The sequence below is a fragment of the Emys orbicularis genome, chromosome 14 (assembly GCF_028017835.1).
Source record: "Emys orbicularis isolate rEmyOrb1 chromosome 14, rEmyOrb1.hap1, whole genome shotgun sequence".
Classification (NCBI taxonomy): Eukaryota; Metazoa; Chordata; order Testudines; family Emydidae; genus Emys; species Emys orbicularis.
The window spans coordinates 10,499,824-10,610,640 of NC_088696.1; the positions used below are offsets into that span (position 1 = coordinate 10,499,824).

The 110,817-nt window shown below is 44.8% G+C and overlaps 2 protein-coding genes across 2 annotated transcripts; one reads left to right on the forward strand and one right to left on the reverse strand.

Annotated features, from left to right (window-relative positions):
- Nucleotides 1–50,957: 50,957 nt before the first annotated feature.
- Nucleotides 50,958–70,106, reverse strand: HSD17B2 (hydroxysteroid 17-beta dehydrogenase 2). The gene is made up of 5 exons (XM_065416857.1): nt 69,794–70,106; nt 58,666–58,878; nt 57,449–57,634; nt 52,871–53,008; nt 50,958–51,316 (listed from the first exon to the last, which is right to left on the reverse strand). Exons 1-5 carry the CDS (start codon nt 70,104–70,106, stop codon nt 50,958–50,960), a joined length of 1,209 nt encoding a protein of 402 aa, XP_065272929.1.
- Nucleotides 70,107–106,646: 36,540 nt separating this feature from the next.
- On the forward strand, nt 106,647–108,755 carry SDR42E1 (short chain dehydrogenase/reductase family 42E, member 1). The gene is made up of 2 exons (XM_065416704.1): nt 106,647–106,718; nt 107,195–108,755. Exons 1-2 carry the CDS (start codon nt 106,651–106,653, stop codon nt 108,300–108,302), a joined length of 1,176 nt encoding a protein of 391 aa, XP_065272776.1. The 5' UTR covers nt 106,647–106,650; the 3' UTR covers nt 108,303–108,755.
- Nucleotides 108,756–110,817: the final 2,062 nt, after the last annotated feature.

Consider the following 110,817-nt stretch of genomic DNA (forward strand, 5'->3'; position numbering starts at 1 on the left):
AGGTCTGGGGTGCAGGCCCTGGGCTGGGGCAGGGGACTGGGGTGCAGGAGGGGTGCAGGGTGCAGGCTCTGGGCGGGAGTTTGGGGATAAGAGGGGGTGCAGAGGGAGGGGGTGCAGGGGTAGGGCTGTGGGGTGAGGCTGGGGGTGGATTTGGGGTGTGGCTGGGGATGAGGGGTTTGGGGTGTGGGAGGGGACTCAGGGCTGAGGCAGAGGGTTAGGGTGCATGGTGATGAGGGCTCTGGCTGGGGCTGGAGATGAGGGGTTTGGGGTGTTGGAAAGGCTAAGGACTAGGACAGAGGCTTGGGGTGCGGGGGGATGAGGGCTCTGGTTGGGGGTGTGGACTCTGGGGTGGGGCAGGGCTCAGGATGAGTTTGGGGTGCAGGCAGGCTGCCCTGGGACTGGAGCCAGAGAGGAGGACTCCCCGCCAGCCCTCTCCCTGCCGGCAGCAGCGAGCTCTGGGGTAGGGACCCCCTTCTCTCCCCGGCAGCGCACTCACCCCCCCACTGTCACTGCACGTGCTCCTAGGGCCCCTCTCAGGTCCAGGAATCCCCCTCGCCTCCCCTGTGGTGGGTGCAATGCCGGGGGGGCTGCCATCACATATGCGCCTCCTCCCCTGCTCCTGGCCCTCACTGTAGCCTCACTGGGGGTGGGGGATGGGGTTGCCCCTTGCCCAGCATGGGGCAAGAGCGGTGACTGCGGGCAGGGGGGGCGACTGTACTGGTGGAGGGTCCCACCGGAAAATGAAAGGGTCTGAGGAGGAAGCGCAGCCTCCCCTGGCAGTAGTGTGGGGGCGGCTCTAGGACTCTGTGGCTGCAGTTAATGCAGGCAGGCAGCATGGAGGTTCAGGGGAGAGACAGTAAAGGGAGATGCACGGGGGGGGGCAGCAAAGGGGGGCCAGCCCACACTCAGGGGAGGCACGGGGGGCAGCAGGTGGTGTCAGGGGGAGGCCCGGCCCCAAACATTCATGGAGCCGGGCGCCCAGACTCTCAATATTGCTGGAGCCAGGAGGAGGAGTCAGAGAGGGAGAGAATTCTCCATTTTCTTGCCAGTACACTACTGCACCTTTTCTTACTAGTCCTCCGTACCGGCTTACTTTCACCTCTGGAGAAACTCTTTATTTCATCACGTCACTTTCATTCTCTTCTGTAAATGACCAAAGCCAGAGGAGGGAGGAGTTCAGCTGTAGTGAGCTAGCAAATTTTAGTTGCGCTGACGTAATGAGGATTCTAACTCTACTCGTTAGAACACAAACTGCTTTGTCTCTTTCAGTGGCTAAATCTACTGGTTATTTGTTTCAATAACATTATAATATTGGAGGGTGGTACTTTTTTCAGGATATTAGGCAGCTAAGTGTTGGTCAGGAATTTAGGGCTGAAAGTTCATGAACAGCTGATCTGAGAAGATTTTCACTATTTGGTATGTCACAAGAATGACAAGATTCTAGCACTGCTGAACACAAACATAAACCCTAGTACTGATTGGACAGCAAACCCAAATTCTTGTATTGTAGCTGTTGTCAGACGCCACCGGTGTGATGCTCTGCTCTATCCAATGTTGATAACAGTCGGCTGCGTGCGTGTGTTCCCTCTGTGTGCTGCCCCGGCTCTGCGCAGATCGCTGACACAGCAGACCCCAAGAGAACCCCCAATAACCACAGACTCCGATAAGGTACGAAGGCACCGGCCAGGTTTATTGTCAAATGAAACACAGTCTCTAGCTCCCCGGATCAGATGTCTACAGTTCTGCTAGTACATATGTGCTCCCTGACAATGGACCGGCTCAGTCAGTGGCGGGACACTCCACTGCCCCCTAGGACGGACAAAGACACCGCCCCAGGGATGCATTCTTATTCACAGGTACAAACAAGTTACACATCATTCCTGACGTATTGAGGTGCAACCCCTCTATGTAGCAAGGTACAACCCCTCCACGCAGTAAGGTGTCGCCTCTCACCTTGTACATGTTGGTTAGAACAAAACAACTCCATCCATCATAGTACCCTTTTGCCCGTCTTTGGATGGGTTCGCCTGTTCTTTGTTATCTGTGTGTGTAATGTGCAAGTATCAGGGTGTTCTGGTATCATCCTGGCATATGTTTGTATCTCTAGTGTCCAGTACCATTTAAGTATATGTATTTTTGAACCATCAGCCCTTTTGTTGCCAGCTGCTGCAAGCAGGGCCTGCCTCTGGCTCACAGCTTAACTTTGATTTATGTTAGCAAAGCCTTGACCATTACTTTAGTTCAGGCCTTAGGCCTCATACCGGGCCTCTGATAAGGGTTTATGTTTCAGGGCCTCATTTTACTACAGTAGCTTAGTGTCTAATTTGTTATCCTTTGTCTCCGCTACATTTCTTTGTGGATTACAGTAGATTTTGTAGAATGTGTCTTCTTGGATGTTTGAACTGTGTCAAGCGTTACGGGACTCTAACCGTGACTGGAGCCTCTGGAGGCTACATAAGAATTAAAGAATAACTACTGCTATGTAGCATTCCCCCCGTCACGGAGTATAACTCATATTGCTTTCCACCTAAGGATTAGTGTGAATTTTTCTAAGCTAAATCTCATTTTGCTATTTTCCTCCCAAGCCTCAACTATTTCTAGATTCTTTTGTATTAATTCTCTGTGCTCAGCGACATCCTAATTTAATATCAACAAAACATTTCACTAAACTGCTGATTGTGCAGATAAATAAGTTCAGGCACAGATCTCTATGGTAACCCACTGCACAACCTGTCCCCCATCTCAATACTTTGCTCTTTGTCATTGCCATCTGTGGATGGTCTTTCACCCCATCTGGCTGTGCTCAGGTCCAAGCCACGTTATTGTCAAGGGAACAGGTTGCCTGATATAGGCAGACTTCCCCTGGGAAGTGCCATGTTTTTAAACAGACAAAGATAATTGTCCGGATTGCAACACTTATCAGATTTCACTGACCAGGTTAGATCCTGTCGTACTTACAGAATCAGAACCCAGTGTTTTACTGGAGAGCAAGCCAAACCCCAGGCAATCAGACAGCAGTGTCCGCTAAGCATTCTTCTGCTTTTTAAATCTCGCTGGGAATTTCCCCATTTGGAGTGTTGTAGGAAAGTGAGGGACTGATAGCACTAACTAGAGACAAGCTCACTGTAAGTACTGACAGTCCGACACCTACAGGAACCCATTTCCCACAACACAGCCTTAAACTGCTTCTTCCTTGCAGAACATTCTTGATTTCAGGGGAGATCTCTGCCCCTCCTCACACATTTCCCCTTCCATCCCTCCCCTCTCCCTGAGCCTTATCCAAAGCCTAGTGAACATAGTGGGTCTTTCCACTGATTTCAGTGGGCATTGGATCATGCCCTGAAAGAACTGCTTCCCAGTGAGCTTCCAGCTCAGAGGGAAAGGCTGACCACGGCTCTCAGCAGCTTCCCTTCAGTCAGCGACAAAGTGTCATTCGGGAGCAGCACAAGGTGCTAGCTCCATCCCCCAGGTCAAAACCCACTGGCTCTGCGGGGCTGGGAAGAGGCCCAGGAATGGGTTCAAGAGGTGCATGCTGAGCCCTCGTATGGCAGCTGAGCTCCGGGGCAGCAGGCCCACTGCTGGTGGTGGGGACTATTCTTTCACAGGGTAACCTGCACACACACTCAGCGTTGCGCTCTGTCCCTCTCTAGCGGTGGTTTGGCCTGAGAGCGATGAACCTGCTGCAGCACTGGCTTACAGAGAGAGGTCTTCTAGCTCAAGCAGTAGAGGCTTATGCAAAGAACCAGAGGTGCCCAGGTTTGAGCCCTTCTGCTGATGGCCCCGCTGGGACCAGGTCATTACACAGGCTAAGTATAACAGACTCACCACTCTGAAGTGACCAGAGCACCCTCTGATTCCTTACTAAGGATGATCGCAGAGTCCAGTCCTGCATTCCTTGAATGCCTGAAACTTCTATTGCCATCCGAGCCGTTTGGGTGGATGAGGGATGGCAGAGCGGGTCTGTGGCAGCCCCCATGAAGGCATTAGGATTCAGTCACCACTGTGGGTCTTAAACAGGGTGCTATTGTAACCCCTTGGGGGGTTAAAATGACAGCAAGCACCCCTGGCTCAATGCAGAAGGATACAGCTGAGTCTTATGAGTTCAAAGCAGTCCAAGTCCAGAGTTTGTCACTGCCATGTGTGTCCTAGTGCAGGTCTTCTCAGCCCAAGATCCAGGCAGAGTGCTCTCCTGCCTGGGATTTCAAACTGACGTGCAGTTTGGGGGAATGAAAGCGCAATCACTATTCTTAACAACCTGGCATTATAGAGACCATGAAACTGTTCTATACATTGATATTTGTCTTCACATGAAATTGTACAGCTCTAGCTATTTATACAGATACATTTAATAAATGGGCAATTGCAAATCTTTGTTACGTTAAATTTCTCCAATTTCTCTTATTGGGGATAGGCAGGTGATCTGGTGTTTCTCTGACCACAGAGAACTCTCTATTAACCACATTTTCCTGTATTTCAGGCTGAATAAACATGTTGTTTTAGATGCAGTCACATTAACCAGGTCTGATTGTAATCATTCTTTGCATTCTTAAGAATTTGCAAGCCTGTTTTCAATCAATTATAGGGTTGGTCACATTATTATATCCATCAGCATTTTAATTCATTCTCTTACCGATTTTAATAATTGAATTCTGAATACTGTGTGATTAAAATGTTCTCTAGCAGCAAATATATTCTTCTTTAACTGCTGGTAATCTTAATGGTCACTAGATGTCACTATAATTTGACTTGGTCTTCAAACGTAACAAACGGATGAAATTCTCATGCACTTTGATAGGCTTATGTTAAAGGCCCTGTAAAAAAAACATTATTAGTGATCAGAAAACTATTCCAAATATAAAGTTTACAGAAAAGAAAGTTGTCTGTAGTGGTGTTGTAGCCATGTTGGTCCCAGCATATTAGAGAGAGCTGAGATAATATCTTTATTGAACCAACTTCTGTTGGTGAAACAGACAAGCTTTCCAGCTATACAGAGCTTTTCTTCAGGTCTGGCAAAGGAACTAAGACCTAAACACTTGCCTTTGGTTGAGCTATTACCAGTAGTTGAGGTTGAGTTAATGTGCAAGGAACTATCAATTTTTTAAAAAGAGCCTTGGTGGGGAACTTGATAGCCCAGATTTTGAATGTGTCAATTTCTCAGACCCAGAATGTGACTGGACACAATTTACTTTTTTCTAATGTACTTATAACCCATGTGAGTACTTACCATTCTGATCCTGATGGTTCCTATATACCTCAGGGTTAACTATGGAACTTCGGACTTGTGCTGTAGAAAGAAGAAACTATTTGCATTTGAAAAGATCTCTGCTCAAGCAGCAAAGTACAAGGGATTATACTGCGGTGTCACTTTTGTCAACACGTACCTTGTATCCCTTCCCACAAGGTCCCAACCCTTCCCAGCCGCATACCGCCCTCTTCCCAGCCTCTTTCCACCCTCTCCCCCGAGCGCGCCCTGTCCCTGCTCCTCTCCCTCCATCCCAGGGTCTCCTGCACCCCGCTGAACAGCTGTTCCACGGCATGCAGCAGGCACTGGGAGGGAGGAGGAGGAGTTGATCAGCGGGGGCAACAGGCGGAAGCGAGAGGGAGGAAGCACCTGCTCTCTGGTCTGAACACTAGACCACACTGCCTCTCGGATGGTCCAAGGAGCTAGTAAAATAGTATTTCCCTGTCGTCATTGGCAGTAGTGGTCAGGCACAAGGTTTGTAGGGCTGTGACAGAGTTGGGGCAGGGGACAGTCCTTGAGCCACCAGCAGATACAAAGGAGGAGACTAGAAAGAACAACCCACCAGGATGCCCAAGCTATGGAGGTGACCACTCCCCACCAGCAGTGATTTCTATGGGTGAAGAATGAGCGGGACCTGGAGAATTACTAAGGGAGCCCCAGGGGGTAGCACCTCCAGTAAGGAGGGAGAGAAAACACCTTCCTGTCAGGTAAGCGGGGAGATGTGTGACAGAGTGCCGGAAACAACAACTGAGGCAGCACTCTGGGCACTGCAACAACAGCAGTTGCTCTGGAGTAGCCCTGATTAGGAAGAGCTGTGCCTAATTGGTGGATTGGGATGGGCTGAGGAGAGTTAGCTAGTTAGCCCTTTACCCAAAAGGTAGAAAAGGCCGTGTGTGGATTTATTCTCGTATAAACCGTCGGAAAAGGGGAACCCTAAGCTATTGTTTAGTAGTATTCAGTTGCTGAACCAAACTATAATATTCATGGACATTGGCAGAACCCACCAAAGAGTATTTAATAAACAAATGGGGATCTCCTATATGCAGTTTCCCAGTATAAGGGACAAAGAAAAAGACTTGGATGAGAGACTAATTGTAGATGGTAACTAATCCCCATACACACTGATTCAGTCAGCAAATGCAGGAGTGGCATGTTAGGGATTAAATTTGATCGAGGCATGTGTGATGTCATTTATTTGTATTGAGAAATGGCAACGTAGAAGTATTATTAAGGAATAGTTGGTACAGGGTTTAATGTTGAAATTGAAAGAAAGACCTACATTTTATAAGGCCCAGAAAACCTCTGGGTGAGCGTTGAGAGGTACAAATTAGTGCTTTGTTTCCTTTCTGATGATTAGTTTACAGGTTTATGCTGCCTGCTGGAACCCTTATCTATTCTTTGGAAAGAGCAATAAATTGTGTGAAAGGAGGACAGCCAGACAGCCTTCTTTCATCCTTGAAACTATCCCAGCTGTGAAGCTCACAGGGAAGAACTTATCCTCTGTTTCACCCCTCTGGGGTTGTTTTTGTTTCCACCTTTTTTAAGTTGTACAGATTCCAATCATTAAGAATCTAAAGGGACTGATACCTTTCCAGGATCATAATATTTATTGCATTGGTAATTGGTACAGTATGAAATATGTGACAACCACAAAGTAAATGCCCACTGTAGACGTCTCATGCACTTACCAGACTCCTGGTAAGATGTAAATCAATATAAAAGTTTTTGGTGAAGTCCTCAAGATTTTCAAGTTAGGAACGACTAGCTTAAGTGCAACTTTTATCAACTTTGTAAAATAAAAAACCAATAGCCCAAAGAGAGATTGTGATGGTTATATGAGAAATCAATTGACAACAAATATTCCTTTGTATGACTATATCTGAAGTTCTGAGTATAGCGCTGTAGATTAAATTTCAGTAAATATCCAAGTTAAAATACACCTCTACCCCGATATAACGCTGTCCTCAGGAGCCAAAAAATCTTACCGCGTTATAGGTGAAACCGCGTTATATCGAACTTGCTTTGGTCCACCAGAGTGTGCAGCCCCGCCCCCCCCGGAGCACTGCTTTACCGCGTTATATCCGAATTCATGTTATATCGGGTCGCATCATATCAGGGTAGAGGTGTAGTTACAAATTTAATTGTAGTTAGTTACTATTGTTTTAAGAATTGTAATAAAGTTGTTTAGTATCAGTGAGATGCTGAGTTACATATACATGCTTTTACGTATGGGAGTGTCCTTTAACAATTACATGTTGTTATGTTTTAGTATTAGAAAATAGTATTAATTATAATCAAGTTGTTTATTGTATTAATTTTGGTTAATGAACAAGTGTTTAATTTGAAATGATAAAAAGCATTTTAGTGTTTGGCATTGGAATGTTACTTTGATAGTGAACTCTGGAAGTTATCTAATGTAGAACAAAATTGGGTATAAAATTTCCCATACTGGAGGCTGGAATAAATAAACTCACCTGGAATTAAAGTTAGTTTTAAGATTAAAGGAACTTTTAAGAGTATAGTACTATTCAATACACTGTTACAGCTTCTTGTTGAATATAACAATTAGAATTAAGGGGAAACAGAATTAAAATAGTATAATTCAGTTTGTATTATATTTTCAATTATCATTGAGGGTTCTGAGATTCTAAAAGGAACTAAGGGCTTGTCAACACCGGAAATGCTTCAGCAGCCCAACTGCAATGGTGTAGTGGTGCCACTGTAGGACTTCAGTATAGACACTACATACGCTGATGGGAAGAGTTCCCCATCAACATACGTAATCCACCTCCTCGAGAGGCAGTAGCTAGGTCAATGGACGAATTCTTCTGTCGACCTTGAGCTGTCTACACTGGGGATCAGGTTGGCTTAACCACGTCACCCAAGCGTCATCCCTGAGTGATGCAGCTGGGTCGACCTAATTTTTTAGTGTAGACCAGGCCTAAGAATATGCCAAAAGACAAACCTTTGTGAGATTGCGGTAGCATCAACTGAATGATGGGAAAGAATGCATAATACCTGACTTGTTTATGCGATCAAATTTATCACGTGTAGTCTGAAGGAGGATCATCCCCAAAATTTGCATTGTTGAGTGGTAAGTGTCAACATTAGAAACAGATCCTAAAGGGTGTGATCCAAACCTATCAGTGCAACTGAATGGAAAACATTCATAAAAAGCAGATTCTACCACAGTTTGGTAGAGGAGCAACCTCACCTGAAAATCTTGAGCAAAGAGTCGTGTTGTTCTGGATCCATAAAGCTCTTCCCACTTCCTTTAGCAGTGGTCCTGAAGGGTCAACTTCCTCGCCCTAAGAGAGAGGAATTTCTTTAACTGAGTCCTTCACAGACAAAACCTATGGCGGATTTGGACACACTGGTCCAAAGCTGCCTTGGGAAAGAGAAAGAGAATCCAGTGGTTAGGATTCAGAAGACCTGCGTTTAATTCTCTGTTCCACCATAGAGTGAGTAAGTCATTTAGGGGTACATCTATGCTGCCATAGGCGCCAACTTTCCCTGGCGCCAGTGGGTGCTAGCCCCCCCCCACTCTACCCTTTACCCACCCCTGCCCCGCCCCCATTCCAACCCCTTCCCCAAAGTCTAAAGATTTGCAGTAATGCTCATAATACCAAACAGGAGCTTCTGTGACCTTTATTCACAATTGGCACAAGCTCATGTGAGAGCAGCAAAATACTACAATAGATTCTTGCAGCACATTGCAAAAGTTCATGGCTTTCAAGCCTAATTTTCAAACCCAGCCTCCATGTGCAAAGCAATTGTGCGCATCTATACCCAAAGATATACACACTCTGGCATGATGCCCAATTACTTTTGTATGTGCATAATGTGAGTTCACATGTGTAGGTATGCAAGCATGCTAGATTGTGCACACATAAAAGTGGGCCAAGTATGTGCCCCTCCATTGAAAATCAGGCAATTAAATGTCATCCTTTAAATCTGCATCTCTGCTAAGCCTGCCAGCCAGACTAGGAATTAGTGCTAATTGGGCTGTGTGTGTGTGAGCGACATGGGCATGTGTCCATTGGAGGCAGAACTGAGATCGGGCAGCATCCAAGACACTTCACCTAGACTAGTGAACAGCCAGCATATCCAGTCACCACCAATCTGGAGCACGGCGAAGCCAATATATCCTAGAACTGAAAGTTTCTGTGTTTAATGGCAAACCACCCCGAGTCAGCTGGCCCACCAGGGTGTTAAAAGATGCTATGAAAATGATGTATGAATCCCTACACTGGATCAGCTCTTAAACTGATTGACACCAGTTGATCTCCACTACGTCTGCTTGTGAATCTGCCCCACTGTGTTTACGCTCCATGGGTCAATTTTTCCATAGGTTTCACTAAAATTGCCGTCACTTACCCCGTCCCAGCCATGAATTTGACTCTGTTTCCTGCATTTCTTCTTGCCACAGGTACACAAGAGGGAAACTATTATACCAGCAAAAATCAATCACATGTGCCTTGGCCCAAACAAAGAGTTGTTTGTTTTCTCTTTAGCTGTGAAACTTTCCATCCAGCTCTACTCTTTAAACTGATCATCTTTGTTCTTTTGTAACACAAGTTAAGCAGGTTCTCTGAGCCTAAGGAAATCTATCTGAGCATTTCATCGAGCTTACTTGCCTGTACAGATTCAATAACAGAAAACTCCTTCAAAGTCAACTCAGATTTAATCTCCATTTTGTCCTAGTACATTACCATGGCTCTGTTGTAAAGGTGTAATATATGGTATTTGAAATGCCATGGGTGATATACCACCATTGATTATTTTTCAGTCAGCGCCTCACCATTAAAGTCATTGGGAAGTGCTCTTTAAAAATCAGTGGTGTAATATGGCCCATCAGACCCACCATTCCGACCAATAGAGGTATCTGTTTATTCTACATTCCCAAAGGATCCACACTATCTATCCCTTAGCCTCAGGATCTGTAACCAACTGTGTCATGGAAGTGAAGATTTTTTTTCTCCCCTAGCGTTATCCTGTTTCTCCTCTTGCAACCAATACTATTCATCCCCGAGCAAGAAGTACTGGAGACATCCTTATTTAAAGGATCTTTCCAGTTCCTCTTCTATCACAAGATCCTTTTAACTACTGAGGCCCTGTTGTCTTTCAAGACAAGTCAAACAAAATAGTCTGTATAAAGCCAAGCTCTTCTGAGCTAAATTCAAATTTGTTTTCTTTTGCTCGGTGAAACATAGTGTCTAAGTACAAAAGAAAGTGTGCATGGCTCAGAACTTCAGTCAAGACCGGCATGTGTAAAAATGATCTCCACTGATTGCTTTGACTTGCAAATGTTTCCACTCAGAAAAAATGCTTGCGTTTTTGGGGGTCTTCATCAGACACTGGGACTGCCATCCAGGTGCAATTTGACTTCAATAGTATAGAAAGAAATGTGAAACCGCTGACGTATACAATCCATGCTTCTTCAATAAATACAGAAGAGCAAAGGGTTGCTTAGATACTATATTCCAGTAATTGTACCTGTACATTTCTCACTTTCCTGCCTGCCAGTGATTAGTAATGTTGGTTCCGGTTATTGGTTTATGATTATCGTTTGCCTTTGGAGGTAACAATATGTGCTCTTGGGATTAACGAGCTGATTTAAAACAAGCATGTTTACACATTCAGTCTAATAATAATACGTATGTTATATGCACTGGCAAGTGTCCAGACCTTGCCACAACATCCTCCGTAACTCCTAGCTGAACTTGTCTTTCTGGCCTAGATCCTCAGAGGTATTTAGACACCTAACTCCCACTGAAATCCCTACAGCTCAGACTCTCATCCAGTCCGTCATTATCTCATGTCTTGATTACTGTCATTCTCCCCTCTAGCTTCTTGTTTCCTATACTGCACCCACCCCTCAGTCCATTAAAATCACAGCTGCTCGGATCACCTTCCTTGATTGAATCACTTCTCTAGATACCTGCCATCAGGTGTGTGAGAGAGAGAGAGAGAGAGTGGATCTTACATTCCCTGGCATTGTGTGCAACAGTATTTACGCATGGATACAAAGGCAGACAGTAACATCTCTGTGAAAATCATGCAGTATTGAATGACAACAGCAAATCAGTCCGTCCCCATGCGCCCTCACTCACACACACACACAAACACACACACACATGGCAGTTTAAGCAGAACTGCGCTAGCACAAGCCAGTTTACTAGACAGAGCTACCTCTCAGGTAATGCTGAAGCAGAGGAAAACCTACATAGGTTTTTCCATGCCACCCATCACGGGCACATCTGACCATGGTCTCTATTTTCCAAAAAGCAGATTTACTATAGCAGGGGTCGGCAACGTTCGGCACGCGGCTCGCCAGGGTCAGCACCCTAGCGGGCCGGGCAAGTTTATTTTCCTGCTGACACGGCAGGTTCGGCCGATCGCGGCCCCCACTCGCCGCTGTTCGCCGTCCCGGGTCAATGGGGGCGGCGGGAAGCGGCGCGGGCCGAGGGATGTGCAGGTAAATAAACTGGCCCGGCCCGCTAGGGTGCTTACCCTGGCGAGCCGCATGCCGAACGTTTCCGAACCCTGTACTATAGTATAAAGGGCGAGGCTCAGTGCCACTCAGCATCTTCCAGCTGCTTCTGGGCAATTTTCTTAGCTTGAGCTAGGAATCAGGGCATCAAAAGGGAGTCCTATCATTCACATGCAGCCTGAGCTGTACTCTTCCAGCAATAAACCTGCTTTTTTTGGTGGTGGCTCTCTAAATTCTGTTGACAGCTGAAGTAATCATTGTGTAAAGAATAAACCCGATGGCTTCACTAGTTTAAAACATCTTACAGTGCAGCTGCTGGGGCAAGACACCATTTCAGGGTCTTAAATCACCTATCAGCAGCAGCCATGGAGCACAGCTGGACTCTGTATCGCCCCTTCCCCAGTGGAGAATTTCTCACCCTGCAACTAGGCTCTTGTGAATGGCCCTAGGGGATCTGCTGAGCATACTTCAGAGAGTTTGTCCCAGACAATTTACCTGAGCTGAAGCTACCATATTTGGATCTGTATTTCAAAAGCTCCAAAGTTGAAGGGTGTCTGGGTCTGAGGTTTTGATTCATTCTAAATGGACTGTTAAAAATTCTGATCTAGACCTGCATTCATAATTCTGACACCTTCAAAATTCACAAGTGCTTGGATCTGGATACTGGGGTTTGGCCCAGGAGTCCTTTTCCAGTTGTCTGATCATCAACCTGCTAAGAAAGGAATTAAATGGCCCTTAGCTCAAAGTTTGTTTACTAGCCCTTCCCCTCCATTCCTGGCATTCACCCGGGGGAATCAGGAACTTCTGTTGTCAGGGATGGAGAGGCATAGGGAGCTGGTTCTCCATGACTGACCTCAGAAACAGACTGGTCAACCAGATAAGAGCTGTAAAAGGAGCCAAGCAAAGCTAGATATCCAGAAACAATACCTTGTGATTAAGAATCCTAGTTCCCAACATGTATTTCCCTCCAAGGCCTCATGAATGGGAGAGACAAGGTGGGTGAGGTAATATCTTGTACTGGACCAACTTATGTGGGTGAAAGAGACAAGCTCTCCAGCTCTTCTTCAGGTCTGTGTAAGCTCAAAAGCTTGTCTCTTTGGTCCAATACAATTGGGCCAATACAAGATATCACCTCACCCATCTTGTCTACCTAATATCCCGGGACAAACAGAGCTACAACAACACTGCAAACATGATGAATGGGAGGGACAGGCACCTTTCCCTCCCTCTTCAAACCATGGCTTCCTAAAAGCTGGAGTAACTACCATTTCCTTTGTGGGCACAGACAGGGGTTGTCATAACTATAAAGGGAAGGGTAACAGCCCTCCCGTGTACAATACTATAAAATCCCTCCTGGCCAGAGACTCCAAAATCCTTTTACCTGTAAAGGGTTAAGAAGCTCAGGTAACCTGGCTGACACCTGACCCAAAGGACCAATAATGGGACAAGATACTTTCAAATCTTGGTGGGGGGAAGGTTTTTGTTTGTGCTCTTTGTTTTGGGGGGAGTTCGCTCTTGGGACTAAGAGGGACCAGACATCAATCCATGCTCTCCAAATCTTTCTGAACAAGTCTCTCATATTTCAAACTTGTAAGTACAGCCAGGCAAGGCGTGTTAGTTTTATCTTTGTTTTCTCAACTTGTAAATGTACCTTTTGCTAGGGTGTTTGCCTCTGTTTGCTGTAACTTTGAACCTAAGGCTAGAGGGGGTCCTCTGGGCTCTTTAAGTTTGATTACCCTGTTAAGTTGTTTTCCATCCTGATTTTACAGAGATGATTTTGACCTTTTTCTTTAATTAAAAGCCTTTTTTAATAACCTGATTGATTTTTCCTTGTTTTTAGATCCAAGGGGATTGGATCTGGATCCACCAGGAGTTGGTGGGAGAAAGGAGGGGGTATGGTTAATTTCTCCTTGCTTTAAGATCCAAAGGGTTGGATCTGTGTTCACCAGGGAGTTGGTGGAAGAGTCTCTCAAGGCTACCCAGGGAAGGGAGTTAGCCCATTGAGAGTGGTGGCAGCGGACCAGATCTAAGCTGGTAGTTAAGCTTAGAAGTTTTCATGCAGGCCCCGACATCTGCACCCTAAAGTTCAGAGTGGGGAAGGAGCCTTGACAGGGGTAAAGGAGGGTTTTTCTTGAACTCCCTTCTTCCTGGTCAGCACTGCACTTTGGCTCTGCCATTTTTGGTTTCAGAGATTCAATGATGGAGTAACCTTTACTTGGAATAAGGTCTCTGTTGGTTTCTACTGATCTCTGTTAGTCGGAAGACTGGTAGCTCTGGGGAAGGCTAGCCCATGGATCCCTTCTTCTGTTCCAAAAGCTAAGTGCCAGCTGCTACCAGTAGGACCCAGCAGAAAAGTTTCAACTGGAATGTCCACAAAGGGTTATGTTCTTTTAAACCAGGCCTCTAGTAAACAGGTTGATTTCAATGGGAGGTGGCACCTAAATACCTTTGAGGGCCTGGGCCCACGTGTAACCTACCACAGGCACTAATGGGAGCTGAGGTTAAGCCCCAAACCCTGCTTTAGGTGAACTTTTTTATGCAAAGCAGTCTACGTCTTGCTATTTTTCATTCTTGTTAGTTTAAAATGAGTTATTCCACTTGTCTACCTATATTAATCCCAACACCTCAGGTGCCCTGATACATTAGATTATTTTGTTTGTTGCAGTGTTGTTGCAGCTGTGTTGGTTCCAGGATATGAGAGAGACAAGGTGGGGAAGGTAATATCTTTTATTAGATCGCTTCTGAACCCACCTTGTTTTGCTTCTGACATTCCTATTTGTGATTCAGTATACAGTGGCTTTGTGATCGGTATTCTGTCTGAATGGTCTTTCTATTTAAATACAAAGCTGCCATGCAAATTTAATCTGTTTCCTTGAGGTCGAACCCCTTTCATCTTATAGGTGAGCAGAAGAAAATTGATAGCTTTAAACTCTCTTTGAATTTTGTTGCCCAGCTGGGGGGAAACTAACCCTCTCTTTATAAATTGTGAAGCAGAATTGTCTTCACTGTAAATTTATGCCAATCTGGCACACTGAACTCCACCTAATGCATAATGTCAAATGTGCAGACTAACTAGAAGATAATGACCGTTGTTGAATGAGTATTAGTGATACTATTATCAATTATTATTGCCCCCAAACATTTCCTGTCTCCTTTCCTTAGGGTGGTATTTTCCAAAGAATTCAGTTATTGGCCTAACTCTGCTGCCATTAAAATCAATAGGAGTTTTATCACTGACTTCAAGGAGAGCATATTTAGGCCAATGCTGGATGGATTTGAAAATCTCACCCTGGTGACACACTGACATTAAGAACAGCCCCAGGGCAGAGAGCAAGGTAACAAACTGTTGGATGTTGACTCTTTGAAGAGCAATGAACGTTAACATTCCGCTGATTGTCTGGGACAGGGCCGGACATTTCAGAATAAGTGTTTTGGGGGAAATTCTGGGCTGCGGAGAGTGTGAAGTCACCTTACCAGTTGTTAACCATGGCTAGTGGAGACCAGTGGAAATCTGTAGTATTGCAGGCAGGCTTCTGGATCCAAAACATTGGACCAGGGCTGCCCAATACACAGACATAAAGCTCATGTTTGTTTCTGACTGTGGACATCCCCAGCAGAGAGCTACAGTAGCAAAGTTTTAAGGCACTTAAAGGTTATAGGGACCGAGTTGACAGCTCTTCACTGGTCTGGATTGCACCTCAGAATGTAACACACACACACATCACATCAATGCTATTTCGTCTAATGAAGGATTCTAGTGTAACCCCCCATATATCATAGACTTGCCCCCTCGGACCAACTTAAGACCTGGTGTAAGTGGGTGTAACTCCTTGGATTTCACTAGCTCCATGTGTACTGCTCAAAAATTTAAGAAGAAAAACCACAAAGACTAAATTTCAGACATTGGGGAGGAAAGGAGAATCGTAACTGAGAGCCAGATCCTCTCCTGCTTTCTGGTTGTTTGTACTGCTCAGGTATTGCCACGCAGTCAGCAATATGCCCTAATGAGGTGGCTGGAGATTTATGCCTGCTTAGGGAAATCCCCGTGAGGCATAAAGGCAGTATAGCCAGCTTATGCCAGCTGCTTCTGCCCCCCTGCATAGCAGGCATGTGGGCAGGGTGGGGAAGCTGGGAGTTGGGTCACTGGAGCATGCTGTGCTGCAGTGATCCTGAACCTGATCTAAATTCTACCTGAGCCAGCCCCTGGATCGAGCACAGTTTGAGCAGATGTCAGGCTGTGCCCCATGTCGCTCCGAGGAGAGAATTCTTCCAGATTGGAGTCAGGAATCTGAGTAGGGGAAACAGTAGGGCTGGATTAACTTGTAATTCCTGGCATGAGTGTGAAGGATGCACTGGAGAGAACTGAGAAATCATAGCAGTGTGCTTATTTTTAAAGCAAAATAATTTTCTCCATTCTTTACAGAGCCATTTGGGTTGCGGGTGGATAAGTAGCAGAAGGAATTACAGATGGGCTGATTCTTCTCTCACTTATCCTTATGCAGGTGCAGAGCAAGGAGAAGCTCCACTGAAGTCAATGGAGTTACACCAGTGTAAGTCAGCGAGGGATCTGGCCCTATACGGTGCCTAGAGGATGCAGGCATTTTATCACTATCTATAGGTATCATTTAAATAATTAGTTGATGATGGTAAAGCACTTTGAAGATGACAAGCACTGGATAAGTGCCGGGTATTATTATTTATTATTAGCTGTCAGTGATCACAGGTTTTGAGTTTCTTTCAAACTTTTCTTTTCAAAACTCTGCCCCCTTCCGTCTCTCCTCTGCCTCCCGAGAACTCCTCCTTCTCGGCGTGCGTCATCAAGGATGTGCAGATTATAGAAATGTACTGGTCCATTTTGTTGCTCAGAACGCCAAACCCATGATGGATGGTTGCAATTGCATCACATCTATCATTTGGTTACATTGCTTGGACTAGTATTGAAACATTTTTCATCAAGATCACTTTTAAAAAAATGTAACCGACAGAGAAAAACTAAAGGACTAAACCATGTTAAATAATAAAAATGAAATCTTGGATTCTTTTCACATATCGGAGACTTTTCTTATTGAGTTTTACTGGGAAGGGAGGGGTATTAGTTATTTTTTTAAGAACCAAGAGTAAAATGTTCAAAAATGCCTACGTTACTTAGGAGCCTACAGGCTTGTCTGCATGAGAAAGCCACACTGGTTGAACTAAAGGTAAGGTGTGATTTTAAACCAATTTAGTTAACACTGTGCAAACCCGTTTGAACGAGTGGTTTATTTTTGTTTAGCTTAAGTTGATTAGGAATCAGTTTAAGCTAAACAAAAATATGCCACTTTTAAACCAAAATGAGTGTCCACACAGGGCAGAAAGAAGGACCACATGGGGAAAAAGGTGGGTAAACACTTCCCATCAGAGCTGAAGACAGGACAGTGAAGGAATGGAATGGTTAACCTTTTATCTCTAGACCGCCGCTGTTACATGCAATTTCTGTGGTATATTCCCCTGTGTTCTCTCATTACTGATTCATTCAGGTGTCAGCAGTGTTTTCTGGATATCCATAGTATGTCTCCAAGGCATTTGTACTTTTTTACATTTGGAGTTAATAGGTAGGCAATTGCCTACCTATCCTCTGAAAGTCCTGAGTTCTGAACAGTACCTTCAGTCAACATTTGTAGCACTGGGCTTATTAATGTTCTCGAGGTCTGTGAGCTCTTGTATGCTTTATATTCATTGGCTTCTTTAAATATTTACATGTATCAGTAATAATTGCAGCTGGCTCTGTATTTACAGCATCTGTCATGCTGTGTTTGTTTTTGTCCTTAGTGGTGCAGTGACTGACTGAATTCCCATACTCTTCTCCTCCCCTTGACTAATGGGGGATGGACTGCTCTGTGACTGTGTTCTTAACGACAGGCTCAGAAGCACTTTGCCTAAAGAATAATTACGGAAGGAAATTACTGTGCTGAATCTTTCCTTTGCCTCCCCTCAGAAGAGTAATGAGGCATAGGTGATGCATGGGAGGTCATGGGGGGGGTCAGTTGCCCTCCCAGATTTCTTGGCTTGCTGGGGGCAGGGCTGGAAAAGGGGCTCTGTCCTCCTACTGGGCCTTCCCCCCCCCCCCCCGGCATGCTTGACTCCCATCCCTGGCAGCAATACCCAGGTGGGGAGCGGAAGGGCAGGACCAGCCTCTTCTCACGCCGGCCGGGGGCTAGTACAATTTGTATTGTGGGGGTGCTAAGAGTCATTGAACCAAACTGTAAACCTTGTATCTGATGGAAAACACTTCAAGCCAGGGGGTGCGGCAGCATCCCTGCCTCCAGCACCTTTGACACCAGCCACTCCGGGTTGCTGCTCTGCGCAGCGTGGCGGCTGCCTGCGAGACCCCAGTTGGGGAGCCTGACTCCTCTGTTCCCCGCCCGGCTTGGCTGCCAGGGACTGGGGCCAAGCAAGCCGGAGCTTCCCATCCCCACCAGCATGTTTTCGGCTTGCTCGGCTTCTGTCCCTGGAAGCCAGGCCCGGGCAGGGAGTGGTGGGAGCGGGCCACTGCCAACTCCCCAGCTGGCAGCAGCTGCCCTGCACAGAGTCCACGACTTGCAGTGGCCACGAGAAGCGGCTCCATCCTGCTCCCTGCACATGCCTGGCTACCTGGGACAGGGGCTGAACGTGCTGGGGGAGGCTTGGAGGTGCAGCGGGAGGACAGTGGCCCCAGGTAACTCTGGTGCTAGGCACAGGGTGGGAAGGTGCTAGGGGAGCAGGTTCCCTGGCCTCTGCTCAGCCAAGGCCAAGGCTGGCCCCAGCCAGGCTCACAGGCACGTGCTCCCTGCTCCTGTGGCCCCAGGAGCCGGCACAATTGGCTGCCCTGGCCCAGGGAGGTGGGGCTGGAAGTTCCTCCCAGAGGAGACATGTTGAGCGGTCACGGGTCCTCCCCTTTACATTGTGCCCCTCCAGTATCAGGAGGCACCCATCGTCTGGGTAATAAGAGAAAGTCTCAGTCCTTGGCAACAGGAGCTGACCCCACAGTCTCAGGAAACACTTTCTAAAACATGCACTTGGTTGTTGTGAAAGTCGCGGGTGTGACAACTGTGCAATCTGAAGTTCTCTGCCAACACCCCAGCAGCAATGAAAGATTCTCCCACAAAGTCAGACCAAAGTGTATCAACACAGACCTCTAGTGGTTACAGAGAGCATTTCAGCTTCTAGGCCTGAGGGTAAAACTGGAGTAATGCCATGAGGAATCAGGCCTGGGGATTCTGTGGAGATTGCCACCTTGACTGCTGGCGGTCAGCGACTATTCTGCTGATCATTTTGGGGATGAGGAAAGAAGTCCATATAGCTCCAAATCATTCCATTCAATCTCCAATCAGCTGCCAGACAATAACAGAATTGGTCACTAGCACCCTAACCATGACTGGCACTGTAGCAATAACCCACATAACATGCACTGTGACTGGCTTCTTGCTCTAAGTCAGAAGGTCAAGTTCAAAGAGACAATGACTCCAGTCCAACTTAAATTAGGTGTGAAAATGCTTGTTAAGTTATACATGACAGCACCTATCGGTAAATAACTTGGCTCTGAGAATCAAGATGTGCAGCTGATTTAGGCCACCTGGGTTTGTGGGACTGGAACAAGATGGCTGACTTGCCGGAGATGTACTAAGCACACTGAGGAGAGGCAGCTGCCATTAAAAATGACAGAAAGCTGATACAAGATGGTGATACAAACAGAACATGGACTATGTATTGGGATATGTATGGGTTAAGTAGAGACCTGGGAACAGGGCCGGGTCCAGCTTTTTTGCCACCCCAAGCGGCAAAAAAAAGAAAAGAAAAAAGAAAACAAGCTGCGATCGGCAGCACTTCGGCGGCAGCTCTAACGCCGCCACTTCATTCTGCGGCGGCAATTCGGCGGCCGGTCCTTCCCTCCGAGAGGGACTGAGGGACCCGCCGCTGAATTGCCGCCGAAGAGCCGGACGTGCTGCCCCTTCCCCTTGGCCGCCCCAGGCACCTGCTTGCTGCACTGGTGCCTGGAGCCGGCCCTGCCTGGGAAGCTGCTAATGTGCTGACATGACATTAGGGGACAAAGGCATAAGAAGGCTGGAGTTCTTTGTTTAATAAATAAGCTGCCATATTTTGCCCTTCCCTGTTGCTTTTAAGAATTGATAAGTGTTGCAGCTGCATAAGAAATGTGGGGATCTAAAGGATACCTTTTGGGTAAAACAGTGTTATCTCCTTCTCCCTTCCTTTCCCAGCTATATTAACAAGCCCTGGCTTATGGCCTCTTCCTCCCTCCCCTGAGAATTGCTCATGGCCCCTTCCTCCCTACCCTGAGAATTGCTGACCAGGGAGATTTGTGGCAACAAATTGTTGCAAAGAAATATATTTTCAAGGTAGAATGCCTGTGTAATATGTGTAATGCTGTGCACAATAGCTAGGATGGGTTTACTAACAAAATGGGTGTTTTTATTACTTAATAAGGGTTTTTGGGGTGTTGTAATGGATGTAGGCGTGTACATACTAACAAACAAAAAAAATGTGCTGTAACTAATTCAGGGTTTACTGGACAATTGGGTCCAGGGGAACAAGTATCGCAATAAAGAAGCCTGTACTCATATCCGCCTCTGGGTCTGAGGTGAAGTTCCAGTGTGTTAACAGAGTGAAGTACAGAGTGCCCAATTGCACTCCTAATAAATTGTGTCTGGTTGAACTTTAACTCGATGCACACAGTGAGTTAAAGTTTAATCACTTGCAATTTATCATGGGTGGCTATTAATGCCATGTTTTATCAGCTTCTTATCTCCACAAGCCAGCCTTTCCCTAATGTGAAATACTGATGCAATTAGCAAAGAACATCTATTAGTTAAAGCATTTCAGGTTGGTCCTCAAAGTTTCAGAAGCAGAGCTATTAAAGAAAATTTAAGGCAGAGGCCAAAAACATAGGGTCCTTTTTTCTTTTGCAATCCAGCCTCTTTGTGCACTGCTGAGGACACGAAGTGGCTGGAAAGGTAGTAGCTCTCCCCAGTTAGTGATTCCCCCAGCTGGCAAAGCTAGCTCCTACACCACCCCTTTCCACAGACCAGGGGACAGGAAGGTTGGGGGACAGGTATAGACAGAACATAACCACACTGCTGAGGACCATAGGCAGCCAGCCAAACTTAGAGCAGACCCTAGATGGCTGTAAAGTACCTGGGGACAATATGTTTCTAGTCCCAGAATCAGAGGGCTGCAGGGGGCTTCTTTGCAATGCTTCTTTTCCCAGCTGCAGCCAGAAGATAGGAGTGACAGAAAAATCTGGCTTACTGTCTTCAAAGCGTGTTCGAGTGTGTGGCTTGCTTTCTTCAAGAGCGCCGCTCTTCGTCACATTGCTTTCACTGCTCTTCCCTTTGTGGTTTTGTCCCCAGCTCTCCTCGATGTCCTCCCACAAACACTTCTGTGGACAGTGAGAAGCTACAATAGCCCCAGTAATTTAAGCAAAGCCAATGCCAGTCAGCAGAAAACATTTGCTAATGGACATAAACTTTGTTTGATGCCTGTTCTGCCAGGAAGGGGATGCGGCCATTGCAAAACTTAATGCCACTGGCTCTCTGGGCCAGGTTCATTGACTTCACCAGCAAATATTTGCTTTGTGGGACAAATTAGTTTTTTTTCAAGCTATTACAATTTTGAGGTTAGCTGAATAATCTTTTATGACGTTGATCTACGTTGTTGACTTGACTATGTTGTTTAGTTTGTTCCCCTCTGATCATAAACTGTTCCCTTGACTGAGCAATAAAATGAAAGCTCTCATGTCACTGGGGTTTTTTGTTTTTCTTCTTTTCTTGTTGGTTAATTCAATTCCCCTGCTCCATGAAAGATGATGTCCACTTCTTATTAACTGATCAATGAATGTACAGAGCATCCTAGGACTCAGCAGTTGCACCCCCATATGTTCATTTTCCCCACGCCCGGTGCTTGGTAACAGATACAGTAAAACCAGGCAGATGTTCACTCCAGCACGGCATTTGGAACTGGCGTTGGTTGTTGTCGCTCGGTGGATGTTCTACACTGTTATAAGAGAGCTCAAGCTATGGCTGTCAACTGGCCAGCACAGCCTAGGTGGGGGCCAAAACCCGCAATCTCTGCCACAGGGAGGCTGGCCCTTTAAAGGGATATGGGCCTCAGCGCCATCTGGGACACAGCCATCTTGCCTCCCCAGCTGGGGAAAATGGGTCATGTGACCCAAACAGACTTCTGGGGTGGATAAGGAAGAGGCCTGGGCAATGAGTGGGGAGACTTTGGTAGAGGCCGGGATAGAAATGCTGAAGGAGATGGACTTCATCTCCAGCTGTCTGATGTGCCCGGAGCGCTGGGAGAGAGGGACCAGTTATTGTCAGAGATCAGTCAGCTGAAAGGGGAGGGGAAGGACTGTGGAGTGAAAAACAGACTGGCACGGGGCAAAGGAAGAAATAAAGTTTGGACTGCAAAGAGCTTGCCTCGGGGTGGGCAAGGATCTGGGGAGGGGATGGTCACAGGGTGACTGGCCCTTTGAAGGGAGATGAGTCTCAGCCTCACCTGTTAAGACAGCCAGTGTGCCTCCCCCTGTGAGGGAAATGAATCAAGTGAGTCGATCAGGGAGAGACCTGGGCAGTGACAGAAGCGGGAGAGAGACTTCCACAAAGGCCTGGAGAAGGCATGTGAGGAGACTCTGAGATCCCAAGGGAGAAAAGATTCCAGCTTGGCAGGTCTGGGAGTGGCTGCTCTGGGAGGAGCAGTGAACAACCCAGAGGAGCCCAGGAGGAGCTGAGAGGAGACGATTCTATGGCCTAAAGGATACTCAGAATGGTGCTCACTAAATAATCTAATGATCCCTTCTGGCCTTAAAATCCATGATGAAAAAATGTCTCTGGAAAACAGCTGAGAAACGGAGTTGAAAGGGAGAAATACATCCCTGGCGGAACATCATGACTTCACTGGAATTACACCAATGCATTTTTACATGTGCAGACCCCAAAAATACAGGAAGCCTTTCACCTCCCAAGAGCCACTTTCCCACAGGGAGGGGAGATTGACAGCCCAGCCACAGGAACGGCTCACGCTGGTTTGCTCTGATTTTTGTTTGTAAGCATATGCGATCTCCTGACTAGGACAACTTGCATTTCATGCAAACAGCCGGTAGACAAAAAGAAGAGTGCAGTTCTCTAGAGTACTCCAGAAGCTTTCTGCCAGTCATGGGAGTTAGGTGCCGAGGGGCTTTTGAAACCTAAACACCTTTGAAAATCTGGTCTCTGTGTGCCTCAGTTACCCATCTGCAAAATGGGGATAACAGCATTGCCCTACTTCACAAAGAAATTGTGTGAATAAATACATTACAGATTGTGGCGCACTCAGGTACTATGGGGATGGGGCCTAATAAATATCTAAAATAGACTCATCTCTCCAGCCAAGCTCCTGAAATTGTTGGGTACAAAGGGAATGTCTATGCTGCAATAAAACACCCTTGGGCTGGCCCGTGTTATCTGACTTGGGCTTGTACTGTGGGGCTATAAAATTGCAGTGTGAATGTTCAGGCTCAGGGTGGAGCCTAGGCTCTGGGACCCTGCCCCTTGCGGGGTCCCAGAGACTGAGCTCCAGCCCTATCCCGAACATCTACACTACAATTTTATAGGCCCGCTGCCCAAGCCCCACGAGCCTGAGTCAGCTGACATTGGCCATCCACGGGTATTTCATTGCAGTGTATGTTACCCGGGGTTCTTTCAACCCAAAGCTCTTGGTAACTTTTACTCTGTGCGAGGTGGTGTCAGGAAATAAATCAGGGGAGACACGGCTGTCTGACCGATAGATGGCTGGCACAAACAGGTTGCTTTCACTTAAAGTTAAACTTTACTTAGTCTCAAGCGCTTACCCACGTCCGCAACAGGTTAGTAAAACACCCCCCAACCCTTGATAATTACCGAAGCTGAGTGTCGCTCTCGAGTGACACAGCAGCAGCCTTCCGGTGGCCAAATCTTCCATCTCCCAGTGGGGACTGCAAGATGTATCCAGAGGGACAGTCCAAAAGAGTCCAATTATCTCAAACTTTTCCCCTTATTTATACATTAGTAATAGAATGACATGTCCCTTAAAGAAAACTTGTTAAGTAAGCCGTTTCAGTGGTCAAGCAAGAGGTTCCGTCTGATTATTGATTAACCAGGTGTGGGTTTTTCCAGAGTTTGCAGCCTTGAGGCGCCAATAAAAATTCCTGGGGCACATCCTGCTCTTCTAAAATGCATGTATCAGCAACTTCAACACAATTCTTATCAGGAAGGACGCGGGGTCAAGCTGCCCTTTCTGTGGCACCCAAAACTCCCTCCCCTCCTGCCTTGGTCAAGCTGAGACTGCTGAATGGCCAATTTACAGTCTGCTGACTTGGCTGCTTTTAGCAATAAGCCATAGTGGTTTCAGGCACTTTACTGGTTTGCTGGCATCTCCCCGTACATATAGACATACCCTAAGGGCCCTTAAGCCGCAAAAGGAAATTATTTCACCATTCATACACATGCTCACAGCCAAAAGCAGAGCAATATAGCAGTGAAAACAAAAATGATCCTGCTTAACCTACATGGGGCATAGAAACCCAGAACCAATGTAACAGACCAGGTCTCTACGTGAGAGGAAATAAGCTGATCTGTTACAGAATTACAGAATCCTAGAAATGTCGAGAGTAGAAGCTGCAGGACCTCCATGGCCTGGTGGCTGGGACTGTTACCTTGCACTCCCCCATCTGTCTGCATTGATTTGTTGTCTTCTGAATGATATTTAGGTTGTAAACTCATAGAGATAGGGACCACTGTTTTGTTCTGGTTTTGTACAGCACTTAGCACAATCAGGGCCTGGTCTATGACCAGTGACATAAGTAGTAAATAATAACAAATAGGACTCTGACATGAATGTCATTGTGGCATTCCCAATCCTATATTCCATTTTTAAGTTGTTTCTTGGGTTAATTTCCTGGGACAACTATTATTTCTAACCTCTGGTCTAGAAGGCTCAAGAACATAACAACGGCCATACTGGGTCAGACCAAAGGTCCATCTAGCCCAGTATCCTGCCATTCCAACAGTGGCCAATGCCCCAGAGGGAATGAACAGAACAGGTAATCATCAAGTGATCCATCCCCTGTCCCCATTCCCAGCTTTTGGAAAACAGAGGCTAGGGACACCATCCCTGCCCATCCTGGCTAATAACCATTGATGGACCTATCCTCCATGAACTTATCTAGTTCTTTTTTTAATCCTGTTAAAGTCAAAAGAATGAGCCTCATGTACCATATTGAAAGCATTCATGATCTGGATCATTGGCACAGCAGCTGGCCAAGTCTAGTCTCCACAAAAGCATGTGTTCCCATTATAGGGATCATCAGTGAGGTTAGGGATGCCTCGGGTGGAAATGATAGTTTGACAGCCTATATGAGTCCTTTTTATCTGAGGAGTGGCATAAATACAGGCAACGTCAAAAAAAGAGAATCCTTCATGTAACCCCTTTGGGGTTTAGAGAGCATGGCCCTTTAAATCTTTTTCCTAAGGGGGAGGGGGAGAGTAAGAAAAAAGGAGGGAAACTCCAGGGGGCAGCGCTGGAGCTCCAAGGAGGGGAGAGGCAGCCTGCAGGCCGTGGAAAAGTGAAGCAACAGAGAACCTGCCCGAGGCCTGGGACGGACAGGGCCGATCGGGGACACCCCAGGACAGGAGCCAGGAGGAGCACTGAGCCAGGGAGGAATTGCCGAGAAGGACAGGCCGGAGCTGGACCCAGTATCACGGCTCCCCAGAGCTGCATGGGGCTGTGAGTACTGGGGCTTGTGACTCTGCGTTGGGAACAAGGAGGGAGGCTGTAGCTAGTTAAGTGGGGAGGGGGTCGCTCTGTGTGGCTTTGCAGAGAGCGGCAGAAGAGGGCACCGGAAGGGTTTGTTGGGGAAAGTTCACTGGCGCCGAAGACGACCAGGAGCACCCAAGACTCACCCCTGGACTGGAACTTTGCTCAGGACTCCTGAACTCTGTGTGCAGACACATTGCTCAGTGTCTGCCCTTCCAGACTGTGCTACCACTGGGCCTGTGGGGCCTTGGCTTGCATGCAGACCTGTTTTACTGCTCCCCCTAGGGTTACCATATTTAAAAAATAAAAAAAGAGGACACTCCACGGGGCCCTGGCCCCGCCCCTTTCCCACCCCCGGCCCCGCCCCAACTCCACCCATTCCCCGCCCATTCCCCAAAGTCCCTGCCCTAACTCCCCCTCCTCCCTCCCAGCCACGGGAAAAGGGCTGCCCAAGCGCTACCGGCTTCACGGTTTGCCGGGCAGCCCCCAGACCCTGTGCCCCCGGCCGGCGCTTCCCCAGCGCAGCTGGAGCCCGGGAGGGGAAGCGCCCAGCCGGGGGCGCAGGGTCTGGAGGCTGCCCGGCAAACCTGTGAAGCCAGTAGCGCTCGGGCTTCGGGCAGCCCCATGCCTCCGGACCCCAGCCGCCGGCCGGGCACTTCCCTTCCCGGGCTCCAGCTGCTCTGCTCCGGTGGCGCAGGGTCTGGTGGCACGGGGGCTGCCCGAAGCCCGTAGCACTGGCTCGGGCAGCTTGGCTCTTAAGCAGAGCCGAAGTCTGAGTCAGGGGAGGAGCAGAGCAGCTGGAGCCGGGGAGGAGAAGTGCCCGGCCGGCGGCTGGGGTCCGGAGGCACGGGGGCTGCCCGAAGCCGGTAGCGCTGGCTCGGGCAGCTTGGCTCTTAAGCAGAGCCGAAGTCTGAGTCAGGGGAGGAGCAGAGCAGCCGCGGGAGAGGAAGTGCCCGGCCGGTATTTTTCCCGGACATGTTCCGCTTTTTGGCAATTCCCCCCGGACGGGGGTTTGATTGCCGAAAAGCTGGACATATCCGGAAAAAAACGGACGTATGGTAACCCTAGCTCCCCCTATATTTCCCCTTGTTGTTTTTCTCCTCTCATCCCTCTGTAAATAAATATTTCCCTTGTTATAGCCACTGTACTTTTCCTGTGGGTGTGTGTGTTCACTTTGGGGGGTTTGGAACAGGTGCCCCTGGGGTGGAAGGGATTTCTCCTGCTGCGTTCCTGCGCGCGCCGTCTCTTGGCCAGAGCTGCCTGCAGAGCAGACTCCATCTTGGCCATGAGGGTGCTAAAGTTACATTTATAACTGGACTGATTTGTGAAACATCTATTCCTGGCTATCCCATAAGGACATCTTCACCACCATCCAAGTCTTTGTGCCATCCTGACTTCTGATTTACTGTGGAGAAATGGCATCCTTTCAGGAAGGAGGAGAAGCAGTGAATTTGCAAGGACAGCTGGTGATATAAATTCTATCCAAGCTGCCTTTTCAACCACACTTGTAAGGCAGGCGATGGACTGCAAACAAAGCTATAACTTCTCACATTTAAGTGCTGATGAACCTGCCTTTCTAATTGCATAAAACATGTCTTCACAGGGTTCTGTGCATAAAGTCATAGATTCGAAGGTCAGAAGGGACCGCTGTGGTCATCTAGTCTGACGTCCTGAATAACACAGGCCATAGAACTGCCCCAAAAAGATGCCTAGAGTAGATCTCTTAGAAAATCATCCAACCTTATTTTCAAAATTGCCCATGATGGCAAATCCACCACAGCCCTGGGTAAATTGTTCCAATGCCTAATTACTCTCACCATTACAAATTTTCACCTTATTTCCAGTCTGAATTTGTCTAGCTTCAATTTCCAGACATTGCATCATCACTTTCTCTACTAGATTGAGGAGCCCATTGTTAAATATTTGTTCCCTGTGTAGGTGTTTATGGACTGTAATCAAGTCACCCCTTAGCCTTCTCTTTGTTAAGATACCTGGTTTTCTAAGCTCTTTGACACACCCACATATGCTTGCCTGTGCATTTTTGACATTTTCCTCCTGGTTTGCATATCAAAAATGCAGGACCTTTGTTATGTCTGCTTGTAAAGCCGGTTTGCCATGAATCAGCTTTTAATCAGTGTCCCAATGAAATCTAACTCAATCCATCCCCTTTTAAGCACTGGGTATTAGATACATTTATTCACTAACAGAAACCCAGTTGCTGTATCTCAGGGGTTCTCAAACTTGGGGTCGGGAACTCTCAGGTGGTCGCGAGGTTATTACATGGGGGGGGGTTGCGAGCTGTCAGCCTCCACCCCAAACCCTGCTTTGCCTCCAGCATTTATAATGGTGTTCAATATATAAACAAGTGTTTTTAATTTATATGGGGGGTCGCACTCAGAGGCCTGCTATGTGAAAGGGGTCACCAGGACAATAGACCCACTGCTGTAGCTCAATGAGTTTACCTGAAGGCTGGCTGATGGCCAGCCAGCATATTTTTACTTTTCTATTTCCTTAGCTCAGTTACAAATTTTGTGGGGTGAATTTCAGTTCAAACTCATTAAAAGTTTTATTCTCCAGCTGATAGGTATCCTATACATGTTCTCAAAGACCTAGCTGCATCATTAATTGAAATTGGCTCCTACTATTTTTATCTTTTATTCTATACTTAAATATATTCAGAAATATAACCATTCTCTTTAAAAAGAAAGAAAAACCTGTTCACCACATGTCATATTAATGGGAAATATTGCTCCAACTGAATGGCAAACCTGCCATCGACTTCAAAGAATGCAAGCCCCTCTATTTGCATACAATGTGAATGTTACTTCTTTAAAAGATTTGAGATTAGTCTTTCTTCTCTTATAAAATGACACTAAGCAGTTGCCGGAAAGTATCTGGAGGCTTCCAGGTGGAAGAAGAAACTTTCCTCCATTTTCTAGGCATAATGACCTCTGTCCTCTCCTGCACTTCCTCCTAGGTGAGACCCTCTGGGGAAGGCAGGATAAATCACACCTCCTCATGACAACTTGCTTGAAGCTGGCCCTAAATGGTCAAGCTGTGGCATCTATTGCTAGCACTAGAGTTCCAGACACTAATGATATATTTACAGTGCAGTTGAGGTTTAATTTAGCTGGCTCAGGTACCAATAGGAGAGAAGCTTCACAAACCCTGGATACTTATTTGGGCAGCTGGCCCATGCTGAAGTCCATGCTAACTGGAATATGTGGCCACTTACTTAGATGCCTAAATCTGTCTCATCACAGTGTTAATTTTTAAAAGCTAACTCCGCTGCTTTCTAGCCAAGATTGCATTACTCTGCCATTGTGAAACATCCCTGGTGTTTTGTTCTCCAAGCATTTGAAGGGTTTATTTTCTCCTCACGTAGAAGGGCTAACCCCGAATGTAAGGCCCATTGGAAGAAAAGTTTTACTTTTTGTCACATTGGCACTCATCAAAAGGGCTGTTCACATAACTGCTGATTCAGGGAGTTGCTTTTTAAAATAGGACTGAGCCCTTTACCTTCTTAGTGGAGCATTTAGTCTCCTAATATTTAGAGAGACAAATATACTTTGAGAGCAATAAGCCATCATCTTATGGCAGCATTTCACATGCTTTCATTCTGGCCACTTCAAATAGCAAGGTAATAAAGAGTCTCTGTAGAGCGCATTTCATTTTCCAGATGCATCAAGTGATGAACAGTCAAGTTCTCTTATTTTTCAACCAGCTTAATAAGTTTAGTGTGAACGTCGTACATTTCCTTGCCCACTAAAACGCCCAATTGCAATCTCCCCAGCCACCACAATAACAGAATGGAATTGCTAAATCTGCTATTTTCCGCCTACAATCCTTTCAGTTAAATCTTTATAGCACAGACAACTCAATTAGCACGTTAAAGGGACCCTAACTTAGGTACTGAAGAAATGTTTCTGTTGAACAATAACTGCTCTGAGGGCTTTAGCTCATTGCATAGTCTCTTTGACTATCCAACAACAACATATATCTTGAGTAGCCCATGCATGAAGTTATGCTGGAGTCTCCACTTCACTAAGTGATTGTTACTGAACTTTTCTTACTCATTTACCTATTTTTAATCAGTGATAAGTCATGCAGGGGACTGGACCAGATGACCTCTCAAGGTCCCTTACAATCCTATGATTCTATGTGTGTTTCACAGACTCCGGGATCCAAGCAGTCATCAGACCCTGGGCTGTCTTGCCTAGATTTAGGCCTGGTCTACACTTAAAATTTAGGTTGACAAAGCCCTGGTGCACAGAGGTGTGTATGCATCGTAAATAGATTGTTAACTTCTAAGTGATGGGACAGTGTGCGCTCAACAGAGAATCCTCAGTCACATGCTGTGCTCAAAGCACTTGAAAAATCTGCTTCAGCTATGAAGAGAAACCTTGGGCCTGATCCTTTCATCTCTAGTCCCGTGAATTTTAAACAGGGAACGTTTAAGCTGTGGACTGAGATCTTCCAAGTAGTTATTTGGAATATCCTGGAAAATGCATGGAAAGACTCAAACTGATTTTACCGCTCAGCTGCATTTTGGATTCTATTCTTTTGGGATGACTCCATAGAGATTTTTGCAAGCCAGCAGACTGATCCATCACTGCTACAAATCTGATATAAGGTCCTTGTAAGTATTTATAATGTATAATCGGGGTTCTCAACCTCTTTCTTTCTGAGGCCCCCACAACGTTCTATAAAAACTCCATGGCCCACCTGTGCCACAAGAAGTGTTTTTCTGTATATAAAAGCCAGGGCCAGTGTTCAGAGGTAGCAAGCGGGGCAATTGTTCGGGGCCCCATGCCACAGGGGAACCCACAAAGCTAAGTTGCTCAGGCTTTGGCGTCAGCCCCGAGTGGCAAGGCTCAGCACCACCAGATTCAGCCCTGCACGACTGGACTTCAGCTCTCTGGCCCGGGTCCCAGTGAGTCTAACGGCAGCCTGGCTTGGTGGACCCCCTGAAACATCCTCGCAGCCCCCCAGGGGGGCACCGGCCCCCTGGTTGAGAACTGCTGATGCATATAATCTTTTAACCTTCAATAATTCTCTTCTTTTCTTTCATTAATAAATCTTTAGTTGGTTTACTAAGGATTGGCTGACAGTGTGGTATTTAGGTATGATCTGAGATACATATTGACCTGGGGATAAGTGTCTGATCCTTTGGGATTAGTAGAACCTCACATATGGTGAACTGGATTTTCAGTAATCCCTCATTATATTAGACGTGTTTGCCTAGATAGGAGTCAAGGACTGGAATGCCTAAAGGGGAATGTGTTTGGCTTCCTATTCACCAGTGTGGTACTGCAGAAGCTCTTTTGATCACTGATTTGCTGACTATTATAGAACAAACCCCCAGTTTTGGGGGATTGCCCGCCCTATTTCTTGTTCCCTGAGTGTGGCATTCTCAGAGTGGCCCATCCTAGGCACTGGTCACAGCCCCTATAGACCTAATTACTATTGCACAGGGAGGTAGTAAAGTGATGGAAAAACCTCTTCTGTCTCTGTAGGTTGCATCTATGCGAATGACGTAGCCACAGGTGGGCCTGAGTGGGCCGCGGCCCATCCACTTAGCATATGGACCCACCCAAATATGGCTCCCTCTGCCCATGTCGGACTGGCTCCGTGCGGCTCTGGGACCCAAAGCCTGGCTCCCTCTCCCCATGTTGGGTTGGCTCCATGGGACTCCAGTAACAGAGCCTGGATCCCTCTCCCCGTGTTGGGCTGGCTCCATGGGACTCCAGTAACAGAGCCTGGATCCCTCTCCCCGTGTTGGGCTGGCTCCGTGGTGCTCCAGGAACAAAGCCTGACTCCTTCTGCCTGGATCGTGCCGGCTCTGTGGGGGTTGAGGAACAGAGCCCATCTCCCTCTGCCCATGTCAGGCTGGCTTCGTGGGGATCTGGAACCAAAGCCCGGCTCCCTCTGCCCATGTTGGCCAGTTCAATGCGAAGTTCAAGTACATTTATACATGATTTTTTTTTAATGATGCATCCTATTGGGCAAATAGACAATTTTTGAAAAGACTTTAGCCAATCAAAAACAAAGCCATGCCTGTAAGGAAATGTGTGGATGGGATATTGCCCGTCCGTAATAATTTGCGGCCCACACAAACGTACATTCCTAGCTACTCCACTGATGCCATGGAGTTATAGCGGCATAGTTATGGTGCCATGGCTATGGTGTTATATTCCCCCTAATGTAAACATGGCCCTAACTAATGCACCTTGTGTTAAATGATTGGGTAAATTAGCATTCTTTAATCACAGAGAATAGTTCCATCTCCTTAATGGACCTGCAATGAGGTATGGCACGTACAGGATTTAGGGTTGCCCAGCCTGGAGTTTCCAGGAATTAAAGATATCCATATGATGAAATCTCCAGGAATACATCCAACCAAAATAGGCACCCCTAACAGGACTGCATGTTACGACCAATCCTAGGTTGTAGCTGACTCTGTGAATTAAATAAACAAGGGCGAGACAAGATTTATCCGAGCTGGGTTGCAAATGGGTAGAATGGCACCTGGAGGGGAAACTGAACTGCTGTCTTCTCCCGACCTATGGGGAAATAACCATTGAGTTCACCCTAGCACAAGAGCAGTGTGTAAAACAATTTTTTGCCATTGGTGAGACCCCAGAAGAAACAAGTTTCCCTCATCCCAGCTTCGTGGGAAAATGCCAGCAAAATTTTGAAGTAAAGGGATTGTGATTCTTTGACGGTAAAACAACTGTTGTGACCCTCTAGGGCAGGGGTTGGCAACGTTTGGCACGCGGCTTGCCAGGGTAAGCACCCTAGCGGGCCGGGCCAGTTTATTTACCTGCTGACGCGGCAGGTTCGGCCGATCGCGGCCCCCACTCGCCGCAGTTCGCTGACCCGGGCCAATGGGGGCGGCGGGAAGCGGCGCGGGCGAGGGATGTGCTCTAGGGGATCAACACTAATTACTTGACTGAGTTAAAATACGTTGACAACTTTTATTGGCAAGCTTTTTAATTGTTTTAAGAGGAATTCATTGCAAGTGCAAACTTGCATCATGAATAGGGAAGTTGAGCTAAGTTCCTTGAAAGTTTCATAAACCTTTTGGGGAAGCCAATGTCTGAAGGGTTTTTGGTTGGTTGGTTGATTGGTGTTTTTTGTTTTGTTTTTTTCCTATTTATTTAGCCATTTGTGAATCTACTGCTTAATCTTTGGGTGTACTTGCAATAGACACAACAGGCTGGATGCTGTTCTCAACTATGCTACTGTAAATCCGGAGTAACTCTGCATTTACTGCTGGAGTTATTTCTGAGTTATCCTGGTGTCACTGAGATCAGAATCAGACCCAACAGCACTAAATGTGAACTAATGCAGTCAACATGACTCTTCTCCATCACACAGAAACACAAAACCCCACCCCTGCCCAAACAGCCCTCCTGAAGATCAATAAACTCAGGGTCTGTCAGACCAAGGAGCAGCAAGTTCCGGTGCTCTGCCATCTGAGATTACACCAGTATAGTACAGTCAGCTTGAGCATCTTAGCTGATCCCACCTGTTGTTTGGAACCTGAGTCTCTAACATATGCAGGATCCACCCATAAGGGCTTCAGCCAACATCTTGACTTGCCTCTAGAAATGAATCGGACGCTAGTGCCTTCCCTGCAGTACATCCTCCTGAGAAGCACTGATAAGCAAACAGGCTGCTGCATTGTTGAGCAGCTGAAGTTTGTGTGGTCTTCAGATGTCACCCAAGCAGCGCAAATAGCAGTAATCCAGTCTGGAGCTGACAGAGACAGAGAGAATAGTGAGTCCCACAGGTAAAGTAAAAGCTTGTTCAGTGCTTCATACTGCCACTATCTATTGCCTTGCGCCCATTGTGGCCTAAAGTGACCTCTGTATGGTGATAGCCCTTCTTGTCAGTGACGGTAATGCTGCTTACAGTGGAGACATTGCAGCATGGTCAAGTGGTCAAGTCAGGACAAATAGCAAAGGGATCATGTGCTTTCAAAGGCTGGAAAGAAAACAGCTTAAATCCAAGAAAACCAAAGTCTTAGGGATTGATTTTCACCAATAGAACTTCACTCCTGCAGGAGATAAGAATGACTGACCATTGGACCTCAACATTGATGCAACTTAATGCAAAACTCGTTTATTTGATCTAGATACCGCTGAGTACATTCTACACACAGTACACAAGTTCAAGTTCATTCATTCCCTCCATACACACGCCAGTAAAAAAAAAGGAGAGTGAGAGAGTCCCTATGACCCAGCCGAGCTATTCCCCTTATATGCTGGGAAGAGAGAGCTTGTTATATATTTTTGATATTGGGAAGGTGTCCAGATACTGTGGTGATTGGGAAGTTATAGAAATTCCTAGACAGAAGATGTCCCTAAGATGCGTTTGGCACACCAGCTCTGTTTTCTGGAAAGTTGGTAGGACTCTGGTTCTTTTTGGAGTTGGGTCATTGCTGCTTGGGTGTACATGCCTTTAAAGAATTCAGCCAACACTACTTGAGATTGATTGCCGTGCAACTGTGTGTTTTGAATATGGCCAGTCATTATGTTGTGAGCATGGCTGTCACCATGTCCCATGTGCTCCTCAGCAATATATGTTAAACCTGCTCGCTGAGCATACTCATCTATCTTGTTGATTTGTTCCCTTTTTTAACCTTTTCCTGTCCTTGAGAGTTCTTGAAAAAGCCTTGGGGTGCAGTAGCGATGTCGCAGGGTGATATTTCCAAGTTGCTATTTGTGTTTCTTTTATAACCCTCCTTCTTGTGCTAATCACCAAGTGCTCACCCCCTCCCAGGGCATTAAGCTGTTACCAGAGGTCTTGGGAATAGGAGGTTTAAGGGATATTGGGCTCGTGCATGTGCATATGTTTCAAAGGAGACTAGAAAAGAGCAGACTTCCTGCATGAATTTTTAACAAGATTTTCTGTGATAAAAAAGATTTGGAAAAGTGCTGAATTTTTTAAATCTCCTATTAGTCTTCTAATTCATCTTTGTCAGGCACCCAGCAGGATTCCACAGCTGCATGTATATATATTAAAGGACAATAATTAGATCATATTTGTATACTTTGGAGCCTTTTCTGCATCGTCTTTTAATTAAATTAGCCCATCAGGAACTTCTCCTTTGGGCTATGAATTGTGTTTCTGTTGGAAATTAAAAGCATGAAGGTACTTTCTGAGATATAGAATCATCTAAATGAAAGACTGGAAGGGACCTCAATAGGTCATCTGGTCTAATCCACTGCACTGAGACCAGACTAACTATTATCTAGACCAAGGGTCGGCAACGTTCGGCACGCGGCTCGCCAGGGTAAGCACCCTAGTGGGCCGGGCCAGTTTATTTACCTGCTGACGTGGCAGGTTCGGCCAATCGCGGCCCCCACTGGCCGCGGTTCGCCGTCCCGGGCCAATGGGGGCAGCGGGAAGCCGCGGCCAGCACATCCCTCGACCCGCGCCGCTTCCCGCCGCCCCCATTGGCCTGGGACGGCGAATTCCTCATTGAGTAAAGGGCCTACCCTGTCCTTGGTCTTCCTCTTTCTTCTAATGTATTTGCAAAATGTTTTCTCGATACCTTTTATGTCCCTAGCTAATTTAATCTTGGTTTGTGCCTTGATCTTTCTAACTTTATCCCTACATGTTGGTGGCTTTTTTTTTATATTCATCCTTTGTAATGTCCACTTTTTGTATAATTCTTCTTGAGTTTCAGGTCCTTGGTGATCTCCTGTTTAAGCCAGGGTGATTTCTGACAATACTTCTTATCTTTCCTACACATTGGGATAGTTTGCTCTTGTGCTCTTAATAATGTCCCTTTAAAAAACTGCCAACTCTCCTAAACTGTTTTTCCCTTAGGCCTGCTTCCCATGGGATATTACCTACCAATTCTCTGAGTTTAATAAAGTGGGCCTTCTTAAAGTCCACTGTATTTATTCTGCTGTTTTCCCTTCTACCATTCCTTAGAACCAGGAACTCTATCATTTCATGATCACTTTCACCCAAGCTGTCTTCCACGTACAAATTCTCTACCACTTCCTCCTTTATTTGTCCGACCTAGAGCAGCCTCCCTTTGTTGTTTTCTTCACCTTCTGTAGTATAAAGTTGTCTCTAGTGCATACTAATAACTAGCTGGGTAATCTGTGCCCTGCTGTTTTATTTTCCCAACAGATGGCTGGGCAGTTGAAATCCCCCATCACTACCAACTCCTATGTTTTGGATGATTTTGTTAGTTGTTAAAAAAAGCCTTATCCACCTCTTCTTCCTGGTTAAGTGGTCTATAGTAGACTCCTACCATCACATCACCCTTGACTCAGGGCAGCACAACTCCACACTGAAAACCAAGGAGACAGACCCAGCGCCTTGACAGTACACTTGCCTCCCTGCTGCACTGAGCAGAAGTTGGGCACAATAGAGACTGTGCACCAACAGGGTCAACTTATTCACGGCTCCTGAGAGTCTGAGCATAATAATGCTGTACCTTGAAGAAGCACGGTATTTGCTTCTAGTTATAGTCCCAACTGATAGGGCAAGTTAATTTGCAAAACCGCGTGTCGGCAGTTTGCAACGCAACTCTCATAAAAATTCTCGGAAAACTAACGTCATGGCTAAATCTCCAGGCAGCACATTGAAAATAAAATTCCCAGAGAATATATCTGCCTTCAACCTATTTTTGCCTTCACTTCCGCATGCAGTATTCATTTAATCTAGCTTCAAATGCAGCACACACACACAAATTCTTCAATGCCCTTGACCCCATCACCACCGCCACTTAAAATTGCAATGCCTGAAATAACCACAGAAGCATATTTTCTCCCCCTCCATCACCACCTAACAAGGGTCAGTCAGTCAGGACAAGCTGCCACTTGCTTTACATGGAATGCTAAGGGGATATAATCAATTAACTTCTAATGTTAGGGCTACAATAGGTCAGGTTAAAATGTCCTACCATTTATATATATAAGGTGCTAAAAAAGTTTATGGCATTGCCAGGAAGCTATGGAAAAAAAAACATTCTAGGTTAGCATGACATGGAGCATGAGGTGTGAACACAGCTAAGCAGGTTCAAACATATTGCAGCAATGTCTATTTTAAATGCCTTGTTATCTTTCATCTTTAAACATTTCTGTGCTTTAAATTTGTTTTCTTTATGGTTTAATCCTTAGATCCTTTGATCTGTTTCATCTTTCCCTGTTATTACAAAGCAGGAAATGCATGCTTTTTAAACTGTGAGATTATAGGGCCAATTATCCTTGAAGGGTGGGTGGCTATGGTTTTGGGGGGAACTTTACCACAGAATAAATAACCTAAAAACAACCTTGTTTTTGCCTGATGAACGACCCCATCATTAGTATGTCAGGAGCAATCTCCAATGCTGAACTAACTTTGCTGAGGCCAAAGCAGTGAATCCAGGTGGGAGAAGTAAAGAAGAAGAGCAAAAGAGTTGGACACAGAGTGGGAGGTTGGCAGACAATTTTGGCATACAAATGTATGTGAAATCGGGGTCCTAATTTATGTGTGACTACATATGTAAATGCACCCAGTTAGCTGATTTTGGTGGTGGCTGATTCTCCCAGCGGCTGGTGGTTCAATCTGGATAAATTATCTGTGCACAAAGAGTCTAGAAATCTGGCATGAACAAGTTCTTTTATGAGTCCAGGTAGCTGTTGACAGTAATAAATACTGTGGGGTCAAATGAGCCTGGTTCATAAATTTTCAGCACTTTCACAACCAGCTGCAAGTGGGAAATATAGAGTTGCACGTACATACACAAAGAGAAAGGAGAGTAGAGGCCGATGGATAGGGCACTGGCCCAAGAATAGAGTGCTATCTCAGGGCAGGTCTACACTAAAGCCGGGATTGATGCTCTGAGATCGACCCACCGGTGGTCGATTTAGCGGATCTAGTAAAGACCCACCAAATCTCCTGCAAATCGCTCTCACTTTCACTCCAGGCTCCGTGAGGATGTGATGGTGAACCTCCGTAGTCCTGCCCGGCTTTTCGGAGAACACATCCTGGTTGTGTTTGATCAGGCTGATCACTTCTGATCGTTGTTCTGGAGTCAACTCCGGGGATATCCCCACCAGGTCGGGCTGGTTGCTTTTAGGGGATGGCACCCCCAGCGCAGCCACCGAGCTTCTCTATCGTGCCAAGGTTTCAGCAGATTTATATGGTAGATCTGCTCCAGCTTCCGGCGGCCCGGCTGTCGGACCTTATAGTCGACTTCTCCTATCGCTTCTATTACCTCGTATGGCCCCTGCCACCTGGCCAGGAGCTGGCTCTCGGCTGTGGGTATGAGCACCATCACGCGGTCCCCCACCTGGAACTTCCGGGTCGTTGCTCGGCGATCGTAGTTTGTCCGTTGTGCCCCTTGGGCCTTCTCCATGTGTTCGCGCACAAGGGGGGTGACTTGGGCTATTCTGTCTTTCATCTGCAACACATGTTCAACAACGTTTCTCCCAGGGTTCGGCTGTTCTTCCCAGTCTTCTTTAGCCAGGTCCAGTATGCCCCTGGGGTGGCGACCGTATAACAGCTCGAAGGGGGAGAATCCAGTGGAAGCCTGAGGTACCTCCCATACGGCAAACAGCAAGTAAGGCAGCAGGGCGTCCCAGTCTTTCCCGTCACGACTAATCACTTTCCGTAACAGATTCTTCAATGTCCTATTAAAGCGTTCGACCAGGCCATCGGTCTGGGGATGGTAGACCGATGTTCTAAGGGTCCGTATGTGGAGCATTGTACACAGGTCCTTCATCAGCTTAGACACAAAGGGGGTCCCTTGGTCCGTCAGGATCTCCTTAGGTATTCCTACTCTGGAAAAAATCTGGACTAATTCTTTGGCTATGGTCTTGGACGTGGTATTCCATAGGGGTACGGCCTCGGGGTATCGGGTGGCATAATCTAGTACTACCAGAATGTATTGATGGCCCCGGGCTGACTTTTCCAATGGCCCTACTATGTCCATAGCTATACGCTCAAATGGGACCTCGATAATTGGCAGAGGTACCAGAGGGGCCCTTAAGTGGGGTCGGGGCCCATGTATCTGGCATTCTGGACAGGATGTGCAATATCGCCGGACCGCTGCATAAACGCCAGGCCAAAAAAACCTCTGTAGAATCCGATCCAGGGTCTTATCTACCCCTAGATGGCCCCCGAACAGATGGCTGTGGGCCAGCTCCATTACGGCTCTTTGATGCTTCCGTGGGACCAAGAGTTGTTGTATGACTTGCTCTTGGACCCGGACTACTCTGTATAGCAGGTCATTCTTAATCATATAATATGGCCCCGCGCCCTTAACTCTCCCCTCCACGGGTACCCCATTTACCTCGACTACTTCTTTGAGAATATTGTGGTATATGGGATCATTGGCCTGATCCTGACCAAAATTCCCGCGTGCGGTCCCCATTTGTCTAAACTCGGGGGGTCTACCTCCGTCGCCCCCTCGGGGAAAGCCCCTGGGGAACCAGGTCCGGCGATAGGGTTGTTGATCGCCGACCCAGTCCCACTGTCAGTAGAGCCCCTTCTTTCCCCTACAAGCGTAGACTTCTGGCACTGGGTCAGGACCCTCGTCCCCCTCCTTTTATCCGCCCTCCGTTCCCTCCTAGTCTTCCTGGACTTCCCCGGCGGGGAGAACAAATCCTGGCTAAATTCATGGAAGGTCGGGGGAGGGTTAACGATCTGGGCCACGCCCTGGGTCCCAGGGTCATTATTTTCTTCTACCTTATCCCCGGGGTGTAGGCTATCAAACCCCGGGAAGTCTCGTCCGATAAGGACAGGGTAGGGGAGTTTTGGAACTACTCCCACCGTCAACCTAGTGGGGCTTCCGAAAACTTCTATTTTTACGGGGATGGTTGGATAATAGTTGACATCCCCATGCACACAGGATATTCCCGAGCGTTTGGCCCGGGATAGTTGGTCTTGTCCGACCAGCTTCCCCGAGACTAACGTGATTGCACTTCCCGAGTCTACTAAGGCTGTGGTCTTTATACCATTCATCTTAACTGGCCTAGTGTATCTATGAGGGACCATCGCAACCCCGACTAGACTTATTAGATCACATGGTCCCCCTATATCTCCCAGTTCGCATTGCATAGGCTCTCCTAGATTCGGGCATTGGGCAGCGATATGCCCCATTTCGCCACAGGCATAACATCGGTACCCTGCTCGGGGCAGCCCCCTATTTTTCGGGCTGCTGGGCTTTATCTCTCGAGTCTTTCTCCCCCAGTCCTCAAGTCTCTCCGGGACCACGGGCTGCTCTTCTGCCTCCTTCCTCCCCTCCATTGTCCGGCCTGGCGCTAGGGCAAACCGGGGCCTCGGTGCAGAGACTGGTCTCCGATTCTGGCGCCTTCCTTCCCCGGGGGTCCGAGAAAGTTCTTGGGCTGCTAAGTGTCTCTCTACAAGGGCAACTAGCTCATCATACGAGGAGGGATCATTTTGGCGGACCCACCCTCGTACGCCCGGCGGCAACCCCCTCATGTACCTGTCCAACACCAGGATTTCCACCACCTTCTCCGGCCCATGGGTCTCAGGGCGGAGCCACTTCCGGGCGAGGTGGATCAAGTCAAATAGCTGGAACCTCGGCGCTTTGTCGTCCCGGTACTTCCACTCGTGGAAGCGCTGGGCCCTTATGGCCGGCGTCACCCCTGACCTCGCCAGGATTTCCGCCTTCAGCTGGGAGTAATCCATAGCTGCTTCTATGGTCATATCGAAATAGGCCTTCTGAGCCTCCCCACACAGAAATGGAGCCAGGAGGCCTGCCCACTGATCTTGGGGCCAAGCCTCCCGCAGTGCCGTCCTCTCGAATGCAAGGAGATACGCCTCTATATCGTCATCCGTTGTCATCTTCTGTAAATAGTTGCTTGCGCGTAGCGGCCGGGTCCCCTGGGGCCCATGCGTCAGCGCGGTCAGGGCTTTCAACTGGTTCACTACATCATTCAGGGTGGCTCGATCTTGGGCCGCCTGGTTCATCAGCAATTGGTTTGTCTCCTGTTGGACACGTACTGACTCTTGCTGGGCTGTCATCTGTACTCTGGTAGCCTCTTGTTGGGCCGCAGTGGCCTGAATCAACGCCTTCACTACGTCCTCCATTTTTTTTTTTTTTTTTTGTGTGTGTGCGATTTACCTTGCCCTGAGATGGCTTGCCACAACGCCTCACTCGATCCCACTTCTGACACCTTCTTCTCCTCAGCAGGCTCAGTCCTTTTTAGCCTTGGAGACACAGGCTTGGGCAAGGCAAATCCTTGCAGGTAGCACAGGGTTTGGCTATTCCTTTTCTCAGTCAGCCCCTTGTGCTTGTTTATCTTCCCTTCTGGGGACAGAGTGTGGCCTTCCTCGCAGGAAGGGTTCAGAGCCTTGCTGCTCCTAACTGACTGGCAGCTTCCCTGGTTCTCTCACTCTCTCCCCCCCCCCCTTCCACACCGGGGAGGGTTTAAAAAGGTCCCAAGCAGTTGGAGCCAGCTGAACCTAATTAGTTCCCTAGTAACCCCTTGCCCAGCTGAACCTTATTTCCCCATGGTTCTCTCTCTTCAGTGGCTTGGGAGAGGCCTTTTTAACCTCCTAGGACTGATTACTACCCCCTTTGTAGCTGTTTGTCCTGGGTTTGCCACACTATGTTTGGAGCCCAGTGTCCTCAAGGTTTTCAGAACACAACTCTATATGAATAATAAGCAACTGTTATCTTCAGCATAAATGGCAAATGTAATGACCATTGAAATTTTGCCTACTTTGTTATCAACATTCCAGGCAGAAGTAGATCAGCTGACAGTGAGTTTCTGGACTTGATCTTACTTATAATCTGATTACTTCCGGGTGATTGCATTGCTGGTTATCCTTTCATAAATTTCAAAGCCAGAAGGGACCTTTGTGGTCATCTAGTCTGACCTTCAGTATAACTAACAGGCCACAGAACTGCCCCAAAATAATTCCTAGAGCAGCTGTTTTAGAAAAACATCCAGTCTTGATTTAAAAATTGCCAGTGATGAACTCCCCACAAAACCTTGATTAGTTGTTCTCATGGTTAATTATCCTCACTATTTAAAAATGTACACCCTATTTCCAGTCTGAGTATGTCTAGCTGATTGCTTGATTTATTTATTTATTTATATTTTTAATTTGCACTAAGAAAGAAGGCACCCATTCTGTTAAGCGTTGAATTTTTTCTGTCCTGGAAATGGGGTTTAATTCAGAAGTGGATCAGTGGCCCTGATATACCCTTACAGGTTGTTAGGCCACATTCCCGTTGGATGAGAGAGAACTAAGGAGGTGTGCTCTTTATCAATATTAAGAAAATATAAATAAGAATAAATGAAACTAAACAGATATATCTGATTAATTGATTTGTATATTTTCAGTTGGCTTAGGGAAATTTATAACAGTGCAATGATCAAATGAAAGTTACAATTGAGATTCAATTACTAAATCAGGGAATTAACAATAACATGAAATAAGATCAACAATTGAGCAAGTCATCTACTCAGCACAATCAATTATCAGATTATGAGGTCAGTGTAATACATCATGAATGTCACAAAAACTAAAATAAAACAAACCAATCAAACAGGCCTAGTCTCTTTCTCAACCCTGGAATGCCACTACACTCCTTTGGAGCACTGTAGCTTGATTGACGTATTCTTGTTTGCTCCCCTTCCAGCTAACTGCTCTACTTTCAATACAGTGATGAGCAGCAACTCACGATTCCCTTTGCGGTGGGATTTGTTTAAACTTTAGGTTAGTAACTAATTAATGGTGCCATTTTTAATAGCTGTACCCACATACTACTACTTAAACATTCATACATTAACACTTAAAAAAAGCTTAAACGGATCAATAAATTGGCAGATGTCTCTGGACAAGTATATTCAAAATAAAGAAACAAAAGGGAAAAAAATCTTATCTAGAAAAGAAAAAGGAACAGCTCTTCAGCTTGCTTGGTCGAAGTCAGATGCCATCTTGCTTGATACCACATGCTGTATGGCCTTCTCCTAACAATGTTCAATTTTTGTTTCAGTGTATCCATCCAGCTGTGTAACGCTCTCCATATTTTAGAGGACGTTTCACACTACAGTTTCACCCTAAACTTTTCTGTGAGATTATCCTGCAATTTTTTGCTGCTTTAAATGCCTTTTGAACTACAGTCAGCTGCAGTAACTCATGCAGAAAAGCTGTTTCCCATCGCTTTTGGCAACCAAGAAAGGTTTCATCCTGTATATAGGAAAGTGACATGTCCTTGGGGATACAGGCACTGCTTGGGACAAATCTATCTCTGATGCAAGTCTGTTGAATACAGCTGGGGATGAATTAGGCTCCTTGTGTTTGTTCACTGCCTATCATTTTTTAAATTCCCTTCTAGCCAGCACTGCATGGTAGATCTAAGAGAACAAACAGTTTGATTGACTCAAGAAGACAGAGACCTCAACTACCCTGGGATTTGCTCCGATTCCAGCCGTCAGTATAGCTGCACAAGTACACATCCCAGTGTAGATGGGCACAGCTGCCATTTATATCAATGTGGTTTCCCCCTTTCAAGCAGAAGCAGCCTCCACTAGTGCAAATAGCAGCTTTGCCTGTCTACACTAGGGTCTGCTGTGGTGGAGATACACAAATGACTGGAACCAGGGCAGGCCCTTCATCTATGCAGTTCCTAAGAAGGGGCCCACAGCTTGTCACACGTCAGAATGACACACTGGAAAATTCTTAGAAACATATTTATATCATCTTGGTCAGGTCTGCTGCGCATGGGTGTATCCATTAGTGGAGTTTCACTATGTACCTTGTAAAATGTCAGGTGCTGTTGTTACTACCATAACACTGATTAAAAGTGCAGCAGCTAAGAGGAAAAACACATTGCAGACAAGTTCTGGACTGACTTTTGCTAAATGAGTGTTGACATGCTTTGAGACTCTTTGACATGCCCAGGGGCTTACCTGCCTGTAAATGAGGCAATGAGCCATGAAAATTGAACAGACTATGTGTGTGTGTGTGTATATATATATATAATATTTTAATAGATATTGTAGTTGCTGTGCTACACCAGCCATACGAAAGAAGAAGCAGCTTACATGGGGTTGACAGATTAGATAGATAGATAGATAGATAGACTTCTTCTTCTTTCGTATGGCTGGTGTAGAGCAGCAACTACAATTTCACCTGAAGTTGATGGAGCTAAGTGGCTACATCAGGAGTAGCAGAATTTATTGCAGTGATGCCTCCTTCATATTTATAAATTGGGCGGTAGGTAGCAATATGTTCAATGGTCTGTCAGGGGGACCCACACTCGCACACCGGGTGTCCTTGATTTTCCATTTGTGCATTCGATATCTGCATCTACCATGGTTGGTTTGAATTCGGTTCAGAGTTGACCAAGATGACCGTGGAAGGTCAAACCAAGGAAACTTCTGCATGGGATCTGGCACAAGGTGCTTATTTTTTAAGTCTTGTTTAGCCCAATCTGCTTTCCAGGCCTCCTTCTGATCATATCCTGATTGCATGAGGCTAAATGGATATTCCCAGAAAGGCTTGTGGGACTTAAGACATTGGGGGGGGGGGCAATGTCAAGGTCTTGGTGAATAGGATGACATGTTTTCCTAGATTCACTGAGCTTCATGGAATCTTGCAGCAGTTTGGCATATTGGTGGGGGAGCGATGTTAGACAGGACAGGTAGCCATGGTGTTGGAGTCAACTTAAGGGGTCCCGTGATGCACCGCATCACTGTATTTAGCTGGGTATCCACAGGACATGTGTGGCTGCATCTGTGCCATACCTGTGCACAATATTCAGCTACTGAATATTAAAATGCTATTGCAGATGTTCGCAACACAGATACTGATGCACCCCAGGTTGTACCTGCTAGTTTCTGGATTCTGTTGGCTCGTTTTTATCTTTGCAGCTACCTTCTCAAGATGATCATGGAAGGAGAGGGTGCAGTCGAGTTTCACTCCGAGATACATTGGAATATAATCGTGTTGAACATTTTTACCACAGAAAGCTACCTTCAGTGTGTTTTTGGCACTCTTATTATCAAGATGAAATGTGCTTACTATTGTTTTTCTGGGGTTTGGAAATGTAATATTATTACCTTTGAAGTGTGATTTCCCCCCCCCCCTCCCAAGATTGAGTCTGAAGGTGTTTTAGGTTGGATATGACTGTGACACGAAGCTGGGAGGGGGCATTGCTAGCACTTTAGAGGTCAGGATTAGAATTCAAAATGACCTTGACAAATGGGTCTGAAGTGTACAAGATGAAATGCTATAAAGACAAATGCAAAGTAGTATGCTTAGAAAGGAAAAGTCAAATGTACAAGTACATAACTGGCAAGGTGGTAGTACTGTTGAAAAGGCTCTGGGGGTTATAGTGGAGTCAATAATGTGATGCAGTTGCAACAAAGCCTAATATCATTCTGGGGTATATTAAGAGGAGTGTCATTTGTAAGACACAAGAACTGTCCCACTCCACACGGTACTGGTAAATCCTCAGCTTGAGTACTAGGTCCAGTCCTAGGGTCCACACTTTAAGATGTGGCCAAATTGGAGCGAGTCCAGAGGATCGGCACAAAATGATTAAAGGTTTCGAAAAAACCTGACCTATGAGGAGAGATTAAAAAAAACTGGGCGTGTTTAGTCTTGAGAAAAGAAGACTCAGGGAGACCCTGATAATTCTTCAGACATGTTAAGAGGGCCGGCTCTAGGCACCAGCAAAACAAGCTGGTGCTGGGGGCGGCACATTTTTAGGGGCGGCATGGCCGGGGCCAGAATGCCGCCCCTAAAAATGTGCCCCGGCCGCCCTAGCTCACCTCCGCTGCTGCTGCCACGGCGCGCGAAACAGCTGATTCGCGCACCGCTACTCACCCTCCCTCCCAGGCTCTCAAACCTGGGAGGGAGGGGGAGATCCCAAGCGGCCGTTTCGCGTGCCGCTGCTCCCCCTCCGTCCCAGGCTTGGGAGCCTGGGAGGGAGGGGGAGGAGCGGCGCCCACGCCGCGGCCACTCGGAGTCTCCCCCTCCCTCCCAGGCTCTCAAACCTGGGAGGGAGGGGGAGATGCCGAGTGGCCGCTGCTCCCCCTCCCTCCCAGACTTGAGAGCCTGGGAGGGAGGGGGAGAAGTGGCGCCCGCGCCTCGGCCACTCGGAGTCTCCCCCTCCCTCCCAGGCTCTCAAACCTGGGAGGGAGGGGGAGATTCCGAGTGGCCACGGTGCGGGCGCCGCTTCTCCCCCTCCCTCACTCCCTCCTAGTCTTGAGAGTCTGGGGGGAGGAGGCAGGGCTGGGGATTTGGGGAAGGGGGGAGTTGAGGCGGGGCCGGGGGTGGGGTAATTAAAAAACGGGGAGGGGGGCGGCCAAAATTGTTTTTGCTTTGGGCGGCAAAAATCCTAGAGCCGGCCCTGCATGTTAAGGGCTTTTATAAAGAGGACAAAGACCAATTGGTCTCCATATCCACTGACCATAGGACAAGTAATAAGCAGCTTAAGCTGCAACGAGAGAGATTTAGGTTAGATATTAACCTAGAAGCTGTATAACGATAAAGGAAAGTTAAACATTGGAACAGCTTCCTAAGGGAGGTTGTGGAATCCCCATCATTGGAGATTTTTCAAGAACAGGTTGGACAAACATCCGTCAGCAGTGGTGGATTAATCACTGGGGCGACTGGCTGAGGCCCCGGCCAACTTGGGGGCCCTGGAAAAAAATCCGTCACCGGGTGGCAGAAGCCCAGAGCCCCAGCAGCTGGGGCAGGGGAAATGCTCGTGCCCTGTCCCCCATCCCCATCAGAAGTTGTGGGACAGGGGGAGCCCCCCCTAGCTGCCCCCCAACTGTGGGATGGGGCAGAAGCCGTGAGATGGGGAAAGTCCCCCCCCTCAGTGGCCCCTGACCCCGTCCCTGGCAGAAGCTGCAAGGTGGCAGAGAAAGCTCCCCCAGCATACCCCCACCCTGGGAAGCCCCCCCACCAGCAGCCCCCAACCTTGTCCCAGCAGATGCTGCAGGACAGGGAAGCCCCCTCAGTGCCCCCCAACCCTGTCCCCAGCAGAAGCCCTGGGGTGAGGGGAAGCTCCCAACGGCCCCCAACCCTGCCAGTGTCTCAACCTCATTCGCAGCAGAAGCCGCAGGGTGGCAGGGGACGCCCCATGCCCGACCCCATCCCCGGCAGAAGCGCCGGGCAGGCAGAACAGGAGAAGCCCCAGTACCTGGACCGCCGCTGTGGCCCTGGGACTGGAGGAGCTCTTTCTCCTCTGTGTAGTCCGGTCTTGGGGCTGCAAGGGGGTGGGGGCAGAAAGGAGCAAACAGGTTGTGCAGGTGCAGTGGGGTGGGGCGGAATGGGGGGACTCTGGGTGGAGCAGGAGCAGGTTCCTGGGGAAGAAGCATAAAGGGGTGGGGCTGTGGGCAGGGCCGCAGGCGGAAGGGGTGGAACGGGAGTGGGACCACAAGCAGAAGAGATGGGGAGGGCTCCCCCCCACACTTGCTCTGGCCTAGGTCCCCTTAATCTGTCTCTGCCAGTCAGGGATGCCTAGGTTTACCTGGTCTTTCCTCAGAGCAGGGGGATTGAAGTAGCGGCCCATTGGAGCTCCATTTCAGTCATACATTTCTATGATTCTATGATTGAGGGTGACATCCTGGCCCCTCTGAAGCCATGGATGTTTTTTCTATTGCCTTCAATGAGGCCAGGAGTTTGCCCTGAAACTGCTTTCCAACCGTGGACGAGACTGTGAGGGGCAGACCCTGAGCTGCTGGAAATCAGCAGAGCTGCACTGACCCAAGGCCACTTCCACATTAATCCGGTTTAAACTATAACAGACACGAGCAAGGCCCTAGGCATTCTTCGTAATTCACTGTTCCTTTGATAGGCTCCAAAGCTCAGTCATTTTGAAATCCAAGCATTTACACTGTTGTCATGCAGACATACTGCATATTTGGGTGTTTGTTAGAACCAGCTTGAGTCAGTGGAACTGGTTAAGTATCAGCAAAAATTAACAGGACCATTCTGGTTCGAATGCGCCTGGCTCTCGCTGGTATGGAAGCAACACAAGAAAGGCCACCGAGCTTCTTTTACCAGTTCCAGGCAGTGTCTTTAGGGCTGCAGGTTTCCCAGGAGTCTTATTTCAGTAATTAGTCAGGTGTTTCAAATGAATGGTTTCAGGACACTACCCAACTGAGTAAACAGTTGCATCCACAGAGTGTAATTATATATATATAGCTTAAGGATGTGAACAGGCAGTAAGGCAGAAGTGTTAACAGACCATTGTTATCCTAATAGTTGGAAATTAGTGTAATAAACCATTTGTAAACAAGTAGAGGGCAGACAGCCAGATGAGTTTCTCTATACACAGACCCTGGGTGAAATCATGACGCTATTGAAGTCAATGGGAGCTTGTGAATTCAGTGGCGGCAGGATTTCACCCATAGGGTTGGGTGTAGCTATGATAGACTTCCCTGGAAAGTCAAAAGCATAGTATGGTATGTTGTTACTTACATTTTGGTTCTTTTACATATTTTTCCTCCAAGCAATCTTGCAATTGGGAGAGTCAAGCTCCCTGTATTGGTTTCCTGTCTTATATTCTATCTGTTTTTGCCTAGCCACATCTTAATCACAGAGCTCGCTTTTGAGAGTCACAGCGTGGTCAAGATACTAGTCCTAGCAGCTATCACATTTTGCACAGGTGTCAGTCATATTGCTCTGAAGAATATTCAGATGTTTATAGATATTCACAGTGTAGGTTGGCTTTTTATCAAACTGTGCCCTGAAGTTATTTGCAAGCTCCCATGCATGAGTAACCAGAAAAATGTCAGTTCCAGGTAATGTGGATATCTCAGCCAGTAGAGATTGATTCTGCTAGTGATCATTGTGTGTAAATGAATTGCGTGACTATTCGCTGTTGTTATTTGCTCCACAAAGGTGAGGACGTGGTGGCGTGAGCCAGTTGAAGGCTGTCTGTGGCACTTGGTAATTCTAATTCTCATTTCTCTTTTACTAGCATTATATGATTAATCAGTTATTCATTTGTTTGTCCATCACTTAGAGCTGCACAAAGTTTGGCTGTTAGGCCTTGTCCATGTCTGAATACTCGAAGGAAGGGTGTTGTAACTTACACAACCAAAATGATCATCTTAAGGGTGCAAATGGTTGTTTAAAGGGCCAGCTACATAGAGAGTATGTTGGAAACAGCTCTAATGACAGAGTAAACCTAAATTTGGAAGTTCAGTGATTACCAATCAGTTGCAAAGCAGGGAACTGTAAGAGAAATCAGGCTGAATTCACACCTTTCTGACCCAAGTGTCTGGGAAGAAGACAGATTTCTAAAACAAGCACCGACTGGGCTATGTATTTGATGTAGTTATATCTTTCTGTTGTGACAGAAATGAGCCTAATCCAAAGTCCACTGAGATCAATTGACATCTTCACGTTGGCTTCAATGGATCAAACCGTATGTTTGATCAATGGATCAAACCATGATCCCTTTAGGTATCGCTGCTTCCTTTGCTTGGTGTTTGTCACCACATTAACAATGAGATTAGGTAGGCAAGAAGAAAAAGGGACCAAGTGACCTTCTCCGTTGGATCATATGAACTGGAACCATAAACTCCCTAAACATTAAATCTCACCAAATGAGGGTCAATCCATCCTCATCATCATATCCACTCATTATACTCCACACCCGAACACAACCACTCTATGAACTTCATACCCTCATATCTCAATGTCTGTACTTTGACCCATCAACCTTTTACCCCCAATTGGGGATATTGCAGATTATGTATTCCTCATGCCACCTGATCTTAAGCCAAACTTTGCACCCTCGATAATCTGTATGTTATTCCCTGATAACCAGAAACTTCTATGCTCAAACTCTGTTCACTACTTTTTTTTTTTTTAACATCGTCTTAATAAAATTTTTAATTCCTCTCTCCCCCTCTCCCACCGTTTCCCCCTGTCTGTCATTTTTTTTTACTTGGGTCACCTTCATGAGAATGTGATGTTGATGGTACAGGCAGCTCCAGAGTCATGTGTTTATCAACAATGTCAAGTATAACCCTGTCCAGTTTGCTTCACTACACAACACCAAAATCTGCTCCAAGGGCCATCTATCCCACCCAGCTATTTTTGGTCCTTCAGGGGGAAATAAAATCTTTAGGCCTATCTGTAAAACACCTAGCACACCACCCGTGCTATGCAAATAAATACCATGTATCACAAGTGCAAACCTGAGATTAAATGTGTGTATGAATAAAGTCAAGTAATAGGGCAAGAGTAAAAACTATTGTAATTAGGGCTGTGTTTAGAAGGCTTATGTGATAAGCTGGAAGCTACTTATCGTTGGTGCATGGGAGTTTTGAAAGAGCCTAACTGATTTTTGTGCTACTGTTCCTAGGTGTGTTAGGTAATCAAATAATTTAGGAGCACAAAGCCAATTGATTTTTCCCATGAATAACAGTCACATGTTTGATTTTCAACAGGACTTGTGCTTCTAAGTGATGTAGCAGCAGGTTTTTTAAAAGGTATTTAGGTGCCCAGGGTTTTTTTTTTCCAAAATATCTAGTTGCCTAAAACTCATTGATTTAATTGAGTGTTGCACGCTGAGACGATTTTGACAATCTGACCAGGCACCTAAATACCTTTAAAAATCTGGCCCTTGGTCACATGTTGGACTTTCAGTAGGACTTACACTCTCAGGTCATTTATTGTCTTTTGAAAATCCATGCATCAAGGAAGCACTTATCAGGTTATCATATAAGCCTGCTAAAAACAGCCTTGGCTCCAAAAGTTGTTATTCTTGCTTCATTACTTGGCTTTGTTCACTGAAAATCAGCGTCACACAGACACAGAGTCTTTTGAAAATCAAAAATCTCACTTGCCAGTGAACACGTACAAATGTTGAAGGTGTTTTTAAGTCCTGATGGGGAAACAACATTTCCACTTTAATTTTTAAGCCCCGAAAACTTTTTCAGAAAAATTACCCTTGAAGGGGCCAAAATTTGTCATACATGTTCTGAACCCAAAGAGAGAATGTTTTAAAGTAAAATTTAATTTGACCATGATTGAGTTATCCCATATATGAGAAGCATTTGATCCCCAAGTACTTAAACAAAATAACTTTTTTTGGCACTCAAATAAAATGAAGTTATTTTTAAAACTTGCCAAGAAGCTAGTCCTCAGCAAGTGCAGTCGACATCGCATAGTGTGGACCCCGCGATAAGTAGATCTAAGTACGTCAACTTTAGCTACATTATTCACACAGCTGAAGTTGCATAATTTAGATCAATCTCCCCCCGTAGTGTAGACAAGGCCTAAAATACACAAAGCTTCAAGATTAACCTCAGCCCCAATTGCCCAGCAGCTGGAATGCAATTTGATGAGCAAAGGGCCCCAATAAATTGCAATGTAGCAAACGGTGTCTTCACACAAAACCTTGCCCTGTTCTCCTGGTATAATTTAAAATGCTGACGGAATTCCACACTCTGCTTACGTGTTCTTGTTTTTGGCCTCTGATGCCCTTAAAGCGCTGGGTACACTTTTGTTACTTTGCATCTTACCAATGAACAAATCGTAAAGCCAGAGAGGAAAATAGCAAAAGGTACATAGAGCTAGGTAAGAACTTTTGCCTGGAGTGTATAAACCATGTGGACTCTTTGCCAATAAAGCATGGAGAACATCATCTAGTACTGGAGAGAGGTCAGAAGCACAATGAACTGGCATGTGCAGGAGGAAATTTTTCAGTGCTTCAATGTAGTCTTCACCATAATCTTTCTTCACGTCTGGTGTGAGATTCTCCAGAAGATCCTTTTCTTGCTTAGCCCACAGCTCAGATGTACCTTGTATGCCTGGAATAACAAAGTAAAGTACCTGGGCTTTTGTACATTAACTTGACAATCCAATTCAACTGGTAAATAAGTACATTGGGTCTTTTTTCCTCCATATCTCGTTCTGCACATCTAAACTTCATTAAGAAGTTTCGTTATTTGATGGTAAGCCTGAAGTTCTTAAAAATATAACAAAAGTATTGATAAGTTTCAGCTAGAACAGGACAGGACAGCCTACTCTAAAGTATGGATTGAGGGACTTCACTCCTTTTTCGTCTTTGCTATCAAGCTTGTACTTTGCTAATGTAAACCATATCTAAACACAGAGGAACAGCTAGGAAATTTTAGAGCCCTGTCCCTTAAGAAACACTTTCTCAGTAAGGCCATTCCAAGTTATTTTCCATGGAACGTGTAATGAGGGTTTACAGATAAAGAAAATTCTCTTTGCTTTTTAATGTCTTTGTAAACACAATTTTTTACTCTAATAAAAGGTGCTGGATAGATAGCACTGGAAACTCACCCCTTCCATTTTCATCACCAGAACAAGCACATCCACAGAGACTGGGAATGCGGGGTCCTCATAATGCCCTTCTACAGGCCCTCAACTGTGTTCTGTAGGGCCCATTCTCCAAGTACTTAAGCTAGCTAGCTAGATACCACTACTTTGGTCTCCACTGAATGCCTGAAATCTCTTCTGTGACTTGCAACTTTTGTGACATGGAAAGGAATTCTGCAGAAACCTGGTTTTCTTCTCTAACAGCGTGGAGAGAAGAAGGATTTAGAGTTGAAAGAGCTACTGGAATGTGGGCAGGGGAGATTAAAAAGATAGGAGCCTCAGTTACATAGTAAAAATGAGTAGCACCTTGAAACAATGCACCAGGACTCCCATTATGCAGATGGAACCCATTACACAGGAAAACTGTTTGATAAAGAGAATTAGATCACTGTGTAGCATGAAATTGTACCTATTATTGGCCAGATTTGAAGTTCTTAATTAGTTCTTGTGACTTCCTTAATCAAGTCAAACCCACACCGAAGTCTGCTTTTTATTTCTGGCAAGACAGGTAAAAGCAAAGAGAAGAAATGATTGCCTCCCCCATCTGGAATGACTGACAAACACTTAGACGTGCCACTGCTAGTTAGGGTGACCAGACAGCAAATGTGAAAAATCGGGACGGGGGTGGGGGGTAATAGGAACCTATATAAGAAAAAGACCCCAAAATCAGGACTGTCCCTATAAAATCGGGACATCTGGTCACCCTACTGCTAGTCATTCACTACATTCTATTAATCGGGAAAGGCAAACTAAGGTTTTCAATCATCCCTTGATAAAGATCATTGCCGAAAGGTTGGCTGCTTAGAAGCAAAAAATCACTCACTACCTATGTAGGGGGAGGTTGGTGGGGTATTTTTAATTCCCTTAAGAAAGCTGGATCTTAATTTGAGTAATGGAAGTGAAGGATAGGAAGTAACTGTGACTGCTGAGAATCATTCACGACTTTTACTTGAGGATGTTGGTCTATAGGGAATAATCTGAAGGAAGAAGGAGAACTAGCTGAAATGTCAAATACCTACATGTTCTGAAGCCTCCTGGATGAACTGCAGCAACTTTAATTCCCCATTTGGCAAGCTCCTGCCTCATTACTCCGGAAAACATGGACAGAGCTGCTTTTGATGCACCATATGCGGCAAACCTTGTCATCGGAATGCCTCCTATAGGAGCAATATAAACCATGATAAAGTTTGACTCCAGTGCTTTCTGGGCAACTGAAACTTTATTTCAATAATTTAAAAGAATGATCATAGCATAACCCAAAATTATGCAGCTCTCACTGAGGTTAAAGACAAGACGTCGCGGGACTCATTTTTTTCTGGCACAAAAAAAATCTTAAATCAGCAGTAGCTCGAAGCAGCTGCAGTCAGAGTCACACCTGGCCATCAGTCACTTTTAAACACAGGGAGAGTAAATTGTATTGCATTTTGGGATACAATGCAGAGAATCACAATTGCTGTTATGTTCAGAAAGGGAAATCACACAGATAACGTGTTAGATAGTGTTAATAATTAAGCAATCGTGTTTTGTTCTGTTGTTTTTAATGGGTGAATAAAGGCAGTGGATTTGAAGTCCCTGTCAGTTACACAGTCTCAATTCCAGTTTTAGGCCATGTCTACACTACAGAATTATGACGACTTAACTTATGTCGGCATATGGCTACCACAGTTATTAAATCACTTGTATATGTCCACATTTGGCTCCTTATGTCAGCAATGCATGTCCTCACCATGAGCACTTGTATCAATTATAGTGTCAGCGTGTGAGGCAGTGTGGGATGGCTCCTGGAGGCCAGTAACAGTGAATGTAAGTAACACAGCGTCTACACTGACACTGCATCGTCCTAATTACTTTGACCATGTCTCTACACTGCTCGGGGAGGTGGAGTTACTAAATCGGCTTAGAGAGGCACTGACATCGTCAGGAGTCAAATGTAAGTGAAGATACTTCCACAGGTAGGTCAACGCAAGGCAGCTTATGGCAACCTAACTATGTAGTGTAGACCAGGCCTTATAAAGCCACCTCATATACTGGCTGTAGATTCTCCATCTGTTTTTAACATCTGCTTGAAAAAGGTGAGACTGGAGCTAGGAGAAATCTATTAGGCCAAACCAAACTTCATCCAACTAAAAACCACATCAGTAAGGTGCTGAGAGCCCAAAGGTCACAATTACATTGCATAAAAGGGAACAGATATAACAGAGGCAAAGTCACAGGTTCCAGAATGCATTGCTCTATTTCAATCCAACCAGCCTTCCTCAGGATCAAGAAAACGCAACAGTATACTGCATAATGGAAGAGCTGGAAAACAACAAGAATTTTCTTTAAAAACTCCAAAAGCAATTACAAATTTTCATTTTTAACAAAATTTCAGGGGAGAAAATTTCCAGTTTTTCTGAATTTTTAGTTTTTGAAAACTGAAAAATTTTAGAAAATGAAATTTTTCTGTGAAAATTTTCCTTTTGACAGAAAATTTTCAACCAACTCTCGCAGGGAACTTTAGTCTCCAAAGGCCATGCTTTTACAGTGAAGAAGAGGATGGCCGCAGGAGAGTATAGAACTCCCTGCGTCAGATTAGAATCCTCTTCCAATAGGTCATCAAGCCCACCCCCTGCTGTACCCACAGTTCGTCTCACTGGTACTTGCAGTACATGCTCAAAATAAGACACACATAATGCAACGCATTGTTATTAAAAGGCCATTTTAACTTTTTTGATGTCTTCTAAAGGAAAAGACATTGACGAAATCTAAAGCAGATTTACTATAAACCGCCTAATCATCTACTCAGTTTCTTACTGCAATGACCAAAGACACAGGTTAGCCTCAAATAAAAGCAGAGAGTCCTTGTTTTTAAAACAGTCCAGTAAATTACTTATTGTCGTCTGCATAATCTGAACTGACATTAACTCCTCCTTTCTTAAACCGACAACATTCCTTTCCTTTGAGGTCAGTCTAACCTTAACTCTAGTTAAAGTACACCCTTCCCCCAACCAAGCACAGGGAAGCACAGACTACATAATGCGACTTCCCTAACTGTTCTGCTAATGTTTTACCAAAAGAATGCGCACCCCTTTAATATAGGCACACATTTACCAGAACTGGCCAGCGTATAAATGCAGCCATGTAAATATTTATAAGTAAAGCAGGTGTGACCAAAAGCACCCCTGTATTATTGCTCCTGTTTCCAGGTGATCACCCAAATTAGAAAAGTCAGTTTTAAAATGCTCAATACACTGTTTCCTTCACTGTAAAATTATAAGATCTCATTTATATGAAAACATGACCGGGAGATAAGTCCATCATTGCACAGAAATGTGACTTTTTTCATTGGCTTGCTGAGGGAGTACTTAATTTTTGGGTAACTAAGTTAGGTGTAACCACACACACACAAAAGGGTGAAATCCTGGATCCAACAAAATCAATGGCAAAATTCTCATTAACTTCCATAGGGCCAGGATTTCACCCAGAGTATGGGCACCTGAGTTTGCTTGTACCGGAGCCAATGAGAATTTGCCATATACTTCAGTGGGAGCCAGCTAGTTGAAATACAGATCCCTTGTTATGTCACATCATCTCCAAATTTATACCAACGCATTTAAAATTTGCATAAGCCAACAGTCATTGTTCAAACTAGTGAGGTGGATGATAGCCCCGATATGGGTTCTCAAGTACCACTTACATGCATGAATTTGGCTCTTCTGTAACAAATAACTGTGCCCACAAAACTGTATTCGCAAACATGGAGGCTGGGATAAAAATACGTCCCTCAACGTGAATTGAAATCTTTTTTATTACAAAAAAAAAAAAAAAAAAAGATATTTCAGGCCGTAAATTGTTAACAGGCTATTCTGCATGAGTGGACTTCAACATTGTCACACACAGAACCCTCCTGAATGGACACATCAGTTGTGTTGTGTTTGGGGACCACCTCATTGGATCCCCTGTGTTCTTTAAGCCCAGTGTGTCTAAATAGTGTCCAGGCATTGCCTGTGGCTGGGGTCCCTAGGCACACTCCTGGGCAGAGCTTCTGTCTAGCAGCCTTTTCAGAGAGCTGGGACACTGCAGTCCAATTGCCTCGTCCCTCAGACTAATGCTAACCTCTCAGAGTTCTCCTTAGCTTAAATACACCCTATCCCAGAACTCCACCTATGGGGGCACTCGGGGTCTAACTGTCCAGTGGCACACAAGTGAAAGCCAACAGAGACACACTCTGCACCCGACTGTAAACACACATACTCTTTATTTAACATGAGGGGTACACAGATCTAGACAAAAATCATAAACATCCCAATACACATTTCCCTGCCTCAGTTTCCTCAGCACCCTGGAGAGTTCTTTGGATTTGGGCAGAGTCCTCTTAGGTGCCCAGGATCCTTTCCCTACAGAATCATGGCTCTGCTCTCCCTTTCCAGGTCAGCTAGTTTTCAAGGACCGTGGTTGGTCCCACAATTAGACAGAAACCCCCCACTACAAAAGCTTGTCCCTCGCTCCTGCCCAAAGCTTCCTGATGTCTTGCTCTGTGAGTCCCTCAAGTTTATATGTGCCATGGGGCACAGGTGCCAACTTTTGTTGGCGCCGGTGGGTGCTCACGCCCCTTGACCCCTCCCTGACTCTGCCCCCTCCCTGCCCCATTGGATCCCTCCCCAAATCCCTGCCCTGACCCCGCCTTTTCCCCAAGCGTGCCGCGTTCCTCCTTCCCGCCCCCGTCCCTCCCAGACTGTTTCGTGGCACAAGTGCTGGGAGGGAGGGGGGAGAAGCAGGACGCGGCGTCCTGCTCAGGGGAGGAGGCGGAGGTGAGCTGGGGTGGGAGAGCGGGGTGGGGAGCTGCCGGTGTGTGCTCCGCACTCATCATATTTTCCCTGTGGGTGCTCCAGCCCCGGAGCACCCATGGAGTCGGCGCCTATGCCATGGGGTGCTGGAACAATTTCTAGGGGTGCTAAGATCCATTGAACCAAACTGTAAACCCTGCATATGACAGAAACCACTTCAAGCCGGGGGTCCTGCAGCACCCCCCTGCACCTCTAGTTCCAGCACCTACATTTGTGCCCCTACCAACACCTGATTTCCTTGTTCTCCTGCTGGGGATTTTCCACCTATCGTGTCCAGATCTAGGCATGCTACATTATTATATTTGTTTCTATGGAACAAGAGTTAATTTCTCTAGGATAAATAACAGGAGTACTTGTGGCACCTTAGAGACTAACAAATTTATTAGAGCATAAGCTTTCGTGGGCTACAACCACCACGAAAGCTTATGCTCTAATAAATTTGTTAGTCTCTAAGGTGCCACAAGTACTCCTGTTATTTTTGCGGATACAGACTAACACGGCTGCTACTCTGAAACCTTTCTCTAGGATGCTACTGTTTTTATCCCTATAAAACTCTTCTTCTTTATGGGTTGGTTACTGGAGGCAGTCACTGGACAAAATAGATGTTTCATTACAGAGGCCTATAGATAATGAAATAATAAGCAGATATGGACTTCTGAGAATTAGTAAACAGAGATATATTGACCAAAACCTTATTCAATATTTACATCAGGTAAATTCTAAATAATTATTGGTACAGCACCATCAACTTGGAACTTTAGTTTAACTCACCTGCCATACTAGAGATATTAATTAGCCTTCCTTTGGATTTCCGAAGTAGCGGTAAGAACATTTTGGTCACCTCTACATGCCCAAAGAAATTCACATCCATACACTGCTTGTAAACACTCATGGGCAGCAGCTCACCATCTGCAGGAAACCCCATGATTCCAGCGTTGTTGACAACACCCCATAACCCTGAGGAAGAGAAGGAAATGTACACTGCTGTTACAGAGTCCCTGCTGCCAAAGAAGGTTAAGTAAATATAATTTCCCTAACAAAGAGAAAGCACGACTGTTAAAATGCCAGCTTCTAGTCTGAATGGCCAAAAACAAAGTTAGGATGCTGTGTAATTGTAGGTACATGCAGGGGTGAAAGTAAGATTGAAAACTTACCCAGTACGGGGGCCGACTTTCCCCAGAAGGGGCGGGGCCTCAGGCAGAAGGGGTGGGGCTGGGGGTCAGCATCCCCCAGCCAGCCCTTCCAGACTGCCTGGCCCGCACCACCCGGGGCTCCAGCGGCGATTTAAAGGGCCCGGGGCTCTGGCCACTGCTGCCGCTACCGCATCAGCGGCTGGAGCCCCTGGCCCTTTTAAATCGGCAGCCCTGGGGCAGCTGCTCCTTTTCTCCCTCCTCCCCTGTTGGCAGCCGGGGGGGGCAAAAGGGGCAGCGACGATAAAGTGCTTTAAGCAGGGTCCTTTGCTGCAGCAGCGCTTTAACGTCGCTGCCCCTTTTGTGCTCCCCCGTCGGCGGCCCTGCCACTAAGGACCCGGCAGGACTGCCGTCGGGGGGCACAAAAGTGGCAGCAACATTAAAGCACTGCCGCGGCAGCACTTTAAAGTAAGGTGGTAGGGGCCGGTACCGGCAGCGACTTTTTACCGGTACCGGCGGCCACTTTTTACCGGTACACCATACCGGCCTGTACCGCCTTACTTTCACCCCTGGGTACATGTGCCCACATTGCGCCTTTCCTCCTCTCGGCCCACTTGCTTCTTGTAGGTGGCACACTAGTGTCATTTGATAAGGATCCTGTTTTTGGAGTGCTCCATAAAGGAAAAGTCTCATCATTATAACAATATAAATATCCTTACTGGTACAGAGGTGGGGTGGGAAATGCAGAACACACGCGCGCGCACACACACCAGGACACATTTTCAAACAGTGATGCAATGGAAGCCCCTTGCAAGAGGTATAGGCACACCACCCCATAAAATGTCACAGAAACTATACCTGTATTTTGCACCATCTCTGAAATTTTAAGATAGGCTTCCTTAATTTGTGCAGAACTGGTTATATCCAGTTGCAGGACACAAAGTCTCTGGGAACAGCTTCTTTTTAATTCTTCAGCCCCAGCTCCTTTTTTATTTAAGACACCAGCAAATACAACAAATCCTAAATTATCAAGGTACTTCGTCAATGCATGTCCAATCCCGGAATCACTTCCTGAAAGCACCAAAATCAGAAAGACACCTTAGGCAAAATAAAATACAAAAACTTCTTCCTAAACAGAGCTGTAAGAATGTTTGCTGCTGCTGTTAGTTTTTTTGGTTCACTGACTGTTTAGGAAAAATAATTGTTTTGAGTTGGTCTGAAATGATTTTTTTTTTTTTAATTTTCATTGAACTGAAACATTAAAAAACATTTGTTTGGGTCAAATGAAACATTTTGTTTGACCCTAAAAGAAACATTTGGTTTTGTTTGAGGTGTTGTTTTTAATCTTTCAAAATAAAATTAAGATAAAATGAAGCAAATTTCAAAGTGAAACATTTCATATTGGGTTTTTAATTATTATTGTTTGGTTTTTACCATAAAAAAATCAGTGAATTTGACACAAATCACTGACATATTTTGGGTCAACTCAAAGCTGCGTGGTTTGGCAAAAAACAAAAAAAAAACGTTGACTGAAAACTTTCACCCAGCTCTTCATCATCTATTAAGAATGATATGATAATGTAAAATGACTGCTGGGAAAACCATGCATACATGCACACAGCCAAATGGAGACTAGGTAAAGGATCCTTCGAAAATTGGTCCCTTAGTGCATTGGTGTTTAACATGCAATATAAGTAGGGCTGGCAGAATTCAAGTTTTTTTTTTTTTTTTTTATATAATTTTGATAGGTACCAGATGTTTATTTCTAAGCATTTTTTTAGATTTTGAATCTGTATAAGTTCTCACAGTTGCAGGAAATTCTGTGGCTCGGACAATTATTTAATGACAGTGTCCACAGAGATTCAAAAAGATAAACCTTTATAACCTTTCAAATACAAACTGTCAACATCACATGTCAAAATATACAAAGCAATTATCCTTCAAGCAAACACTAAGTTCTCAAGCAGCATTTTTCATACTTTACCTCTCTGCAAATTTTGGTTATTGATGAAAGTATTTTTTGTTGGTTTCTGTGTGTGCTGCGAAATTGACATTTACTGATAAAAATCTAATCTACTGAAGCCAATCTGAGAGATTTTAGGGCGCTAAAAGTACGGCAGTGCAGCAGGGCTAAGGCAGGCTCCCTATATGCCCTGGCTCCATGCCGCTCCCAGAAGCGGCCGGCATGTCCAGCTGTGGCTCCTAGGCAGAGGCACGGCCAGGGAGGTCTATGTGTGCTGCCCCCACCCCGAGCACCAACTCAGCAGCTCCCATTGGCTGGGAACGGGGAACCGCAGCCAATCGGAGCTGCGGAGGTGGTTCCTGCAGTGGGGGCGGCAGGTTTGTATAATTTTTGGTGGTGCCCAGAACGGGCCCAAGTCCCGCCCCTTCCCCCCCACACACACCTGCCTAAGGCTCTGGGAGGAAGTTTGGGTGCGGGAGGGGCATGGGCTCTGGGATGGAGTTTGGATGCTGGGTGCAGGCTCTGGGCTGGGGCAGGGGGTTGGGGTGCAGAAGGGGGTGTGGGGTGCAGGCTCCGGGGAGGGAGTTTGGGTGCAGGAGAACAAGTGCTGCCCTAAAATCTGGAAGGGAAGACACCGCCCTCCTTCCAGAGATCATGCCTCAAGATCCAGCCAAACGGAGTACTCAACACAGGTAGGAAAATAGGTTACAGGCTAATCCCACAGCAATTTCCCAGCCTGAGCCTGTGGAGATTGAGCAGCCAGAGGAGCAGTAGCCTTCGGCGAGGGCCGCCACACCACGGCAAGCCGCTTGGATAGAGGAGTTGGCAAGAACAGCCTCCTTCGATGACTTTGACCTCCTTGTAGCCAGACTCATTAAAAACCTGTCTGCAGAAATCGTATCTGGGAGGAAGGGAACTCAGGAGAACACACCAACTGCGCACAGAACTCCTGCGTGGAGACATCACCACCACCACCACCACAGGAGAGAAGCCAGGAGAAGGAATATCAGTCACTGCTACGACCCAGCAGCAGCATCCGGAAGCTCTACTGGTCAAACCGCCCTAAGGCTATCCTGCTGCACAATCCTGTCAGAAAGACCATTCTCGTACTTCAAGGGGCTGTTTGACCGTGTAGCTCAGAACGACGCACAGCGTCCAGAGTGCCTTCACCCTCTACCCCGCGTTGACTGTGCAGAGGAGCTGGAACAAGACTTTACATCATGGGCAGTAGAGGCCAGACTTACAAAGACCAAAAACACAGCCCCAAGAAAAGATGGCAATCGCTATACCAGTGGCTCTCAAACTTTTGTACTGGTGACCCCTTTCACATAGCAAGCCTCTGAGTGCGACCCCCGCCTCCTTATAAATTAAAAACACTTTTTAATATATTTAACACCATTATAAATGCTGGAGGCAAAGCGGGATTTGGGGTGGAGGTTGACATCTTGCGATCCCCCATATAATAACCTCGTGACCCCCTGAGGGGTCCCGACCCCCAGTTTGAGAACCCCTGCACTATAACATCCTGAAAAAATGAGACCCCGGCTGCCTGGTATTAACTGCACTTTTCAACAAATGCAAACAGTTCTGCTGTACTCCCAGGTCCTGGAAGAAGTCTATGATGGTGCACGTCTACAAGAAAGGTGAGCGAGACGACCCCATCAACTGGAGACCCATCTTTCTGCTCCACCATGTAGAAGCTGTATGCCAACTGCCTCGCAGCTAGGATCACAGACTGGTCAGTGAACGGAGGAGCCACCAGCTCCATCCAGAAAGGCTTCGTGTCATGAGAAGGCTGCTACGAATACAACTTTGTCCTTCAGACTGCCATCCACACAGCCAGGAGGGCACAGAGGCAATGTGCCATAGCATGGCTCGACCTGGCTAATGCTTTTGGATCGATGCCCCACCAGCACATTTTTGTCATGCTGCGAGAGTTCGGGATGCCTGAAAACTTTCTCCAACTGATCGGAGAACTTTATAAAGGCTGCATCACCACCATCCGCTCCATGGAAGGATAGATGCCTGAAATTCCTATCCATAGTGGCGTGAAGCAAGGTTGTCCCCTCAGCCACATTGTTTTCAACTTAGCCATGGAGTCGCTCATTTGAGCCATCTCCAGCGGGCTAGGCGGTTTCCACATGTACGGCAACAGCGTGAATATCCTGGCCTACGCAGACGATCTGGTCCTGATCGCAGACAACCCCGAGTATCTCCAATAAATGCTCGACATCACCAGCCAGGCTGCCAACTGGATGGGACTCCACTTCAATGCTAGAGAGTGGACATCCCTGCATATCAACGGCAGTAGAGGGGATTCAGTCCAGGCGACGTCTTTTCAGATCCAGGGTGAACCCATGATCTTCCTCGAGGCCAGGCAAGCATACCAACATCTCGGCACGCTGACGGGTTTCCGCGTCCAGCCATCAGGCAGCTGGTGAAGAAGTGGATGTTTCTTCCCCAGAAAGCCAGCAATGAACTGGTGTGCATCTCGCACAGGCAGGGCGGTGCCAATATCCCTCCAATAGGTGATCTGTGCAACATTGCAGTGATCACTTACGCCTTACGCCTTCTGACATGCCTGGACACCACGGTGAGGAACATCGCAGAAAGTGCTATGCGGGAGGTCATCAAAAAGCCAATCGCCAGGACCCCTTCCAATCAAGATGTTGCCACCTACCTGAATGGCTCGCTGGAAGGCGAATTTGGAAGAGACGGGGGAGACTTTGCTTCGCTCTGGACTTGTGCCCGCAACTCTATGCGATAACTGCAGAATCGTATCGGCTGCCGCTGGACGTGGTGTGAGGAACGCCAGGAGTTGGGAGTCCTGGTGCCACAGGTGAAGAACACAAACCACACAATCCTCACTCTGAAAGCTAGAACCATGCTGGAGAGGACCCTGAAGGATGCCATCCGCTGCCAGTATGTGGAAAATCTGAAGCGGAAGCCGGACCAGGGCAAGGCATTTGAGGTGACGTGCAAGTGGGACGCCAGCAACCACTTCCTCCCCGGGGGCAGCTTCACACGATATGCTGACTTCAGGTTAATCCACAGGGCCCAGCTTAACTGCGTTCCGCTGAACAGAGCTGTCTGCCCTGGGAATCGGGACAAGCAATGTAGGAAGTGTGGCTATGCCAACGAGACACTACCCCACGTCCTGTGTAGTGGCAAGCCCCATTTCAGAGCCTGGCAGCTGCGACGATGCCTGGTCAGAGCCTCCCACTACCCATAGGAAAGGTTGCCATGAACTTCCCAGAACCATCTGCCAACAGCAACCGGACATCATCATCACCAATGAGGAACGAAAGAAGATCATCATGGTGGACGTCACAGTGCCCTTCGAGAACAGGTCCCCCAGCCTTCCACAATGCCAGAGCTCGAGAGGTGGAGAAATATGCACCTCTCGCCGACACCTTGAGAGCTAGGGGTCATCAGGTTCAGACACACGTGCTGATTGTCGGAGCCTTGGGCGCATGAGACCCCAGTACTGAGCAAGTGTTACGAGAATGCGGAATCGGTCAATGCTACTCTCGGCTGATGCGGCAACTCATGGTGTCAGATGCCATCAGATGGGCGAGGGACATCTACATAGAACACATCAGTGGACATCGACAATACCAGGAGGGATGAGCTGGAGTGCCAATGAGAAGCGCAGTAAGGAAAGTAACTGAAAGACTTCCCTGATAGATGGTATTTCCTAAATGGACAACCTACCTTAATTCTCAATTACTGAGGGACAATCTCCACTTATTGATATATTTTGCTTTCAACAACCAAATCTCTGTACAACTTTAAATGAGTGATGTACCCCGATACTTGGATGCTAATATCTAAACTGTATTCTTAAATGTATTCACCTAAATGTGGGTTATTGCTGATTATGTACTCTATGTATCATATGACTTTTAAAAACAAACTCTGTATTTGTGGATAATCTAAGCACTATACCCAGATGTACAGACACTCTTTTCTCGACCTATGTATTACATAATTTTTTTAACATTAGCTTTAATAAAGTTTTTAAATCTGTTCTCTGACATGCCAGAACAATGCATTCTTGGGATTCCCTCTAAGCAAACATGAAAGAGGCTGCAGATGTCACTAAGACCAAACAGGGTTTTTCTTGTTTCGATTTCTTGAAGTGAAATCCCATTTCTGGGCTGAATGCTCCACCTGCCCTCTCCTCTGCCCTGCCTGTTAAGTGAGAACATACAATACAGAGATCTGTGATTAACTCAATTGTTAGCTGAGGTTTACAGCACAGCTTTAAGGAGAGAAAGGGTGAAGTGTTGGGGAAAGCAGACAGGTTTAGCAATGACAAGGAGGAAAGGCAACATTTCTTTCACCTGATTGTTAGGCACCTCTCTCGCTTCCAACCAAGCTTCCAGCCAATCCACCTCCGTCCCATACAAACCTGATTTGGGGCCAGCCTTGCTCCCACTGAAGTCAAGGCACATTCCACTTTTGAGATGGCTGCATTGCAGTAGAGGAGGAAGTGATCTTTGTACATATTTTGTATTTCAGTTTAAGGTTTCGTAAAATGCTTTTTCTGGGTCTTTGGGATGGATGATGATAAACATGTAACATATTATATATTTCAGAGTGGCATTGGCACCCTGACATCAGGATTGTCTGGCTATGTAGACTCTCTCCTCAGGCCCTATGCTACCAGCAATCCCAGCTATTTTTAAGACACCACTGACTTCCTGAGGAAACTACAATCCATTGGTGTTTTCTGGAAGATCACCATCCTGGCCATTATGGATGTAGACACTCTCTACACCAACATTCCACACAAAGATGGACTACAAGCCGTCAGGAACAGTATCCCCAATAATGTCACAGCAAATCTGGTCGCTGAACTTTGTGACTTTGTCCTCACCCACAACTGTTTCACCTTTGGGGACAATTTATACTTTCAAGTCAGTGGGACTGCTATAGGTACCCGCATGGCCCCACCATATGCCAACATTTTTATGGCTGACTTAGAACAACGCTTCCTCAGCTCTCGGCCCCTAACGCCCTGTAGCGGGGTGGACACCCACTCCTGCCCTGAGGGGTTGGAAAAGCCCTGCAGAGGGCTGGGGCAGGGCAAGGTAAAACCCTGGCTGATTGGGGGAAGTGGCTGCAGCTGGGCCACACCCTAATCAGAGCCCAGATGGCCTGTATAAAGAGGCTGGGAGCCAAGAGCTCAAGAGACTCTCTCTGCCTTCAGAGAGAGAAGGGCCTGGCTGCAGGGAGCTAGACAGGGTACCTGTGGTGGAGCAGGGCTGGGGAGCTCCAGCCTGGAAAGCCCCAGGCTGTGGCCTAGGAGAAGGCCAGGGGTACTGGGGGTTGCAGAGGGCAGCCCAGGGCTAGGCCAAGGCAGCAGGTCCAAACCCAACCTTGCCAATTATGAGTGGCCTATACTGCAGTCTGCCCCAGAGAGTGGGGGCTAGTTGGTGACTGGCAATGGCCTTATCCTGAGGCGAGGTGGGGTTAGTGGGTGGGCGTTCCCCTGGGAGGGGAGACCTAGCGTGTGTGGGTATTGCCAGGGGCAGCACCCAGAGCAAGGGGCACCGGGGTCCTGGGAGGGACACGGGGCCAGTGCAGAGGACAAGGTGGATCACCGCCCTGCAGAGGGCGCTCCAGAGGCTGGAGAGCTAATTCCCTGAACGACCAGCAGGAGGCGCCGCAGGGGTGAGTCCGGACCTCTTACACGCCCCTACTCTACTTACGCTACATTGATGACATCTTCATCATCTGGACCCATGGGAAGGAGGCCATGGAGGAATTCCACCAGGATTTCAACAATTTCCACCCCACCATCAACCTCAGCCTGGACCAGACCACACAAGAGATCCACTTCCTAGATACTACAGTGCAAATAAGCGATGGTCACATAAACGCCACCCTATACTGGAAACCTACTGACCGCTATACTTACCTACATGTCTCCAGCTTCCATCCAGACCACATCACAGGATCCATTGTCTACAGCCAAGCTCTAAGATACAACTGCATTTGCTCCAATTCCTCAGACGGAGACAAAAACCTACAGGATCTCTATCAAGCGTTCTTAAAACTACAATACCCACCTGCTGAAGTGAAGAAACAGATTGACAGAGCCAGGAGGGAACCCAGAAGTCACCTACTACAGGACAGGCCCAGCAAAGAAAGTAACTGAACGCCACTAGCTGTCACCTACAGCCCCAACTAAAACCTTTCTATTGCATCATCAAGGATCTACAACCTATCCTGAAGGACGATCCCTCACTCTCACAGACCTTGGGAGACAGGCCAGTCCTCACTTACAGACAGCCCCCCATCTGAAGCAAATACTCACCAGCAACTACACACCACACAACAAAAACACTAATCCAGGAACCAATCCCTGCAACAGACCCCGTTGTCAACTCTGTCCGCATATCTATTCAAGGGACGCCATCATAGGACCTAACCTCATCAGCCACACCATCAGGGGCTCATTCACCTGTACATCTACCAATGTGATATATGCCATCATGTACCAGCAATGCCCCTCTGCCATGTACATTGGCCAAACCGGACAGTCTCTATGCAAAAGAATAAATGGACACAAATCAGACATCAAGAATTATAACATTCAAAAACCAGTAGGAGAACACTTCAATCTCCCTGGACACTCAATAACAGATTTAAAAGTGGCAATTCTTCAACAAAAAAACTTCAAAAACAGACTCCAAAGAGAAACTGCAGAACTGGAATTAATTTGCAAACTGGACACCATCAAATTAGGTCTGAATAAAGACTGGGAGTGGATGGGTCACTACAAAAACTAATTTCCCCCTGCTGATACTCACACCTTCTTGTCAACTGTTTGAAATGGGCCACCTTGATTAGATTGACCTCATTAGCATTACAAAGGTGATTTTTTTCCTCCCCTGGTATTCACCCCTTCTTGTCAACTGTTGAGAATAGCCCACTTCCACCTTAATTGAATTGGTTTGTTAGCACCGACCCCCCCCCCCCACTTGGTAAGGCAACTCCCATCTTTTCATGTGCTGTGTATTTATACCTCCCTACTGTATGTTCCACTTGATGCATCTGATGAAGTGGGTTCTAGCCCACGGAAGCTTATGCCCAAATAAATTTGTTAGTCTCTAAGGTGCCTCAAAGACTCCTTGATATTACAGATTGTTATTCATTCAGTGCAGCAGTGCCTGTGAACGCTCCCAGCATAAGGTAAAGCTATTGTCTTTGCACACATCACACAAACACTTTTGCACACAAGCAACTGCAGTCAGGTGAGCACTCTTGTGTCTCCATTGATCCACATATTTCTATGAATCCTGCCTGCAGGAGTGAGCCCGTTGGGTGTATTTAAATGGAAACTCTTAGGGACACAGAATATTTTGCCAGTTTCATGGGAAACCCATTCTATAGCTTGAAGGACTCCCAGGCCCAAATACATGCCTCAGTTCTCTGAAATGAGGGACAGAGACTCAAATGCTATAAAATAGCTGAGAGGATGCTATGGACTAGCTGAGGAAGAGAAAGATTTACATTCTGTGGGATGAGTTTCTTCAGCACATGCAACGTTTTCCTCCATATGGCTTCATGAGTCAGCATGTTTGATGTCAGCTGGTGGGTGAAGGGTACTAATAGTCAGATTAATGGTAGATTCTTCATCTCTTGATGTCTTCAGAGAAGGACAGGATGATGCCTTTCTGGAACATGTGCTTTAGTCAAGCCCAAGTTATTGGGCCCAAACAGGGGCATCTGGGTGAAATTCTACGGCCTGTGGAGATCAGATTAGATGATCTAATGGTCCCTTTTGGCCTTAAAATCGATGACCAAATCCATGAAGAAAGACACAAAAGTGCCTTGACTTCAGTGGGAGCAAGGCTGGCCCCAAATTAAGTTTTTTATGAGACGGAGGTGGATTGGCTGGAAGCTTGGTTGGAAGCGAGAGATGTGCCTAACAATCAGGTGAAAGAAATGTTGCCTTTCCTCCTTGTCATTGCTAAACCTGTCTGCTTTCCCCAACACTTCACCCTTTCTCTCCTTAAGGCTGTGCTGTAAACCTCAGCTAACAACTGTGTTAGTCACAGATCTCTGTATTGTATGTTCTCACTTAAAAGGCAGGGCAGAGGAGAGGGCAGGTGGAGCATTCAGCCCAGATATGGGATTTCACTTCAAGAAATCAAAACAAGAAAAACCCTGTTTGGTCTTAGTGACATCTGCAGCCTCTTTCATGTTTGCCTAGAGGGAATCCCAAGAATGCATTGTTCTGGCATGTCAGAGAACAGATTTAAAAACTTTATTAAAGCGAATGTTAAAAAAATTATGTAATACATAGGTCGAGAAAAGAGTGTCTGTACATCTGGGCATAGTGCTTAGATTATCCACAAATGCAGAGTGTTTTTAAAAGTCATATGATACATAGTGTACATAGGAGTGTAACAGCGTACAGCAACATTCCACAACAATTTAGGGGGAAAAAGTGAAGAGAAATACAGCGTGTCATTAAAGCTCTCCCTCTGGTCTTGTCTGCATTGGAGAAAGCAACACTGAAAGTGACCTTGCATCTACACTGGGGAGGCAACAATTGGTGCAATTTAACACAGAAATGTGTTGCGGATAAACCCTGCTTTCAAGTGATTGTGTGCCAGTCGGCATTGGAAAACCTCCTCCTAGGTCAAAGAGGACAGCCTATACGTTTATTGGTTTAGGGCAGCCCTAGTGTGGATGCAAAGGCAAATCTTAAACCAACTGAAGGTGGCCTGGAACTTGATTCAATGCAATATAATCAGCTGAAGCACAACAGATTAATCCACACAATCTGGTGGTAGATAAACCCTGAGAAACTGACGGGTTTTTAATAAAGAATGACAAAATCTAAACATCTTGCAAAAGGTATAAGAAAGAAAGAAAAGAGAAAAGAAACTCTCCAGAGCCCGGAGTGTAAACCTAGAGTATTGCTACGGATAATCAATTCAAGTTTGTGCATTCATTCACAATCATGTATTCCCTATTCACCCACTGCTCACATCCATCCTCATTCCATACACCACTGCACATGAACCATGACTGGATGCAGCAGACAGAACTTGGCTGAGCTACAAGAAAAGATGTGACCTTTCTGCTGATGTGGTTTTATCATTTGTCTTTTTCATCTCAGTAATAACACTTGTCAATCCAAACTAAATTACTTTCCAAGTTTCCGTATAAACTCTTAGCCAAACAAATCAGCTTTACAACTCAGATTCAATCCACCCTTTCAGTTACAAAAAGAGAAAAAAAAAACCCAAAACAAAAAGGCTACTAAGGCAAATGAGCAGCAGGAGATTGCTACAGACAAAACAGCAGATTGAAATATTTAAATGACAAAATAAAAACATTTAGCAAAAAGCAGATGAGCAACATGTCACAGCTAGTTCATACATGAGCAAAGCTCATTAGTAATGTTATGTATATGAACTTCCATTATTAGGAAAATCTCTCGTTCATTAATAATTTCACAGAGATGGACAGATAATGTACACATTGTGTGTGTATATTATTTTACTGTATTGAATTGGATATTCTTTGGGACTATGTATTGTTTAAATGTATAAGTCAAAAATAATTGTATACATGTGCATAGTTTAATAAAAACATTTTCCAGAAGTAAACAAAGGCATTGCATTATGGTAACATTTAAAATGCATCTACTCATTAAAATCTTAGTTCTAAAAGATTAACAATCATAAGCAACATAATATGTATTTCACTAATAAATATTAGTTAAAGAAACTAGCAGCGCAGCTTGAAAATCTATCTGTAAAATTTCTTTTCAAGAGACAAAGCCACCAAAAATAATAAAATAAGCACAAAGAATGTTTTCCTATATGATTTCAGAACATTTAATTACCTGGAAAAAGAATTCTGGGAAAATTAATAAAAAGAGTAAAAAGAATACAAGATATTTAGTAAATAACCTTTAAGATTACACAAATTTGTACAGCATATCTGTTTCATGGGGCAGATTTGACTTCCCAAACTTTGCATGTTCCCTCTTACCTGTGATCAATACAGCTTTGTTGTCCACAGGTAACATTGTTTGAACTGATAAGTAAATGTAACAGATGAGACATCCCATGGAGAACAGGATTAAGCCTACATAACTTTTCAGCGTGGCAAAACAGAGTATTCCCAATAAAAGCAGCAGGAGGAGACCACGGGCAAATATACACTTTTTCTCAACCTGGTTCTTCTTAGTTTTGTAAAAGGTGATTATTCCAAATGCTGCAGTCATGCTCAAGCAGAGCAAGACAGAAGGGTCAGCTATAGAGATGTAAGCGTCCATTCTCCTAGAGAGAAGGCAGACACTCATGCACTAACAGACAACAGCCTAGCAAGGTGTTGCTAAAGGCAGAGTGAGTTTTATATGAACTGGCTGAGGGGGTGGGGCAGGAAAAGGGGAATTGGTTTAGGATCCTGAAGTAAGAAAGAAATATTGCAAAATGTAAGACTGGTTTATTTGAATCACTTCAGGTACGGGTATAAGTACTAGAACACTTCCCCTTCTCACCTCTTATTTTTATTGCCTTTCAGCTCCACCCCTGATACACTGGTTGGATAATGATTGACAGAGTCAGGAATGGACATGAAGTAGCAAGCCCTGGCCTAGGGCAAAATGTAACTTTGACATGTCTGACACACTTAAATGGAGTTTCACTAAATAGAAAAAGTATTTCTACTATAGTTAAAAACAGGAGGGTCCTTCCTATGAATTTGGGAGCCTGACTTCAGTGGATTTTATTTCTGATTTACACCGGCATATGTTGAGAATCAGGCCTGCAGTGTTTACTCTTTCTAGTTCAAAATACATAGCTGTCATTGCACTAATGTTACCTTCATATTTTCTATGTTCCCATCATGCTATCATCACCCACTTTATCTCAAGGAAACACCAAAGCTAAACAAGATTGCCTTTCCTGGATTTAATGTGTTCCTTTGGATATTGACACATTCCGTACCCATATTCATATGATCACTGTGTTTTTGGTTGATTGAAATTGGAGGGCGTTTGCCTCATGTTTCTGAGAATATGATTCCAAATGAGCACTAGTCAACTAACTTCAGACCAAATCTTGGACTGAACTTTAAAGGTTATGTTAAGCAAGTTTTGGCAGGTGCATGCTGTTCAAAACTGTGTCCAGCAACATGAAGCTGTCATACAGTCAATAAATTAGATGAGAAATATTTAACATCTACGCTGGGGTACTTTGAAGGTCTTTTTAAATTAAAAAAAAAAGTGTAGGCTAAAACAGAATTAGCTAAAATGACTGAAACATCACTTAAACTTGTATCTAAGTACTAACACTTTTAAAATCATATTGGTCAATCGGGTTATAAACAGGGATTACCCCAAGGACCTGCTAACATGGTTTGAAAGGTGTTAAATTTGTGTCTACTACAAGTGCTAAGTGGTGTTTCAATCTTTTAGTTAATTTGATTTTAAGATGTACCTTTTTTTCTAGTCTAGACAGAGTCTGAGAGATTACTGGGTATTAAAGTACAGCTTGGTGGCATGTGAATCCAACAAAAGATACAAATTTTTCTCCATTCATGACTTTAGTTTTAGGAGATAATATTTCTATTTGTCATAAATTCTTTTAAAAGCTAATAAAATTTTTTATGTATGGCTATTATCTAGTGTATGTTTCAGATGAGTTCACTATTCCTTAGAAGACCATGAAGAGTCTTTATGGACAGAGCTTGAATCTCTTATTTTTGTTCTTCTGGGAGATTAATGTCCAACTGGGTTCTGAGGATATGGAAATCTTTAATCTTCCCTCCTACTGAGTAAATGGGGTTTACTCACCTTCACTTCCCCTTTGCTATTTTAAGGACAATTTTAAATAGATTTTGGATGGAGTTTTGAATGGTAGAGGTGGTGATGATTTGGAGGGTCATTTTAAAGCTCTCCTAGAAGGGCCATGGGATTGATTAATATCACAGTTGCAATTTTAAACTGGTCTTGTTTCTCAGGTGCTGTAGTGGTTTTTAAAAAGGACTCCTTCTAAGTAAATTTCTGCCCTCTGGCTACTTTTTCCCCAGACGAATTTTGGCCAATTACATCTAAACTCCCGATTTTTGAAGCTATAAATTTGAAGCAAACTGAGAGGAATCCATTAATTGTCTAAAATCAGAGAGAACTTGTATCCAGCGATTTGTTAGTTTTGAAAAACCAGCTTTTGGACCTTAGTGATCCATCACAAGCCCCCCCCCCCCCCCCCCCCCCGAGTATTGACTGAGATTATTTTAAAAAAAATACAGGATAATCTGACCACCTAAAAGAGAGATAATGGTTCCCCTAATCCTATTTTATATATTCCTTAGAAGGGAATATAAAAAAAATTCTGAATTAGAAAAAGTTGGATAATCAAAGAGCCCTTTGAAGGAATTTGAACTTGTGGCCAAAGGAAAAAATTCATCTGTATTTTGGACATTGGTGGCAACTACCTATGATACATGTAACTAGCTATGATTATAGTAACTGAAGAAGCCCTTATCCTCAAACATGCTTGGGAGAGATATTTTTTTGCCTTTCATGATACCCCATTTATCAACCATATGGTACAGTCTAACTTCATAGACCCCACCTGTTGTCCCTTTCCAGAAAGACCCCAAGGCAAGTTAGAGTTTTGAGAAACCAACCACAACATAATAAAACTCCTTGGGATTTTACCTCCACAGAAGTTTATGGGGACAATTTTGATCGGTGGGCCTCATTGTTAACAAAATTATTTACTAATATAAATAATACAGGAATTTTTCCACCAGGTTGGTCCACCAATATTATTGTTTTTCTTTATAAAAAAAGGCAATAAATGATCCTGGGAATTATTGACCAATTAGCCTCTTAGATATGGGTTTTTAAATCTATATCTGGGGAGATTAGAGGATTGGGTGAAGAACTATAATTTATTTGCAAAGGAACAAGCCAATGTCAGGAATGGCCACTCTACCATTGATAACTCTTTTGGTCTTTTTCTCATTTGATTCATAAATATTGCTCCACAGTGGAGATAAAATTTTAACAGCTGTTGCTGACCTGAAATTGCCTTTTGACTCCATTGACAGAGGTCACCTCAGGGAGCAACTTGTGAGGACTGGGCTAGATTTGGGGCACGGGTCACTTGCAAGTTTAAACTAGTGTGAATGGTGGATTCCCTGTAACTTGATTTGAGGACTTTTTTTTAAACCACGATTTGAGGACTTCAGTAACTCAGCCAACGGTTAGGGGTCTATAGAAGTGGGTGAGTAAGGTTCTGTGGCCTGCGATGTGCAGGAGATCAGACTAGATCAGGGGTCAGCAACATTTGGCATGAGGCTCGCCAGGGTAAGCACCCTGGCGGGCCGGGCCAGTTTATTTACCTGCTGACGCGGCAGGTTCGGCTGATCGCGGGCCCCCACTCGCTGCGGTTCGCTGACCCGGGCCAATGGGGGCGGCGAGAAGCGGCGCAGACGATTGATGTGCTGGCTGCGGCTTCCCGCCGCCCCCATTGGCCCGGGACGGCGAACCGCAGCTAGTGGGGGCCCGCGATCAGCCGAACCTGCCGCGTCAGCAGGTAAATAAACTGGCCCGGCCCGCCAAGGTGCTTACCCTGGCGAGCCGCGTGCCAAACGTTGCCAACCCCTGGACTAAATGATCATGATGGTCCATTCTGACCTTAAAGTCTATGAGTCTAGAACATGGGCTACTTTTCGGAACCCTTCATAGCCAAAGGGTAGCTGTTAGAATAGAGGGGCAAGGTAAGCTAACTGACCCTATTTCCACCTCCAAGAATGTCCATCAGGGTTGTTTATTAGCACATTTCCACTTAAAATTTTACAGGCTGTGATGGTTTTAGAAGGGATGCAGCATTTTCCTTTCAAAATTGTGAACTGGTGTGTATTGCTCCCTCTTTATGTACACAACGTGGTTTTGCTGTCCCAAACTCCTCTGGGCTTGAAGCATATGTTAAAGGATTTTGGTTCTTTTTGCCAGGAATCCTTGTCCACAAATTACCAGAAAACGAAAGTAATTTCCTTTGACCGCAAAGTAAGGCTGCACAGATGGATGACTGATGCTCCACTAAATTTTAATAGGTCATGTTTTTCCCCTATGTTTGTTTTACATATAATAGCCAACAGGATAAACATCTGGAGGAAGTAATAAAAGAAAGTGTTAAGTTCTAGGCAAGCAGATCCTGGGGGGCAATTTAATCACTCTTTCCTCTTAGATGGTTCAAGGCTACACTCCATGACCAAATATTACATGGTGTGGAAATCTGGGGCTGGAAAACACGTAAGGGTCTTAGAAGTTGAGCAAAACCAGTTTTTAAGGAGAATGCTCAGCCTCTCTAATTTCACACCAGCTGCTCTACTTAGAGCACAGGTAGGGGGATGTGCTATTTCGAGTAAAGCTCAGTGAATTTATATTAATTCTTGGCTGTGTATTCAGCTTATGAAACCATAGCATCTTCCAAGGCAATGTCTGAAGGAACAATTTAACAAAACACATACAAAAGGCAGAGAAACTTTAGGGTAAGCCCCCGCTTCTCTCTATCTTTAGACTTCTTGGAACTTGACCTGGCAACACCTGGACAAAGTGTGAAGTCTTTCATCATGTTTAGAGCAGAATCTATTTACAAACAATTCCCAAACCTGAGCTGGCTTTTGTAGGTGACAAATCTGAGGAACTGTCACAGATTGAAGTATCACTAGAGGAGGTTTTGGAATTAATTGATAAACTCAACATTAACAAGTCACCGGGACCAGATGGCATTCACCCAAGAGTTCTGAAAGAACTCAAATGTGAAGTTGCGGAACTATTAACTAAGGTTTGTAACCTGTCCTTTAAATTGGCTTCGGTACCCAATGACTGGAAGTTAGCTAATGTAACGCCAATATTTAAAAAGGGCTCTAGGGGTGATCCCAGCAATTACAGACCGGTAAGTCTAACGTCGGTACCGGGCAAATTAGTTGAAACAATAGTAAAGAACAAAATTGTCAGACACATAGAAAAACATAAACTCTTGAGCAATAGTCAACATGGTTTCTGTAAAGGGATATCGTGTCTTACTAATCTATTAGAGTTCTTTGAAGGGGTCAACAAACATGTGGACAAGGGGGATCCGGTGGACATAGTGTACTTAGATTTCCAGAAAGCCTTTGACAAGGTCCCTCACCAAAGGCTCTTACGTAAATTAAGCTGTCATGGGATAAAAGGGAAGGTCCTTTCATGGATTGAGAACTGGTTAAAGGACAGGGAACAAAGGGTAGGAATTAATGGTAAATTCTCAGAATGGAGAGGGGTAACTAGTGGTGTTCCCCAAGGGTCAGTCCTAGGACCAATCCTATTCAATTTATTCATAAATGATCTGGAGAAAGGGGTAAACAGTGAGGTGGCAAAATTTGCAGATGATACTAAACTACTCAAGATAGTTAAGACCAAAGCAGATTGTGAAGAACTTCAAAAAGATCTCACAAAACTAAGTGATTGGGCAGCAAAATGGCAAATGAAATTTAATGTGGATAAATGTAAAGTAATGCACATTGGAAAAAATAACCCCAACTATACATACAACATGATGGGGGCTAATTTAGCTACAACGAGTCAGGAAAAAGATCTTGGCGTCATCGTGGATAGTTCTCTAAAGATGTCCACGCAGTGTGCAGAGGCGGTCAAAAAAGCAAACAGGATGTTAGGAATCATTAAAAAGGGGATAGAGAATAAGCCTGAGAATATATTATTGCCCTTATATAAATCGATGGTACGCCCACATCTCGAATACTGTGTACAGATGTGGTCTCCTCACCTCAAAAAAGATATTCTAGCACTAGAAAAGATTCAGAAAAGAGCAACTAAAATGATTAAGGGTTTAGAGAGGGTCCCATATGAGGAAAGATTAAAGAGGCTAGGACTCTTCAGTTTGGAAAAGAGAAGACTAAAGGGGGACATGATAGAGGTATATAAAATCATGAGTGATGTTGAGAAAGTGGATAAGGAAAAGTTATTTACTTATTCCCATAATACAAGAACTAGGGGTCACCAAATGAAATTAATAGGCAGCAGGTTTAAAACAAATAAAAGGAAGTTCTTCTTCACGCAGCGCACAGTCAACTTGTGGAACTCCTTACCTGAGGAGGTTGTGAAGGCTAGGACTATAACAATGTTTAAAAGGGGACTGGATAAATTCATGGTGGCTAAGTCCATAAATGGCTATTAGCCAGGATGGGTAAGAATGGTGTCCCTAGCCTCTGTTCGTCAGAGGATGGAGATGGATGGCAGGAGAGAGATCACTTGATCATTACCTGTTAGGTTCACTCCCTCTGGGGCACCTGGCATTGGCCACTGTCGGTAGACAGATACTGGGCTAGATGGACCTTTGGTCTGACCCAGTACGGCCTTTCTTATGTTCTTATGTTCTAATTGGATATGGAAGATATTCCTACAACAAATATTCCCTTGGCTTTCTGATTTAAAACAATATTCAGTTCTGAGAACTATTTGGACATTTTTAACAATAACATTTTAAGGAGAACTTTTGCATTTCTCTATTTTCAAGCTATGATAGATAAATTCATGAAGGATAGGTCCATCAGTGACTATTAGCCAGGATAGGCAGGGATGGTGTCCGTAGCCTCTGTTTGCCAGAAGCTGGGAATGGGTGACAGAGGATTGATCACTTGATGATTACCTCTTCTGTTCATTCCATCGGAAAACAGGATACTGGGCTAGATGGACCTTTGGTCTGACCCAGTATGGCCATTTTTATGTTCTTATGCGCTCAGCCTATCTGAAAGGGAGCTACTGTATGCTGGTATTGAGAGACAATCATCTTTTCCTGTGTAGGTGCGGCCAGATCAAAGATGTAGCACACTGTCAACTTTGCTGTAACCTGTACTGTCACCTAAGAAATAAATGCTTAGCCCCATTCCTGGCTCAAATGTCTTTTACCACACAAGCTAAAAAACAAAAATACTTGTTATGTAGTGAAAATAGCTTAATTATATGGGCTGACGCGCTATTTGCCTGGTTGGCCACAAAAACAAGTACAAGTGAAGGAGAGGTTCCTTGTGCTCTAGATGAAATTATGTATTTTTAACTCTTGTTAGTTTATTTTCATAGACTGTGTTGGTGGGGATGATGGGTGAATTTTGTGGGTTTTAAAAATTTTTGTATATTTAAAATATGTATCCATTTTATTGAACTTTGTTGATTTTAAAACAATGGTTATCGGATATTCATTATTACGTAACGCTAAGACGCTATATTAATCAATTGGGTTTGATTTACAGTGAATAAGCAACTGCAGTTGCCCACTTTTGATATTATAAGATCTAATACTTCAAAAGGGAAAATCTCCCTCCCATTTCAGGCCCATCGAAACTGAGCTTTGTGCCAGTTTAACTATTAGATGAACACTTTGCAAATTTTGTGCAACAGACCAAGACATCCTGAATCAGTGAAACCTCTGGTGATATGAAAACTCCTTCCTGTTTCCAAAGGAGGTTTTCATCTCTAACTCTGCAGATAACTGTCTCCCAGTTGCACGCTTTTATGAAAGCTTAATTTTTATCAGCCCAACTGTCGCTATCCTCCAGCAACAAGGGGTTAGAATTAAGGAAGTCAACGGCAATCAGGCACCCTTAAAGAGGCTGGCCAAGAATCAGCTCTGTGTCATTCTCATAAGAAATTACATTCTCCTACCTCTTTCCTGGCAATGTGAAATGGTTTTCAGAGAATTGTCATAGGTAGAGAAAGAACAGGACATATTAGCTTATTTTAGTCCACTTCCTCTGACAACGGCCAATTGCTCCCACAAAATACATTTTCTAGCACTTTGTACACATGGGGTGAAATCTTAGCCCCCTTGAAGTCAATGGTAGCATTTAAATGTCCCAAATAATTGGGATCCCACCAGGGCTGGCCCACAACATTTTGGCACCTGAGGTGGGAGCTCAAATGACGCCCCCTTGCTCCCTCGCTTGGGCCAAAACTTTGGAATTCTGCCTTCTTCCTGTTCTACTCCTCTCATGGTACTGCTCTGCTACCTACCCCAATAAAGGAGAACTAACTACTTAAAATGCCTTGTTCAAAAATTTTAAGTAACATTTAACTTTCAAACCCCTGAACAGCAAATGTAACTTTTCTTGTCTGCATAGTAAACACTGGCTTTTTTATCTGTTTGAATAACCAAAGTGGTGCTTTCTATGCTGTCTTGGTTGCAAAGATTTGAACTACTTCCTGAAGGTCCAGTCTGGCCAGCTCATGCTCTATTGAGATGGTTGCAAGGCCGATCAGCCTCTCCTGTGTCATTGTGGAGTGTAGATGTGTTTTTATTAACTTCAGCTTGGAGAAGCTGCGTTCTTCACTGGCAACTGTTACAGGAAGTGTTAGAAGTATGCACAGAGCAACAAAAGCATTTGGAAAGAGGGTGGTCATCTTATCTGTGCACATATATTCCAGAACAGCCTTTGGAGTTGATCCTGCTGAAATGTATCTTGAAAGGGCTTTCAGTTCATCACCTTAAATCACTCGCATCAATATCACGCATGTCATCATGTGTCAACACTTTCTCTAGTGCTCTGCATTGCTGGTGTAGGTCTTCTTCAGGTATAGTGAGGAGTTTTGGAATATCATACAACATCCCAAATATAGTGCTGTGTTCCTTGAGCTGCATGAAACGTTCTTCATCTGACTGTATTGCACAATCTAGCACCTGGTTAAAGAATTCAACTTTGAATTGTTGTTTGGGGTCTCTTATGGGATTATCCCATGCCTCGTAATCAAAATGTCTTCTTCTTCGATGACTCTTGTATTCTTGAATGGGTGGGAAAATAGCTTCAGTGTGAAGTTCCTCTGCCAACTCTGTGCACTCTTCAGAACGTTTTGAAATCCCTCATCTTACCGGTAAGACTGTAGGTATGATTTTGCTTTGTCCAGTTCCATTGCTCCAGATATATCAAGGTCAACACCTTGGAGTCTCCTGCTTACAACATTTATTTCAAACTGTATGTCATGCCACAACACTAAGCCGCACAGAAATTTGAAGTTATGCATGTTTCTGGTGATTCCATTTTCCTCTGCCACTGTTCTCCCATGAACAGTTCCTGTCATAGCATTATTCTCCATAATGGCAACTATGCCATCATCTATCTTCCCAATTTGGTGTTTGATAGGCTTTATCGCCTCCACTCGACTTTCCCATCATGTGGCACTCAGTGGTTTCAGTGTCACAGAGGATGTTCCCAGATGTTGCTTCAAAATTTGCCATCAATGAGTTGATGCAGAGAAAAATACATAGATGCTTTGAATTACATTAAAAAATTCAGCAGCCTCACTAGAAGCTGATGCTGCACCACTGTCCACCAAGTTCAATGAATGAGAACTGCATGGGACAAAAAAAGCTCGAGGGTTTAACTCTCGGATCTGTGTCTGCACTCCTCTGTTCTTTCCTCTCATGTTAGCACCATTACCGTAGCCCTGACCTCTCATGTCAGCTATCGCACTTCCCATATCTTCCAGCTTTTTAAGAAGCACATTTGTCATACCAGCCTCTATAGTATCATCAATGTCAATAAATTCTAGAAAATGCTTTCTGACAGTCACCATTGCAGGGACATTTTCACTAGGTTCTGTTGTTGTTGTTACAAAACGCACCATTAAAGTCATTTGTTCCGTATGGCTGATGTCAGGTGTGCAGTCCAGAATAACAGAGTAATATCTTGCTGACTTCAGATCTGCCACAATCTTCTGTTTGACTTTTGTTGCCAGGAACTGTATGATCTCATTTTGAATTGTTTTTCCAAGGTAGTGGTGTGTGTACGTTTCTTGGGTGGTGCTCCTGGAGTACAGCATCAAACTCAGCCATCAGCTCCACAATTTTAAGGAAGTTTCCAATGTTTGGCACATACAGCTGATCTGAAGTGCCACGCAGCGCTAGGTTTTGGGTAGCAAGCATTCTCACAATGGCAATGAGCCTTTTCAGAACATTTTGCCAGTAGAGACTCTGATGCAATCTTCTCTTGATCTATGGTGGCCTTTGACCTTAGTCTCATCTCAAGCTCTTTCCACCTATGGAATGCTCTCTGGTGATTTGCTGCCAGATTTCTAGCCAGATTTTTCCAGTCCTTTGTTCCTGTAGAACCCAATGTGGCTGGAACATTAGACTGGAAGAGTTTGCAACAAAAGCAGTATGCAGCATTCTGGATTCTACATAAGCCATGGCCTCTCCACTTTGTCACCATTGGGGATTTCACACCAGTAATCTGTTGGATGGAAACTTCTATTTTCATTGTCTTTGGGGAATGTGAAGTTTTTCACTTGCTGTGGCCCATGCAGAACAAGGAAGTCCCTCAGACTACTGCTCAAGTGGGTCCACAGTCCTGGATCATCTAGACCAGGGGTCGGCAACGTTTGGCACGCGGCTCGCCAGGGTAAGCACCCTGGCGGGCCGGGCCAGTTTATTTGCCGACCCCTGATCTAGACTTAAGGAACTAAACTCAGCAGCAGCTATTTCTTGCGCCTCCACCACACTCTTCTCTGATCTACACTTTTCTTCAGGAATGGTTACTTCCATTTGAGATGGAGATATGGATGCTGCAGCAGCTGCCAGGTCACCTGCACTCTGACTAACTGGAAGATCAGGCATCTCCTCACCACTCACATCCTCACTGGGGCCGGAAGGCTCACCATGAACATTTGTGACTATGTATCTCAGGAGAGCTTCTTCCTGCTTAGATAGAAAAGCTTCCTTTGCTTTCTTTCTTTTTCTGAATGGTGCCCCAGAAGGGCGTTTTCTTCTTTCACTCATGACTGCTGTCTGTGCCAGCTACAGTGGCTCTCAACACTCAATTGAAGGGGACAAATAAGCAAGCTGGTAGCAGGGCCTGAGTGAGGGAAGATATCAGCGTCTTAAGGGCCTAACTGGCTCCTACTACTTCAGTTGACTGCCTGTTCTCCTCAAGTGGGTTCAGGGAAGCAGCAGGAAACAGGAAGCTCCCTGAGAAGCTGGTGTTAATCACTCCAGGCTCCTGGGGGTGCTAGAGAGGTACATAAGAGGCTCCTCCTCCTCTCTCCCCCTGCAGCTCCTGCTGCTTTCTATTATTCCCTCTCACCTTTTCTCCTGCCTGCCTGTTATGTCTCTTGTGCCCTCCTTCCTCCAGCACAGCACTCCACCATCTCTGAGCATCTAGAGCAGAGAGAATACATATGCACCAGCAGCAGACAATTTTCTACACTCTGGGTCCTAGTGGCGCCCCCCCTCCCCCCCCCAAGTCTGGCACCTGAAGCGGCCGCCTCAGTTCGCCTCATGGTAAGGCCAGCCCTGGGGGTGGGAGGGGTGAGGAAGTGCTATTCTGCCAAGCTCCCCCCACTGAGTTACTAAAATGACATGTCACTCACAGTAGATAGCACAGGCGTTCAAAATATGATCATACAGCTCTCTGAGCTCGGGTCCTCCTCAGTGTCACTTCAATGTCTATGGACTGTACTGGGCTTCTTGACTAGGGGAGGAAGGCAGGAGGACAGTAATCGCATCACCCAACATCCTTTTGGGTTATCAAGAGCTGCCACTCACAGTAAATTGTGCAGATCTGTGACCCTCCCTCTATGTTAAAATAGAGAATGGCAGAGTTAACACTGACATTGAAATAATAATCACTGGGCATCTCAGTTCACACCTTTCAGAGGAATGGGGTAGTACATGCCTCTCAGACCTATTGTTCGAGGCCCTCTGCAGACTCTCAAACATCTCTGCATCCAATAAACACAACGCCATTTTTTTAGATTTTCCTCACAAGCAGGATAGCTAGACACTTAGGCTATGTCCACACTACAGAGCCTATGTTGCAATAGCCCCGTAGTGTAGATGCAGTGTACACTGAACAGAAGGAGTTTTTCTGACAGCGTGGGAATCCCACCTCCCTAAACATTAGCTGTGCCAACAGACGCACTCTTATGTTGGCATAGCTGCATCTACACTGGAGGTTTTGGCCATGTAGTTCTGTTGGTTAGGGGTGTGGTTTTTTTCACACCTCTGACCAACATAGCTATGCCAGTTTAAGTTTTTAGTATAGACAAGGATTTTGTTGGGTTTTTTTTAATGAAAGCTGGGAATCGAGAACGAGATAGCATCTTGAGAGAGGTATCATTATGCCAGACTGCCACATAGGCCAATCCAATCCAAGCCCTGGCAAAAGATACATCTGCACGTCTGTGATGGCATAGGGAATCAAAGCCAGGTTTCACAAAGCCCCTGGCAGCCTTCTATACAGTGAAACATTATTCCTCTTTCAACTGACGTGTCCCTATTGGATATAGGATTAAGTGATCAACTGTGGCAAAATGGAAGTTATCTGACACACAATCTGTTTCCTCTCACTTGAAAAACAAGTCATTTGGTTATGAATTGGGAAGTAAGCCAAGGTACATACCCTGTTAAATAATCATGACCTCACCCTGTCCATATTCATTGACTTACCTTATTATTTGTATTAAATACAAAGTGCTACATACAAAGCATCACCCGCTATCCTTTAATGCTATTGATTTGATTTTGTTATTTTTAACACTAGTTTGTGCTGCTGCGTAACTGTTTCAATCTCATTCTAACGGTGTCAATGAGAGTAAGAAGAGTTTTAGCTAAATACCATTTTTCAATAGGAAAATGCTCTGGCTGTAGCAAATATTAATGTTCCTAGTTACAATCTCTGAAATAAACCCATTTTTTTTTGCAAGTGTAGTGATTTGTGCACATTATTTTCTGGGCTTACATATAAGCTGAACAATAAAAAGTATCATTGTTAGACATCTGGGTTGTTGTTTTTTAATACTTTTGTGTTCCTTTATCATACTGTTCATCTTAGATCTTGTATATTATGGGTTCATCTAATGGCATGGCTACACTTGCAGATGTAGAGTGCTGAGAGTTAAACCAGCCATCGGAAAGCGCAGTAGGGAAAGCGCTGCCGTGTGTTCACACTGTCAGATTCAAGCGCACTGGGGTGGCCACATTAGCAGCTCTTGCAACGCCACAGAGAGCAGTGCATTGTGGTAGCTATCCCAGCATTCAAGTGGCTGCAACGTGCTTTTCAAATGGGGGGCGGGGGGTGGAGTGGAGTGTGTTGTGTGTATGTGGGGGGAGAGAGAGTTGGTTTTTGGGGTGTTGAGAGTGTGTCAGCATGCTGTCTTGTAAGTTCAGACAGCAGCAGACCTCCCTCCCCACTGCCTCTCTCTCACACACTCACAGCAGCAACATTCCACAGTAATGGTTGCTTTGTCCCAGGGCAGATAAGCATGCCCGCTGTCAGAAATGGAGCTTTGAAGGGGCATATCCACATTCCTACAGCTGAGTTCAAAACAATGATAAGAGTGGCCACTTGACTTAAGGGGATTATGGGACGTTTCCGGTGGCCGATCGCAGCGCAGTAACGCAACACCTTGTTCACACTGACGCCTGGGCGTTTCAGCCGAGGCACAGCAAGCGTTATGCTTCTCGTGGAGGTGGGTTACCAGGCGCGCTCCAGCCGCAGAGTCCAGGCGCTCTAAGTGCCTTGCGAGTGTGGATGGGTCGGGAGTTAGGGTGCCTGGGGCCGCTTTAATGCGCTCTGACTTGCAAGTGTAGCCAAGCCCTAAGGCCCTGATTCAGAAGGTGTCTAGCTACAAGCAGATGAGTAGTCCCGTTGAAATCAAGGGAACTATTCACAAGCCTGTGTGTAACTTTAAGTACATTGTTGATTTGGGGCCTAAAGGTATGTCTACACTGCAAAAACAAAACAACCCCCCCCACACACAGGGCAGAAAGCCTGGGTCAACTTGCACCCTCTTCTCCCTCTCTCTGATTTCAGAGCTCAAGCAGGAATATCTTAACACTGCTAATTTTAGCCCTATAGCTGGCGCCTGAGTCAGCTGACCTGGACTTTGAGCCTTGCTTTTCTTTTTTTTTTCCTATTGCAGTAGAAGTACCCTAGGGGACCAAGCAACACAAACTAAATACACACTAAGGCCTTGATCCTGCAGACATATATGTACTTAACTATATGTATTAAGTAGTCCCATTGACTTCAGTGGAATTGCTGAAAAGCTTGGTGAAGCATGTGCATGCTTGCAGGATTGGGACCTGAGAGAAGAAAACTGCCTGAATTTGATTTCTTCCCATATTGTAAGTGTTCCTCTCTACCATGACATATTCACCTTATTAAACCCATATAAAAAAAATGCATGCCTCAGAACGCAATTGCAACCATATTAGGCACTTAGATGTCTATGTGAAAAAATCTGCGGTGCAAAAACAAACTGAAGCTAGCTTTTATGAGGCTTTTACATGTTTATATGGAAAGGACTGAAATATTGCAAAGCTTTGTGGGGGGGAGGAAGGGCAGTCATATCTGTGTGGGTACAGAGAAGAAACTTTTCTGACTACACGTCTATACGTCTAACAAATCATTCATGGAAGAGGCTTCCTGAACTGTGAATAATCCACCATGAACAGTTTTAACAATACCGTAAAGTATCACTTGCCTTTTAAGTTTCATTTCAAAATTGCATTTTAACACAGTGTACTGCAACCTCAGGGCCTGACTCTGCCCCAGGATGCTTGCATATAACTCTTACTGGAGTCAATGAGGGTTGCAACATGCATCTTCAAAAGTGGATTCTGACCCTATAGCTTTAATTTACTCTTAGAATACAGCTCCGTGATCCATTAAACAAAATATATCTAGTAACCATCTGTCTTTATTCATCAGGCTGAAAGCAGTTAATCAAACAGACTTTTTACTTTCTTCTTTTTCTCAATTGCTTTGAACACAGATGCAGCCTTTCCATAATTAAACTCAGCACTGCAGCTCCCAGACAGATTAATTCTGGAGAGCTTGTCAGGCATGTCAACTGATATACATGTTCTGTGTCTTGTCTCCAGGCTTTTTTAAAAACATGGAGAAGCTCTCTTAGAAGTGACTGAATTAACCCATGACAAGTGATGCCAGAGTATAGCTCTGTTCTGCAGTTGTATGCAGGCTCTCATGGGCTGACATGTTTTAGGAACTCCTCCATTTACTGTAGTTTAGCCCAAAGCAGCAAAAACAGGTGAAATTTCAGTCTCCAGGGATTATTTCCTGGGGGCAAAGTAAATAAAGTTTAAGTGGTCCTGCCGCACTCACCATCTACTCTACAGCCTCCTGCAGGACCATCAATAGATTCTTCTTGATACATTTAATGAATTTTAACCCTCCACCTGAACCCTGCCATACGGGGAGTATCTTTAAGGTAGTTCATTTCCCCTCCTTTGGCTCTCCTGAGACTGCAAATAAGGGCATCAATTGTACTGATAATTATCCCTGTGGAACAGGACTGAGACCATCTGACTCATTTCACTCTTTTGCTAATTAGTGAACAGGATTTTTACTGGTTACCAGCCACCTGAATCATGTAATCATCCTAGAAGTTACATACCAAACAATAAGACCCAAGATACAGTAGATGAATTCAAACAATTATTTAAGACAGATTGTTTTAGATAGAAGTTCTGATCTCAGACACATACTATTAACTTCAGTGGGAGCATCGTACACATCCAGGGACAGAGTATAGCCCTAAATTGCTATCAATAATGAGATCCTAGCTGTTTTTATTTTCCCCTCTTTCTAAACATACCCTACAGCAGTGGTTCTCAAACTAGGGCCGCCGCTTGTTCAGGGAAAGCCCCAGGCAGGCCGGGCCGGTTTGTTTACCTGCCGCGTCCACAGGTTCGGCCGATCGCGGCTCCCACTGGCCACGGTTCGCCGCTCCAGGCCAACGGGGGCTGCGGGAAGGGCGGCCAGCATGTCCCTCGGCCCTCGCCGCCTCCTGCAGCCCCCATTGGCCTGGAGTGGCGAACCGCGGCCAGTGGGAGCCGCGATCGGCCGAACCTGCGGACGCGGCAGGTAAACAAACTGGCCCGGCCCGCCAGATGCTTTCTCTGAACAAGCGGCGGCCCTAGTTTGAGAACCACTGCCCTACAACACATTATAAATTTTAAATCAGAGACTACAACTACAATTGTTAGGGTTAAATGTTTCTCATTTTAAAAAACCTCTTATTTCATGCCTTTCTAACTCATCTATTAAAACATTTATTCTGGGCTGAAAATTGGCATCCACAGTCTCCGCCTAGGAGCAATTTTTAATTTAAGCAAAGTTTCCATTTCAATTAGATTTTTTTCAGCTGTTAAAATAAAACTGCGGTGTCATAAAAGATGTTTTAAAAATTCCAATTATTACATTTAGTTACAAAGAAGCATTAATTATCATTAATTTTAAACTAAGATTTAATTTGAATTATTTATAGTCAAAATATAATAAATTCACCACATATTGGCCACCTGATGATGCAGGTCAAGACCCAGGAAAAATCCTGCTGCTTACAAACCGGGAAGAATTAGTAGGGGAAGCAAAAGTGGATGGGAACCTGGGAGGCAGTGACCATGAGATGGTTGAGTTCACAGGGCCACAAGGAAGAAAGGAGAGCAGCAGAATACAGACCCTGGACTTCAAAAAACAGACTTTGACTCCCTCAGGGAACTGATGGGCAGGATCCCCTGGGAGAATAACATGAGGGGGAAAGGAGTCCAGGAGAGCTGGCTGTGTTTTAAAGAATCCTTATTGAGGTTGCAGGAACAAACCATCCCGATGTGTAGAAAGAATAGTAAATATGGCAGGCGATCAGCTTGGCTTAACAGTGAAATCCTTGCTGATCTTAAACACAAAAGAGAAGCTTACAAGAAGTGGAAGATTGAACAAATGACCAGGGAGGAGTATAAAAATATTGCTCAGGCATGCAGAAGTGAAATCAGGAAGGCCAAATCACACTTGGAATTGCAGCTAGCAAGGGATGTTAAGTGTAACAAGAAGGGTTTCTTCAGGTATGTTAGCAACAAGAAGAAAGTCAAGGAAAGTATGGGTCCCTTACTGGGGAGGCAACCTAGTGACAGAGGATGTGGAAAAAGCTAATGAACTCAATGCTTTTTTTGCCTCTGTCTTCATGAACAAGGTCAGCTCCCAGACTACTGCACTGGGCAGCAGAGCATGGGAAGGAGATGACCAGCCCTCTGTGGAGAAAGAAGAGGTTCAGGACTATTTAGAAAAGCTGGATGAGCACAAGTCCATGGGGCCAGATGCGCTGCATCCGAGGGTGCTAAAGGAGTTGGCGGATGTGATTGCAGAGGCATTGGCCATTATCTTTGAAAACTCATGGTGATCGGGGGAGGTTCCGGATGACTGGAAAAAGGTTAATGTAGTGCTCATCTTTAAAAAAGGGAACGAGGAGGATCCGGGGAACAACAGGCCAGTCAGCCTCACCTCAGTCCCTGGAAAAATCATGGAGCAGGTCCTCAAGGAATCAATTCTGAAGCACTTAGAGGAAAGTGACCAGGAACAGTCAGCATGGATTCACCAAGGGCAAGTCATGCCTGACTAACCTAATTGCCTTCTATGACGAGATAACTGGCTCTGTGGATGAGGGGAAAGCAGTGGATGTGTTATTTCTTGACTTTAGCAAAGCTCTTGATACTGTCTCCCACAGTATTCTTGACGGCAAGTTCAAGTATGGGCTGGATGAATGGACTATAAGGTGGATAGAATGCTGGCTAGATCGTCAGACTCAACGGGTAGCGATCAATGGCCCATGTCTAGTTGGCAGCCGGTATCAAGTGGAGTGCCCCAAGGGTCGGTCCTGGGGCCAGTTTTGTTCAATATCTTCATTAATGATCTGGAGGATGGCGTGGACTGCACCCTCAGCAAGTTTGCAGATGACACTAAACTAGGAGGAGTGGTAGATACGCTGGAGGGTAGGGATAGCATACAGAGGGACCTAGAAAAATTAGAGGATTGAGCCAAAAGAAATCTGATGAGGTTCAACAAGGACAAGTGCAGAGTCCTGCACTTAGGACGGAAGAATCCCATGCACTGCTACAGACTAGGGACCGAATGGCTAGGCAGCAGTTCTGCAGAAAAGGACCTAGGGGTTACAGTGAATGAGAAGCTGGATATGAGTCGACAGTGTGCCCTTGTTGCCAAGAAGGCTAACGGCATTTTGGGCCGTATAAGTAGGGGCATTGCCAGCAGATCGAGGGACATGATCATTCCCCTCTATTTGACATTGGTGAGGCCTCATCTGGAGTACTGTGTCCAGTTTTGGGCCCCACACTACAAGAAGGATGTGGAAAAATTGGAAATAGTCCAGCGGAGGGCAACAAAAATGATTAGGGGGCTGGAGCACATGACTTATGAGGCTGAGGCAACTGGGATTGTTTAGTCTGCAGAAGAGAAGAATGAGGCGGGATTTGATAGCTGCTTTCAACTACCTGAAAGGGGGTTCCAAAGAGGATGCATCTAGACTGTTCTCAGTGGTACCAGATGACAGAACAAGGAGTAATGGTCTTAAGTTGCAGTGGGGGAGGTTTAGGTTGGATATTAGGAAAAACTTTTTTACTAAGAGGGTGGTGAAGCACTGGAATGGGTTACCTAGGGAGGTGGTGGAATCTCCTTCCTTAGAGGTTTTTAAGGTCAGGCTTGACAAAGCCCTGGCTGGGATGATTTAGTTGGGGATTGGTCCTGCTTTGAGCAGGGGGTTGGACTAGATGACCTCCTGAGGTCCCTTCCAACCCTGATAGTCTATGATTCACGCAGTAGCCACATACAAGAGAATGGCAGTATGCTTTCAGAACAGCCATAAAGCAAAGTCTCACAGTTATGCCAAAACTCTGCCAAATGAACACAGATGGAATTTAGTTAGTACTGGACAAAAGAACAATGGGATAAATTCTGCCCCCAGCAACCCCCAATGTCCTTATGTACCTGAGAGCATAATTTTAGTACCATATGTTTAAGTGCTGCTAAATGGTTATAATTATGCTTATCTTCCTCCAGGGGAAGATTTGCAAAGGCACAAATGGGAGTCAGGCACCCAACTCCTATTGACTTCCCTTTGCGTCCTTTGCAACTTTTAAAATCAACCTCTACTAAAAAGAGCCATTTTATACATAAATGAAAAAGCTTTTGAGAAGGGAAACTACATGGTTAATTATTCTAAGTAGTTTGCATTTAAATTATGTCTTTCATTCAGGAATGTCTTTTATAACCATAAGTGACTGAATCTTCACAAACTCCCTGTAGCCCCATGTACAGAGGAGTAAAATGGGTCACGGAGAATCACACAGCAAGCCAGCAACAAAACTCAGGAGTCATGGTGCTCTCACGTAGGCAAACATCACCTCCACCAATGTTCCCTCAATTTTTTTCCACCCATGTGCAGAATACATTTTGTTACGTGCACCAAGGTAATGTGCGGATATGCACCAGCAGTAGAAACAAAAAACCTGGATATAATAGATATTTTTAAAAAGTTAGCAATAGGGATACTTACTCCAGCCAGGACAGGTTAGGCATTTTAGAACTCACTACACAAAGAATTAAATTGAAGCGTAAGAGAGAAATAAAAATTATGAAATGCATAGACCAGTCAAAAAAGTAAAATAACACACTTTGAAAGAATAAAATTACAGAGAATAAATATGCATTGCGGGAAGTACCAAGAAGTAACAACAGTAGTGTTGGGAGGTATGTGACACAGAGACTGTGTGTATGTGTGTGAGAGAGAGAGACAGACAGACAGAGACAGGGGTTGTGTGTGTGAGAGAGAGAGAGAGATGGGGGGGAGGGGGTGAGACACTGTGTGTGTGTGTGTGTGTGTGTGTGCGCGTGTGTCACTTCTGAGAGACGCCCATCTGCTATCTCCCTCGCTCTGCAGAGATGGGGTACATGGGCGGGGGGAAGAGAGAGATTGAGATTGTGTGTGCTGGCTGCAGGGGAAGTCTCGGAGAGACGGTGCACTGTCTCTTTAAGGCACTCACCCGAAGCCTTGTTCAGACCTCAGAGCTGCTGAGAGTCCTGATGAGCCCTGCCCCCTGTACCCTGCTCTGTGGAGATGGGGTACAGGGGCTGGGGGAAACCCTGACATCAGCACCCTCCCTTCTCACTCCCCCTCCCCCACACTCTGCACAGCCAGCAGGAGAGTCCTGGAAGCAACTGCAGTAGCAACGTGGCTGCAAAGCGGGGGGGAGTGGGGGCCACCCGAACATACGCTGCCTGCTGGATGTGCGTGGCTCTGCTAATCAACTGCGCGGCTGCTCAAACACGTAGCTTACAGGGAACACAGACCTCCATTCCTTTCCACTTCTTCGTGTGCAAAGAAGTATATGGTGATTCTGCCTTAGGCAATTACTACTTATGACACCCCTAGCATGTTTGGCTTCTCAGTAATGTGCTGTAGTGGCAGCTGTCATTCGAAAGAAGAATATGTAACTTTTTTATATTCCGTTTCTCCTGTGTACTTTCTCTTAAACCTTCATTCATATTTGCTTCACTTGCATTACTTATTTGCTATCACAAACTCAAGTATCTCACTTTCAGTATTGCCAACCCCACTATTCAAAAACCATGAATCTGGCAAAAAAGCCTAAGATTGGTTTAAAGATCATGAGAGATCTTTAAAGTTAATACATGTGAGGGTCTCTTTAGTTGCTGTCTTGTTTTTAAGCCTTTAGGGTTTACATTTTCAAGCTCTTCTTCTGAACCCCAAGTAGGGCCTTATGTAAATCACAATTCCACAAAGGGCATGGAAATCATGAAGATATCCCCACACCATGATCTTTTAAATATTTTCTTTTGAAAAGGAAAATGTCTACCACAAAGTCTTTAATACAAAAAAAAATAACTTAGCTAGTCAATTTCAAGGACAAAATTAATTTTACACCTCAATTAAGTCAGTTTAGGACAAATGATTACTTGTAAAAGTCATTCCATCCTTGAAATTGACCGACATTACTGGTAAAATTCATTCAATGCCAACTCTGTGAAATTCAATACTTTGCTATTTACACTGTCATGCATTTTCTAAAAACGAATTGTGATTTACACAGGGTCCTAACCAGGAGGGGTAGAAACTTTTCTTTTTTAAATGAAAGATCAGGTTCTCATGACCGCAAGAACTGAGATTTTAAGAAAAGTATCAAATATTATGAGACTGGCAATAAAATCATCAGTTAGCAACAATTAATTTTGATCCACTGATTTTTAAGTATGAACACTATCTTTTATATAGTTTTGTGCTGTCTTACTATAAATGAGTCTTTTGTAAAAATGCAGGTAAAGCTCAATTTTACTAAAGTCCCAGGGAACACCCAAAACTTCTATTAAATTGAGCTGTCATCGAATCAGTGGGAAATACATCTTACTGGGAAATAGAGGCTTTTTTTTAAAAAAAGGTGTGTGGGTGGGGAATTAATTAAAAGTGGGGTTTTCCTCTGGCTACTACTTAATAGAAAAAATACCCCATATAGCTATTTTATGGCAAGATATAGATAATAAAGACTTGTCTGAATACTGAAGGGTTAACGTCTCCCCTACCAGCAGGTATATACAATCTGATAACTAGCAAAACCTAAATTACCCAGCTCCACTACCCAACCCATTCCATGTCCTGAAGAGAGTGCTGGAGGCTGGGAACAGTACAGCTGGCACCATGGCTACTGCAAGTCTAGGGGTGCAGAAGTGCCACATAGCACAGCTCTGGGAAGATAAAGAGGGGCAGGATTACATCCGCCCCCAAAGCATCCTTGTCAAGCCCTTTTCCTCTGGCTTGGTGCAGGAAAGAGGCCAGGCGCCCTTTGTACGTGCTGTAGTTTGTAATGTTCACAGTGTATGCTTCCTTTTTTTTGTACTAAACTTTTCTCCCTTATGCTATTAAAAAAAGGAGCAAGTACAAGTTTCTTTTTCATAGCTTCTTTATTCCAAACACACTTATCAGACTTATAACTAGTGGTCTAGGGACCAAAATGTTTTCAAGTCCATTAATTTTGTGAGCCTCACTCTTTGGTGGCTCAGCTTTAGCTACCTCAGGAGTTCTTTGCTCTTGTGTGGAGAATGTTCCTGCCAGAGGATAGTTGAATGTTTATTAAGCTATCAACACACTCCATGTTTATAACCTGAGAAACTTCCTTTAAACACTTAATCTAGAGGGAGAGACTGCCTCTCTCCTTATGCAAGCCTGCCACAAATGTAATTAGGGGAACTCTTGCACTGAAGTTCTCTTTGCAGGTAGAAGGAACAAAGGGTACTTTTGTTTATGAGGGCTTTCCCCCCTTCCCCCAACTTTGGAATTCACTCTCATTTATTGCCTTCAGGACATGCAGCAAAGCCCATATTTTTGGGCAGATAGGTGCAGAAGGTCGAGGGATTAACAACAGGAATTTTTGTTATAAACCGGGGACGCATCACTTGGAAGTAACAGAGGAGAAGGACCTTCGAGTATTGGTTGATCACAGGATGACTATGAGCCGCCAATGTGATATGGCCGTGGAAAAAGCTAATTCGGTCTTGGGATGCATCAGGCGAGGTATTCCCAGTAGAGATAAGGAGCTGTTAGTACCATTATACAAGGCACTGGTGAGACCTCATCTGGAATACTGTGTGCAGTTCTGGTCTCCCATGTTTAAGAAGGATGAATTCAAACTGGAACATGTACAGAGAAGGGCTATTAGGATGATCTGAGGAATGGAAAACCTGTCTTATGAAAGGAGACTCAGAGCTTGGCTTGTTTAGCCTAACCAAAAGAAGGCTGAGGGGAGATATGATTGCTCTCTATAAATATATCAGAGGGATAAATACCAGGGAAGGAGAGGAATTATTTAAGCTCAGTACCAATGTGGACACAAGAACAAATGGATATAAACTGGCCATCAGGAAGTTTAGACTTGAAATTAGATGAAGGTTTCTAACCATCCGAGGAGTGAAGTTCTGGAATAGCCTTCCAAGGGGAGCAGTGGAGGCAAAAGACACATCTGGCTTCAAGACTAAGCTTGATAAGTTTATGGAAGGGATGGTATGATGGGATAGCCTAATTTTGGCAATTAACTGATCTTTGACTATTAGCGGTAAACAGCCCAATGGCCTGTGATGGGACACTAGATACGGTGGGATCTGAGTTACGACAGAGAATTCTTTCCTGGGTGTCTGGCTGATGAGTCTTGTCCACATGCTCAGGGTTTAGCTGATCGCCATATTTGGGGTCGGAAAGGAATTTTCCTCCAGAGCAGATTGGCAGAGGCCCTGGGGGTTTTTCACCTTCCTCTGCAGCGTGGGGCCCGGGTCACTTGCTGGAGGATTCTCTGCACCTTGAAGTCTTTAAACCACAAGTTGAGGACTTCAATAGCTCAGACATAGGTCAGGGGTTTGTTACAGGAGTGGGTGGGTGAGATTCTGTGGCCTGCATCGTGCTGGAAGTCAGACTAGAAGATCATAATGGTCCCTTCTGACCTTAAAGTCTATGAGACAGCTAGAGCTAGGCATGCCAACTTTATAATTGCGCAAAACTGAACACCCTTGCCCCACCCTCGCCCCTTTGCCAAGTCCCCGCCCCTACTCCTACCCCACCCCTTCTCCAAGGCCCCGCACCCACTCACTCCATCCCCCCTTCCTTCTTCACTTGCTCTCCCCCATCCTCACTCACTTTCACCAGGCTGGGGCAGAGGGTTGGGGTGTGAGTTCTGGCTGGGGGTGCGAGCTCTGGGGTGGGGTTGGGTATGAGGGGTTTGGGGTGGAGGAGGGTACTCTGGGCTGGGGCTGAGGGGTTTGGAGTGTGGGAGCAGGCTGGGGTAGGGGTGTGGGCTCTGGCTGGGGGAGTGGAAGGGGGTGTGATGGTTCTGAATTACATTTTTATTTGATAGTAAGGGGCCTACAGTGTACAAGTTATTAAAAAAACCTAAAATAAATTAAAATGGTCCTATCTCGCAGGTTGCAGCCATATTATGAATGAATCAAGCTAACATTAAGTGACTTAGTAGATACCTGCTCCTAGCACAGATAAAACATATTTCCTGAGAACAATATTTCAAAACCAGGCTAGAGATTATCGGCAGATGGGAGTTTATCACTTAGTTTGGCTATAATATTAATATAATACTTTACAGGTGACAATCACTGTATAACTGCAGAGTTCAAAGTGCTTTACCAAAAGGGTGGCAGAACTAGGAACAGAACAAAACCTTGGCCATATTAGATCATACTGCTACAGCACCAATTACAGAAAAAAATCCTGTGCTTTGTTAAAAACACAATGGGCAAAGTAACTAAGGTGGTAACTTTTCCCTATGTAACTTTATTCAATCAATATACCAAGAATTGTTTGGAATATAACAGATCTGTACATGTTAAAAAATAAATTAAACTATGGAAGTTAGAGCTTAGAATTGAGAACACTACTAGTGCACAGCATCAGGAAATTCAATTACAAGTTGCAACTCTTCTACAATTAAAATAACATTCCCCTCTACACAAAGTCATCCAGAAATTGAGAAAGAGTTCAGTTTCAATTCGTCCATTGCATGTTTGATGTTAATTATACACAAATATGAATATACTTATAATTTGACTCCTACACATTGCTGTGACAGATGAAGAGTTAAACTGCTGCATGCCCTGGAACAGTTCTAGCATTTTCATTTGGCACAAATCCTGCTCTGATAGGCTGGATACTCTGTAAAAGCCAAAGGGTAGGGGGAAAGAAAGGTGTTTAAATGCAAGATTCAATCATCCTGGTTTTACTGTGTGAACTAGACAAAAACTCATTGCTACAGGTCAGACATTCAAATTCCACAACTATTCAGCTCTCCTTGTTCCCCCAGAGCAGCAAAAAAATTAATTATTTGGAGTAAATCATTTACAACCAGAACCTAAGCATGCTTGGGAGATGCATAGAGCGCTCAACTTTTGTTGAGGTGAATGAAAATTGAGACGGTATAGAAACCTCACAGGAGCAAGCCCTTAGCAAGTATTTATATGCTATTCCCAGTTCTTGCTATCATATAATTAAGTTGACCACATGCATAATGAAACAGAACTGCACAGGAAAGACAGCAATGCTATCACATTACATAATTATAGCAGATGCAAAACTGTCAATCGATTAACAAACGGTAACTGGAACATAACAGATGCTTAGTTATTTACAGTGGATAAAATCCCACTATACACCACATTTGAATAATTCTCATGTTACCATATTCTTGCGTGTTACCATTCCAGACAAGGCAAAGCAAACTGTACAGATAAGAGTTTCAAATGGAAAATAAATAGCTTGACAAAAGGAAGAGATGTTTGTAACATTGTAACCTTGCCATTATTCGGTGCTTTATATGGTATATTTCAAACTTGTCTCAAACTGACTCTACAGCACCTGCAACAACTATAGATGAGTGAGAAAGCAGCTACCGCAAAGCAATTCAAGGGTGTTTTTTCCCTGGTTTCATGTAGAGTGGATTCTCAAACTCAAATTCTTTTGGAGTTTTTGGTTTTGAACAAACTCCAAACAAAGCAAAGCCACTTGATTTTGCATGGTTTGGAATGAACATGATAAATCAGTGCTGCTCAAAGGTTTATGAACTTTTGGACACATTTCCTTATGAGACACTCTCATAAAAGCTTCAGTAGCAGGGTCATCTCCTTGAAATACAATAATGAGTCCAACCATTCAGTAATTTTCAGTAAGAATGGCCCTTTGATTTTACGTTTTAAATGCCATCTTTTAAAAGTAGACCCCCCCCCCCTCAAATTTGCATCCATTTAAAAGGGTTTTCTTTTTTGCTTTCACTTTCAATCTTCCCTCCTTCCCCCTCTCTGTTACCAAACTATGTCTTGAATAATATAAATTAAGTTTTTTAGCAGTGGGTGGAATTCATATGCAGGCTAAGAACTTTGCATGTTTGCTTGTTTTACATTGTTAATGCTTGAAAATTAGGAGCCCATTGTCTAAACCTCAGCCACTGTATCACAAACATGAGGGGCATGGCAAGTGGGACAGTTGAATGCTTCTCGTTTCCAGATTTGCTTTATCCCCAAGACTACGTACATTGTTTTTTGCATTGAAAACAATTTGTTAGATCTTTCCCAATTCTGGGTTACCATTCTTCCATTTACCAATGGCTATGACAATGTTGGTGTCACTAGGCATAACCCTAGGTAACTCGGGAGGGTGGAAGACCACGAGTGTCGATGAAGCCTTCCTGCACTAGGCCTAAATGAACCAAAGTTCCTCCATGTTTAACTCTAATCGACCTCAAAAGCCAGGGGCAGAAATTGGAATGTGTAACAGCCAGTTATCAATTGCAACCCCCCTCATACCAGTACCAAGCGGTAATAATGAGGCCTGTATGTTTCTGGCTGAAGGGGAGATAATAAATCAAAGGGAAACAGGACCAGATAACGGTTTAGAGAAGTGGTACTAACGAGCTAGACTTATAGCCGCCAAAATGATTTAACTGCTTAAATGTATAAACATGGCTTTTGTAGAAGAAGGGAGGGGGATTGGGGGGGGGGGGAAGAGAGAGAAGGGAGGGGGGAAAAGGGAGGAACTTAGCTGTGAAATGTATAAAAAGAGAAAAACTGCTTATGATGGTGTGCTTGATTTGAGACGTGCCAGTCTCCTTGCACCGCTTTGAGATCTCAAATAAACTTTGTTTGCTTCTCCACCCTGGTGTGTTCATTGGCGCGAAGCACACCGGGCAACGAACCCCGCTGTTGCTGTCCTCGGGCCCTCTGTGCCGGCAACAACAATAAGCCCACCATCACTGTTCTGTGACATCAACATCCCCTAAAACTATCAACATTTCAGGATGGGACATTACTGGATCACTGTAAAGCTTCAGGAATAGTCTGGGTATTATAGAAATACTAATGAATTTGTTTATTGATTCAGAAAGTGAAAGTATGCGCCTGTTACATCCTAAAGGATATAACACTTAAGAAAAATAAGGGCTTTTATAAAAGAACCCAGAATACCTTTCTCACGTCCCCCACCAGACTAGCTTCCTCTTCCGGTACCAATCGTAAGGTCTACTTATGTCACCAGCACAGGGATGCTAGGGATTCTTGTCAGATCAGGACACTAACAATTGTAGAAACTCTGCTTCGTGAAACTTGGAAAAAGATAGGTAATATTGTCTGCTGGACAACAGCACGGGACTTTGAAGCAGTTAGTAAGGAGGAAGGGAAAGATAAATACTGAAACTTGGGTCTTGTAGAAGTACCAGTGGAATTGCTTTTCCAAGGGTGAGGGCTCAGATTTACTCCACTTGATCTTGATTAGAAACTTTTAAAGTATGAGAAATACCTTGGATGTCCTTTCAGCATACTCTATTCACATATACCAGATATCCCATTGGACACATTACAATTCTATATACCATGCTTTGGTTGGTCTGTCTCACAGTCCTAAAGTTGTTATAAAATACAGTCATTTTGGATATACAATCTTAGAATTGAAAGGCTGGAAGGCACCTCCAAAGGTGATCTAGTTCAGACCCCTGTGCTGAGGTAGGACCAAGTAAACTAGACCATCCCTGACAGCTGTTTGTCTACCCCTGTTCTTAAAAACCTCCAATGAGGGGGATTCAGCAACCTCCCTTGGAAGCCTACTCCAGTATTTAACTATCCTTATAAAGTTTTTCCTAATATTTAACCTAAATCTCCTTTGCTGGAGATTAAACGGATTACTCTTGCCCTGTCTTCAGTGGATATGCAGAACTCATCACTGTCCTTTGTATAACAGCCCTTAACATAGCTGAAGACTGTTAACTGATCCCCATTCTATCTTTGATTCTTAAGACTAAACATGCCCAGTTTGTTTTGCTGGTTTTTGTTTTTTTTTTTAAACTTTTCCTCATAGATCAGGTTTTCTAAGCCTGTCATTTTTGTTGTTCTTCTCTAGACTTTCTTGTTTGTCCACATTCTTCTTAGAGTTTGGTGCCCAAAACTGGACAAAGTAACTCCAGCAAAGAGTTCACCAGTGCCAAGTAAAGAGGAACAATTACCTCCTATGCCTTAGATAGGACACTGCTGTTAATATATCCCAAAATATAAGCCTGTTTTGCAACTTCATCACACTGTTGGCATATATTCAATTTGCGACCCACTATAAACCCCAGATCTTGTTCAGCAGTATTAGTGTTATTCCTCATTTTGTAATTGTACATTTAATTTTTCCTTCTTAAAGTGTAGTACTTTGCATTTGTCCTTATTGAATTTCATTTTGTCAATGTCAGACCAATTATCCAAGGTCATGGTCCTTTTGAATTCTAATCTTGTTTTCCAAAGCGCTTGCAACCCCTCCCACTTTGGTGTCAGATACAAGTTTTATAAGCGGACTCTTCACTCCATTATCCAAATCATTAGTGAAAATATTGAATAGTAACAGCTCCATCACAGACCCAGGTGACCATGCTAGATACCTTCTCCCAGTTTAATAGCAAACTATGGATGGATTTATCTGAAAAATCAGAAGTCATACGCATGTGCCATTTGGGTACTCTCTTTCAATACAATGCACAAAACTTCCATGCATATTTATTGGGGGGTGGGGGGAAGGAAAGAGAATCCAGAAGTTGTAGAGGAGAGAGCTTCAAAAATGTAACCAGGAATACTCATGCTTTTTAGTTACGTCACACTGGTTATTGCTGAAATACCTCCCACTTCACTGCTGCTTGTACCTACAGATTCATTGCTGGTGCACAGTGAATGCAGTATGATGTACAGATCAAAGAGAAAGTTTGCCTTAAGATAGTTGCATATGTCGTACCTTACATGTGACCTGAAGTTTATGCAGCTGAGAGATTTTAATTTCTTCCAAGTGATCAAAGGAAGCGCATCTCCCACCTTCAATAATTAGAGCTGAGGATTCATGGCAGGCTGATTTGACACAGCTCTCAAGATGAGAAAGTGAGGTTGTCACACATCAATGAAAACGTATGGATTCACAGATAGCTGTATAAATTACTAGCGTGTGATAAACCTTCCTTGTTATCTATTTTGTAGATCAGTGCATTTGGATGAACATCAACCACAATGGGAACTCAATTTATCATTAAACTTAATATATATTATCTCAGAATTATAAAGTCTTATTTAAATAATTGGGAGTCTAGTTTCAAGTTACTAAAGCCAAGAGATTCAAAATTGAAACTCAGATTCTGTCCTTATTTATGAGAACAGACACAGCTATGAAAATCTTGCATTTAAGTTTCTCTCTCCAACAATATTTTAAGTCTTTTATAGAAGTTTTGAATACATTTACTTTTAAATGGTTTTAGCCTCTTGGAAGCAAAACTGCTAAATCCTGCAGCTCTTGCTTTTATAAGTAGCTGTGCTGAATTACTGGAACTATTCACCGAGGATTGGGTCCTTTGTACTTAAAATTACAGAATATGAAATAAGCCTCCCCCACCCCCAAAACTCAGCAGCAATAACTTTATACTTCCCAATCAATGTATTTACAAACAGTAGATATTTGAACCTCACAACACCGATGAGCCAGGAAGTATAGCATCCCTGTTAAAAATGGAGAAGTTAGAGCCAAGAAAAGTTAGTATCAACATTTTTAAGTTGTTCACTAATTTCAGGTGCCCAGCCCGAGATATATAGAAACGTTTTAAGAGTTCCTAAGCGTCCATTCACTTCTGCTGGAGTTAGTGCTCAGCAGCTCTGAAAATTAGGCCCTAAATGCCTCAAATAGGGCACCCAACCACGGCGACACAACATGAGCAGCCACTTTTGAAAAGTTTGGTTAAATCAACTTGTTCAAAGTCACTCAGTAAACAGATGCTAAAGCTATAAAAGAGAAATCAGGAGTTCTGACCTTTGACTGCGTCTTCTAGACACTAACTTGCCGCAAAATATGTAAGATTTTTTCAATTTTTATAAAAAAATCCCAACAGATAACAAAAATGCCTGCCTTGAATGTATGTAAATCTATATTTTTAAAAGGAGGACTTTGATAGAGGAAAAAAGGTAAATTTTTGATTCGTCAGAATAAAACATATACAATATTTCTTATCAAGCCTGAATCCTTAGAATCAAGTTCATGTGCTAAAAATATTTGTGAAATTTTTTAGAACTGTTACAGACGACCCCAAAACACGGATTTTCTAGCAGTATACATCATATAACACCATGCTGAAAGCTTGCTGTACATCCCGACACAATCAACAGCAACTATCCAACATAAATTGTACTGATTCTGGACCTGCATACCCAGAACAAAATAGCTAGCCTCTCTTTTCCTGTAGCTTGCTGGTATGCTATGAATGTGCTGCCCCTAGTCAGTAGTTAAAATGCAAGTACTGATGCTATGGTACCGATGATATAATTATGATAGTTATGCAAAACATCTCTGAAAGGTGTTAAATCAGGTGTGTGGTACAACAGCACCATCTGCCAGGTCAGAGTGAAAAATACAGTAGTCGCAGAGGCAACTGCCTAAATATTAAACCCACCACTTTGCTGCTGAAAAGTAAAGCCCAGGTGTGTGGTTGACTAGGTCGTAGTATGGAGTCTCTTTCTGACTTGACTTCTGGCCACACATAAAAGGATATTCATCCAAAAACTTGATGAGAACATTAGAAGCCGAGGACTGGATTGGCACTGCTGCGGTATGTCATGTTTGATATGCACTGGAAGAAATATATAGGGAATCACACACACCTCTTTGGTACTGTGTAATTCTAACCACCATAATGCAAACTATTACACACCACCTTTCATCCAAGGATCTCAAAATGCTTTACAAACAGCTTACAACCTCACAAGATTCCTGTAAAAAAGAGATTACTCCCGCATCCATTTTACCCATTGGTAAATTGAGGCAAATAAAGTTTGGATGACTGGTCTCAGAGATAAGTTCTTTCACAGTAAGAAGAGAAAGGGATTTCAAAGTTGATGATGGTATTTGCCATTTTGACTGGGAATCCTCTGCTCTAATCATCAGCTCCCACTTTCTTCCAGTCAGTGCTTGAAGTATCGTTTACATGAAACAATACACACACACCTCACACACACACATTCTGTACAGAAAGGTAGGTCAGAGAAAGAGTGATGAGAGAATTGTTAAGATGAGCAAATATCAAGCTACTTGAATTAGTGTTGAGAAAACAGCAGATGCCATTAACTTTAAAATCTTTTTTTCTTTTCCTGCTGTGGAACAAATAGTTTCAATAATGAAAGGATTTATTCCTGCTGGATTGTTTCTATGCTGAGATAAGTGCATTATGTGTGGGAGGTTTCTGCATGTCTAAACGTAGACTTTCCAAGAGCAATACCATGTTAACAATAAAGACCCTTAGGTAAAGGCATGGTCTCAATTTTCATGCTTACATGCCAAAAATCTGTAAGCCACATAACTGATTACCAAGTATTACTCCATAATACTCAGGAGCCTCTGTCATGCAACAGGATCCTATTGTGCTGGGTGCTGCACAGACAGAACAAAGAATCTCTGCCCCAGAGAGTTTAGAATCTAAGTACAATATAAACAGACAACAGGATACAGACAGACAGAGAAGTGCAAGGAAACAATGAGACAATACTAGTCAGCATGATCAGTAGTGGCATCAGTAACCTAACCATTGTCAAGTATTCCTGGGGGAATTCTGCACCACCGTGCACGTGCATATTTGGTGCCCCGCCCATAGTTTTAATTTTTCTTTTTTTGCAGAAAATAGCTTCTTCTGCACAGCCAGCAGGAGGGTCCCGGGAGAAGCTGCAGGAGCAATGTGGCTGCAAAGCAGTGGGGCGGAGAGGGGCACCTGAACGAATGCTGCCGGATGTGCGCAGCTCTGCTAATCAAGTGCGCGGCACTTGAATCACTCCTGGGCCACGCAGCTTAGAGGGAACACAGGTCTCTGATATGTTGAGTACTTAAAACAAAAGTAAAATTTGAAGTGTTGACAAGGCCTATGTTTGAAGCAGTAAACCTCACCCCACCTCAGCCAATTGGAATTAAAACTTGTGCAAGATTTCAAAGGTATGGGTTCCACTGTAGAAGAACAAGGAAACTAGAATGAGAAGTCTATTTGTAAGATTATATGATATACATGAAATTAGTAAGCACCCTTATAGTCTTAAGAAAGCCAGAGGTTTTATTTTATTAAAATGTGAGGCAGTATGCACTAGCTGACTATCTATGGGGAAGGGTCCAAAAATTCTTTCCTCCCCGTACACACCTGAGTTCTAAACCCAGCTCTACCACCATAAAATGAGAATAATATTTGTCCACCTTTCTCACACAGATGTGAGGTTTAATGAGGTCATTTCCCCCCTCCTTACCCCACCCACACGCATACAGTGCTTTGATTATTTGTGGGGTTACTATTATAAAAAATACACCACTGGCGATTTTAAGAGCAAAAGCCTAATATTTGTCTTCATTACAGTGTCCTATATTTATCAATATTTGAAATAGGTACCAAAAAATCTGAACTAATTTCTAAACACTCCATATAACACAGTTAACATGCTGAAGGCAAGAAAGGAATGAAAGTACATAAAACCATTACTTACAAAAGAGATAAATCCTGATCCTACAAATTGCTCTGCATGGATAGATCTGTGAGCCTACGCAGAATACCACTGAGATCAATAGGACTCCATGCAAGAGCATGGCCCTGCTCACACAGAGCATTGTGCAGGATCAGGGCAGTAGTTAGGATAATATGGCTTCACACTGTGCTATAAGTGACTCTGAACATATTCAGGTGGAAGTACAATCTGTTTTAACAGTACAAAGTACTAATGTCGCATCAGAATCCACTATGGGACAATGCTAGCAGATCTCAATTCAAATTCAGGGCTCAGTATCTTACTTTTCAAATGTTTACCTATTAGGGACCAATCCTGCAAATAGTTAAGCATATGAATGAATAAATGTTCACAAGAGTACGCCCATGATATACGTATATTGTTAAAAGCCAAAAGAAATTTTAAATCAGGGGTCTAAAATAAATACATAATGCCTTATTAGTTTCAGATGTTATGTATAAATTTTACCTTGGAACACACTATTGATAAAATGTGAACATTATTAAAAAGGTTAACAAATAAGGTACACTGAACAACGAATGAATTTTTTACTTTCTTCGTTTTACTCTTACCAGTCATGAATTTAAAAACAAACGAAACAAAAAGTAGCACATTTTTCATACTTTCCGCCTTAATATTTTTGAAAACTAGAAACTATAATCATGCTTACGTGATTTAAGTAGCTCTGACACTGAATTGATTTTTGGAGTGTTTTCTGACATTCCCCAAGTGACTGAACACATGTCTCTGAAAGAAAGAAAAGCATTGGTAACGCGATTTTACATTATTATTTTTTTGTTTGTTTGTTACCGTTACGTTTGAGACTCCTTGGATAAGATTCTGACAAAGTACACTGATGTAAAGCTGTAGCGATTCTACTGAACTCTGTTACCATTATGCATCTAGATCTCCTGAGTCCAAACATAGTGCCTTAACCACAAGGCTTATCCCACCTCTGCTAGTTTCTAACACAGTTGCTTAAAACCATTGTTCATACCAGCCCTGATGCAGGATTTGGCTTTGTAGCACTGGTGATTCCAGGTTTCCCATGCAGACTTAATTAGTCAGCATGGCCATCTTCTACACCTATTTAATTGCATGAACTATACATTGTAGCTCGATTTGGACTGTTCCCACAAGACTAGGCTTGGGAAGTTTTGAGAGAACATCCAAGTTACAACAATACCAGGCTGGGGTACAGAGGAGTCAGGTTGAGCATCACAGCAGAGTTTGAGCATCATGAAAATGTGATATGCCCTTATTCAAAAAACAGACTTCGGTATAGTTCAGAAGTAGCCCTGGAGGGGGTCACTATAGGGAGGAAAGTGGCAGGCTCTGACAACCACCAGCCAGCACTGCGGACCCAGATTTTCTAATATAAGAATCTAAGAGACCAGAGCCCCACAGAGTATGTCTACACAGTGCCTTAAACCTGGGCACTGCTCAGGGTTGGGCCCTCTTCCATCCACACACAAATCAGTCTGACTTGGGTCAGTGAGCACACAGGCCCTGGTTCCTAGGACTGCACTAGCGGGGTGGGCCAAGGCCCGAGGCCCGTTGTGACTCCAGTCCAAGCCCTGCTATTTTGCAGCGTGGGCGCAGCTCATGCCACGTACTCCAGTCAGAAGGGCCCCGTGGTGCAGTGCGGACACGTTAGCACGACTGAGAGACCCGGGTCCAGAGGCAATCAGTCAGGGTTACAATGCCGTGAGTGTGGACGCTCAAGCCGGGGCTTGGAAACCTGAGGCCCCACGACCAGGTCCCAAAGGCCCGGGTCTCCACCGTGGGCACCGCGCAGTCGGAGTCCCGGGGCTCAGCCATGGGGCGGGACGGGGGCTGATGGAATGAAAGATGGGATGGCCAGCAGCCCCGCGACTACCCATTGCCAACCCCCGACTAACTAGGGCGGCCTCCCTTACCCAGAGCCCGGTTGGCCGAGTCCAGCCTCCGCAGCACAGAGCGCAGCTCGCTCGCCTTCAGATTCCCCGCCATGGCCCCGCAATTCCCGCTCAAGGCATGCTGGGAACCGCCATCTTGTTGTACGGAACCTGCAGCTGCGCTTCAAGGGCCCGCCTTCTTGCTGCGCAAACTCTGCTCGTGACTACGCGAACGCCGCCATGGTGTTGTACGGACTCCCAGAAGGCTTTCGGACCCGCCCTACGGAAACCCATTCAGTTCATTACAGCCCATGCTCTGCTCTGCCGGCTACGGTGGCCCGGACACGCGCGATTGCTCCGCACCTGTCCCGTGGCAAGGGCTGCGCGCGCGTGGATGGGGATAGGGCGGTGATGGGAGCAGCGCGGGCTCTCCTCGGGCAGCCTCCGGAAGCAGCTCACCCCGCGGGCGGGGCAGGGCAGGGCTGAGAGGGAGAGAGCCCAGAACCGGCTGGAGCTGCTGGGAGGGGAGGTAAGGGGGGGCGGGGCGGTAGAGGGGCTGCATCGTTAGCGTCCCCGGGGGGTGCAAGCTGGTGCTGAGGGGTCCGCAGGCCCCGCCCCTCGGCACAGCCCCGCGTGTAGGGAGCCCCAGGCAGGGTCGGAGCTGTGCCTGCTCCCGGCGTCTGCCCCCCCTCCCCCGCGCCGCCCTGTGCATCGCTGTGCCTTGTGCGCCCTGCTCCCGCTGCACCGATGGGGGGGGGGGGGGGGGCGCTTTGCAAACCGCGCCCCCCCCCCCCCGGCCAGGGCGGGGTGGGGGTACTGAACCGGCAGCCCTGGCGTTAGGGGCCGCTCCCTAGGCAGGTGACTGCGTGGCTGTCAGAGCTGATCTGCCCTGGCCTACGGCTGACTCCCCGCCGGGGGGAAGGGATCAGGGCATGTCACGGGCAGAGCTGGCCTAGCAGGTACGGCAGGTTGTGAACGCTTGTCTCGCGCCCCGGCAGAAGCGAGTCCAATAAAAGAGATTCCCTCATCCGCCTTGTTTCTCAAATCCCCAGCAGCTAAACAAAGGTAGCGTCTACACTACGGCCCTTACAGCGGCGTCGCTACAGCGGTGCCACTGTAAGGTCTCCCCTGTGGATAGCTTTTCTTTGCTCTCCTGCCGGCATAATTAAACCACTCCCAACGAGCAGCCTTAGCTCTGTCCGCAGGAGAGCGTCTCCTGCCAACGTAGCGCTGTCTGCACCGGCACTTTTGTTGGTGAAACTTATGTCGGTCAGGGGGTTGGTTTTTGCACACCCTGACCGACAAAAGTTTGACCTACAAAAAGTGCTAGTGCAGACAAAGCCTAAGGCCTTGTCTACACTAAAGGGAAAAGTCGATCTAAGCTACGCAATATGAGTTACATGAATAGCGTAACTCAAATCGACGTAGCTTAGATCTACTTACCCCAGGGTGCACACTACACAACGTCGACTCCCCTTACTCTTCTCGATCAGGTGGAATACAGGAGTAGATAGGAGAGCAATCGGCAGTCGATTTAGCAGGTCTTTATTACACTCGCTAAATCGACCGCCGATGCATTGATCATCTCCATTAAGTGTAGACAAGCCCTCAGTGTCATCCACAGCTCTCCTCCCCTGTTCCACTGAATGCATTCTATTGGCCGGCTCCATAGGTAGCATACGTATCTGGATACACATGTTAAGGTTGTGTCCCAGCAAATAAAAAAGCCTGCAAATCTTATGTAGACTTAGGCATTTGTATAGGTTTATGTGCATGAGTAGACCTGTGGACTTTAGTGGGAATGTGTATAAACCTATGCTGTGCTGAAATCATTGCAGAATTGGGGCCAAGGAAGCATACTGTCTAATGCAGGCCCTTTGTTTTCCCACTCTTTGAGTATTTTAAGGATATTTACATGTAAGTGTACAGGTGAAATATACACATAATACTTTGACAGGTATAATAGTTTAGGTAGGGAATGAGTATATAAAGGGTAGACCACAGTTGGTGCCATTTCTACGTAAAGCGATACAAATACAAATATGTATATATGAGTACTTGGTGTATTATCTCAGTACACTGATAAAGCTTCAGGTACATGGATATTTGATACAGAATTGTTATGCAAATTTATTCAGTGTATGAATTAGTGGCATTTCTATAGTACTGTGTAGTTTTGTAGTGAGTTTAATTGAATTATTCCATACACACCTGTGTAACATCAGAATATCGCCTAATTAATGAAAACTGATAACTCTCTTGCTTATTTGGCTATTAGTAGTGAGTATATTAGTAATTGTCATATTCACAATGTGGTCTTTTTGTTATTTATTTGTATATGACTTTAGACGAATAAAGGGATGGGATCTAGTCCTGCATTACTTAGCAGATGATGCAGTCAGTCTCCTAAAATTAAAGCACAAACATATAACTTAGAATGGCTAAATATGTGGAGATGTTAAAATGTAGTGAAAATTATTTTTAATTATGCAGTTTTGTCATGCATTTTTTTTTTTTAATCTACAGGTCAATTTGCTCAAATAAAGTAGTGCCAAAGGAAAAAGGATGCACTTAGAAAATGTGACCAAGGAAACGGTCCTTATTACAGGAGGAGGTGGTTACTTTGGTTTCCGGTTAGTGCATAAAATATTAACTTTATTTTACATTAAATATAGTAGCAAACACTTTACAGTGCAGATCTTTTTAGTGAAGTGAGTCTGTAAATATGGTATCACAGGGCTCTGTGTTTCTCTTAGTGATTCCAGTGCCTCAAATACAATGCTAAAGATCATGGGATTAAATCTCACTTGCTCTCATATTGAAAGGCGACCTCTAGTTCACCATCTGCAAAATGAGTACCTGATTTATCGTGTTTGGGCAGAGGTGAGGTCAGCATAACTATGTCTCCAGGGGTGTGGATTTTTCACGCATCCTGAGCGACATAGCTATGCCAATGTAAGTACTCAATGTAGACCTACCCTCAGACAACTCTGACCAGCAAGAATTCAGCACTGAAATAGTTTACAAGTTTCTTCTACTCATGGGTGAAATGTTTCATGTATCATTACACTATGTATAGTAGTAACATATGGTCTTGGTCATGTTTTAGTTTAGGTTGTGCCCTATACAAAAAGGGAGTTGATGTGATTCTCTTTGATGTCCTGAAGCCGGTCCAAGCTGTGCCAGAGGGAGTGAAGTTCATACAGGGGGATGTCTGCTGTCTCTCTGAAGTGGAAAAAGCTCTCAGAGATGTAATCTGTGTATTCCATATTGCTTCCTATGGAATGTCTGGCAGGGAGCAGCTGAACCGAAAACTTATAGAAGACGTTAATGTGAGAGGAACAGAAAATATCATCCAGGCTTGCAGGAAAGCAGGAGTGCCAAGTCTGGTTTATACAAGTACATACAATGTAGTCTTTGGGGGCCAAGTTATAGAAAATGGGGATGAATCTCTGCCTTATCTACCACTTCACCTTCATCCTGATCACTACTCCTGGACCAAGTCTTTAGCTGAGATGAAAGTGCTGCAGGCAAATGACACTGAGCTTGGAGAAGGGAAAGGTGTGTTAAGGACCTGTGCTCTCCGACCAGCAGGCATCTATGGGCCCGGAGAGCAAAGGCATCTTCCAAGAATAGTTAGCTACGTTGAAAGGGGATTGTTTAAATTTGTATATGGAGACCCTCTGAGTTTAGTAGAATTTGTCCATGTAGATAATCTAGTTCAGGCTCATATCCTTGCTTCAGAGGCACTCAAAGCCGCCAAACGGCACATAGCTGCTGGCCAAGCTTACTTCATTTCAGATGGCAGGCCAATAAACAACTTTGAATTTTTCCGACCTTTAGTTGAAGGCTTGGGTTACCAATTCCCAACCATTCGTCTTCCTCTCTCCTTTGTATATTTTTCTGCATTCCTAACTGAAATAGTCCATTTTCTTGTAGGCCGTCTTTATAATTTTCAGCCTCTTCTCACTCGCACCGAGGTTTACAAAACGGGCGTCACACATTATTTCAGCATGGAAAAGGCCAGGAAGGAGCTAGGGTACAAACCTGAGCAGTTTAGTCTGACCGAAGTAGTTGAGTGGTTTAAATCCCAGGGACACGGAAGAAAGCTCAGAATCTATACTATAAAACATCTGATTAGGGATGGAGGGTTGATCTTGCTGTTGGCCGCCGTGGTGCTCTCATGGCTTCCAGCAGCAGTAACACTCTCTGTTTGAAAGATGTTGAACATTGAGCTTGGGCTCTTTTTATAGGGTGATAAAATATACAAAGAAAATTAAAATAAAATTAGATCTCACTGTGTTCTCTTAAAAAAGTGCATACATTATCAGTGATGAAAATAACTTTGCCAGTTTCAAATGTTTTGTCATTCCAGAACAATGTAATAATACATACCAGAATATTTTAGCATTGGTAGGAAATACATTTGTTTTATGTCTGCTGAAGGGACTATTGAGTTGAAATGGATTAACAGTATTGATGTGTTTGTTATGACAAAATTATGTGTATATATTTATAATATAATCCACTGTACATTAAAGTGAGGCTGTACATTGAAATAATGGCATTGCAGGTTTCCACATAACTCTCAGTGCTTCCATATCAAATGAGAGGTTTTCTTTTTAACTGAGCCTCTTACATTCTCAACCGTCACGCTGAATGTTAAGCTTCTTTCCTTCTTGCCTATCATCACAAGAAATAAAGGTTCTGCAGGCCAAATTGGACCCCCAGAGACATCTGCAATCCCATTGTATTCCAGCTATGCCATTAGTGCTTTCAGCAGCTTGCACAGGTATAACTGATTGGAACAGGGTGATGCTGATTTGATGGGTGATGCATAAGAAGAACAGAATCCAGCTCACATGTTTTGAGTTGTTGGAGCAAAGGACTGGAACAATTCATTTGTGTCACTAGGGTAAATAGGTGTGATCGGTGAATACACTAATAGAATGGAACTGCTGATTACAAATGTGACATTTTTTGTGTACAGTCTCTTCTCAAAGTAAAACTGCACTTTCATTTAGCAGAGAGTCACACACATGGTGTGAAGGTCAATATGATTGCAAATGGCATGCTGCAAGGTGTATAACGAATAGTCTTAATTTGGCCTTTTTCACATTGAGAGGATTAAACCCATGATCCTTGCTACTGAGAAGATTCCTGTATCCCTGTCCAAATGAATTGTATTCTGAAAAGTTCACACATTGCCCACTCCTAGCCTTCGGTGCACACAGATCGGACCACAAATGAGCTGTGATTTAAGATAGAGGGATATACCTAAAGCTTCCTCATGTACAGGGGGTGGTAAATTCACTCTAATTCCAATTCACACGGGGAATTTTTCTATTAGAATTAACATCAGAAAGGCTGAGATATGCCCAAGTGGTTAATCCCTGCGCATTAGTCAATTTTGTCATACTAGATAAGATCTATTGTTTACCTTGTTTCAGTGTGACAAAGGCAGTCATCTACCCTAATAGCTCTTACTGTCACAGGAACAGTGAATTAGGTAGTGTGACAGGATCATCAGCTACGCTGAGTATTGGTGGATTGTCTGAAAACATGCTTGAGAATATAAACCACCAGTTGGTGTCAAGAACTTGCTTAAGAGTTTGTACCACGTGAGTTACTTTTGGTCATCTCATAATGATCTGACACACTGGTGTTAAACAGAAAGCGAGCATGTAGTAAATCCAATTTATCTAGGAAATCCGTTAGTTCTAACCCTTACAACTAGTCTTCAGGTTCTGCAGCTCTAATAGAAGGTTTGATGATTTGCAAGCTAACATTGGTGCAGCCATCTTTTCATTCAGAGGCCAAATTCATCTCTGGTATTGAATTAAGTAGAGCTGCATTACAGAAGAATTTGATTCAGTGGGTGGATTTGCTATTAACCAAGCAGTATGCTTACACAGGAAAAAAAAAATTAAAAACTGAACTAGAAGTTTTGAGAGTGCTTTTATGGGTTAAAGGTATTAGATGTGTAATGTCTTATTCTGGAACACACTTCTATACAGTGGACTAATCTGTAGCAATTACTATTACAAAATGCTTGAAGAAGCTCACGTTTGTAGATTTTTCCAACTATAAAAAATGCTTATTTAAAAATGAACGAGTTGGTTGAAGTGTTAAGTAGCTGAGGGCTTCAGTATTATCAAACAGTTAAACACCATTCAGTCAACTGGCTTGGGCTAACACTTATTTTTGTATTCCATTGTTATTCAAGCTTCTAAAAAAAAGTATTACAATCATTTCCTTAACACGTAGTATCACCCCCAAAGGGACTTCATGCTTTTCTATGAGGAACTATGAACATTTTATATTATGAAACTTGGAATTCCACTCACAGCAGCACTTTTGAGTAGACTATTTTTCAGTTTACTACACGGGGGAAATACTGACATGTTTTCACATCCATAATTTTGCAAACAACAATTTTGTTCCTGCCCTTTATGTTGACAAGTCAAATTCACACTTGGCTTTTTATCTAAATTTTAAATAGTCTCGTTTTGAAGTTGGAGCTACCCTAGTTCTGAGGTTTAAAAGAAATTCCCCAGCAATTTAAGTTCTGTCATCGCCTGACAGCCTCAGTTCCTTCTGCCTAGACTGCAGAGCTTATCGAGAACTCTGACTCTGAGGGGAAGGTGGGCGGCTAGCGTGAATACACAGGGGCAACTCTTGAACAACACTTATAGTACATAACCTTTCTTCTTCAAGAGCCAATGCTCCACC

Excerpts from the sequence above, each read along its gene's own strand:
- SDR42E1 (XM_065416704.1), top strand. The coding sequence starts at position 106,651 with ATGCACTTAGAAAATGTGACCAAGGAAACGGTCCTTATTACAGGAGGA. Across the intron at positions 106,719-107,194 it reads GGTGGTTACTTTGGTTTCCG|TTTAGGTTGTGCCCTATACA; the intron begins GTTAGTGCATAA and ends GTCATGTTTTAG.
- HSD17B2 (XM_065416857.1), bottom strand. The coding sequence starts at position 70,106 with ATGAGTGTCTGCCTTCTCTCTAGGAGAATGGACGCTTACATCTCTATA. Across the intron at positions 58,879-69,793 it reads CAAAGCTGTATTGATCACAG|GAAGTGATTCCGGGATTGGA; the intron begins GTAAGAGGGAAC and ends TGGTGCTTTCAG. Across the intron at positions 57,635-58,665 it reads AGAGATGGTGCAAAATACAG|GGTTATGGGGTGTTGTCAAC; the intron begins GTATAGTTTCTG and ends TCTCTTCCTCAG.